The sequence below is a fragment of the Phocoena sinus genome, chromosome 12 (assembly GCF_008692025.1).
Source record: "Phocoena sinus isolate mPhoSin1 chromosome 12, mPhoSin1.pri, whole genome shotgun sequence".
Classification (NCBI taxonomy): domain Eukaryota; kingdom Metazoa; phylum Chordata; class Mammalia; order Artiodactyla; family Phocoenidae; genus Phocoena; species Phocoena sinus.
Genome location: NC_045774.1, coordinates 8,242,284 through 8,386,462, shown reverse-complemented (window position 1 = coordinate 8,386,462; position 144,179 = coordinate 8,242,284). Strand labels below are relative to the sequence as shown.

Below are 144,179 nucleotides of genomic sequence, written 5' to 3'. Positions count from 1 at the left end.
ATGTAAAGTATTCTTGTCTCAGGAACAGTATTTGGGTAAGTCTATTCTCTAAGACCTTCATCAGATAATCTGAGAAGGTGATGACCTGACTCCCTTGAACATGGCTTAGTTGTGTCCCCCATTGGATAATACCTCCCCAGGGCAGGGTCCGTGTCTTCTTATTCCATTTTCTCTCCCCAGAGGCTACCAGCTCAGGGCCAGGCATGTATAAGTGCTAGGAGTTGTTGTTTAGTGAGCTGAACGGTTGGACTGTAAGCCCCCAGGCAGGGGCGTGTCTGCTCCCCTCACTGTCTTCCCAGCAGCACAGGGCTGACGGCAGAGCGGGCGGCCAGCAATTTAACTTCTAATGAGTTTACTCACCAAACGCTAAATGCATAAAGCCAACCACAAGCGAAAAAACTTAAATACATACTGCTAGAGAGAGTGGAAGGGACCCAGACCCAGATAATGGACAGTATCTACATAAGACATAACTGTAGTGGCTTTCACGTGTCATATTTTGATTACAGTGTTGGAGAAAATGGGAGTTTTTCTGTTTATGGTGGAGATTAAGGAGCCATCCATTCATTCTCACACACCTGCAAAACACCTGGCCCTTCTGTAGTCATTCCAGTCAACACCTGTGGAGCTCCATGCAGGATCCTGCACTGACTACTGGCAGGGGACAAAGGAGGTGTGTCCTGTCCTCAGGGAACTATATAAAAAGGCAAGTACCTGACAAGCAGCAGTGGGGAAAGTGCCTGACTGTGGAAAGGCCAGTGGGAGCTGCTCAGCAGAGGAGGAGTTTGTTGAACTAGAGCAGTCAGGGCAGACTTCCTGGAGGAAGAGGCGTATGAGCTAGAACTAGAAATACCAGCAGGATTGGGGCAGACCAGGCCACGCTCAGGCCCAGGGAATAGATTAACAATCTGTCTGGAGAATGAAACGGAGGAACAAGCTGCTAGGTAGGCGATTTCACGTGGACTGTATCCCACATTCAGGAGGTGACTGCACGAGCTAGGCTGGATGAATACATTTTAGCTAATCCTGGCAGAAATCATGGTATCAAAACCAATATATGTGCCACTACCTTCAGACCCAGCTTCTTCCTCGTGTGTCCCCGGGCCCGCCTCCCTGCTCTCTCATCCCACACCTCAGCACCACTGCCCTTTCTAAACAGGTGGTGGGCGGAGAAGGAGGTGCAGCGGAATGTCCTTGTGGTGACCTTTAAAACCTGAGGGTTCCTTGACGTTTCTAAACACACCTCTGCCTCCACCCCCAGACGGAATTCTCTATTGCAGGGCTCAGTCTGGAAGCTAAATCATCACAGCCCTGGAGGCTGGGCGCCTCCTTCTGGTCAGAGTTGGTAACTACAGTACCTAAATGGCTGTTTTCTAGACTTCTCTAGGGAAAGACCCCGGTGGAAATTGCCCTTGAGGTGAGTAACAGCTAATATTAACTGAAGGCTTCCTGCATGTCATGAACCTTCCTAGGGCATTATGTAGACTGTCTCGTGTTTTTCTTCATAGCAACCCTCTGAGGTTGGTACTGTTATTATCCCCATTTTAACCAAGAGGACAACAGAACACTGAGAATTCAGAATGTGCCTGAGTTTACATAACCAGGAATCAACCAAGTTGCGCCTGCTGACACAGAGCTGACTCTTCACAATAGAATGCAAGACTTACAGCTCTTATTGATACAGATTTGTACCATGGTGATGCTAGTAAGGACATAATGTGAAAACTCCATTGTTTTGAAGGGTGCAAATTGTTCAACTCAACAAACTTTAATTTTTTTTTTTTTTTTTTTTTTTTGCGGTACGCGGGTCTCTCACTGCTGTGGCCTCTCCCGTTGCGGAGCACAGGCTCCGGACGCGCAGGCTCAGTGGCCATGGCTCACGGGCCCAGCCGCTCCGCGGCACGTGGGATCTTCCCGGACCGGGGCACGAACCCGTGTCCCCTGCATCGGCAGGGGGACTCCCAACCACTGCGCCACCAGGGAAGCCCTCAACAAACTTTAAATACCTACTATCTGCAAGCCCCTGGTGATGCTACATCATGAAGGACAATATTATAATAACAAAGTGACAATAACCCACAGTGTGGTATCAGTAATAAAACAAGTATTCAAATAACCACAATACAGAGAGAATGTTCTAGAAGAATGCTATGAATGCTATGGGAACACAGGGAGGAAACATGATTTCTGGCATGGAGCTGGGACTGGTGGAAGATCTGATGGAACTTGCTGGAAGGGTGACCTTTGAGCGGGGCTGATGTTGGAGTAGATGATGCCGATGTGGCAGGAGTTGGGAGGAGGCAGGTGTTGGTGGAGTGAGCAGTTCTAGCAAAGGCAGGAGAGCAGAGGGTGTTCGGGAGGCCAGTGGATGAGTGAGACTGCTTGGAGCTTAAGTGAGAGAAAGTAAGTAAGAATGGAAAGTAAGGATGGGCCAGATCACTAAGGGGTTAAGGGTTTCAAATGATATTATAAACATGGAAAGTTTGGGATCAGGAAAGTGATGGAAGCAATAAATATTTTTGTTAGTGCAAAAAGCTGTGAGCAAAACCAGCTTTAGGCGAGAGAGAGGCATGGACATATATACACAACCAAACGTAAGGTAGTTAGCTAGCGGGAAGCAGCCGCACGGCACAGGGAGATCAGCTTGGTGTTTTGTGACCGCCTGGAGGGGTGGGATAGGGAGGGTGGGAGGGAGGGAGACGCAAGAGGGAAGAGATATGGGAACATATGTATATGTACAACTGATTCACTTTGTTATAAAGCAGAAACTAACACACCATTGTAAAGCAATTATACTCCAATAAAGATGTAAAAAAAAAAAAAAAAAAAAACCAGCTTTAGGGAGAGGCAGGATGTACCTAACTAGCAGGTAACATTTGCAAAGGCCCTCAAGAGGCGCTATAAATAGAACATCTACCTACCTGCCTGTGCTGACTGGCACACCTGTCTCCCCGTCTCCCCCACCAACCTGACTCCGTGGCTGGCATTTCCACCGGGTGCACTTGGTGAGACAAAGGCCTATCAAGAAGGCCCCAATTAAGTTGGACGTGGTTGCTGTGGAGGCGCCACGAACACATTCATAATGGTCATAACAACAGCATCAGCTAAGAGCAATTCAGCACTTACCCTGTGCAGGGCATGATCTCGGTGTGGTACAGAGCCTAGTGCATCTTCCCCATAACCCTTTGCTGTAGGTACTGTTATTGTCCCTGCGGTACCCGAGGGGGAAACCGCAACCCGGAGGGTCCACGCAGCCAGTAGGTGGTAGAGCTGGAGTTCATTCTCCCGCCTCCTCTGGGTGTAACTACCACTGAGCAGAAGCCTTGGCTCTAACTCTGGACCAGCAGGGGAAGCAGGGCCGAGGTGAACGGCACAAGCAGCCACGTTTGGAAAGGATGTGGATGGAAAATCCAGAGTAGGATGGCTCTCTGAAGGGAGAGAAGGTCCTGCAGAGAGCAGAGGGGAGCCCGGATGGTCTGGTCTTGGGCGAACTTCCGGCGAGCGTGGCCAGACCTGGCCTGTTAGTGAACTTGTGTGTGCAGTGTGCGTGCAGCGTGTGGGTGTGTAAACTTAGGTCAAGGTCACCAGCCTCCGGACTGTGAGCTCCAGAGGGCAGCTGTGTTGGTCCTTGCTGGGTCCTCAGTGGCTTGCTCCAGTCGACAGGTCTTGGATTTAAATTTTATTTGGTCTAGTTCAATTTGAAATTATATTTTTCTTAAAAACCTAGCCGGCAGAGACACATTTTTTCCCCCCCTCCTAAAGGTCTCATTGTATTAGTCCAGTTAATGGACAGCAGATCTGTAAGTAAACATTCTGGGCGTCCAGTGAGCTTGCGTTCACGTCAACATGCACCAGGACAATGGCCTCGTGAACACATGGCATTTCCACCCGACGAGTGTTTCCTTAGGTGAGATAATGTGCAGGATGCATTCTAAGTCCAGGCAGGGTGTCTGGTCATCTGAACGGTGTGACGTAAGGGGAATTAGGAAGGGCTCTGGCTTCTGTCTGTGCTCGGAATTCCCACATGAAAGGTATTTCTCCTCCTCATCACCTTGCGAGCTAACTCATTAAGGCATAATCACACCTGGAGCCTTTCGTGAGGTCAGTTTTTAGCAATGCCACTGGCTGGGAGGACATGGGCTCTCTGGGCAGAGCCTGGGCTGCATGGGGACAGGGGTGGTGGTCCCACTATTGGGGAGGGGAAATTCCCCCCTTGCCCCTCTTCAGTTCTTGTGGCTGGACGATAATAAAATTGACACAAGACAGATTAGCAGGAGGAAAAAAAACACACTTTAATTCATGGGCATGGAGGTCCCATAGAAATGAGAGCGGTCAGCTTTTATACTTTTTAGACAAAGAAACAGTAAGTTTGTAAGGAACTGACAGGACAAAGAAACGTAGGTTTGGGTGTCCAATTAGTGGAGAATCTAAACAGAGTTTGGGCTTGGGGTACTAAATTAAAGAAGTAATGGGGTTTGTTTATATATATATAAACAAACTTATATGTATATATAGGCTTCTCAGCCTATATGTATATATAGGCTTCTCAGCCCTGAATTCCTCAGCTTTGGTGATAAGGATGTCCTCCTATATCTGCCTGCAAGGAGAGCACCTTTCACATGAGAGATCTATTTCTTGCTTTCAGGGACACAGAAAGGGCGGTCAGAGTATCCCGCTTGCATTGGCCGTTTCTTAAGTAACTTCAATTTCAAAATAACCAATATGCCATTGAGGCACATTTTGGGGCGGCCTGCCCTGGGCCCCAACACCAGCATATGGGATGGTCCATGTGAATGGCCTCCCCGCCCAACATGGGATGCAATGACAATAGCTCAGGGATCTCACACTGCATTGTTTATAAACAATTTTATGTATATTATCTTAGTTTATTTATACAACTGAGAGGCAAAAGTTTTAAGACATTTAACATACAAAAACAACCATAACAGTAAAAACAAAACAAAACAAAAACTCCCTGAAATTCAGAGAGGTCACTTGGTTTTCCTGAGGTTACACAGCTGTAAGTAGTAGGATGGCTGCTACCTGCTATGATTTAATGGGTTCTTCTAAATTTTCCATGTTAAATATTACATTCCATTATAACGTGATCCAGCAATTCCACTCCTAGGTGTCTACACAACAGAAATGAAAATACATGTCCACACAAAAACTTGTATATGCATGCTCATAGCAGCATTATTCACAATCACTCAAAAATGGAAACAATCCAAACGTCCACCAGCTGATGAGTGGATACACACGATGTGGTCTATCCCTACAATGAAATATTATTCAGTCATAAAAAGGAACGAAGTACCGATGCTAGCTACAACATGCGTGGAAAACATTATGCTAAGTGAAAGAAGCCAGTCACAAAAGGTCACATATTATATGATTCCATTTATATGAAATGTCCAGAACAGGCAAATCTATAGAGGCAGAAAGCAGATTAGTGGTTGTCAGGAGGTGGAGAAGATGGGGGAGTTACTCCTAATGGATCTGGGGATTCTGTTAGGGCTGATGGAAATATTCTGGAATTAGTGGTGATGGTTGAACAACTTCGTATGTGAATGATAACTCAATTTAAAAATATCTGTTTTAAAACTAGGCCCCTCAATGAGTTCTTTATTCTCTGCCACATTGCCTGTATTTCTACCCATCAGAGAAGCTCCTCATTTTTTTTTTTTTGCGGTATGCGGGCCTCTCACTGTTGTGGCCTCTCCCGCTGCGGAGCACAGGCTCCGGACGCGCAGGCTCAGCGGCCACGGCTCACGGGCCCAGCCGCTCCGCAGCATGTGGGATTTTCCCGGACCGGGGCACGAACCCGTGTCCCCTGCATCGGCAGGCGGACTCCCAATCACTACGCCACCAGGGAAGCCCGAAGCTCCTCTTTAAAAAGGCAAACACTTAACCACAGCTGTTGGTCAGTTGTGCCTTACAGAGATTCCTCTAACCTCCCCCAAGAGGGTCAACACCGAGAGCACGACTGCTTGGGAAAGGAATCAGGGCACCAGAAAAGTAACTCTGAGGATGGAGGTGTGGATTTGGCTGACGTGGAAACCTCGAGGCAGGCCAGAGCCCGGGAGGCCGGGGTCAGGGCCGCGAGGCGGGATGAACAGTTGGGACCCTTACTGCCCGTGTTCCATGGGGGTCATTCCAGAGGACATTGGCCGAGACATTTTGAGCTGCCTCTGTTTTTCCTCTGCTGAGTCACAAAGTTATCTACAATAGACACTTCTTTTGTTATTTACCATTAGAAGAGGACCAGGATAGCAGAGCCTAGCCTGTGCCTTGAGAGGTTTATATCCAGCTCTGCCACAGACTAGCCATGACCTCGGACAAGTTACTTCACCTCCATGCCTCCGTCTCTTCTTTGTAAAATGGTAATAATGATAGTATTTTCTCCATAGGGTTATTATGACTATTGGCTGTGTTCTGTAGCCAGAGTGCTCAGAGCAGTGCCCGGCACTTCGTGAGGGCTCTATACGTACCTGAGATTTTATAGACTCAACAGTAGGTGCATCTTTTGGAAAAGCTTACTGATGGAAAGAATTACATTCTCTGTTTACTTTCCGATTGCTTCTCATTTCACATTTCCCCATATTTGTCTCTCTGTTAAATCTGATACAAGTTAACAAAAAGGAATGTTATACTTTGAATTATATCTTAATTCTGTGCCCCACTGGAAATAAAGTTTCCAAATGAGAGGAATTTTTGTCATTTTTAATACATTTTAAGGAAATCAGTTGTACGGGTGGAGGGTACAGAGATGTGATTTCGCAGAGCAAGGCTTGGGTTCTCCATAGCCTGTTTCTATGAAGTTTTGGAACGAGAAGCAGGTTGACCCTCAGATTTGAGCATATGACTTCTTTTCTAAGACACAGCCCGGGGGCTCTTCCACTTTTGGATTTGCAGAACGATCCGTGTAAAGCATCAGAGCCTGACTCGGAGTTTCCACCAGCAATGCTTGGATTTCAGACAACCACCCAGCCACGGCGCTCCTGGCGATTTCAGGCCTTCTCTCGTATGGAAGTGATCTTTCAGCGCTGTGATGTGTGCTAACAAGGAGTCAGGTCCCGGCAGCATTGCCACCATAAATCTGTAGGTGATCGTCACTGACACATGGAAGCAGGGGTCACGGGGTGGGCAGGGTGTCCCCAAACATCAGAGTTGGTGATGGAGGTGCTGGATCTGGGTGTCACTGTGGACTGACTCTTCATTCCCCAAATGACTACACACTCAGGGTCATAGTGAGCCAGTTCCTGGAGTCAAGCCAGCTGGGTGGCTACGAGAAGCAGAAGAAGGTGGCTGAAATCAGGCCCTCGTCGGTGGAATGCTGGCTGATGAAATTACAGGCCCTAGCCTACTTTTGCTTTTACAAGATGATTTAAAAAGTTGAATTCTAACCAGTCTTTCTCTTCTTGCAAATGAGTAGTTCGTTACTAGTTAGTAATCAATTTATTGACCTTTTCCCCAAAAAGGCTTGTGCAAGTATCATGGCCCATCTCCCTCACCCACTCTTCCTCACCTGACAGCAAACGTTGTTGATTTCTGCCTCCAGAATATCTCACAAAGCGCCCCATCCTCTGGGCCACCGTCCAGGCCCGCTGAATCTGGGCCCCTCTGCATTTGGCTGAGGTGGTCGAAATTTAAACCTCTCACCCCTTCTCCTTCCTTTGCTCCAAGATATATCATTTCACATAAAACACTACAGGGCTGTTTTTAAGAAAGAGATCCACTCCTTAAATGAACTGAAGTTTCAGTTAACAAGTTTTAAATTAATTTAAGATCAACAAACACTGTGGATTTCAATTTAACATCATTTGTAAATGAATTAACAAATCACAGTCATTTAACATCATATGTACAGGCTGGTGCTCTGTATGCAGAACATGCTCGATCGTAAGCTAAGTTCAGACATTTATGTTCCTGAAAATATGAAGACTCGTTTTTTCTCTTCTGTGCTAAATGTTTCTTTTCTTTCTTTCTTTTTTTTTTTGCGGTATGTGGCCCTCTCACTGCTGTGGCCTCTCCCGCTGTGGAGCACAGGCTCCGGATGCGCAGGCTCAGCGGCCATAGCTCACGGGCCCAGCCGCTCCGTGGCACGTGGGATCTTCCCGGACCGGGGCACAAACCCGCGTCCCCTGCATCAGCAGGCGGACTCTCAACCACTGCACCCCCAGGGAAGCCCTAAATGTTTCTTTTTAAGTGAACTTTAAAAATCACTTTGAGAGCACACTGTATCACAATATTCTGTGTGATCTTCCCCCAGTACTTAGAGGAAGAGGGAAAAACAAACTAGGAAAGGGCAGAAGACACCAACATATGGAGGAGAGGTTTAGATTTGGGGTTAGGTTATACAAGACTAACTCTTAGCCTCAATAAATGTTCCCCTCCTCCCCATATAGCTTTAGTTTGAGATTTCTAAATAAATATTTCTTTAAAAACTTAAAAAAAACAAGAAATATATGCTCATTGTAGAAAAATATAAAATATGGATAATACATAAATAGTGAAAATGCAAAACTGACAAAAATTCCTACTTCTAAGCTAATCATGGTTAACATTCCAGTAGAGATTATTCCAGACCCTCATATGAACATATTCTAGATATCTACATAAACCCATATTGGGTCAACCAATATATACTGTTATGAACAATGGTCTTTAAGTTGGAGGCTATCTTTAGGTCCCTCTGGGGAGGAGATTTGCTATGCTCGATCCCCTTAGTATTTGAGGGCCCAGCGGACTTCAGACTGAAGTCTCCCCACTCACCGTGCTCTTTGGAGCGGGGACCACATCACGGCTTTTCCCTGGGGATGCTCTCGGAGAATGGGGACCAGACATGCTGGGGCTGCTCCAGGACAGCGAGGAGCTGAGCTTATCGAGTCTCATGACCCAACTGGACCTGGGCAGCCAGAACACATGCGGGCCGCTCCGGGCTGGGGCGCTGTGAGAAGCGCGTTCCGAGCGGACTTCTCAGGCTCTACGCGCATGCGCCTGCCCTCAGTCTCCCTCACTCTCTCTCTCTCTCTCTCTCTCTCTCTCTCTCTCTCTTTCTCTATCTGTCAACTGGCTAGAAAGTAGCGAGTTCTCACTCCTTCCTTCTATCTCTTTGTCTCTTTCCCCCTCAACTTGGTTTGACCTGCTGAGTTCTAAAGAACTTCATGCCACAAGGGTCTATTTTCAGCAAATGTGACTTACAGGCTTATTCCTACACGAAACAGGTCATCCAACCCCTCTCACTGCAGAAGTTTCAATCAATTGTCGGACACTCTTACCCAAAAGAACAATGTGGGCCAGTGAGTGAAAAGCTGTGCACGGTCCCCCTTAGTGTCCGATAGAAAGTGGCTCCCCGAGCAATTGCTTTTTATAGCATGCACACAGGTGGCGGTACAAGCCCCCCTCGTGAAGGCAGAGGGCTCGGCTCCCCGCCTTTGCAGAGAGCAAAATTTTCAGAGAGAAGAGAAGCTCTAATAAATGACTGGCTTTCTTCTGGTAACTTGAGAGCATTAATTCAAAAAATTTGCTTTTTGGTGACTATCAGCTTTTTGACAGACTCAGTTCTAACTGGTAATCAACAGAAAGTGTGCATTTCTTAAGAATTTTCTATCAGTAACTGTTATAGTCGTTCAGAAGATCCTTCAGAATTTTAGATTTAGCTGCAACTTGAAAGATAATATGGCCCCAACTCCCAATTTTCTAAATAAAGAAACTAAGATTCAAAATCAGTAATTTCTTCAAGATCTCCAAACAGTCTGATTTGGTTTTGGCTTCCAGCATATGACAGCATAGTCTCTGCTACTGGATTTATCATTTGCATTTGGTAAAAAGACAGCATTCCATGCCAAGGTGCACGTTTTAGATGCCTTTAGTTTGCGTGCTGCACGTAAGGACAGGCACGGACCGCAAATAGAAACCACTATGTTCATCTTTGTATAGACTTACACTCACGGTAGTTTCCAAATACAGAGAATCTGTTAAATATTAAAAAAAAATAAATGAAACCCCTGTCTTAAGGTCACATATCAAAAAAATCATGTCTCATTCGTCTCTAACTTTCTTTAAATAATGTGGGAGGAAAAGAGCAATTTCAGGGCAGGAGAAGGGAAACTGAAGTGAACTGGGACAGGTTCTCAGTTCTGAGAGTTAAAGAGCTTCTCTTCCAGACTTTTCTGCAAGGCAGTATTTCTGAGATTATCAATTGAAAGGTGAGGTCATCTGAAATAAATGTAGCCTCTGGCCAATTAGTCTATGCAGGAGTCTATACTGTGATAGCATTTCCATCCCTTTCTTTGGGGCCTGTCCTGCAGCTTGGGGAGAGCAGCTGTTTTACGACCTGGCTGCCACTGGCTGCTTGGGTCTGGCCCCGCCAACAGTTTTCCACACAGCTCCCGGCTACAGTCAATTCTTGCTCCAGGAATAACCCAAAATAGGACAGAGTTGTTTCCGAGGGATTTTGCAACTGGAATGAGGAGAAGAAACCACCTCTTGGGCACTGGAATTGTGAGAGGAAAGGCTGGGGATGCCTCGAGGGACGACATACCCCCATGTATTCTGGGGAAGAGGAGGGAGTCGGTCTGCAAAGGGGAAAAGCAGAGCGAGGCAGACAGGGGGGACCGAGTGGGAGGTGGAGAGGCCCTCACGGCAGCCACTGGGTCCCATGGGACCACGTGTTTTCCTTCTTTTTTTTTTTTTTTTTTTGCTGTACTTGGACCTCTCACTGTTGTGGTCTCTCCCGTTGCGGAGCACAGGCTCCGGACGTGCAGGCTCAGCAGCCACGGCTCACGGGCCCAGCTGCTCCGCAGCATGTGGGATCCTCCCGGACCGGGGCACGAACCCGCGTCCCCTGCACCAGCAGGCAGACTCTCAACCACTGCGCCACCAAGGAAGCCCGGGCCACGTGTTTTCTGATTTTGATTTTTGTGAGTCTCTCCAGAATCCTCCTGGCATATTTGCATCTCTGACTCCTAGAAACCAATTCATGGTAAGTGGAGCAGTTAGGGCTGATTTCTATAAAATTACCCTAAATGTTCTCATTTATCTAGTTTGTCTTAAGTAATTTTCTGCTAAAGGAGGTCTGGAAGACAAAGCAAATCAAAACCTTTTCTTCGTGAGTTTAAACAAAACAGTGGCGTAACCTACAGACGGCCTTGCTTTCTCAGCTTCCTCAGGCACCGCAGCCATTATTCATGCCTCATTTGTGTGTGGTCCTTCGGTCTCTTATCCATCTGTGAACGTTTCTTATCCAAGCCCACAAGGTGGTGGCTCCATCTCTAGTGGCCCCTAGCTGTCTTTAATCTGGTGGTATGAAATAAAAATAGCCGGTACAGTGAAAACTGCGTGTCAAGTCTCTAACTGTGGTTTATTTTACACATTTATACGCACGCGTTCACACACACACGCATGCGTGCGAAGCCTTCAGCTGAATTATGATTTGCAGGCGTACCTGTCTCCTCAGCGCACTGGGTTTTCCAGGATGCAGATCACGTTGTATTTCTCTCTGTAGCTCTAGGCGCAGCAGGACGCCTGGTATTTTGTAGATATACAGCCTTTTTTGTTTGTTTTTGAAAGAATGGAAGGATGTATACTCATGAGGAAATCGAAATTCCAACTTTATAGGAGTCAAACCATAATTTCTGACAATTTAAACATTACCAAACTCGCCTACCCAAAGGGCAGGGTTTGTCTCTCAATGCAAAGCTTTGTGAGTAAACTAGATTTGCAGTGACTCTTGGAGCAGGCTTTGCTCTACACACTGATTTTGATTCTTCACCCTGGTCTCTCTGCTTGGCTCCTTTCACAGGGCGTACACTGCTGTCGGGGTCAGAGTCACTCACAGTATCCGGGATCAGCCAGCTCTCTGAGGGTCACACGGAAGAACAAGCTAGTTCGTGACTCCTTGTGCGCTAACAGGAGATGAGGTTTTCTTTAGTGGCTGAAGAGAAGAGGGAAGGTTTGGGCAGAGAAGCCTGGGTTGAGAGGGGAGACAGGCAGCAGCAGGATGGCTCTGGGGACCGTTCTAGAGAGAGCTCTGCAGGCTGGTGCTGGTGGTGGGTCAAAGGAGCTGCTTCTTGAGACCTGCAGCCCAGGTGATGTGGCTTTGGGGGCACAGAAGCACAGTCCCCCAAAGAATTTGAGGGGGCATTCTCTTCCCTTCTGACCTGGTGCCCAGCTCAGCAGCAGGGAGCACAGGGCACAGGAAGTGGTAGGTCGCTCTGATGTTGCTGTCATGTACTTATGGGCAGAACAGACTGGGGCAGGGGTGGTGGTGGGATGCGGCAGTCCCGAAGCCTGGGTCCTGATGCCCACAAGCCTTGCTGCTCACTGCAGGCAAGAGAGGCCTTGGGACACTTCCCCTCCACAGAGGACATAATTTTTTTGTTTGTTTTTCAGGAAGGTCAAATAGTCATAGAGATACATCTGATAAAGCCACATCGCCTCACACCATCATGAGATGAGTGCATTTCAGGTATGATTGTTCCCATTTCTCCTTTCCTCCCGTGCCTTCTCCAAGGGTCCCTTTGCTCATAATTAACAATGGCGTCTTTCCCTTCCTCCATTCGTTTATTTTTCCCACCACTCAGTTTAGTACTTATTTCTCTCGTCTTGCATATTAGTTTGGTTTACTCATCTAGGTTATTTAGGCAGCTCTTTGAGGATGGGGACCTGGTCTCACTTTTCTTTTCAATACCCAAACCATCTACCACATTCTGAGTACACAGCTGATATTCCAGAATTGTCTGTTACCTGAATGAATGGCTGGAAGCAGAGTGATTTTCTACAGGGATGAGCCCAGGAGGCAGTAAAGCAGTGCGCTTCCTTCTATCCGAGTACAGCCACCCGTGGTACCCATACCTCTTTGCTTTTTTCAAACAATGCATCCTTTTCTCCTTCTACCATACACTCTGTATGCTCTGTGAAGATCCTAACTAGTGAGTTTTGGAGAGAGAATCTCTGAGAACTGTCAACTCAGTTTAGCTTAGAAATGTATTTAGAATTCTGTGAACAACTTTTTCTTTTCACGTCTTTTTCTTGCACGCAGTAGGCATCCAGTGAAAGTTTTTTCAATAGATGCAGATAAATAGAAAGAAACTAATAAAAAGAGAACACTCCTCTGATTTGAGTAAAAGAATGAATTAATATTATTTGTACCCCTATCACACTTAGCTTGGTTAAACTATATCTTTAGGAAAGGAGGGAAGAGGAGGAACAGTTGCCAGCAAGCTCTTTGCTTGGCAAGTGAAGGAGGAAGTGACTCCACGTCAGCCGCATCTTTACTGTGATGGCTCTCTATTTCCCTCTGGTGGCAGATCTGTGCACTGCAATGGGTGTTTCTGAGGCTCCAGTGAGGTTAGATTTGAACAGAATGGACTTGAAGGGTTTTAGAGGTTTTTTTTTTTTTTAATTTTAAAAATTAAAAAAAATTTTTTTTTGTGTTTCAATAAAGCTTTATTAACAAAAACACATGGTGGGCCGTATTTGAGCCCTGGACCATAGTTTTCCAACCTCCACTCTTTTTTTTTTTTTTTAAACATCTTTATTGGGGTATAATTGCTTTACAATGGTGTGTTAGTTTCTGCTTTATAACAAAGTGAATCAGCTATACATATACATATGTTCCCATATGTCTTCCCTCTTGCGTCTCCCTCCCTCCCACTCTCCCCATCCCACCCCTCCAGCCTGTCCCAAAGCCCCGAGCTAATATCCCTGTGCCTTGCGGCTGCTTCCCCCTAGCTATCTACCTTATACTACGTTTGTTTGTTTTTGATTCCAGTATTTCTCCAGCTGGAGTGTTGTGACAGATCCTGGAAATGCCTCTGAGTTCTCTACAAGATCAAACCTTTGCTTGGATTTCGGTGATAATCTGAAACAGGTGTGTATTCTGGGTTATGTGGATGGCCCCCTTCTAAGCGCTGCCCTGCTGCTCTGTTTTCTCATTTGTGTTAGTGCTCACGGTCAGGCTGGTGCCACGTATTCCTACTTCAATTGCCAAGGGAGGCCCAGTGAGGTTCGGGCTCCCTGTAACAATACAGGTTTTGCACGAAGCCACTACAGTAGAAGCAAGCCCCGTGCAAAAGACTCACACTGTCAATACTGCATTTGGAGGTGCGGGGGGAGGTGAGACGCAGTGTTGCTTAGAAACGTGACATTCTCTCTCATGTCGGTTTTGCCGGTTGAGTCCTGTTGACTTGTGGTGTTACTACTATTTATTTTTAAAATGTTTTAAACAGGTGCTTTAGTGATACCTAAGAGCTATAAGCCTAAATGGTTCACACCTTACTTTATCATTGTGTAAATTTATGTGTTATTCCAGAAAATGAAGTAATCCAACTGTGGGTGGAGGGAGCAAATTTTCCCTTTAAAAGTGGTCCAAATGATGCAATGCGGGTCCCAGGTGAGTGACATCATTCTCCCAGCATCAAGCAGTAGTCGGGGGGCGGAACCGGAAATGCCCAGAAGGGATGAGGTTTTCAGACCCACAGCCCTGTGTGGTCCCCACCACCCACCTGCACTATCTGGATTCTTTTTTTTTTTTTTTTTTTTTTTGCGGTACGCGGGCTTCTCACTGTTGTGGCCTCTCCCGTTGCGGAGCACAGGCTCCGTACGCGCAGGCTCAGCGGCCATGGCTCACAGGCCCAGCCGCCTCGCGGCATGTGGGATCTTCCCGGACCGGGGCACAAACCCGTGTCCCCTGCATCGGCAGGCGGACTCTCAACCACTGCGCCACCAGGTGAGCCCGCTTCACTTTGTCAGTGGAGACCTGATCTGTAATCATTTAAAAATAATAGGCATTGGGGTATGTTCCTCCTTTTCATGTTGATTCAAGTCAAAGTGTATTTCCCATTGTTCAAAGCACTTTTCTGAGTACTTTAAAAAAGTATAACATGTGATTCTCGCCCAAGAACAGTTTAAAATTAAATTTGGGGGGAAGACATATGTGGGATTTTAAAATATTTAATGATAGTGCCACAAAGTAAGACAGTCAAGGAGCGACACTGTCCCCTTGGTCCAACCTGCCAGGTGGCCCTTGACACTGCTTTCCTTCCTTGCATCCCCGCAGTAACCTTTTTGTAAAGTCTCCTGGGAAGTCGAGAAGGACACCCCCAACTCCCTCGGTGCCTCAGGTGCACCTGCCGAGGGCTCCGGAGCCTCACTCTTGTCACCTGGAAGTGGCCCGGGAGCGGTCCTCAGGTCCATCCGTGGGAAGACGGCAGGATGGCCTACAGGGGGAGTTCAGTCTCTGCTAAACCCGCTGCTCCCGAGGTTTGATCGCGTGCTAGGCTCCTCAGGAAGAATCCAGGCCCCGGCAGTCGGGGTCTCCTTCTGTCAGCAGCGTCTCTGCCATCACATGGCCCAGTCTGCCGGGCTAAGAAAGCAGCAGCCTCCCGCCAAGGTGGGCCCATGGCCTTTGTCAGCAGTGTCTGCACGTGCGTGAATGTGTTGGCGCAGGTGTGCCTCTGCGCCTACAAGTGCAGGCTCGTGGGAGGTGTGGCTGGTGTCCGGCCCTCCTGGGGAGTAGAGCAGTCCTGGGTAGAGGATGGGTTTTTCAGCCTGTGAGGAAGGGTCCATCGGGGACCCCGAGTCCCGACTTCAGTATTCCTGACTCCAGAGGTTATGTGACTCTAACCCAAATCCCCAAACACAGGCTTGCGGTGTTTCCTAATCCCAGGCTGATTAGCCCGAAAGCCAGTGAGTGCGGCTCTATCTCTCCAGGACCTACAGACACAGGTCCTGTATCTACAACATAAGGAAGTATGTAAGCAGAGGTCCCAGAGTTTGTGAAAACTAGGACAGTACCCGTTCTTTTCATGCGTAAATTAGCCGTTGTTCCTCACACAGGGGCATTTTATGATTTCTCACCTCTCTCCAGATAGTCTAGGGTAGCCTCCCTCCTGGGTCGCTCGTTGGATGCTGTCACCTCTTGTTCTCTGTCAGGCTGGCCTGGCTCCTTCCTGGGGTACCTGTCACTTCTGCTGATGTCCCATTGACCCAGATGCTTCACATGGCCAAGCCCAGCTTCAAGCGGGTGGGGAGTAGACTCCACTTGGCAGGGCAGGAAGGAACTGCAAACTCACAGCCCAAAGGGGTGTGGGTCCAGGGATTGAGGCTTTGGGGGGAATCTCCCCCACATCCAAAGAGCAAGGATGAAGACGCTGGCCCCATCTTCACAGGACTCGGAGTCTGGGTGGGGGGCAGGCAGGGAGATATACAGTTCCCACGACCCAGTGTCAGAATGGAGCAAACCCAACAGTGGCCCACAGTGGGCTCCATGCGGTGGGTGGAAGCACCAGCAGGCAGGAAGGAGACTCTACAAGGCGGAGCCAATGGCAGGAGAGAGGGGCTGGGTCTGCAGCCCCGGCCGCTGCACAGTGAGGTGTCTGGGATGGGGGGCCGGCTGCAGGGGATCCTGGTGGGTAGCAAGGAGGAGAGGTGGAAGATGAGGCCACCAGCTACAGCTAACTGACATCATTACAGACAGGGTGGAACCATGTTATTATTTTTAGTCAGTCTCACATTCTTGGTCAGGTGATTCTTGAAATTTTAAATACTTATAATAACTCCAGCAAGTTTACTGGAAAGTTGTGCAGTTGGCATTTACTGGTGCAAGTGACACAGGATGGAAAAGATGTGGATGAATTTATATCACTAGCCTAAGGAGCATTTTCTCATCCTTTTTCAATTTCAGATGCACGTTGATATTTCTGTGGGAGTTACCTTTCTTATCCCAATTATATGGTCAAAGGGAAAACACATTTAAAATTTTGTAGCCGAGGAGGTTGCAACTTCAGCTTTTCGGATTAAGTTCGGCGCAAGAACTCTGCCAACATTAGGGGCTGAAATTGCTGGAGATGTGTTTATCATGGCCTGCAGCCACTTTAGCAGAAATGGAATTTTGTTTGAGGTTGTAAAGAAAAAAATGCTGCAGGATTTATGGAAGCACAGGTTGCCTGGGTATCTCTGGAAAGGGTGTATAATGGGTGCTCCGGTGACGAGGGGCACCAGGCAGCGGCTTTGCTCTGCTCTGCACTTAGTGACACAAGCCTGTGAAGAGTTCCCACCTCTCTTCCACCCCCTTTCACTCTCAGCTCCTCCACTGTCTTCAATTTCCCTCTCTGTTCCTTTTCCTCTCTTCTTTCTTGCTTTACCCTAAAAGAGGAAGTAGCCATTTCTGTCCCCTTGGGAGTCCCGTCCATAAACTTTAAACAGAAATTGACAAGATCTGCCTTGCGGTTCAGTTCAGGAAACATTATGGGCTACTTTTCCAGAGAGGCAGGCAGGATTTTTCCGCAGGTGGTAAAAAGAAAATGCACGGAGATGGATCAAAAACTAGAGTTCTTAATATAATCTTTGAAATGAGAGTTTTTAATACAATCTTATTTTTGTGTTCCCCTCCCGCCCGAGTCCCCAGCAGGTATTCTGGGCTTTGTCATAGAGTGAGTGAGAGAGGGAGAAAGAAGCTGAGGCAGGGCAGTTTCCTCATTCTTAAAGCTTCTGTTTGAGAGAGACAAAGAGGAGGGAGAGAGAGAGAAAGAGAGAGAGAGGTGCAGAGGGAGGAGATTTACAAAATATCTGCTTGACTGCACAAAGGTTCTAGTACAAGGATGTTCACTGCAGCATCGTTTATAACAGTGAAACGCTGGAAACAACTTATATATCCAATAATAAGGCACTAGTTTAAAATTATCATGGGGTGACAGCTTCCCAGCCCCCAGAATTTCTGACTCAGTCCATCTGGGATGGGGCCCGAGAACCTGCATTTTTAACAAGCTTTCAGCTGGGCTGATGCGACTGACCTGGAACCACCCTTATATCACTCTGAGAACCATTGTTCTAAAGGAAAAAGGTGCTTCAAAGTTAGAAGCAATAATCTTCTTTCCAACTTTCCCATATTTTCTAGGAGTGCTCCTTTAAAATATCATATGCAAAAGATTGTAAAAGCATTCTGGAATTTTTAAGAGGCCAGTTTTTTCTTAAACTGAATAACACATCTGCATGGATAAATATTATTTACATACTACCTCCCAGTACTTGTAAATTGAATTTCAGATAAAACTCATTCTCTACTCCGTGTCCTAGCACTTGCCAGCTGACGTTTGTGTATGTTGACGACCACTATGTGCGTCGTGTGGTATTTTGCTGTTTGAGTTGATAAATTCTTGGCCCGAAGCCATGGCTCAAAAAGTCACAGTACTGCTGACATTATACATGAAGGGATCTCAGTGAACCAGAGGGGTGCACACCCCTGTTTGAAGAGTTTTTAAACATTTTCTTCTCTTCCCTCTGTTTTTTTTCTTACACTCACAGCCATTGAATCGTGGTGTGTTTCGGCGTCAGCACTTGCCTTCAGGAGTTCTTGTCCTGGTCAGTGGGGCTGCTATACTGGTCAGTGCCCAGGATCTGCTCACATCCTCTTGGACCCTCTCCCTCCATGTCTGTGGGCTCCCCAACCTTTTTTAAAGGACTTCCCTTGGCTATGGGAGCCCCTTAGCCCCAATACCAACAGGCCCAGCTCCCTGACTCGTGTGGGGACCACCCTGAGGTGTAATTTATCCTCTGAGGTTCCTCTGTGGAATCGGGCTGCAGTGACCCTCTGTGGGGCGTTGGCTTGAGACTGAGCCTTTGCTGGACCCCCCGTCTTGCCTTCCTCACCTCCCAGTCGGCCCTGGGAGCACGGCTTTCACAATCAACACATCACCTGTGTATGAATCTTCATCATGGGGTCCACGTCTGGGGAATCCTGACTTAAGTCACGGGTCCTTGTACGGTGTATGTAATCTACACAGGATTATTGTCAACAATAAAAATGCATTGGTTGGTACTCTGCTGACCAGTAAGGACATATAGCGTTATAAGGCACAGCTGATGGCCTGGAAGGAATCAGGATCTTGTTTGGGAGATGTAAAGCACGTAGAATAAAGTTCAGTGATACCTGGGGGCAGGATATTATTTGAGACATATTTGCCCTTTTGCTTTCATCTTCAGGTGGCTCTTCGCCATCCTCCCCTCCCACCTGTGGAGTGCTGGGGGCGCCAACTTGTCCCTGTGTCCCACGTGCAGCACAGAAGTCACAGGAAGACCCACGAGCATGAAGAATGGCGTGGTCAGGTACGTGAGTCTCTCAGTGAGGCTTCCTCAACTTAGGGAAAGGAGGGGAAGGTGACCGAGATTGTTTCCCTTCCTCTTGATAGGAGGAGGTGTCAAAATAGAAATCCAGTCAACATACAGAAAACAAGAACTGAGATCCACGTGCAGCACAAGTGTAGGGGCGAGCACCAAATCGATGCAGCTCTGTGGCTTGAGCATATGACAGTTTTAGGGGCTCAGGGAGGCTCTGCAAAGCATGTGTCTTCTTGTATCAAGTCTCTCTATCTTAGAACTTCAGGGAAGTCAAAGAGTTGGTTAAACCAATAAATAAGAAACATCCTATGCAAAAATCACACCCTCGTGTTACGCTTTGCTTTGACTTGCTTCACTTGCAAGCTTGCCCAAGGCCAAGTAATCCCCAGCTCAAGCCGGGTTAGAGCTAATCAGAAGGGTTTTGTTTAACAAAGCAGAGGGAGGTCAGCTCTTGAAAAGCAAAATACTCAAAGGATTTAAGTTTTATACACGTAAATGCATCCTATTTACTGAGTCCCTAATTTGGCCCAGAGCTGAAGTGGCCCCATGACCTCTTCAAGGGAAACAAGGGTGAGGGACTTGTTTGCTGGCTAGTTACTCCTCCTTGGCTTTCCTTCGTGGTATCTCTTGGAATGAGAGATGGGTGTGTCAGACCCCGGCTCCTTAAGGCCACGGTCCCCCACATTTTTTGGCACCAGGGGCCGGTTTCGTGGAAGACAATTTCTCCATGGACCGGGGTGGGGGGAGGGTTTCGGGATGATTCCAGCACATCACATTTACTGTGCACTTGTTTCTATTATTATTACATGGTAATATATCATGAAATAATCATACAACTCACCGTCATGCTGTCAGGAGGCGGAGCTCAGGCGGTAATGCGAGCGATGGGGAGCGGCTGTGAACACAGATGAAGCTTTGCTTGCTCGCCCACCACTCCCCTCCTGCTGTGTGGCCCAGTTCCTAACAGGCCACGGACTGGTACCAGCCTGTGGCCTGGGGGTTGGGAACCCCTGCCTTAAGGGACTTCTGTTGTCAATTACTTTTCCTATTTGTAGTATAAGGAGGATGTCATTCGCCTTGCTAATTATTGAGAATGGAAAAGAGATGAATCCTTTTAGAGACTTTGGCTGGTACAGAGTATGACCTGAGAAAGCCAGTGCTTTTATGATACATAATGTTAACAGTGATATTGGCGGTGAGATGCTGACTAGCCCCTTGTGTCAGTCAGGGTTTGATCAGAGAAGCAGAGACACTAGGGGAGATAAATATATCTCCCTGTCTGTCTATCTACCATCTACCTGTCTATCTATCCAATACCTATTTGTAGATATAAATATATACATACATACAGATAGATATAGTAATAAATATAGAGACATAAATCTTAAGGGCTCAGTTATAGAGATTTGACCGTGGGCAATTCTGGGAGCTGCTGCAGTGATCTCTCTGGGAGGTGTTGCCTTTGTACAATGCTGGAGCTTGAAGTCTGAAAGGCAGGCAGCAGGGAAGCAAAGATGGATGTTAAGTCTTGGAAACCAGGATCAAGCTGCAAGCCAAGAGCACGACACTGGAAGCTGTCTCCATTCTCATCGCCTCTGACCTAGATGGTGTGGCGGCCCTGCAGGGACCGGGCCCTTTGTCACTCAGTTAGTCACTCTGGCCCGGGGTCAGAGAAGCTGGAGGGGATCTGAGGATCAGGGTGTTGGCAGGGGTCCATTCCTTCTGGAGGCTCAACGGGACAATCTTCCTAGTCTTTTTCAGCATCTAGAGACTGTGAACATTCCCGTTTTGTGGTCACATCGCTCTGACCTCTACTTCCATTGTTGCATGTCATTCTCTGACTCTCCCACCTCCTTCTTCCATCTTTTAAGGACCTTTTGATCACATTGGGCCCAACTAGCTAATCCAGAAAATTTCCCCTTCTCGAGATCCTTAATTAATCGCACCTGCAAGATCTCCTTTGCCGTGAGAAGGTAACACATTCACAGGTCCTGGAGACTAGGACATCTTTGCGGGCCATTATTCTGCTACTGCAGGGCGTGGGTTCCAACTGTTTAGTGCCACACTGCCATGCAGAACTCTGAAATGGCCTGTGCTGAACTCTGGTTATCGGTGAAGTTTACTTAGCTCTAAATGCTGGTAAGCACTTCCTGAGTAATGTAGGGTCTAAGGCATGAATTAAGCGCTAGATCACTGGACACTATTGGACTCACAGAGGAGAACCTCATATGCTGTACACAGTCCCATCTGCAGTCTAGAATCGTGTAGTTGTGACTATAATTACTCAGTGTATTTTAAACTTTTCTTTAAATTACAAAAACAACCCATGAAGATATGCTTGTTGTAAAAAACTTCAGAATGAAAAAACAGAACTATAAAGAATAAAAGGCAGACAAGCCTCTTAGATAGCCTCATCCACCAGAGGGCAGACAGCAGAAGCAAGAACTACAATCCTGCAGCCCGTGGAACAAAAACCACATTCACAGAAAGATAGACAAGATGAAAAGGCAGAGGGCTACGTACCAGATGAAGGAACAAGACAAAACTCCAGAAAAACAACTAAATGAAGTGGAGATAGGCAACCTTCCAGAGAAAGAATTCGGAATAGTGATAGTGAAGATGATCCAGGACCTCGGAAAAAGAATGGAAAAAGATCGAGAGGATGCAAGAAATGTTTAACAAAGACCTGGAAGAATTAAAGAACAAACAAACAGAGATGAAAAATACAATAACTGAAATGAAAACTACACTAGAAGGAACTGTCTATTTAAATCCTGTCCTAGAGGGACAACTAGGTCAACCAAGAGAATCCATGTAGATCTGACTCCCAAAGAAACAGGTGTGAAGGGATCAGCCATCGTGGAAAGTGCAATTGAATGTTTCCCGAGGGGCGCTCTAAAGTATCCACAAAGGTGCCCCTGAGAGAGAGTGATGTCAGCCTACAAGACCCTCAGTTGGCCAACAACTCTCCTGCCCACCTTCTTCTCACTCTCTTCCATACTCTTGATGCTGGAGGGGTCAGAACTCGTTAGCAAGCTGAGGGCTGTAGAAACCTCAGGAGGGCAAGGGGCAGCAGCTTCAGTGTCTGTGGGCTTCTAGGTACAGCCGGCTCCAGGGGAGGTCGGGAGAAAGTCTAGTCAAATCAAGTTTGGAATTTTTATGACTATACAGGATTAGACATTTTTAGGTATGGAATTGACACTGTGTTTATGACTTAGAGCAACCATAGGATTTGTTTTCTCCCTGTGAGTTCACAGAAGTCATGACACTGCCTGAGTTTTCTCCCTGAGACAGAAGAGGAACTGATCCCACTGTAGATATTTTAAAGGAACAGCAGAGGACAAGTCTAAAGTCATTTTCTTATCACATCTTATGAGGCTCTCCTGTTCCATATACATCTCAAAATTTTTTACTTGACCTTTAACTATACTTTATACAATCTTCTGAAACATCCTCTAATCAGTTACTGGCATGTATTAGACATCACCCTGCGTCAGTATAGTTTCAATCCATTGATTTTCCTGGCTGCCTAGAACTCTAGGGTCTGGATGCACAGTACTTTCACCAGTCCTTTATTCCTATTATTTTTGTTATTTACTATTAAGAATACTATTGCAAAAATATTTGTTTACCACCTGTGTGACACCTGTATGAATAGATTTCTCTGGATGGATCGGTGATGTGGAGCTGCTGTCACATAGAACATGTTGACCCCATGTGTTTTTATCTTCCTACCCTTCATGCTCTTTCTTTCTGATAATAGCATCCCTCTTTTCCTTTGGGGAAATGGAGATGTAATAACAAAACACCTCAAATTTTTGTCTTCTGCTGTTATTTAAAAGCAAATACAGTGGGGGCAGTGCTTGCACTGCCTGGGGAAGAAACTTAGCATCCTGTCCTCTTGTGGGGAATTGGAGTCATATGATCCAACTAAGCCAATCACATGCTACCTCCCGAGAACACAAAAAATGGAAAACGGTTGGGGATGATTTGTCCCAAAAGGGGTACCTTAATCAAGCTGGCTAAATATTTCTGCCTTAAAGCTCTGTTGAGTCCTATTTCTCCTGAGACTTCGTTATTAATTCTTCTTCTTCTAATACTGTGGGGGGTTTTGTTTTTGTTTTTTAAATCTAGCCCAGGTGTGTCTCTGTTGTCTGTTAATGATATAAAGAATATGTGTATTTAATATTTTGACAAATACCTCTAGTTGTCCTCCAATCTGAAGTAGCTGTTTAAACTTCCACCAACAATTGGCGGCTTTGGGGCTTCATTTCACTTTGATTTGCTTTAAACAGGTGTGTAGTGTTATTCAGTTTTTCAGATACAATACCTGATAGCGTGATTCTACTTCTGAGTAAACTGTCATTTTCTCCTGTAGGTTGGCCAATAAATAACTTATTATTCCTAGAATGCGACAGACTTGTATTATCTTGCCAGAAGTATAGTTGATGAAATGGCCCAGGGTCAAGTTAATCTGATTTATAACCGGAGTGATTCACAAGGATATGAACTACAAACTTGGACTCGAAGTATTCCAAAACTGAGTATTCTCACATGGTCACCTTGGCAACCGTAAATAATGATGTAATCATCAAGTATCAGCAAAAAGAATGGTCAAGTATTGTACAAAAAGTTCCTTTAATTCACATCATGTTTGCCAATTATTTTATTCTTACTTTAAATGTATATTAGAAAAACCAGCTGTTGAAGGCATATGAAAAAAAAATCAGATCCTACAACTGGGCAAATACCATCACTGAAAGGATGCATTGCCCTGTGTGAAGAAACATGTCCAGGTGACTTGTGGACAATTGGAGCCATAAGTAAAGGTGAAAGAAAGTGAGCACTCAATTACCAAGAATTGTACCAGGGAGAGTGTGGAGAAATGAAGTCATGCCCACCACCAACTTCTTGAAACACTTCCCGCAGTGTGAATAAGGGGGAAAACTGTACACATTTGACTTTTATCTCCTCTCCTCTCTCCACCTACTTGTGTTGAAATTTAGAGAAGAATGGAAAATGTCCAGAGGAGTGAGAATGAAAATATCCTGGCACAGGGGCTTTGCAAGGTTTTGCCTGAGAGCTGGAGTGCCATTCAAAATAGTTGACAGCCAGTATGGTAACGTAAATGAACATATAAGGCAAAATTAAATCAGTTACCGCCATGGGTTTTATAGGATCTTATAAAGGAAGATCACTCGAGTCGATAAAGTTGTGTTGTTTTGTTACTAAGATACGGGGAAAAGATTGCCTTTCACATGACAAGCAGTACAACCGACAGCGGAGAGATGGCCAAGCGCCTGAAACAGATAAAGACTAGTTGCCAAGGCCCCCAGCATACACTGCTGATGGGAAGGGACACCCTATTCTGCTTGTACGTCACAATTCAGAAAGGTGTTTTCTGTATGGAGTTTCTTTCTTTCTTTCTTTTTAAATAAGAGAAAATCAAACAAAAATTTAATAGCATGTCTATGTGGGAGAGACCCAAGAAAACTGAGTAACCCCTGGGGGTTCTTTATAGATACTATTTCAGTTTATGGGCTCTGCCTTGTGTTTTGAGTTTCTTAAGAATTTTTTAAAACATGAAGTGATGTTAAGTTTCATCTAATGCTTTTTCTTAGTCAAATAAGAAGAGCATATGGTTTTTCTCCTCTAGTCTATTAATGTGGTAGAGGACATTTATGCTAATGTTAAACCTCCCCTGAATTCCTGGGAAACAGCATATTTGGACAAGATATACTTTTGTTTTTATACTTGACTAGATTTGGTTTGCTAATGTTGGTTAGGATTTTTGCGTCAACGTTTATCAGTTAGCGTCTTTAATTTTCTCTCACCTTATCATCTTGGTCTAGTTTTGGCATCAAGATTATATTAACCTCACGGAATCCTCCTAGGGGAGCACTTCCTCATTTCACATCTTCTAGAACAGTGGTCCCCAATGTTTTTGGCACCAGGGACCAGTTTCGTGGAAGACAATTTTTCCAATGGACCAGGAGTAGGGGGTTGTAAAATTGGCTGAACTTGCTATTTTCCTCGTAGGAAGATTTTAAACTACTGATTTAATTTCTCTAATAATTGTAGGACCATTTGGGCCTTCTCTTTCTTCTTGAGTCAAGTTTAATAAGTTATAATTTTCCAGGAATTTATTTCGTATAAGTTTTCAAATTTATTAGCATTATATTTATGAACACATTAAGTAATTATGATGAACAGATAAAACAGCTATGATACTTCATAATATTTTCTTTTCCTTTTAATATCTGCTGTTTATGTAGTTATGTCTTTTTTTTAAGTTCCTATTTACCCTTTATCTGTGCCTTCTTTCCTATTTTTTCTTAATAAATTTCACAAAATATTTAGTTATTACTCTAAGGACCATTTTTTATTTTTATCTTTATTTATTTATTTATTTATTTTGATAGGTAAGAAGTGGATTTATTTAGAGACATACACATTCCATAGACAGAATGTGGTCCGTCTCAAAAGGCAAAAGTGGCCTTGGGAAAAACACACTCCACAGACAGACTGTGGGCAGGGATTTCCAGGAATTGAGCCACCACCTACTTTTGGGCTTTTATGGTTGGCTTTGGAACTGTCATGACGCCTGTGGGTATATCAGTTAGCAAGTGCATTACAGTGAATGTATAGTGAGGCTCAAGGTCTACTGGAAGGTGAATCTTCTGCCATCTTGGACCTAGTTGGTTCTAACCAGTTTACGTCATATCCTCAAGGGCTATGTCATTCTTTTAAAGGTTGTGCCCTGCCCCCTTCCCTCCTGTTTTATCTCCCCCTCAGAGATGTTACTCCCATATTCTTAAGGGAAGCAGAGGGGCAATGGTCTGTCTTCTGTAACTGCTTCAAGGATGAGTAGGGGCATTGACCCTGCCTGTCAGGGAGTAAAGATCTCTGGATGCCTGATCTAGGGGCCCCAGTAAGGACTATTTTTTAAAATTATACTCTCTGTTGTTGCTGTGGATTTCTTTTCATTAATGTCTGCTTTTTTTTTTTTTTTTACTATCTCCTTCCTTTTCCTTTAAAGAGTTTATTCTCTATTCTTGTTCTTTTCTTAACTTCTTAGTTGGGCATTTAGCTTATTTTCAACGTTATAATTTTAAATCCAGGTGCTTGAGGTTACATATTTTTCTCATATATGAATATTTAGGGCTATACACTTTCTAGTTTTGCAATATCCTATGTGTTATGATATGTACAGAACTTATTATTGTTCAGTTCTGAGCATTTAACAATTTCTGTTATGATTTTGTCTATGTTTAATTTCCAAATATAGATTTAAAATTTTCATTTAATTTTATTTTATTATTTTAAAGAATAAATTTATGTATTTATTTTTGGCTGAGTTGGGTCTTTGTTGCTGCATGTGGGCTTTCTCTAGTTGCGGAGAGCAGGTGCTTCTTTTCATTGTGATGCTCGGGCTTCTCATTGTGGTGGCTTCTCTTGTTGCAGAGCATGGGCTCTAAGTGCACGGGCTTCCATAGTTATGGCATGTGGGCTCGGTAGTTGTGGCTTGCGGGCTCTAGAGTGCAGGCTCAGTAGTTGTGGTGCATGGGCTTCGCTGCTCTGTGGCACATAGGATCTTCCTAGACCAGGGATCAAACCCATGTCCTCTGCATTGGCAGGTGGATTCTTAGCCACGGCGCCACCAGGGAAGTCCCTAAAAATTTTATTTTTGACTTTGATTTCTGACTTCACTGCACTATGGTAAGAGATCATGGTCTGTATGACACCTATTTTTTTTTTTAAGTTGAGGCTTCTTTATGGCCTAATTCATGGCCAATTTTTATAAATGTTCCATTTGCACTCAATAATAATGTATATTCTGTATATGATCAATAAATCGAGCTTGTTAGTTGTGTTAAATATTCTACAGCTTTACTACTTTATCTGATCCATAATTGAGGAAGGAATGTTGAAATCTCTCCTCTCTTGGTTTAGAAGCTATACATTCTATATTTTTTAGTTGTTACTCTTAAAAGTTCGTTATACTTAATTTAAAAAATCTAAATTAAATTTCCCAACCTCGTTTCTGGACAATATATGTTTACTTTAACCCTCTTAAAGTAAACCTTCGATGAGCCTTCCCCTTGAGCTTCTGCACGCTATGCCATGTAATCATTTTCTTAAAACTAAACTGAAGAGTGAAATCCTGAAATTACAAAAGTCTTAATGGAGAGTCAATGACCAGGGTAAGAACAGTGTGACTTCTTATATTGCCAGTTCTCTTTCTCTGTTCCCTCTCATCCAGTTTGTCAGAAAACCATCCTACCTGTACCTTCAAGCTGTACCGAGAGTCTCATCAGTTCTCATCCCCTCCATGGCTATCCTTCCAGTCCAAGTACCATCTTCCCTCACCTCGATTATAAAGCCAGCTTACTCGCCTTTCTGCTTCCACATAAACCTTGTCATGTCGCTCTTCTGATCAGAGTCCTCCAATGCACTCCCCTGCCCCACCACTGTGGGATAAAAGCCTAAATCCTAATGTAGCCTTCATTGTCCTTACTACAATGTCCCCCATCTTTTAAAACTTATCTCCTGCTCACTTTCAATCACTGCTGTTTTTAGTGTTTTAGATCCCCAGTGCCCAGAGCTGTGTCAGGCACGAAGTAGATACACAATAAATATTGGTTGAGTGAGCAAATGAATGGCAACTGATCTATCAGTATTTCCTGGAATTTACTGTGTGCTTGGTACTGTGATGGCCTTTTTGGCTGGCAGACAGGACATAAAGGTAAATCTTGATTCTCATCCTCCCGAGGACAGGGGGAAGGTACTGGTTAGAACTCATGGGCTGCGAGCTAGAAATCCCACTCCAACTTAACCAAAGAAAACTTTTGTCTCCCGGAAGCAATCTTCAGGAAGGGCAGAGCTGGGGCTGGAGCCTAGGACTTGCCCACCTGCGCGATTCTTTCTCCCTGATTCGTTGTTCTCCATGTTTTGGCTCCAGTATCTCTGGATGGTACCCTCGAGGCTGGAGCCAGACACACAGGCCCCTCTTGGCTACCGTATCAATTTCTTGTGACTGTTGTAACAATTACCAGTTTGTGGGCTTAAAACAACCAAAATTTATTCTCTCAGTTCTGGAGGCCAAAAGCCTGACATTCTTTCCACTGCACTGAAATCAAGATGCTGGCAGGACCGTGCTCCCTGCAGAAGCTCTGGGGGAGAATCTGGTCCTTGCCTCTAACAGCTGCTCATGGTTGCTTGTGTGCCTTGGCTTGTAGCTGCATCACTCCCATCTCTACCTCTGTGCACACATCATTGTGTCCTCTTCTATATATCTCAGATCTCCTTCTCCTTCTTATAAGGACACATGTGATAGTATTTAGGGCCCACCAGATAATCCAGGATAACCTCTCCATCTCAAGATGCTTCACTTAATCACATCTGCAAAGACTTTTTTCCCCCCTCTGTATAAGGTAACATTCACGGGTTCCAGGGATTAAGACATGGACATCTTTGGCGGGGGGCGGGGGTGGGGGTGGGGGGGGCATATTTCAGCTTACCTCAGCTACCATCCTTCAGCATCCATGAATGACCGGAGGAAAAAAACTTTTTCACCAGCTCCAATGAGAAACGTCCTGACTCTGACTGACCCTGCTTGGGCCACTGGCGATCCTTGGACCAACTGGGTGGGAAAGAGGGTGGTTGGGAGGGGACAGGCCCCACTGGAGCCGTTTGGTTGGAGTAGAGGAGGGGGCTATTATTCCCGGAATAAGAGCAGGGGAGGGGAGGGTGCTGGGCAGACCAAGGCCATAGCTCCATTAAATGGCGGTGGGGAAACATTGCAAAACTGGGGAGTAATTAAACATAAAAATGGTTGCAAACTGCAAGAAGAGTTCTGGGAGCTCATAGACCTTGCAGGATGAATGAAGAACTGGGACCCAGGGGAATGTTTTCCTGAAAGGAAGGCCATAGAATTCTGCCTTTCCTGGGTGCTCACTGGGCAAGCGGCGCCTGCCAGGGCTTAAAGGGGCGGATGTGGTGTTTCCGTTCAGAAAAGAGATGCTGTGTTTCTTTTTCGTCAGTCGAGAATTCGTCTTGCAATCTTTTCCTCTTTGCAGAAGGACACAAGTCTGGTCAAGTTGGGGCCTGTCACGACGGAGGGCTGACTCGACCTTAGGCTGTGAGCTGCAGTCAGATGAGGTCTGCGAGGACGCTGCTGGGCGACGTAGGCACCTGCGCCCAGAGCGCGGACCTGCCCGGGCGCAGGCGTCCTGGTCGCCTCCAGGGGCTCTCCCGGTCCACTCGGGCGGGCGGCGAGGCTTCCAAGGCGGGGAGCCTACCACAGATAGGTGGGAATCGGGAGAGGGAGCCCTAGGCCGTGTTAGCATCATAGAGACCGGAGGAAGCGAGGCCAGGCGAGTGCTGGGCCTTGAGAGCTCCGCGCTTACAGAACTCTGCCTTTGAACCCAGTTCAGGCGCTCCGCAGAAACCACAGCCGGGAGCAGCAGTATCTAAGGACCTTAAACCCCCCTTTCCCGGGCGTGGGGTGTGGGGAAGACCAGGGAGGGCTGCAGGAACGACCGCAACAGGCTGATAGAGGTGAAGGGGCCTGGCTCGGGTCCCCAACGTTGAAGCCAGAGGTATTTATTTAAGGTGACATAGGCATGCCTGGGCTTGGCAAGGAGATTGGACGTGATGGGCCATTCCCGCAGCCGGAAAGCCGGAGAGGTTAGACAGCGGGAGCGCACGCCCGCACAGCAATCACTGCGTTTCTAGGCCCGCCCAGCGGTTTTCCCGGGCGCTTGGGCACCCTGAGCCGCGGCCCTGCGCCCCGCCCGCCTCGGGCCATCACCCCGCCACCCTCGCCAGCCCCTCAGCCCGCATGCCGGCAGGGGGCGCCCGCGCGCGGCTAAAAGGCGCGGCCGGCGGCCGGCGGCCTCAGTGCGGAGCGCGGCGGCCGCGGCGCGGGCAGGGAGTGAGTGGCGCGGGCCCTGGGCGCACGGGTGCGGCGCAGAGCGCTCCGACGCACACCGACGACGGGGACCCGACGGCGGCCCCTCTGCGCTCCCAGGCTCCAGCCCAGCGCCCACCCGGCAGCCGCCCGGCCCAGCCCGCCGCGCACCCCGGGCTCCCGATGGCGCCCGAGGTCGGGGCGTCCCCGCGGGCTCGGCTCCCGCTGCCCTGGGCGGCGCTGCTGTTCCTGGCCGCGCTGCTGCCAGTCGTCTCCTCGGCGGGGGCTCCAGGTATGCGCAGTCCCGGCCTCGGCCGCCCGGCGCTCCGCGCCTCCTCACCGCTTCCCTGTCCGCCTTCCGTGCGCCGCTCACCCGCCTGTCGCTCGGGGGACCGCCGGCCTGCTCTGTACTGGCTGCATGTCCTGTCACTAACCTGTGCGTCCTCATCGCTCGCGGGTCGGGGCGCGGAGGGGCGGCTGGGGACGCGGGTCCGGGCGTTCGGAGCCTCGCGCGCTGGAGGTGGGCCCGGGGACACGGTTGGCGGCATGGGGACCTCAGCGCAAAGCGGTTTCAACTTTGCCGTCGAGCGCCCGGAGTCGGGAGACACGGCAGTCTAACATTCCGGGAGCATTCTGGCAAAGGAAAGAAGTGGGGGGGGAAATGAAAGAAAGGCGACCGCTCGGCTCTGCGGTGGGGGGAGGGGTGACGCTTTCCTTTGCCCAGAATTTCCCCGTGGGCATCCTTCTTTCCTCCAGTTCACCTGCCCCGAGGCACGGATGCCTGGTGAAGGACGGCACTCGGGAGACCAGAGGGAGGCAGAGAGGCAGGACTGTTCTAGAAGGGCACGGGGAAAGCTGTGGGCCGCCGCGGGGCAATCGGGTACCTCGGTGCCCAGGGAGAAGCCGAGCTCTTACGTTGCATCTCGGTGGGAAGTTTGGAGCTGGGAAGGGGGCATCTGTCTTGAGAGGAGGGAGAGGGGAGAGGGAGGGTCATTTCGGGAGAAGCTCACCATTCCCCGAAGGCTGAGGCTGGAGACGGGGTGGATGATTGCTTTGGGGGCCGAAATGTGAGAAACGCTTTTGAGAAAATGCAAGCGCGCTGTTTTCAGATTTCTTGTACGTTTCCCGCAGAGCGAGACAAATTTTTCATCCCTAAGCCGTTGGTGGCCCTTGTTTCCACCTCCTGTGCAGGCATTTTCACACTTGACACTGTGTGGCTTTTATTTATGTCATCGGTTTGAAGTCGACATTTTTGTTGACGCTGCTCACTCCCAGCTGGGTTATAAAAATTCAGATGCGATTCTAAGGAGGGCTGCTTGCTTTATGATGCTATTTAGTGTCTCGATTGCCCTCCTACAAAAGGGAAAAGGGAAAAGTTGGGGGTCACATTGCCTTCTGAGTCTTTTTGGTGGGTGCATCATGCATGTCTCAGGATTATGCCAAGCGCTGGGATGCTAAATGCCACTTTTTCATAAAACGAGGGTCCAGTTGTAGGTTGTTTTCGTCTCTGTTAGCTACTTCTAGGAAAGCATTCACTGAATATTTGTACAGTACTTATCAAGAATAAAACTATTTTAAAGCCTTTCAATTTCGCCCCCTACAACCCGTGGCTTTTTTTTTTTTTTTCTAAATTAAAATTCTCTGAATTGGAAAGAGTTTTTGTATCAGAAAACACACTGAAAGTGGAACCAGTGCCACACTGGCATTTTGCAGCCTTGTACCTGTTAGGTTCCACTGCCACCTGCCCGACGGGTTTACATTTGTGTGGGTCCGAAGTCTGGGTGGCTTGTGATCGCTCCCGGAATCCTGCTGTCTTCTGCGTGCTGCTCCTTGGCTCGCCTTCTGCTCTGTAAATCACTGAGCTGTGGAATGTGGGAGCTGGAACGCTTGCTGGCACTTCTCTCTACTGTGTTGACGTGGGATTTGCAATAAAATGATGACCAGACTAGAAGCAGACAAAGGAGGACAAACACATTTTGAAATGCATATCTACTGCATTTAAATGATAGAAGGAAAGGAAGCGACATCACCTGCAGAGAGCTCTATGTGCTGGAGAAGAAATGGGGGGGGGGGGCACGTAATTTATTCATCTGCTTCTCTGGAAGGCTTCCTGCCTGTCTTGCTGTAATAGCTGCAGTCACTGCTCCAGACTTGTACTCTGGTACTTGCAGCAGGGCTGTGGACACACTGCTTCCTCTCTCACTGAACGAATGCATGGGCTTAGCGAGCTGCTCGAGTCAGGCCTCTCCCATCCCCCAGACCTTCGGGATCAGAATCCCTGTCATGAAATCACCCAGAGCCACCTTCCTAGTGGCTGACCCATCACAGCTCAGAGGAGCTTTCCTTAAAACAGAGGTGATTTGCAGGGCATGCCGAAGATCTAAATAAACCCTTCAACTTGGTGGTCAATTAAAATGTAAAACAAAATCAGCAAGTGATGCATGCTCCCCCCCCCATCCCGACAATAAAAGACTACGCAACAGTTAAAATTGTGATTGCACTTGCCAGTGTGATAAGATATGTTTTTCTAAAAACACGTGAGGACACACATTCTCTCATACATTTATAGTGGTTATCTTAGGATGGTTTTAGGTGATTTAAAAGCTTTTTTCTTTAAAGCTTGAGGACCCTTTCAGGGAATCCGCAAGGTCAAAGCGATTTTCAAAGTAATACTAAGATACTATTTGCCCTTTTCACAGTGGTGACGTCTGTAGGGAGGGTACAAAAGCTTAGTGAGAAAACTTCAACTGCGGGTGTTGTAGTGTGAATCTTAGCGTTGCTGCCGTCGTGAGCTGGTAGTCACTGCATTTTTCAGGCTTTTGAAGTTGAGAAAGGATATGCCAGTTTCAATGAAGAATGTCCTTGGTGCAACAGTAAAAATGATTAATTTAACCAAATCTCTACCCTTGTATGCATGTCTCTTTAATATTCCGTGTGAGGAAATGGGAAAGACACTTAAAGCACTTCTGCCGACTGCCCAAGTTCATCAGTAATCCCGCAGAGAAGCAGTTGTGTGATAGTTTGACTTGTGAGCTGAACTAGCCGCTTTTTTTCATGGAACGCCACCTTTACCGGAAAGAATGGCTGCAGACAGACCAGTTATTTTGACGTGAGTATTTGGCAGACATCTCAAAAAACGAAGGCGGTCTGCCACTTCTGGTAAAATAACTGCTAGTGAGAAAATTGAGCTGTCAAGTGAAAATTAGAATTTTGCCATGTCACCTCCAACGTCCTAAACCTGAAAGCTTCCCAATACTTAGAAACTTTTCTAACAAGATAGGTGGTGATATAAAAGAATGCGATTTTGAAATACTGTGTTATAAAATGTGTCAACATTTAGATGCTGTGCATAAGCAAGTGAACTGGTAAATCCAAGTGACCGATGCTCAGTGTTTCAAAATCTTGCCTGGCTAAAAGGTCCATCAACGTGCAAAATAGCCCAGTGGACTTTTAATGTAACAAAATGTGAAAAATTCTTTTTATGGTTTCAGATTGTACATTGCAACTAACCTTTAAGAAACTGCTACTTGATGAGTTTTGGTGTAGTATCAAAGATTTTCCAAAATTATCTGTAAGGCTATTAAAATACCTTTCCCATATCTGTATGAGGTCAGATTGTCTTCAGGTACTTCAGCCAAAACAACATACTGCAATAGGTTGAAGGCATAATCGGATAGGAGATCCCACTGTCTTCTATGAAAGAGATTTGCCAAAATGCCAAAAAACGCCATTCTTCTCATTTTCTTTCTGTTTTGGAAAACAGTTATTTTTCATAAAATACAGTTTGTTATGTCAGCTTGTAATGGTTTACTATTGCTATTTTAACATGAATTAATAAGTACGTAGTTTAACCTCTTCCTAGATTTAATTTCTGGTCAGTAGATATGGATAGACAAAATCCACAAAAACACAAACTCTGTGAGATCCTTATTAATTTAAGAGTAGATAGGAATCTGAGAAAAGGAAGCTTGATAACCACTGCCGTATAGCAAGGATATAGGTTCAACATCAAGGCGCCTGGGTTTGAGTCTCAGCACTGCCATTCACCTGCTGCGTGGCTTCGGGCCAGTTAGTCAGTCCCCACTGGACCAAGCAAATGGAAATATTCCTTCCACCTCTAGAAGCCCTCACAGATTCTCCTGTGGCCCAACCTACAGGCAGCTCTGCAGGGTTCCCCTCCTACTTCTGTCCTCTTTGAGAGGAGGGGGTGAATACGCCCTTTCCTTTTACCTTGTACATTGGAGCCCCTCCTCCCCCAGATAAAAGAGCTGTTCTATTTGTCAACTGAGCACACAATTCGTTAGTAGGAATTAGAGGTTGTAATAGAATTGCAGAGTGATAATTTATGTCCTCGGAAAGTTATCACTGGTCAGTTCCAGATCATCATCTTGCCAAGACCATTCATAGCTATTTAAGACACAAAGGCCTGAAAACCGGCCCTGTTGGGGGCGAGGGGTGGAGGGGTGTATCCGTTTCCTGTTGCTGTTATAACAAATTAGCACAAACTTAGTGGCTTAAAATAACACAAATTTATTATCTTATAGTTCTGGAGGTTAGAAGTCTGCAGTGGGTCTCACTGGCCTAACATCAAAGGTTTTGTTCCTCCTGGGGCTCTAGGGAGAATCCGGTTCTTGACTTTTTCAGCTTCCAGAGGTGCCCACGATCCTCAGCTGGTGACCTCTCCAGCAATGGCATCACTGCACTTCCATCCGTGCATCGCCTTCTCTGACTCTGACCTTCCTTTTCCCTCTTTCACTTAGAAGGACCCTTGTGATTACATCGGACAACCTCCCATCTCCAGATTGTTAACTGAATCACACGTGCAAAGTCTATTTTGCTGTGTGAGATCACACATTCACAGGTTCTGGGGTTACGACATGCACATCTTTGGGGACCATTATTTTGCTACTGCAAGGGGTGAGGGTGTGGGTAAAGGGAGCCTAGATGCAAGCATTTCAGGAATGGCCCCATCATGATTTGCTGATTAAGGAGCAGAGCTCTTTTCATTGGTCCCTATGGAATTTAAGAATTTCTTGAGTGCTAATAAAACTTCTATTCAGAAGCTTTTATTTCAGTAAGAAAATATGGATGTGAGTATTTAAATGTATAAAGATAAAGGAGAGAAAAGAATATATATGTATGTGTATTCACATGTTTAACCATAGAATATTTATGTTAGGATACATCTGACATTGAGACCTTGGCTGCCTTTGGGGAGAACTGGGTAGCTGAGGGCAGAGAATGGATATTATTTCATTATTTTAAATAATTTTTAAAAATATTTATTTGGTTGCACTGGGTCTTAGATGTGTCAGGTGGCCTCCTTAGTTGCAGCATGCGAACTCTTAGTTGCGGCATGCATTTGGGATCTAGTTCCCTGACCAGGGATGGAAACCGGGCCCCCTGCATTGGGAGCGCAGAGTCTTAACCACTGTGCCGCCAGGGTAGTCCCTGTTGCATTATTTTAGTAGACATATTTTAGAGCATTTGGAATCAGGGAGATATTGGTTAAACACATGGCGAACATCCTTTTTTCCTAAGACATTATCCTTGTCTTGGTTACAAAGAAGATGAATTTAATTTAATTTGGGGGAATTGTGTTATTAATATCATCTTATCAAGGAAAATTCTCCAGTATGGATCAGATGATTAAAATTTAGAAATTGTGAATAAGGAATTTTTGTGCCCCTGAGTATTAGGTGATGCCACGTGGAAGATGCGGAAAACACAATTTTTTCCCAGTTCCTTTTTCGGCTCCTGGCCCGGCAGGCGGTAGCACTTGCGGTCCACAGCCCTTAGAGGGCGCTCGGGGCCTTCCCGCCGCGTTGCCAGCCCCCGTCGCCGGGGCTTTACAGAGACAAGAAACTTAGGACACATGTTCAGTTACCTGCTTTGGTTTTCCCTTAGTGTTTGCCCTTTTTTTTTTTTTTTTTTTTTCAATTTTGCTACTCATTGGAGTTTCCTTCAAATATTAAGGAAATAAATATTTCCTTCAAATATTAAGCTGGAAATCACTCACTGAGGGTGGACCTGCCCGCAAGTTAGCAATTTTTAGTTGCCCATTGGTGAGAAAGAATTTGAAGCCTAAACCTAAAGCTGGGGTCAGGTGCTGGGGTACCCCTGTTATATCTGCAGGTTCTGGTCAAAGCTGCCGCAGCTGGAGGATGGGTGAGCACAAGGGACCCTGAGGGGAGGTACCTGCCTCCTGGGCACTGGAAGTCAGTTTTGAGTGAGTTTGGGTGAAACCGTCTCTCTCAGTATCTCCCCTCCATGCTCACTGGATTCTCTTTGTAACCAGAGAGAGTAATGCAAATCCTAAGACAGGTTTAGAAGTGCACCGAAATAACTGGAGAGCTGCTAATTCTTCTGCCGTGGCCTCCTATGTGTGGAGGCCATGATAAAATGATAACATCATCATAATCCTTAAAGTACAGTCTAGTTAATCCTGTGTTCATCTTTATGAGGAGTTCTTAGGTTGTGCATTGACTTTCTTTGTAATATGAACTGGCAGTTAAAAGTGCCACAGTTTACCATTTCCCTGTATGTCATTTCATTTCATTTTCACTGCAGCCTTGTGAAGTTGGTAACATCCTCATCTTACCCCGAGGGGACTGTCCCAGAGTCGGACATCTAGTTGAGTGGTGGTCCTGGGATTTGGACTCCAGTCTCCTGGATTGAGACCCCGTGTTCTTCCTGCAGACTCCCCGGCTCCCGCTGGCTTGGACGTTTCCTATGTTGGTCTCTTCGTTAGGCCGGTACAACCGTTTCTGATTTGCTCTGGATGCCCTTCCAAATCTGTGCTTTGGTCACATTGCTGTTGAGAAATGATTCTGTCGTACACGGAAGCATGTTAAACTCTGGTAGGGCTTAACTTCAGATGGGGTTTTAGTGAACCCTATTCCCTGTTGCGAAATTGATTTGGCATTTGGATATAAGCAAGATCCTTATTGTGGGAAGTGCCCTTTACTTAGTGGGCCCTGGTGGCCAGTGCTCTGTGTCTAGTTTGTTACATGAGCCCTTCAACCTTTAACACAGGGCTCCTCTGTGAATGTTTGACCTGTATGATGGAATTCGTAACCCTGAGCCGCTGGCCTTGGATTTTCACCAGAAGGCTCCCAGAATTCAAGTTTGATTACAGCGGAGGGTTAAATCAAGGACCAGCGCTGAGAAGCAGGGGCAGCTCATCTGTGGGGTCGACAGGCCCGCACCTGGTGAGACTGTAGTACTACGAGCGTGAAGGGTTTCAGACTTCTCAGAAGAGATGTGTCATCGAAATGCTGGGATTTGTCTTTTAGGAATTATTGTCTGGTGTCACAGCTCTTCATTCACTCCAGTAGCCCTGACCCGGCCGCTCATTTGCACTGTGACCTTAGGCAGGTCGTGACTCTTCAGGCCTCAGTTTTCTCATCTGCGAAATTAGGGGATTGGACTGGAGATCTGGAGAAGGGCCCCTTCCAGCTCTCACCTTGTGGGAGTCTCCGTTGGAAGGTGTCCATTCATTCATTCAGCAAGCACAGGAATGCCAAGTCCAGTACACGCAGTCCGTCTGTGACGGCACGGGCATGGGGACGGCAGGGGAGGGTACAGGCAGTGTGGTGCGCGTTAGGACTGGAAGGTCCAGGACAGCTGTATCGTTTCGTCGCAGGCAGATGGTTGGCCAAAGCCAGCAGACACGGATCGGGGATGCACCTGTGTTGCTGTTGTGAGAAGGGTGGATGGTGGGTCCCTGCACCCTAGTGCTGTGGCTGGAACCACTTAGCATCGTAGTAAACAGTCCGAGCAGGTATGCAGCCACGGCTCCTAATTTGAGACGACACCGCGTTTGTCTGCAGACGCAGTCCCACTGACAGTCACCCGCGGCTGGACCACCCAGCGCGGGGCAGGGCCAACGAGGCGGGAGACCTGCTTGGTCACGTGTGGCCTCCTGGGAGCTCAGAGGAACAACCCGAGCCAGGCCAGGCCAGGTGAGGGCGGCCCCGGCCAGGCGGGCCCTGCTGGCTGGGATCTGAAGAACCAGACCTGTTGACACCGATGGGTACTTTGGGTCGACAGAGGGGAAAGCTGCCGGCACAATCTCACGAGGGCAGCACCACCGCATCCTCATAGTGCTTTATAAAACAGAATCCTCTACAGCGAAGGCTCAGGCTCTCCAGACTAGCGATGGCCCAGCTGCGTGGTCGTCACACTGATGCTTCCTCCTAGAAAGTGGAGAGCGTGGGTGAACCTGTCACACGGAGACCAGGGGGGCTTACTGTACTTATTGTAGGTCAGTGTAAAGACAACTTTACGGGAGCATTTCCCCAGGCAGAAGGGTCAGGACTTCGGACAACATTATGTGTGTAAAAGGTCATTTTTTTAAATAGTTTTTAAAAGTTTTTATTTTCAGAGAGTTGTAGATTCCCTTGCGTCACCCAGTTTCTCCCAAAGGTCACATCTTGTGTGACCGCAGTGCACTGCCCTGGTCGGGGAGCTGACACTGGTGCAAGTCATCAACTTTATTCAGAGCTCACCAGTTTCACGTGCTTTTGTGTGTGTGTTTCTGTGTAATTTCAGCACACGTGTAGATTGTGCAAGCACCACAGTCAAGATGCAGAACATTCCATCGGAAGGACCCCTCCTGCTTTTCTCTTATAGCCACGCCCACCTCCCTTCTTCCCCTCCTCCTTGGCAACCACTAATCTGTGCTCCATCTTTGTAATTTTGTCATTTCAAGAATGTCATATCAGGGACTTCCCTGGTGGTCCAGTGGTTAAGACTCTGAGCTTCCACTGCAGGGGGCGAGGGGGCTCCAATCCCTGGTCAGGGAACTAGGGCCAAAAAAAAAAAAGTCATGTCATATCAATGGAATTGTATATATAACCTTTTGAGATTGGTAAAAGCCTATTTTTAAAAAGTATGTATATATATATATATTTTTTTTTTTTTTTTTTTTTTTTCGGTACGCGGGCCTCTCACTGTTGCCACTTCTCCCGTTGCGGAGCACAGGCTCCGGACGCGCAGGCTCAGCGGCCACGGCTCATGGGCCCAGCCGCTCCGCGGCATGTGGGATCTTCTCGGACCGGGGCACGAACCCGTGTCCCCTGCATCGGCAGGCGGACTCCCAACCACTGTGCCACCAGGGAAGCCCTAAAAAGTATATATTTTTTCCCATTCTGCTTGAGATCACTACAGTTAGTTTGCAGGTATTTTGTGTGTACTGAGATATTATGGTGAGTAATTTGGCATGGCAGGGAAGTACTACGCCCACCCTGGTCCAAGCCACCTTACCTGGATTATTGCAATAACCTTCTCACTGGTCCCCCGCTCCTGCCCTCTTCCCCTACACTCTGTTTTTAAAACAGCATCACGGGGGCTTCCCTGGTGGCGCAGTGGTTGAGAGTCCGCCTGTCGATGCAGGGGACACGGGTTCGTGCCCCGGCCCGGGAAGATCCCACATGCCGCAGAGTGGCTGGGCCCGTGAGCCATGGCCGCTGAGCCTGCGCGTCCGGAGCCTGTGCTCCGCAGCGGGAGAGGCCACAACAGTGAGAGGCCCGCGTACCGCAAAACACAAACAAAAAACCGAAAAACAGCATCACAGTGATTCTCATGATGCATGATGTCACAGAGCCGTCTACCTCTCAGATAAAAACCGAAGTCCTAGCAAGTTTCAAGGCTACACATGATCATCTTCCCACCAGGCCTTCCCTCACTATCAGCTTCAGCCCCTGGGCCTCCTTGCTGCTTCCCTAATGTGCTAGGCACCTTGCAGCCCCAGTGCCTTTGCACTTGCTGTTCCCTTGGCCTGAACAACTTTCCATAAACATGTATGGGATATCCCTCACCGCCTTCAGGTTCTTTATGTGGTATCATCTTGTGAGGCCTCACCTGACCGCTCCCCACCATTTAACGGTATAATCTTACCGGTACCCCACAGCACTTCTTGTCCCAGTTTTATTTTTCTCCTCAACCTCTATCACTACCTGAGAGAGTGCGTATTTCACGAGTGTGGTGGTAATTGCCTGTCTTTCTCCTCTGGAACAGAAGCTCCATTTTGTCAGTTTTGTTCACTGAATTCTCCCCATTGCCTAGAACGCTGCCTGAAAATAGTTGGTACTTAGTAAATATTCACTGAATGATCGGATATGCCTTCTTTGGTATTAATTACATATGATATACATTCAATCTCTTTATGTATGTTGACCTGAGGCCAGCAGGATATGTGTGGTTTGTGGGTGTGGGGCAGGCCCCTGCATGCCTCTCACTCTAACCTGTGGAGTCAGCACACGAATTTTTTTTTTTGCGGTATGCGGGCCTCTCACTGTTGTGGCCTCTCCCGTGGCGGAGCACAGGCTCCGGACACGCAGGCTCAGCGGCCATGGCTCACGGGCCCAGCCGCTCCGCGGCACGTGGGATCTTCCCGGACCGGGCCACGAACCCGTGTCCCCTGCATCGGCAGGCGGACTCTCAACCACTGCGCCACCAAGGGAAGCCCAGCACACGAATTTTGAGGAGGGTTGGCTTGTGTTGGAAGTCCCGTCTGCAGCGGGAGTGAAGAATTTTACTTACATGGTATTCTTGTTTCCTAGGGCTGCCCAAACAAAGGGCCACAAACTGGGTGGCCCTTTAAACAACAGAAATTTATTCTCTCGTAGCTCTGGAGGCTAGAAATCTGAAATCTGCAGGGCAAGGTCATACTCTTTCTGAAGGCTCTAGGGAAGAATCCTTCCTTTCTTAGCTTTTGGTGGTTTCCAGAATCATTGGTGCTTCTTGGTTTGTAGATGTGTCACTCCAATCTCTGTCTCCGTTGTCACGTGGCATTCTCCCTGTGTGTCATCTTATAAGGATATTGGTCATACTGGATTAAGGCCAACCCTAGTCAAGCATGATCTCGTCCTAATTTGATTACATCTGCAAAAACCCTGTTTCTAAATCCCGTTCACAGGGACTGGGCATTAGGGCTCAACATATCTTTCTGGAGGACGCAATTCAACCCACAAGATATGGTATGCCTTCATACCAACACAGTTCCTTTTCAGTAGGTAAAAGAATTCACACAACTTCCAGCCCTGGGCCGTAGTTGAGAAGCAGGCAGACATGGGTCCCTGTGTTGCACTGCGTGCTGAACTGTCAACCCACAGCTCCAAACACCTGCGCACATTCAGTGAGCCTAATTCATAGATCCAGCCTGGCTAAAGCCTTCGTTCATAAAGTAAGTAGTTAAATAGTTAAATCAGGTCTTCTGTAACTCTGTAGGCTCTAAGGCACAGGCTCCAAAGACTTAATAAAGAAGTTGGGATGGATACAGCAATAAATAATGGCATCAAATGTGATCAGTGTAGCAATACAGGATCATCTAGTACTTTCTAATCAACTTCCGCCTGCCAGATAGAGTGTTAAGTTCTGAATGTTTTTACACTGATAACACATAGAATCGTAAGATCAGCAAGAAAATCACCAGATTTGTCCGAGGACTTGGCCTGGCGGGTGCGCTTTGAAGTTGACACAATCTACGTTTCTTTCCTTTTTAGTAAAAGTCGGGATGTGTTGCCGTCTTTCTTTCATCGAGGTTGTATTCTCTCGTGGAGTCTTCTAGGTGGTGTGATGTGGCAGCCTTGCTCTCCCAGAGCGTCTGACTCCCTGACATTCTTTGTGTTACGGAAAGCCACCACGTTCTCTTTCTGCTGTAATGCCTCCCTGGCCCTGCTGTTTATAATACTATTTTCTACCCTACCCAACGATTTCTTTCTATTATTTTCTGATAGACTGGGAGGATTGAAGCATCTTCTTACGTTGAATAACTCTCAGAATCCACATACATACCTACAGATATCCAAGCAGACCATAGTCAAAGGGAAGAGAAAAGAGGGGCAGAGAACACCAAGCTCCTTGACTTTTCTGAGACCTGGGCTGATCTTATTTTACGGTTATGGTGACATTTTGACTGTAACACCCAGGGAGAGAGAGGCCTGGGAGATGAGGCACCCGCTACTGTCTGAGTAGGCTGTGTCTCTTGTAGAACATGAGGGCTGTCTGGGCCGAGTTCCATAGGGTCTGATGATGCCCTGAAGTTGTAATGAGCTTTCCTTGCAGGGAGCAATTCAGGAACATTGTGAGGGTTAAAGGGTAGGCTGGGTTAGAGTCTTAAGAGATTAAATGTCCTATTAGAATGCAAGTTGTGGAAAGCAGTGGCCATGGGAGAAAGCTCTAGCAAAGGCTCTCCTTGAGTTCCACTGATGCCATACTTTGTTCTCTGATCATCCTAGCCTGAAGAGGACGGTCTGAGCCCTGATAACGTTTATTGTTAGCAGCACTCAGATGATGTTTAATGTCGATGCCCTCGCTCTTCCGTTTGGATGCCAATGTAGTGCTTCACTCAGGAGACTCAAGTGCTTCACTTGCCTTTCTTGTATATCTGCGATTACCTCACTTGTATCCCTGGGCAGCGCCTTGCCTAATAACCCTGCATCACCCAACTGAGTAACACATTCATAGATGTTTACCCTTGAAGGTCGGGGAAACCTATTGGAATTTGGGTAGAACCATCTAGTCATGGAAAGCAGTGAAGACCATTTTAGACACGCAGTTGATAGGCAGATTGAAGAGGGGAGATTGGATCAGGTTACCCGACTTTCAACTCTCAAGATTTAAAAATTCTAATAAGTATATTATGTAAGCGTATTTCCTGAGATTGAGGGAAACGAGAACCCAAAGCCCACTCCTGCTGTGTGAGGAGGGGGCGCTGGCCAAGAGCCCAGGTACTGGGAATCCTGCTGGGTCGTTTTCTGTTGGGTTGTAATTGGAGACATTGGTCCTTCTGTGGCTCTTCTGCTTACTGTTGTATCTCACATTTATTGAGTGCTTTATGATTTTTTTTTTACATCTTTATTGGGGTATAATTGCTTTACAATGGTGTGTTGGTTTCTGCTTTATAACAAAGTGAATCAGTTATACATATACATATGTCCCCATATCTCTTCCCTCTTGCGTCTCCCTCCCTCCCACCCTCCCTATCCCACCCCTCTCGGTGGTCACAAAGCACCGAGCTGATCTCCCTGTGCCATGCGGCTGCTTCCCACTAGCTATCTACCTTACGTTTGGTAGTGTATATATGTCCATGCCACTCTCTCGCATTGTCACAGCTCACCCTTCCCCCTCCCCATATCCTCAAGTCCATTCTCTAGTAGGTCTGTGTCTTTATTCCCGTCTTACCCCTAGGTTCTTCATGCCATTTTCCCCCTTAAATTCCACATATATGTGTTAGCATACGGTATTTGTCTTTCTCTTTCTGACTTACTTCACTCTGTGTGACAGACTCTAGGTCTATCCACCTCATCACAAATAGCTCAATTTTGTTTCTTTTTATGGCTAATATTCCATTGTATATATATGATTTTCTTTCACATTTTATTCTCACAAAAATCCTTGGAGGGTAGCTATAGAAAAGGAACGAATTAAGTTTGATATTTGCAGAGTGAAACATCAGTGGCATGTTTGCTTGGTTGGGGGGCTTTGAATGGGAGTGGACACGTCCTAATAACAAGGGGAGAAAAAATGAGCTCTTCTGAGCCTTTACTTGACTTGACACTGACGGGCATTCCCTTCTTCCTGAAAACCTCTCCACTCCTGTCTTCCAGGATGCAATTTGAATGCCGATTCTCCCCTTTATCACTAATGTTTCAGATTGAAAACTTTTTGGTCCCAGTCATCCTTTAGACACCAGTGTTCTTTGGGTTTCACTGGAGATGCTAAGTAGACAGTTGGATGCGCTGGTGCTCAGAGGAAAAGCCAGAGCTAGAGTTATGAATTCGGGAGCCATCAGCACATGGATGGTGTTTGCAGTCCTGGGACTGGACATGCTAACTTAGTGAAGGCCCAGGAGGGGTACGCAGAGAAGAGGGGCGTCCAGAGTGGGACTTGGAAGCACTGGAACGTTCTGAGTTCTGGCAGAGAGGGAGGAGCTGCTGAAGGAGACAAGTGATGGGAAAGGGAAACCAGGGAGTACGGTGTCCTGGAAGGCGGGAGACTGTGGCTCAGGGAGGACAGGAGAGGTACTTCCACGAGGAGAACGATTCAGCTGTTGCTGGAAGCAGCGTAAGTGAAGGAGCGAGGAGAATTTGACAGCATGACATCTTCCTGACACTTACAAGAGCTCATTCAGTGCAGTGAGCTCATGTGTCCCGGTGAATTCAGCTTCCACTAATGACTTTCAGTTTCATACCTTTGGTTCTGATTTCTCTGCAGGCCTACATTTACTCCTTGTAGTTATAATGACAGCTGAGAGGCAACCAGGTATAGGAGGAAGAGCATATGGTCTATGATTTCAGACAGGCCTGCGTCTAGTAAGTGACCACGATCACTTACTAGCTGTGCGCCCCTGGCGAGTCACTCAGCTCTCCGAGGCTCAGTTTCCTCATTTATACAAATGAGGATACTGTTTGGGTCAGCACATGTAAGCTTTTACATATAGAATGGATAAACAACAAGGTCCTACTGTAGAGCAGAGAGAACCATGTTCAATATCCTATGTTAAACCATAATGGAAAGGAATATATAAAAAAGGAATGTATACACCTGTATAACTGAGTCACTTTGCTGTACGGCAGAAATGAACACAACATTGTAAATCAACTATGCTTTAATAAAAACAAAATATTGAATAAAAACGAGGATACCAAAGCACAGTTCACTGGGTTGTTACGGAGATTCAAGAGCTAGTGGTTGTGGTCATGTGAACTCTTTTTAACCACCTCCGGATGCCCAGTGCGTAGACCAGAATCTGACACGTAGTAGGTGCTCAGTAGATTATCTGCCGCAGAAGTAAATGAAGTGGCTGGCACTGAGTAGCTACACAGCAAATGTTCATTTCCTTCCTTCTCTTTTACTTCTCTATTTTTTCCTTTTCACAAATGGTCCCATTGCAAAACTTAAAACGTTTTGCTCGCTGGGTGTGTTGTGCATTTTTTCATCTTCATCGGTAGATGGTTTGCCTCTGCCCATTCGTAACCAGTAAGTGATTATCTGAAATAGTAAAGCATTTTAAATATGAAAACGTGTTTCAGAAAGTGATTATCCTTAGCAATCTGGGTTGTCACTGGGTCCATGTGGGGTTGGCTTCTGGTCATGTCTGCCTCATTTTCTCTGTTTCATACCTTCCTGTCAACAACATTTGCTTGGCCTCTCTTCTAAGGGTATTTTTCAGGGAGCTTTCTGAGTAAGATGAGCGGTGATTATAGCGACAGTGATGCCCAAGTGTTTAACATAGTTAGACAATGACTTTCACATTCTGGGACAAGGAATGAATTTGCAGGGAGTTTTTTTTTGGCTGGCATGTCAAGCAGTTTGTAGTAGGCTGAGTTTAAGCTGCACCAGCTATTTCTCAGCTGCGAATTGAATTTGAAGAATGTGCAAAAGATCCCACAAAAGCCTGGAAAGTACTGGTTTCTTGTAGGGTCTCCGATGCCATTCAGCAGCAGGGAGGAGTCCTATATCCCTTCTCACATCTAGGCATTTTCTTTTTAGGGTCCCTTGTTTTCTTATTGTCATAGATAAATATGTCTGTGGAATTCCTCCAGTTCCATTTCCCTAAACCATTCTGGGAAGCTGGTGGTTTAGATGGGGAAGAATTCTTGTTTTTGTCTTTGGAATAGTAGCTTTTGGTTCCATTGGTTCCTGAATAAAATGGCCACAAGGGCTTTAAAACCTTAACTCCTAATGTTCAAATTCTGCCAGCTCTGCTGGTTACGTTCACCCTTTCTGGCCGCATCATGATCTGGGTAGGACTGCTTACTCAAGGTCATGGCATACTGACAAATAAATCATTGACACTGTCAAAATTAAATTCCTCAGTGTGTGTGAAAAAAAAAAAGACACGTAAATGTGTAAAATCAAAAAAGAAATTAAACTCCTGGAGTGGATCCCTTAGAAACAACAAACAGAATGAAATTAAAGCAGTTCTCGTTTAGAAATCAAGAGAAAAAGGGATTTGTTTTTATGGATCCAGAAATGATGATATCAGGTAGCAATGGATTGGGCTGCTGATAGCACAATATCTGGCGAGCAGTGGCTCAACAGGTTAGGGAATTGTCTATCTCACTCACCAGTAAACTCGGGAGCAGAGAGGTTCTCAGGGACCCAGGATCTTTTTGTATTTCCACTCTGCCACCCCAGGCCAGGTCATCGTCCTCAGACTTGTTACTTGATTGATGTTCCAAGATGGCTGCTGCAGCTCCAGGTATCACATTGACATCCCGGGGAGGGGGAAATGGAGGGTGATACAAAAGGCAAAAGCATAGGACAGCAGATCCTGACCCTTTGATAATGCCTTCCTGGAGGTGGCAGCAGTAACTTTCTTATATGTCATTGGCTAGAATTGACCACATGACTACCCTTAGCTATAGGGGAAGCTGAAGTGTTATGAATATTCAGTATCTCAGCCTCTACTACAGAAGAAGGCAAGGGAGGAAGAAGAAGCTGGGCATGGCTCTTGGACACCCCACCCACAGTGTCTATACAGCAGTTTCTGAATTCAATGCAAACTGCTAAACTGTTCTTAATTAGTTGGGAAACTTGGCTTGAGTGGGACTAATAAAAATTCAACTTAAGACGTCTCAGAAAACATCCTGAGGGTAAAAGCAGATTCATTTTAAGAGTATCTTTTGGGCTTGAGAATTTGACTTTGGCTTTGCGGCTTGCTGCTTGTTTTTAAACAGAATTCTTTGCTGCTTCATTTTTGGGTCAGTTTTTGTGTTTTTCTGCTTTGTAGATCTTTCCCAAGGTGCTGGGGGTCAGGAGAGAAGAAAGAGAGAAGATAATGAAGGGGAATAAAATGAGGTTAAACTATATTAGCAAGTATTCTGGCTTCCACTCTTCACCCCAGTATCCCCCCAAATACAAACAAACAACCTAGAATCTAGAACATTCTAAGCAAACTTTGTCCATCGGGAGCTGTTAACCCTTGAGGTGATGTGAGAGTGTTGGAATGACAGCGTTGTTTACCAGCATCAAGGGACTGTGGCTGTGTTGAGGGTGCAAGTGGCCTTGGCTGGGAAGTTGGGGGCCATCTCCTGTGGAGAAGGGGACAAAGGAGAAAACGCTGCCCATGTGGCATTGGGCTCTTCCCTTGGGAAGTCCCCGTGTGCCCACAGGAGTGCCTGGCGGCCTCAGGCGTGACCAGCTGGTGTGCAGCCCCCAAGGGGAGTAGTTTCCCGAAGCCAAGTGTGGGGATCGGCTCAGCCCATGACACGAGGCTGCCTGAAGCCTGCGCAGGGTGGAGGAGGCTTGCACACAGCTGGATGCGGGTGCAGTGGTGCTGCCAGCGAGAGAGGATGGAAGTGGACTCAGACAAACTCTACTTAAAGACTAGCCAGTGGCTTGAATTTTGAGATTTGGATGGCTTCACCATTTGGCTTCTTTGAGCTAGTGGAGAAAAAATGTGATTCACAGTTGTATTCAGTGACCATCCAGCACCCTTATAAGCACAGTGGCCTGTGCGCATATGAATTTGGCCTTTTCCTCTGAATAGAAAGATGCTTTGTTGTTATCAAAATACTGGAAAATGCCTGAGGGGCGAGGGACCTTGCGGGGAATTCAGGTTTAGCAGAGGCTGCTGGCGTGGTGAGCAGGGGTGCAGTTGCACCCAGGGCCCGGCTGGCCATTAGGAAACCGGGACTGATGCTCCAGCCACACACAAGAGCTGCCCGGGCCGTTTGGAATCTTCTAGCTTCTCTACTCACATAACACCCTTACCAGGTAGATACGACAGGACATATTTGCCATATTTGGGGGCATGGGGTAGAATGTAGAATCCAGTAAGTCACTATTAACCTGGAGAAATTGACTGGGTTTTGAGGGATGTGAACCAGGGGTAAAGTCCAGAGAGCCCTGGCTACCCTTGACCTCCCGAGGGACCCGGAGCATCTGCTTGCCTTGGTGTTTCTCTCTGCGTGAGGCCGGTATTGTGTGGATCCCCATGGTGGGCTCAGAGGCTCTGTCTGCAAAGCTCTTTCAGCTCCCTGGAGTGTTTTTTACGTTTAAAGACCCCAAAGATCTAGAGTTTGGATTCATTTTTTATTCAGTTATACCTAAAGAGCCGTGCCGACCGCGGGGAACACTTTGATGGAACCATGCCTAGTGTGAAATGTCAGAAGAGGAGCCAGGCCATTATTTTCATACTCTGACTCTGTCTACCCAACCCCAGATTTTCAGGTGGAAAACTCAATCAGCCACCTGTAAATTTTACTAGTGTCAGTTTTACTTCGCACAGTTGCAAAACACCATGTACTTCCCCCCTCCCCCTTTTTTTGGAAGGGAAGGGTCATAACTATTTGGCAAATAGAATTCCAACATCCATTTGAAAAATTATTTAAAAAACAGCCATTTCAGTGTTTTGCGCACATGCTGCCAACCATCTGGTTGTTTCTGCATTTCTGGATAGCCCTGTGCTGTCTGGTATCTTATGGATAATTGTTGAATTTTTCCAGCTTTCCTGGGAATCATAGTCAGATTTGTAGATCACATTGCTTCCTCCCCCAAGCTACACTGCAATTTCAGTACGTCCTAACGTTTTTTGGCGTATCGATTGGATTTTTGGTCAAACATTTGTGGTTACACTGAGATCTGTGTTTTCTTCATTTCAGAGTCTGGGAAGTATTTGGCGGTTTTCAGTGGAAAGTCAAACTTGAGTTTCAGACAAAAAAGCAGTAGAGAGACTTACACAAACCTGAAGGGTTTTTTTTTGCATTAAAGAGCAATCCTTGGTATACTTAAGAAATAATTTTAGCATTTTGGGGTTTTAGGGGGCCAGTTTATTTCCAAGGCTTTTAACATTCCTTTGGGGGTTTTCTCCTTAACCAAGGTTGTCCTCTCCTGCTTCTCGGCCTCCACTGCCAGACTGGGTGGGCTACGAGGCGCCCTCAGCTAAGAATGGCAGCCATCCCTGGCTGGTATTTGCCTTAATTTCTTTGGGTGTGTCTGCACTGGCAGACTTTTGTGACCAAATGTACTGGCTGCTGGGGTAGCTTCAAAAAAGTTATTTTTGACTTCCATAGAAGACTTTGATTAATAGGCTCTTAATCCATTTAGGTTCTGACTGCAAGTGGCGAAAACCCAACTCGAACTAATTTAAATTCCAGAATTCATGGCTTGTGGAACCATACATTGGGAAGGGCAGGGGTTGAGCTGGTCTTAGGGGTGCCCAGACTCTTTCTCTCCGTCTCTGGTCTCTTGGCCGTGTGACAGCAAGAACTGGTCACCCACAATGCCAACCGAGAGCAAAAGCAGTGTTCAGCGTCCAGCTCCAGTGAGAACAATTCCTGTGAAGTTTTTGGGGTTGGCTGGGTCACAGGACCAGAGGTCTGTTACCAGAGAACTGGGGGAGGCTTCACTGGGTAGAGAAAAATAATATGTGTCCCTCACACAGCACATTTTTGGTTCACTGCCTTGCAGAGATTTTAGGGTCTTATTAGGACTCTTTAGGAATGTAGGGAGCTGAGAGACTTTGGATTCAATTAATTTTAGTCCAGGCAATCCTGAAGAATCGACACCAGTTCCAGTGAAAGATGGCAGAGGTTGCAGTTCTGAGAGAACCCTGACCCCCTCCGGGCATTTGAATGAATCTCTTCTGGCTGAGGCAAAACAGAATAAGAAGTAAGGGAATAAAGCAATTTGGACTTCAAATCTTTCTATTTTATTTAAGCTGTGAGGCTGAGAAGCCTTCACTCTTGGACGTTTTTTCCCTGGGACTTTTGTAACAGGAGACACAAATTGAAACGGGGACTTTTTTATGTTGCTAGTATTATATTTTCAGAGTATCTTTATTTTGTCATTTCATCTCGTTGCTGAAATCCCGTGGGCTATTTTGGACACCATGAGGTGGGCAAAATTTGGGACTGAAATAGGAAAGGCCAGAAGTGGATTTTCAGGCTAGAGGTCATCTTGGCTTTGGACTTGGTTAAAGAATGAGCCTTCCTCATTTCAGAGCTTTTTGGGGACCTGGGAGCGGGCAGTCCCCACCTACGACCCCAGAAAGATACATGGTGGGACAGTGATTAGTACTGGGGGAGGCTCTGAAGGGGGGGCAAGTGGTCCTGACCCTCGCTCTGAAGAGGCAGCCACACTTGACCTCAGGTTGAGGTCATGCCCAGTGGGCTGAGGGAACAAGCTTCTGGGGATGCTCCGGGACTTCCATTGTCCTCTCTTCATGTTTGTTTTGGCCTCTGTCCTCATCCTGTGCTCCCTCCCCTCCTTGAGGCGTGCTGATTGGAGGGGTGAGTGGTGAGAGCCCAGTCTCCATTGGTCTACTTTCTCTACTTGGTGGCATTCACGAATTAGAAGAGACAGGCACACAGGTGTCCTCTTGGAGCCTGCTTTGCTGTAGGAAGGCTGCATTTGGCTTCAATCCTGCTTACCCATGGGGAGCGCTGGGTGGAGGCCCAGGCCTGTTGCTGTCACCCAACCTGTGAGGCAGTGGTCCTGAGCTGGTCTGCTCTGCAGGCTCAGCTGTGTCTACCCAGAACTGGAGACGGGAGGAGGGACGGGAGGGGGGACAGGAGGCACGATGGAGGTCACACATTAGATCCACCTTCTCCAGGGCAGCCTCCTCAGTAATAAACCTGATAGTTTGATTTCTGACTCCTTTATCTACTTTCTCAAATTGGTTGAGCTCAAGTGTTCATAAGGACCGCTTTTGTCCCCTACCCTTCAAATCCTGGAAAAGCTCCTTCACACATTTAGTCAGGTGAGATAGAATTGCATGTGATTTGTTATATATCAGCTCAGGAGAAACATATAGGCCCTTTTTCATCATTGTGCATCATTGCTACTTAACGTCAATCTATAAATCGTGTAGTACAATATGACCGTGAGTTTTGAGATACAAATCTATTTTTCAGATTTAATTTTCAAGTCAAATCAAACTATCGTTTGAGTCATTTCCCTCAGTAAATATGCAGTAGAAAACTCAAAGAAGAAATACTTATTTTTCTTGTAATGACTGTGTCAGTTATTGTCTCAGAAAATATTAGGTTCTACCAACTAACATTTTATTGGTGGATTTTCCTACCTCAGCTGGGGGGTAGCCTCCTTGTCTAGATGATTCTGTGAGAGGTTGCTCTGTCCAGTGCAGTCACAGGAATGAAAGGATTTGAGCTTGTTTTTCAGCTGCTGTTCTGTTTCTAGATGGTAGGTTGACCGTAAATCCAGCTCAAAGTATTCATTGATTCCTCTGATATTCGTTGAACTCTGTGTGCCAACGCTTTGGTGTAGCGGATTTGACTAAAGTCAGTCAACTTGGAAAGCTGCGATGGAGCAGGTACAGAGGAAGCATGCAGGTGGCTTAATGGTGATCTCACAACTTCTCCCTCACGTCTGCCATCCATCTCCCTTCCCTTCTCTTTTTGCCTGTCTGGAGAATGTAATGAAGTAACTGGAGGGTGTTTTTTAAAAGTAGAACAAAGCAAAACAAACAAACAAACAAACACAACACTTTGGATCCAGAAAGATCCAGTTACTATTCTGAATCACAGTCTTGGGCAGGATTTCCCCATGGATTGTGTCATTTTTTTGAATCACTTTTATCCTTGATTCATTGTATGAATGGATTCTGAACTTTCCTTCTCTTAATCTGAGAAGTAGCCCTTGACAGAGCTCCCTTTCTAGGAACATATTTATTACCGGCTGTTGCAGGTAGGTGTGTACCCTTAAGGATGGGTGGTGAGTCTGAACCAAGAGTTTCATTTTCAACACGTTCAGTTTGGAACTCACGTGGGCCTATCCAATAGGCAGTAGGGACTCTCCGTCTGGGATGGTTAGGGCAGAGCTGGGCATGTGGAAGTCACTGACTGTACGAGTAGTTGAAGCCTAGGTAGCACCTCACACTCCCCTCCCTAGACTCATCCTGAGATGGGTCCTCCTTACTGCCTTGGAGCCTAAGCAAGTTTTTTTCACAGCTTTTGGGTCTCTTGGGAGAGAGAGGGAATTCTGGAGGTGGGAAATGCGTCCTTGAACAGATCTATACCTCAAGCCTGCGGGGGCTGGGTTAGTGCTGGTTCTTCTCCAGACTTTAGCATATGCACCTTGACCTGGCGCTCTTACTGATGGACCCAGACTCCCACGGGAGTCTCAGCATTCACACAGGACATTGGGAAGTTGTCAGGATCAGCAACTAAATGGTTTCTTCTGGAGTTAAGGTAGAGGTCACCAGCCGGCTGCCAGTGGACTGAGTCTGGCCAGCTGAGGTGTGTGTGTGTGTGTGTGTGTTTCTTAAAACTTAAGTGAATTAGTATAAAATTGGGAGACTTTACACAAAAATCAGGATTTCTAGCTTCTTAGAAAAAACTCCCCAGAATATTGGACAATCTGGATCCTGAATTCCTTTTGGTCGACAGGTGCCGGAAAGTAAATTGTGCCTCTGGTCGGAGTGTTACATTCCTAATACGTCTTCGCTTATTTGTTTCATCTTCCTGTCCTTGGAGGTGTTTGGGTTGGGGACCCTCGGTTGACCTCATTAGTCTAAACCGTCCTAACGTCTTTCTCTTCAACCCATTAGCCATTTGAGTACTGAGTGTGTGGTCAGTATCCGATGCCCAGAGAGGTGCCAGAGTGGGGAGGTGGGGAAGGGGCAGGTGAGGGATTGAGCCCTGTCCACTCTGTTGGGCAGACCAGGCCGGCCGTGGGACCTAGCTCTGGACCCAGCCTTCCCGAGGGCTTTCGTCAGCCCTGGAGAATCCCTTGAGGCCACTCTGCGGACTCTCTGAGGACCGACATTGCAGAGCCCTTGGAATCTTGAAATCCATCATTGAACAGATGTGGATCCATACTTGGACCCTTCAACCAAATTGACCTGCTAGGGCCCTCTTGAACGAGACCTGGAGTTTGGAGCTTAGACCAAAGTAAGAACTCTGGGTGCTGACTGTCCCTACTTTTTATTCTCAAACGGACCAAGAGAGGTCTCATGGGAGCCATGGCATGGAGATGTCTAGCTTGGCAATTACCAGGTGTCTGATATATCATCAAAATACCATTTTGCCGCTCAGTACCTGGTAAAACATTCTTGAATCTGGATGAGGTTTACTGATATGAACTGTAGGATGACTCTGTCATGGTATGAAATTGCTCGAGTCATAGCGGACTCTGCACCTTACCGTCTATCTCCTTCAAAGACAGCCTCGAGCTGTCTTTACCACCTACTGTCTCGAGCACCTTACCGTCTATCTCCATCAAAGACAGCCTCGAATGGGGGGTGATGGGGAAGGACACGGACAGGAAATTCTTTTTGTTTCCTCTGAAATCCCTTAGGGTGCAGCTTGAGCTCATGTCCTCCTTTTGCCTTCTGTGGAGATGAAAAAACAGCTTGTCACAGCCCTAACCTGTCACACACACTCTGTGAGGTGCCCTCCCAGCACCCCCTGTACTGGGTCATGTGATTCCTGTTCTATTGACTTTGGGTTTGTCCTTCTTCTCTTTGGAGAAGCTGTTCGTGGCATACATGGCTTTAAAGAATATACCCCTGTATCATCTTCATCAGATGAGAATACTGAAAAGTATTACAAGAGGGTTCTGTGCTTCATTTATCTAGCAGACAGGAGGGTCTGTTCTAAGTTTCTAAGAACACTTAAAAATAAAGAAGGAGCCAGTGTATGTCACGTATCCACTTTACGCTACCGGAATGCTGATCTGGAACCCAGAACGCAGTCTGCAGACCCTGAAACCAATTTCACACTCCTTATGTCTCTACTTCACATTTAAGGAATGAAGTCACGAGACCTACAGAATGATGACCACGAATAGAACGAACTGCCGTGTTTCTAGCCCCAAGAATAAGTCTTCTGTCAAGTAATCCAAGTTCACGCACATTGATCTGTACCTGCTTCTTCCTTAGATAGAGGCTGATTTGATGAATACTCTCAGAGCGCGGGCACTTGGGGGGGGGAGGGGTAGGCCTGGAATGACCACAGATTTCCTTTCATTTAGCCCCCTCCTATTCTTCTTTTCGGCCGAGCCTTTCTGAGGCATGGGTGATGTTGACTAGGCAGCATCGACAATGATACCAATTTTAAATATCAGAGTTGATGAGAATCCAGGGAATGAAAATGTCGCTTAATTAAGTCACTGTAGTATTTCGTTTACTTGGCCCAATTTGTGTGTGTGTTGGGGAGTTGGGTGGGGGGACGGGTTATGGTACATTGGTCTAAAGCCTTTGGAGGATCTTAAATTCAGGACTGATTTTACAAGCAGATTGACCCTAGGGCTGCCTCTAAGGGATGATTTCAGGGTCCCCAAAGGTCTTCGTGTTCAAAGACGACCTTTATTAGGTAACTGTCCAAGGCCTAAAATGTCACCATTAGAAAGTTGTTCCTTTGGCCTAAGATTTTGTTATAAGAATACAAGTATTGTTCATTTACTCTATGCCTTCCAGAGAGAGGAGAGGATGAGTACAGGTAGTACAGGTAGCAGGAGGCAAGGTGACTGTAGGTGAATGCAGGGTACCCCCCAGAGGGGAAAACGGCTGGGAAGGTGGGATAGATGGTGGAGCAAATGATGAACGCAGCTGGAGGCCTCACAGTTGGTTTTAGGATACTAGTGGCTTCCTAAATTAATTTTCCATGAGTGTGGTCATTGGTCATTTATGAGCAGGGACAGAGTCTGAGGGTCTGTGAGCTGTGGACACAGCAGGATTTGCATTCGGTTCCACCCCTGTTCCACACAGCTGTGTGACTCTGGGCAGTTCTCCTAACCTCTCTGTTCCAGGCCTTGCTTTCTTCATCTGCCACATGGAGGGAGTAAGTAACACCTCTCAGGCTGTGTGTGTTAAGAGCACCTATTGCAGTGTAAGTTTCAGGGCAGAGGGTGGCAGGTGGTAGGCACTCAACAAGCCCTCTCTTCCTGTCCATGTCCCTCTCCCATTTTTGTACTTTAGAGTTGCTTGGCACCACATGGCCTTTTTCTTAGTGCACAGTGCTGACACAGGCAGTTATCGAGTTGAGACACACTGATGGTACTTGATCATTGGCAAGAGGAGAACAAACAAGCTCATGCATGGACACACTTGGAAACTGATGGGGTAAGCGGAATGCAGTGATGTGCATTAGGTTTTGGCGACCCAGGGGGACCTGCCTCTTGTTCTTCTTTACTTTCCTCATCTTATTGGAGCCCCTTGAGGTTTTGAATGTTCCCCTGTGCTGGGCTGATGCAACCATTTGACTGCACTCCTCATGTGACTTAGAAATCATTCCATGCTGTGTCCAAGGACAGATGTAAGGCAGAGCAGGAATGAACGATGAGCATATTTATAGATCGTTCCTCCTTTCAGATGTCAGTAATGAACAGAAATCATCTTCAGACCCAGGCTGTCGTGTACTGATTGGATCACTCGCACCCAGAGGAAAATGTGATGGTGTTAGGGCTTCGCAAGTCTCACACTTCAGACCATCTGTCTGAAGGGAGGTTTGGAATTGAACTGTAAAGAAAAGCATTATTCACTTATTCATTCACTTGTTGTCTTCCTTAGGAGAATCACCTAACCATGAACATCCTTTCGTGGTGTTGGAGTCCTTGCTTTGTTTCCACCGATATTTTGGTCAGGGTGAAATATTGGATTCCTGGGAATGATTTCTGCTATTGTGGGAAATGGGGATTGCAACTAGAAAAGGTCAAACACACGACAGAGAAGGAGGGGAGGTTTTTGTAGTGAAGCCTTGGGAGAAATAAAGGAAACTGAGGAAAGGGAGCCCCGGTCCTCAGACAAAGTAGATCCTGAAAAGTTTCTCGTAGGCGAGGAAGGGTCAGTGAAAATTATGGCAGAGTCGCCATGATTGCTAACTTTAAATATCCAGAAACTCACTAGTGTGCTGTCTTTTTTTTTTTTTTTTTTTTTTTTTTGCGGTACGCGGGCCTCTCACTGTTGTGGCCTCTCCCATTGTGGAGCACAGGCTCCAGACGCGCAGGCTCAGCAGCCGTGGCTCACGAGCCCAGCTGCTCCGTGGCATGTGGGATCTTCCCGGACCGGGGCACGAACCCGTGTCCCCTGCATTGGCAGGCGGACTCTCAACCACTGCGCCACCAGGGAAGCCCCAGTGTGCTGTCTTTATTGTCTCCTCAACTCAAAATTTCCCCGATGGTGTTAAGCTTCTTGTCTGTGCTTTCTCCCATCTTGGGTTTACAGGACTCTCACCTCTGACATTGTGGAAGGAATGCTCTCTGGGGTCTGGTCCGTGCTCAGCTTCTGACACTGTGTTTTTGTCTCCAAAGTGGACATTCTTCCTCTAGTGCCTCAAATTATTATATTCATACTCTATTTTTTCATTCCTTGAACTTCTTTAGTGGGGGTCCCAGGAGTTCTCTCCTTTTATCATTTTTACTCCTGAGGGAGCAGGGTAATTTTGGGAAGAATACGTGATATATGTTAGAATCAGCCATACTTATTTTGTTCAGAATCTTCATTGGTGTTACAGTCATATACTAACCAATCTATATGTTATCACGAAACACTCCTTTTTCCCTTTCTTCTTCTATAAGAGTCTAAATTCATTTTTCTTAATGTTACTAAGTTTAAATGTTTCTGGATTTTTAAGATTACTTCCCCCCCCACCGAGAATGCCTTGCATCATTGAATAATCAGTTTCAGATCCAGATTTGCCCCAGAATTGACTGTTGCGTGAATATTAGCATCTGTTTATGTTACGTTGCATTGCAATATCGGTTACATTATGAGCTGAGATATTTTGTTTGACAAAATATTATGTTTCATTTTGGTTATTTTTGAAAATCAAGAACACTCATAACTGGAGATAAAAATGTGCTTCTTCATAATTTGTCCTTCCTCTTCTGGGACAAGATATGGAGACATTTAAATTAGCTACATGCAGGTAAAACCAGCGGGTTACCTCTCTTTCAAGGTGTTGATCTTGGTTTGTTTTCTTTGTGGAAATGAATGATTCTGTTATCTCACTTTGGATACAATGGAAATTCTTCCTGACCATGAGAGTTCTATGTTATTCTATGTTATCCTTCTCAGAGTTGTTTGAAAGATTGTCCAGCTGTACCATGTAAAATCCTAAGAATTTATTTAATACACGAATGCTTCTGGAGAATATGTCAAATTACTATTTCGTTAATCTTGCACTAGCAAGGCAACATGATCAGGCTGGGGAACGCCTAGAGTTTATTTTGATTTGTTTTACTTTTGGTTTAAATTTGCCACCCACAGTTCCCTGAAATACACAAAATCTTGTAGGTTTGGTGTGTCTGTTTTGCTGTCGCACTGTCCAAATATGATGGTACTTAAAGTCTTCAGGATCAGACAGATTGAGAGTCATTTGCTCTTTTGCTAACCATGTCAGAGAACATTGGAAAAAATTCGTTTTCCCAATCTGCCCTTCCCGTGAGTTGATAGTTGCGCTGTTTGCATAGCTGACCACCCACTGAAGCCAAGGCATGTGAAACTGCTGTCCACTAAAATGGGCCTGAAAGTCACGTGGGACCCACCCAAAGATGCTACCAGTAGACCCGTGGAGCATTACAACATTGCCTATGGGAAGTCACTGAAAAGTCTTAAATACATCAAGGTGAATACGGAGACACACTCCTTCCTTATTGAGGATGTGGGTAAGTGACACTCTGGTCTTGTTACTGGTCAGAACTAACTGTACACCTACATTCTCCTTCCATTCTCAGGGTGACTATTTGTGGGACAAAAATGGTACCCAGTGGTTCTTTGGGGATGGACAGCCAAGGTCAAGCGGCTATTAAGCAGCAGCCTTCATCTTGCCCATGGGCTTCCCCAACCTGCATTTGAAGTCCAGTATTCCTGGATCTCTCTCCACACTGACGTAGGGAACAATTTTTAGTTTCTGGATGTGCTTTTGGAAAATACATCGACCCTTTTTTATCTCATAGGAACCTGACAACTGGACAAGTCTGTAGCCTGATCTTGAGATTTCTAACTTATAAACCATGTTATAATTAGGGATTACTCAAGTAATATGTCCCTGTAGGGGTGTGTGATGTGCCATGCTTTGCCACATGTGGTTCAAAGATATAACGTTTCTCGCCATTAGAGTTGATTCTGGAAGTTTGGGGTATTTAGAATTTTGCCTAAACATATTCTTGTATTTAGCATTTTGCCTAAACAACATATTCTTTTATAAGGGCAGGTGTAGGTGGTTTCGAACTTAGGCTCCAGTGGATCCTCTATCTTCTGCTTTTTTGGTCCCACTGGCCTGAAACCCTGTTTATTCTACAGTCATCTCATGGTCCAACCTAAAGATGGATCATAGGAAGTAACAGAATTCAGCACCTGTGACAACCAGGTTCCCCGCCGGCCACGTTGGCATTCTGCTGCCTTCCTTCAGTGGATCAAAACCAGCTCGTGGCTTCTTAGTTTCCTGGTCACCATCTAGTACACTTACTCCTTCTCTAACTCCTGCACTGTGATATTAAGCTTTCTCGGTAGCAGAGCAGAAAGTGCACGGAGGGCAGACAAAGAGGGACAGATTCCCGTCTTCACGGTTCCAGCGAAACATACATTTCACTGGATCTGAATCTCCTCCACGTCACTAGGGCCCCACAGGGTCCTACTGTGAGGTTAAATGGAGTTTCTGTCCCACCAAAGGCACGAGCAGCGTCACATGTGCTTGCTCAACCCTTGGGTTGTTAGGGTTGCTGCAGAGAAGAAAAACATGCAGACAGAAAGCCCTAGAACTCACTGCAGACTGAGAGTGTCTCCCCAGCATCTTTCTGATGAGTTAACTGAACAGAATCAGAGACACGTTGATGAAATTTCTTTGAAATACGAATAAGCTCAGAGCGAAGAGGAAAAGTGCCTGGCGAAACCTGGTTTTGCTTTTTGTCTGAACCTAGAGCATTTCCCAGTTAGTCCGGCAGGTCGTGCCAAGCCCTCAATGCCATCAGGCCCTGCCATGGTCAGACAGAAGGCGGACCAGTCTTGAGCATAGCAGGGGTCCCAGATGTGTAGCTGCCCCTGGGCCTCTGGCTTGAGAACTGAAGTTTTGTGAAAGGAGCACTCCTCACTTTGAGCGATGCAATAAACGTTATTGCCTTTGACGGAGCTCTTACCTCTCCAACCCTTCATGCCCTCAAGTGCCCACAAACTTTCATCTCTTCAAGGAATTGGCACCTTCACTTACCTTTCATAAGATAATAATTCATTTGGAGGAAAACCAGCACTACTAGAGTTTTGCTTTCGAAGCCGCAAGTTCAGGGTACCCTCAATTTGTAACACGGTGTCTAGGTTTCCTTTTGCATCCCAGCAACTTCAGAGTCTCAGCCAAAGAGACCTCCGCTATGTGTCCTTGACCTGTAGATGCACGTCAAAAAATGAAGCCCAATTATTTCAAGCTTAGCATATCCAAGATCCCAGGAAATGTTTTTCTAGATTTTTGTTGAAATAGTCAAAGACGGCATGTACACATAGTAAGGGAAATATTTTATTATGAAAAGAGGAAAATTCCATGTAGCTTTATTTATTGCATAAATAAAGATTTCCCATGAAGATTTCCCATGCACTAAATTTTATGAGTTACACTGAAATTTTCTCACTATTTTTTGGAGGTTGCCATTTGGAGTTTCCATTGGGAAATATTCTTCGTAGTTACTAACACGGTGGGTTAAATCAGTTATCTAGTGGACAGTGCATGCCTGTTTCCTACATTGATTTCACATTAAAAAAAACGCAAAAGCTTTTCTTGTTGACTGTTCATGAATCCAGGTTTACTACACATGTCATGTACTTTGTATTAAATAAATTTTGTGTTCTTTTGGTCAGATGTGCTTCAGTTGCCTGGGATGAATGTCAGTGATTTTGATTAAAGAAAAGAGAGAAAGCTATAGTTAGACTGGTCACTTAATTCAGATTTTTATGTTTGGTTATAACTGGTATAAGGAAGACGGTGACTTAAATTGTCGTTCTTGGAGATTTGAAACGGTGGCTTGATATAAACCATATGTTTCAGAGCCGGGGGTAGTGTACTTTGTGCTGGTTACTGCAGAAAACAACAGTGGAGTGAGCCGTCCAGTTTACAGAGCTGAGAGCCTGCCTGGTAAGTCTTATCTAGAATTGGAGGCTGTATTTTTATGACTTAGATTGGGAGATTCTTTGCTTCATCAGGTCAATACCAATCTAGAATCATTAAAGAGTTCCCAAACAAGAAATTTTTAGACTTGTATGGCAAGCTGGAAGATTGAAAACTAGGAGAGATTTATCCCTTCTTTTAAAATAATTTTGATGTAGGTTATTAGCGTTTTGTCTTAAATTTCGGAGTACTCATTAGAGTAAACTATGTATAAAAGACCAAAAATGTGTGTTGTCCATACAGGTTAGGGGCCTAGTCACTCGTATGGCCTGAGCAGATCCTTTGGAAGATTGTTGAAGAGACCATTGAAATATGCGTTTAGGGATGCACTGAAATGTGGACAATACAACAGTCCTCCTTTCTAACTATCAAGTTACATTTTCCTAATTTAGGAGGTGAATGGATCAAGATTGATGGTTTTCCCATTAAGGGTCCAGGACCATTTAATGAAACCGTCACAGGTACTATTTGCTCATTCGGTTCATGTCTTCACCGAAGCACCATCTCAAAAGAGGGCCGTGCTTCTGTCACACACACATGTGCTCACAAACCTTCATTCGGTTCCCATCGCTAAACTAACACACATGCCGCACAGTTTTGGTCGATCTGCTCTGCACCGGATGGACCAGACTGCAGCCAGTCTGCAGTCTGCACTCCTCACTGCTCTTTCATGTTCTGGTGTGGGGGCATGTCTTCGTCTACATCTGGGGATGCTGTTGCACTGTTAACAGGCAAATATGGTGGTTGAGATGGCAGTCCTGGCCCGATGAGGAAATTTACACCTCTTCTACCTGTGGATGCAGAAATGAATGGGGCCCACCAAACAGTGGCTTTGATTGGCTGACATGCTGCATCAAGGCTTTCTCTCTTTTCTTATCCATGGGATACTTTGTGATATGTTTGATAACCTGCCTTCCATCTCTGCTCCATATTTGTATATATGTGTGTTTTATCATTTGGATGTTGATGTTGTCTGGCCATATTGTTTTACTTGTTGAGAGACGTGTTGACATTTCCTGTGTGCTTCATGAATATGTTTGATTCATGGTTAAACAACAATGCAAAATGAAAGCAGTTATTTCAGAGTGTGGTTGGGTGATATCCCAAAGGCAGTGTGGCAAGGAGCAGTGTTTTTAAATACATCAATCTGGTATTGTTGTTGAGAGGAAGGTGAGTATGTGGAAACCAACGACCCTAATCTGCTTCTCAGGTCAGATTTGATGGGTGTAGGCAGTTTTCAAAGTCCGCTTTAGACAAAAAGAGAGTGGAAGAACAAAACAACCAGAAAAGGAAACTGGATTTCTAGGAAAGGTGATATGTTCTTGTTTAAATACGTTGGATGTGAGGGGATGTAGTGGCAATGTCTTATAGGTGATTGGAGATGAGGGCCTGAAAGTTGGAAGAGAGAAGCAAGAGGTAGGTATGGGTTTAGGAGTCATGCTGTAGAGGGAAAACTAAAGCAGGGAGAGTGATGAGTGGGTGAGAATTAGGAGAGACAAGAGTAGAAGCCAAGGATCAAACCTTGGAAGACATTGACAGTACAAGAGTCAAGAAGGTAGTACACCTAGGAAATGTGCAAAATAGGAAAGGATGTTTATTTCAGAGGTTGTCTTGCCCTAAAGATACACATGTAAACATTCACAGGCACACATAAACCTTTTACTGACAGATGTACTGTGCCTTGTATTTGAATTTTATACTTTGTATTTTAAATAACCATTTTATTTTTATCATCTTCCTGATAGAGTTTTCTGAATGGCAGTTTTAGAACAAGTACTTTCCTTACTTTTTCTTAAGTAGTTAATTTCTTATGCCTTCTTTAATAGAAACAGGTGTGTGTGTGAGAGTGGGTGTGTGTGTCCTTTCTGAGTAAGCACATGTGACAGAAACCCTGGGAATTGGGAACCACAGACAGTCATGCCCCAGCTCACTCTTGGTTTTATGGACTGTGAGATCCTTTAATCTCTCTCTGCAGGAGCCTCTGTAGGCCCTAGTTGCCAAAGAACGCTCTGCTATAATACATAACACTGTATTTGCCATACATTATGTTACTAAAGATGCTGGAAGAAATTGCTAGCCAAAACCTTTTGCAGTATATGATATAAAACAGAACTTTAAAAAAATGCATATACAGAACGCATAGACTTGGTTACAGTGCTCCAGAAAAGAATTATATTTCATTGTTAATGGGAAAAAAAATAATTTATGGGAAATTATCAATAAGGGATCAACATGCATCTGTACCTTTTTTAATATGGCCTGGAAAATATGCTATGCTATTTTTCTGAGGAAATTGTTAATATATGATAATCCTGTTGAACAAAAGAAGTACTGTTCTGAATTCCAGGTATCTTCATGCAAAGGAAGGGATTTGTCCTAGGAACGCAGACATTACCATCTGCACCTGGTGTGAGGCCCCGGGGTTGGCTCTAGTGCTTTGATCAGTAATACCTCACGTTCTTCCGGTGTTTATTTGAAACTAGAGGAAAATCCGTTCTTTTATTCTGCTGGAAACAGTGGTTTCAGTTCAGATTTCAGAAGGCCTCCTTTGCTGGCTGGAATCTATCTTCACCTCATTGTCTTTACTTAAAAACAGGACTTTAATTATTTAATTCATTCATTCAGGGCCTGCAGCTTTCCAGGCAGAGTTCTGGGTGCAAAAGACGCCATAGTGAATAAGATAGACAAGGGCCTTAATGGCCTTAATGAAGACTGCATTCTAGTGGGAAAGAAAGACAATAAACCTGTAAGCAAAAGGTAATGCATACAACCTGTATGAGTTTGGTAGGGATGCCATAACAAAATATCACCGACTGGTTACCTTAAACAATAGATATTTATCTTCTCACGGTTCTAGAGTCTAGAAGTCCAAGATTAAGGTGTCAGCAGATTTGATTTCTCCTGATGTGTCAGCAGATTTGTCTCTCTTTGGCTTATCTTCCCTCTGTGGGCATGCATCCTTGGTATCTTTGTGTGTCCAAATTTCTGCTCCTTCTAAGGACACCAGTCAGATGGGATTAGGGCCACCTTAGTAATAAGCTCATTTTAACTTGATCACTTCTTAATAGGCCCAGTCTCCAAACACAGTCACATTCTGAGGTAACTAGGGTTTAGGTCTTAAACATAAAAATTTGGGGGGTGGGGAGACACAAAATTTAGCCTGTAACATAATCATAAATTCTTTGAAAAACCAACAGCACTGTGAAATAGAACAAGCAGGGTGGCGGAGCCTGGGAGGTGCCAGTAAGATGGCTGAGAGCCTATGGGGACTGTCTGAGAAGCCACAAGACGGGAGGAAAAGCGTGCAGGGAGTCCTGGAGGTGGGCTGGACCTGAGCGATTCTCAGATGGTCACTCAAGCAAATGTGGACACTCTCAGGACTCAGAAAATGATAGGACCAAGCAAAAATGCAATTCTAGGGCAGAAGTTTAGACTTCCTCTTTGGGTAGCTCATCTCCCATCTTTTTGTTAGAAAGTGTTCTTAGTATGTAAATGTAAAACCTCTCCTGTTGAGTTGTAAACCCATCTGCCTTTGTTTTGTCCCAGGGAAGAGATGCTGCAAGTCCCTTCACTTATTGGAATCCTATTATTTAGCTTTCCTGCAGACTTTTCTGAAGTTGTTTTAGCTTTTTTCCTGTGACGGGATCTGGGTAATCTGCTCTCTGCAGAACCAGGCACTGGGAGTCAAAATGAGGACCACGGTCCACCTCTGCTTCCAGCCAGCCCGGGGCCTCAGAGGACAATTCATCCGCTCTCACTAGCTCTTCATCTGGGAAATTTTAGCTCTCAGTAGGATCACATGTATTTTTAATAATGTTATGGTTTTCTAACAACCTAGTCCTTTGTGCTTTCCTTGAGCTATGGTGCCCAAACTAGACATAAAATAAAAGTCGGATTTATGCCTCATATTTTCTTTACATTATACTTAGTTTAAAAAAATTTTTTTTACAGTTAAATTATAGCTCAGACTCAAGTTCGGCACAGAGTTCACAATTCTCAGGCCATTTTCAACCAACAGCGGCATGATACCTGTGGTCCAGCCATTACTTTCCTTATCACAGTCACCCCCTGATCCCCAGGTTGCTCCCTGAATCCAGATAGCTTGAGGGCACTTGGCTTATTGTACGCCTTGCCACACCTATGTCCTGGACTGCATCCACCTCCGTGACAGTGGTCCCTTTGATAGTCTCACTCATGTCACTTAAGAAGAAGTTGCTCTCCTCCACAGTCTAGAATCATGAAATTCCCCATCATCTCACTTCTTCAGTGCCCTCATGTCAGAAGCTTCTTTCAGATCCAATCAGGCTTTGGGTCTGTAGACCCTTCCCCTTTCCAGAGTCCAGAAGCCGTCTCCTGGCTCATTTCTTGCTTAGTTCATCTGGGTCCCCAGCATTTCAGCCGCACTCGTGGCAGCATGGCCATATGCCAGACACCCCCCTCCCCCAGCTCTCTGGTTTTCCCTCCTGCGTGCTAACTGCTGAGCCTTGTGGGAGAAATAAAGAGCTGAGCTGATACGCATTGTGACAGCTTCTTGTAGCTGGTTTTCTAACTTCGTCTGGGCCCTCGGCTCTGCTTGGCAATGATCTGTCCTTACTCGGTTTCCTTTCTTTCTCCCCCAGTGGCCACTTTCTTCGGGCTTCTTATCCCGCCTGCCTTCCTATCACTTCTAGCAAGTAACCTTGTTTCCTGCCTCCCTGGGAAGTAAAGGTCATCAGGGTGACATCTCTTGTCTTCCCCCTCTTGACTTCTAAGCCTTCGCGTCTCCCTTCCGTCCTCCTGGCTCTGAGGAAAGTTTGCTGTTCTCTTTAAGGCTGGCTTGAGACACGTAAAGCTTCTTTGCAAGTGTGGTTAGACCCGAGGGCTGTTCTGGGGTCGGATTCAACTTTGGAGCCTCCCCTCCCCCACAGGAACTGGCTCAAAAGCTGATTTGAACAGGTGTCAAATTATTTGACACTGAAACAGTGAAACTATGAAACCCCGAAAACCGAAGCTTGGCCTCTTCCCTTTCTTCCCTGGCACTCCTTTCATAGGAAATGTCTGTGGACATATCAGGAAGGCGTGCCCCGAGCATGCGTTTTGGTCTCTTCTATCAGTAGTTCATCAAAATGAGCACCCATCTCCAGGTACATTTTCTTGCTGGTTTGTTTATATAGATGTGACTGGTGTGGAATTTGAAAATTCTAACCCATTGTCTTGAGACGGGCTCCTTCCCTAATCTCTTAACTTAGAGCGTAATTAATCCATCAAACCGTAATCATCACTGCACACTGTTGCAGCCCAGACTCAGGCTCAGCCAACAGTGAGAGCTGACCTTCTGAGCCCCTCAGACATACAACGATGGGGCTCCCCAGGAAGGCTCCAGGCTCTGTTCTAAGAAGCTTCTCAGGTTCTAAGCTTCCTTCTAAGGTTCTAGGGTTCCTTTCAGCTTTGAAATTTCATGAATTAATGACACTAAGGCACTTTGAATGAGTGATCCTAAGCTTTGCAAGCAGTTGGGAAGCATTCCTGAGAAATGGCTGTTTCCCTTAGTCTCCCCCCTACTTGGAGTGTCTTAGGTCAGCAAATCCAGGAAGCGTATTAGCCAAGGAAGAAACACTGAATTATAGTTTCTGGGTGTTGGGGTGGTGACTGAATACACAAAGGTGTCCAGGATAAAGAACTGTCTCCAGTGATACACTGGAAGTGGCGCCCTCCCCTTCTCTGGATGCAAATGGCAGGCATTCTGCCAAATGAGCCAAGGAGACGGTCGTGTTAACTCGCTTAAACTGATGCGTGTGTGTATGACTCTGGGAGAGAGTAGCCTGGGTGGCACAGCAATAGGCGAACCACAGACAGCACTGCCGCCCTGGGCGGTCGTCAGGTAATCCTGGAGCCAGATCCTGGGGCTGCTGAGTTTTGGACTTGAGCTTTAAGTGTAGCCCAGTTCAGACTTTTAAATTATGAATCAAAGACTGTCCTCTTTGCACGCACTGGTTTCAATTTAACAGTTCTTTGGCCCACAGGGAATTAATACTGTCTGTGACGTTCTATTTTCAGCAGCTCTCTCATGCAATTATTAGTGTTCTGTTTTTTTTTTTTTTTTGCGGTACGTGGGCCTCTCACCGTTGTGGTCTTCCCCGTTGCGGAGCACAGGCTCCGGACGCGCAGGCTCAGCGGCCACGGCTCACGGGCCCGGCCGCTCTGTGGCATGTGGGATCTTCCCGGACCGGGGCACGAACCCGCGTCCCCTGCATCGGCAGGCAGACTCTCAACAACTGTGCCACCAGGGAAGCCCTAGTGTTTTTTTAAGTGTGCAGTTCACAGGGCAGACCTGGTTTGTGGTTCCTGGTCTGGATGGTGAGCTCTTCTGGGGCAGGGCAAAATGATTTACTCATCTTTGTATCTCCAGAGCCTGGGCCAAGCGCACAGTATGTGCTCAGGACGTGTTTGTTGAGTGAAATGAATTTGGAGGCTGCCTCTTCTCCACACCTGTGCTCTGGAGGATGTGCAGTGTGTCAGGAGGTCGGGCACCCCCGTCCCGTTTAGCTGCTGGCTCTGGGGCTGGCCCCGGGCAGGCCACCTTGTCGTCACTTTGCGGTACTGTCATTAGTCAGAGATCCTAGTTCTTGCCCCCCTGTTTCTTGGCGGGGCCTGGGGGAAGGGTGGCTTTGAATGCATTTGGAGATTGGAGTTCCTCAGGGCTGGCTACTCTGTGAAGACACAGTCAGATCCACCTGCTGCGGGGTTACCTCTCTCCACGTTCATCCTGGGGCTCAGGTCTCTATGTGAGGGCCTGTTTCAAAGCCGCCTCTCACATCAGAATGCGGTTAGACTTCACCTACCTTAGAGGCTGTTCTTTAATCATAAAAAGTAGGCAGCAGATGCTTGTGTGCAGAGCTGTTTAACGTCATTTAGCCAGACGTTCTTGGGTGGGAACTCGGGAGTTTTAGCCCAAACAAGAATGCCATGGGAAGGACTCGGCGCCGGCCAGCTGCCCGGAAGAGGCAGCAGTGGTGAGCAGCCTTCCAGGACAGCAGGGCTGAAACCCACATTTTGCGGTGTTTCATCTCCATGCCTACACTGGTGAGTGTAAATATCTGTGCACAGATTTTCCCTTCAGTGAATTGTTAGGAAACGAGCGACTGTGAGAGAGGCCCTTTCCTCCCATGGACGGGCGCTTATTTCAGAGGCTGGTGAGTGGCTGCTTCGAGTGGGTGGGGCAGGGGCTGTGGACAGCTGGGTAGACGAACTGTCCCCACTGTCCCCCCGTGTGTGGCCTTGAATGGAATGTCGGCCGTCAAGTCTTAGAGGAACCTGCAGTACTTAATAAACCTACCGGCCCGATAAGGCCAGCATCTTGGGAGCCGGATGCCACTTTCTGACTGCGTATCTGTCACCGGCTTTTCTTTTGACGTCTGAGTGAAAAAGAGGGTGGGAGGGGCAGTGATGTCACTGAAGAGGGTTGCAGCTTCTTATACAGGCTCCCTGCAAAGGAAGCTGTCAGTCCTGAAGGAAAGCACTTTCTTTTCTCAGTTGTCAACTTATTCATATATTGTAACGGGATCTTTCATTTGCATGTTGGAGAGCGCTAAAAATGGAAATAATGGATAGGAAAAAGGTCTTTCACACCCAGAAAACAACTGCATTGCTGCCTTACTACTCCCAAATGAAACAAATGCAGAAGAGCTTTAGACTAAAACAAACCAAACCAGAAAAAAAGCTTTGAATAATTTTTCTTAGAATTTTTAACACCCCTTCCTCTTAGCTTACATCGACCAGCAGGCTCTGTGTCCTCTGTGAGGTGAGGAAACGCCAGGTGTCCACATTTCAGCCGTTAAGGAGCTCAGGAGAGGATGATTGCCTCTTTTGCTTTCTGTGGCCCTCTTGAGTCCTCAGGAAGTGTGGCTGAGAACTGAAGCACCACCAGATGGGCCCAGCAGATGCTTCTAATGATGTGCTTTCACATCCCTCGTGGAGGAAGCTTTGCAGCGGGTCACCTGCAGGAGGGCCCCGTCCTTCCTTCCACCCTGAGTCAGGTGAGGCTGGGCCAGGGATGGGGAGTGAGTGAGCTGGGCCCAGGCAAGGGCTCACCCTAGGCCCCGATGCAGGTGGCTGAGCACGTCGGCAACTGTGTCACTGTTCCAGGCTTGTAGTTGAGCCACTGCCCTGAGTAGGACGCAGAGACCTTAGCTCTGCCTTCGTGGTGGTGGAGAAAAATTATTGGCTTAACGTAGGGAGAGACGCCCCTCAAAGGGCTTATGATCTGTAAGACTGAGGGATGTGTCCATGCAAAGTTATAGGACTGCTGATTTCTTGTTCTGGTCGTAGAGCACGGCTTCGTCGCCAGCTTGTGCAGAGTTTGCCTGTGTCGTTAATGTCCTGCTGGCTGCCATCGTGGGGCGACCTGGCCTTTGCAGCCTCAGTCCTGTGCGGTGACATTGATGGTGTAATTTTCACTGATATTCATAGCACCACTGGGGTCAGAGTCAGCCACTGATTGACATTTTTGGATGACGTCCTGAAGCTGATGACATACCGCTCATTCTTGGGGCTTCTCAAACTGGGTTCTCAGAACTCGGGAGAACATGGCACTGCCAGGAGTCCAGGAAGGCATGAGGTAAACGACGCAGATCCGATGGGTAGTGGTTTCTTGATGGCCGGTTATTTAAAATGTTATTTTTGACTTTAAAACAGACACCGAAATATTATAGTCTATAAAATTCAAATGCAATTTTGGGATAAAACCGAGATTGGGGCTAAATTGCCACGCTCCAGGCTTCTGGGGATTGAGCTCATTTTCTCTGCTGTTACATAAACCTTGGTGAAGCATCTGAGGAGCTCTGTTCAGTGGTAAAGTGAGCCAGCACTTTTGTGAAACAAACAGCCGAACAAAACAACATGGTTGGAATGGAGTGGTCCCGGTTTGGCTGAAGCATTTGCTTTGTTTCTGAGACAGTCCTGCTGGATTTTGAGGACCCCACTGGCCTGTGGGGTTGGCCTCTAACTGCACCATCCCTTTCTATACCCCACGTTGAGTAGGATTCCCTGTGGCTTCCTCATCTGGTGACAGCCTGGCTGTCCCCGCGTGGTCCTAGGAAGCAGGAAAGAGGAGTCTCTGTGAAACCTGGACGGGGGGCGGCAGAAATCTTAAACCGAGGGCACTTGGGTTTGTCTGTATTGAAAGTTAGTTTTAAATGCTTTGTAAAAGGCTTCCCCAATCCTTAACATGATTCGTAATTGACATTGATTAGCTCGGGGGAGATCAAGGTGTTTTGGTTTTTTTTTTTCTTTCAAGACCTTCTCTCTTCTCCCAACCCCTCAAAAAGGGGTTGTGACATAAGCCACGCTTATGCCACAGGGAGCTGCTGGCGACGCCAGCACTGCAGCCACCGTGAGTTTCGGAATACCAGTGCAGGGAAGCAGGGCTACAGCTCCGACAGACCGGGGTTCCGATGCCAGCTTAGTGCCTCTTGCTGCCCGGCTTCGAGATTCTCCCTTAATCTTCCTGAGCCTCGCTTTTCTTGTCTGTCAGTGGGGTGTTTATTGGGTTATTGTGAGGGTGCTTGTCAAATGACTTACGTCGTAGGGATCCAATAGATTAGGAAGGTTGGTGATGCTCTGACAGGTGCTATTCCAAAATGAAGCCACGAGATTTCCTTTCTCCTTGTTAAATAGCTGGGCCTGTCCAAATAGACAAGTCGGTCCATCGTTAAATGGACTGAGGTCCTGCAGGGCTTTGGGACTCATCAGAGGTGTTGCGGGAGGATTGTCTGTCAGAATTCAGCCAGGAAGAAGGAGCCCTTGGCAGACGGAGGCTGTGAGGTGTTGCTGACCGGCCCCCGTGTCGGGGGGGCAGGGGACCCAGACTCACAGTGAGGGCAGCAAAGCACGTGTCTGTCTCCTCCGGCTGAGACAGCTCATGTCACCCCCTCTAACGCATCTTCCCTCCCCCTCCCCTGCCCCCTCTCCACTTCCTAATCATGCTTATTCATCGAAAGCACATACAAGCTCTGGAATCTCACCCAGACAGACAGACGTGGGAGGCGGGTGTGTTTTCACAAGCCCTCGGGTGTTCTGATGTACAGTGCAGCCTGAGGACGGCGCCTTGCAGCCGGAATCCCGCCCACCCTCCGGCCAGTGTCCCTGGTGGCCTTGAGGTCTGCTGCTTGGGGAGGCCGGGGAGGCTGCCTGGGGCAGAGGCTGGGCGAGTGGAAGGCCAGTGAGCGCCCTGGCATGAGGATAAGGGCCATCTTCTCAAAGCTTGGAGGTCAGCACAGTGGGAGTCAGGTTGGTCCATAAGTGGGACAGACCACTTACTCTGCGAAGCTCTAGACTGAGTGATCCCTCACATTCTCCTGGAAAACGAGAATGTCCTGCTAGCTGAGACCAGGCCAGGGAAAGCCGTTCCAGACAGCGGTGGCCGTGTACTTTTATGCCAACGAAGAGGAGGCACCCGCTCAGAGTGATTGGTAACTGGGATGCTGATGAGGGCAATGAACAGTGCTTTCTACTTATGGTGCAAAAAAAGTCACCTGGATGGAGACAGCCTCATATTTTAGAGGCTTTGGCAGTAAGTCCATCTCTTTTGCTTACGTCTGGTTCTTTGGAACCCATTTTTTTAGTGCCCACTGTGTGTCAGGGCATCACGAAAAGCTTTGTGATACACCCACAGCTCACTTTCTGGAAGGAGCCACCCACCCATCCACTGAATCTGATAAGTGGGCGATTTCATTTTTATCACGACCACAAACACAACAGGCACTGCGTGCTTGATAGATGCCAGTACGATGTGAAATGCTTTACGTGGATTCGATTACAAAACCCAGTGTGCTAGACACTAGTTTACAGAGGAGGAAATTGAGGTTCTGGGAGGATTCTCAAAATCACACAGGCAGTGAGAGGTATACTCAGATTCAGACCCCTACTTCTGAGCCTGTGGAAGCCCAATTCAGAAATGACACGTTTAACTAGCATTGAATTGTAAATGGGCAAAGTGTCATGTTGAATTTTGGAGTTTTTTCTTTGTGATAAAAACAGATTTTAATTCCCTCCAATTTCAGAATACTTGCCAATTTGCATAGCTGGCGATACAAATCGGGAGAGACATTCTTCTATTTATTTATTTTTATACATTTATTTATTTATGGCTGCGTTGGGTCTCTGTTGCTGCGTGCGGCCTTTCTCTGGTTGCGGCGAGCGGGGGCTACTCTTCGTTGCGGTGCGCGGGCTTCTCATTGCAGTGGCTTCTCTTGTTGCAGAGCACGGGCTCTAGGTGCACAGGCCTCAGTAGTTGTGGTGTGTGGGCTCAGTAGTTGTGGCTCGCGGGCTGTAGAGTGCAAGCTCAGTAGTTGTGGCGCATGGGCTTAGTTGTTCCGCGGCATGTGGGATCTTCCCGGACCAGGGCTAGAACCCGTGTCCCCTGCATTGGCAGGAGGCTTCTTAACCATTGCACCACCATGGAAGTCCTGGGAGAGACGTCCTAATTGTACCTGGCTTTTGAATACTTATCATAATCTACACGGTAATTGTTTCACCCAGCTGACCTGCCTAGCATACGGTGTGTAATCACTGTAGGTCTTCTGTGATTGACCCGTTCTGCGCAACATCTACCTGGTTATGCGGTACCCAGAGTGATGGACGGAGTCTGTCCTGCCAAGTTTAAAATACACTCGGCACTAGTGGATGTGAACTTGACTCCTCTTGGCAATTGTGACTTCCTGTTTTCAAGATAAAAGATTTACAGGGATTTATTAGAAAAATTTCAGAAGGCTTCTGTGAGGCTATCACATACGGCTTAGAGAAAACAGATAATCCCCTTGCAAGTGAATTTGAACCATATGAATAGTTTCTCTTCATGTGCACATCAGCTTAAAAGAGGACTCCCAGATGATCTATAAAAGATCTATAAAAGCTGTTGAAAGTATGTATCACCAGAATTTTAAAGGAAGGAAAATTTGAAAGTACTTGAAAAAAATTGTGGTTGGCTTTCCTAAACTCAGAGATTTGAAGGATGGAGGGCTGTGTGTTGGGGGGTGACATTGTCACCTCACTCTGGTTTCCAGAGTCAGTGGCCTCTGCGCAGTCTGGGGGCAGTTGTCTCGGACAGTCTTGGGGGAGGGGCCTGGTCTGGTTCCTTAGCTACCTGCTGAGTATACTGTCTGATCCATTAAAAAAAAACGCATACATGCACGTGTACTGCCTACTGTGCAAGGCGTTATGCTCTCACTCGGAAGGGGGCCCGGCCAGCTCAGAACCCTTGTCCTACCTTCATTAGCAGAAGAGGTTGGGTGTTTGGTGGGATGGCTCGTGGGTAAGGGGATAGCATGAATGGAAGGGGCATAGGTGGACGAGAAGGGAACTTGGCCTCAGTGGCTGAATTCAGGTTGCCTCTTGGCACTTAGCCGTGTGGCCTTGGGTCTGTTACTTCACCTCTCGAACCTCAGTTTTCTCGTGGGGATTACGACATCGATCCTACTCACCTGGGAAATGTTGGAAGGACAATTAAAATGAGCCATGCAAGAGCTCGTGACAAACTGGGAGGTTGTGTAGAGGGTAGTCAGTGTGGTTGGTTGTACTATAGCCTCAGCCCTGTTCCCAGAGCTTGCTCGGCAGGCCTCGCCTCGTTCTCGAACCCTGGAGTGGAGGGTTAGACAGCAGGCTGGAGCCTGGGGGAAAGCCTGTACAGTCCGAGGGGGTGGCATGGCCGACGTTCAGTGGGCCTGGCGTGGGTCAGGACCTCAGGCAAAAGCCTGTGCTGTCTGGGACCGAGCTCCTTGTTCCTGGAAACACGCCTTTCTCCTCCTCAGGGACGCTGTCATTTGGGGGCATTCCAGTGGTCTTTTTCCTTATTACTGTTTGTTCAGAATTGTGCTATTGAGTGTCAGGGGCTGTCTGTCCTGGAGCCCAGCCCTACAACACTCCCCAAGGTCCCCCCGTAAAAGTGCGCTCTCCACGGACGCTGGTTCCACTAAAATGGGAGGCTGGAAGGGCCCCAGGACAGGGGCAGAGCCACAGAGCGGGGAATGCCATCTCTGGTCAGTAATTTATTTTTCAGCTGACTCCTGCGAGACCCATGCGTGTGTTTTCGGTAGCTTTGCCCATTTTGCTGGAGATCATCCCAGAAGTCCCACGCTGACGTGCTGCCTTCTGCAGCGGACGGGAGCGTGGTTGTGTCCCATGGGGCTTTAGCACAAGAGCCATGGAGGGCAGCCCTGAGGTCGGTCAAGTCGGTGACAGCACCATGGACGCCCACCATGTTTACTGCTGCCGCTGGGGAGATAGGCTGTGGTAGCCAGGTGGGTTGGGGGGACGCTGCCAGTCCCACTGGGAAAGCGAGCAGAGCAAATGGCCTGTGGCAGCCTGAACAGGAGTCATTTCTCACCCCCGCCTCACTGAGGTTCCCTCGAGGAGGTATGAGCTTTTCTTAAAAGTAAAGTAAACATCGTATGTTGTTGGCAGAGATCATTTTCACCTTATAGACTTCTTAAAAAACATAGCCCTGACCCCTTCCCAAAGCTGGACACTCTGGAACCGAACACCAGCTGCAGGGGGTTCACCTCGAAGAGGCTGTGGCATCACTCGTGAGAGGGGCTTCAGTTTTGTGGGTGGTGATAGTTTGTATCGGGGGCGCACGGAGTAAAACATGACTTAGAAGATGTAAAGAGAATGAAGCAAGGTTTTTTGCTTCCTTTAAAATTTCTTCTCTCGACCTCTATCCCCCTGCTTATGGCTCGTGTCAAGTTTATTTCATAACTTTACATAAATCTGAAAATCACACAAACTCCATCCCTGAAAAGTTAAACTCGGTTGCGTATTTTGTTCTGAGGAATGTCCTCCAAAAATGTGCTAACTTCAAAAACCAAACCAAAGCTTCATTGAGACTAAACATGCTCCTCCTTTTCCAGATTTTGCTTTCCATAAATGGTTTTTACAAGATATTTTCCCTCTTTGTGTTTAAAAAGCTATTCTTACCCTAGACCCACACAAAGTCTGTTCAGCAGGGACACATGCTGATGGAGAAAATCCATGCCCACAGTCACCCACAACACTTAACAAGATTTGCCAGCCTGTACCTTCCTAGAAACACTGGATGTCACGTTGTTAGGAGTATGTATCAAGAGATTCCCACTAGGAACTCGTAAGAGTAATCAACTCATAGGATTAATACAGGAACTCATTCGATCCATCAGTGCTGTGCCACTAATAACTTGGACTGTTGGTACGGAACACTTTGGGCAAATTATTTTCTTTTGAATTAGAGCGATAAGCGTATTTGTCATTTCCATAATTGCTTGGAGGTCCCTAATTTTTATAAAGGCTAGACCTTGCAATGGAGAGCCTACCCCTGAACTTGGAATAAAATTGAAATTGTAGTATAACCCCAGCGAAAGTGGTTACACTCACATCACCAGGGTGCAGGACAAAGTTCTGTATAGTTAGTTCATTGACTACATTATTGGATTAAAAACAAAAAAAAATCTCAGTAATCTCTACTTTGTGAACTGGGGAAAATATCTGTTGAACCATTATATGGTATTCTCTCAGTAGCCTTTAGGAACGGCGGTGCCCAGTGACTGATTAGATAGCTCCAGCTAATATATTCAAAAGGATATTCCTTTTGGTTCGATTCAAGACATTGGAGCCAGGTGTCTGGCTTTTCGGAATAACCATCTCCAATGGCTATTTACTGTGCTATTGAAACTCACTAACTCATGACATTTGTTTTTGTATTTTGTCTTAGTGTTGAAATGTTAGCTTAGGTGGGAATTTGCCAGTTTAATAAAATTAGTCAGGACTGATGGCGGGGTTGATATATGGAAACTCATTAGGTAACTGGATCCCCAGAAAGGGCTAGAATGTGGCCCCCTGTCAGAACCAGGCAGTGTAGTTGTCACATGGTCCACAGCCCTTGTTCCCAAGCTTATCAGCTCCAAATTGATGTAAAAACAAAACGTTGAACACTAAGTATTGGCCACTGGAATGCCTTGCCTTGAGAATGTTAACAGTGAGAGCTTCTTTTTTTTTTTTTTAAATTTGGTCGTGCTGAGTCTCACTTGCGGCATGCCTGTGGAATATAGTCCCCCGACCAGGGGTCAAACCCGGGCCCCCTGCATTGGGAGCACGGAGTCTTAACCACTGAGCCACCAGGGAAGTCCCTAGAGCGATTCTTGAGATTTTCAGTTTAGTAAGAAGAGTTCTCTAAATGGATTCATTTAGCAGGAAGGCAACAACAGACATGGGGAGTAGCAGCTGGGTTTGTCTGAAGGGGCAAGACTTGGACATGTAAGAGAAATTAAGATCAAGACCAGAGAGCGGTATTTAGTTCTTAGTGATTCGGCATAAAGACAAGGAGAGCCCATTTTTTTTTTTCAACTGCATAATGGAAAAGCTTCCAGGAGGACAGTTAAAAATAGCATGAAAGTGTTTTGCTATATTTCACGCTGACCTTTTGCTTTAATAGAAGATATATAGTTTTGGCTTTAAGGGGGCAAGAGGAAATAGATGAAAAGGAACATTGTAAAACATCCAAGATTTCTGGCTGGCAGTCTCACACACAGTATGTTTTCACTTTAAGTCCTTGAGATCTTTCCGTGTGCAGTGTGGGGAGGAACGTGGACACGGAGTGTCGATACCCTTGGGGGAAGGATGTTCTTACTAGAACTGGTAACCAAAAATGGATGTTTTAAGCCCAACTGCTAATTGTGGTGGTCAGTCTTTGGATACGCTTTCCATCCTTGATGGTGAGCTCCAGGGTTTGCTGTTTAATGGTCTCTGTGTCATGTCCTCTTTAAGAAAAGGACGTGCCCAACAAGCCCTTGCGGGTCCGAGTCCGCTCCTCCAACGACCAGCTGTCCGTGGCGTGGAAGGCGCCTCACCTGTCTGGAGCTAAGAGTCCACGCAGATCACGGGGCTTCCTTCTGGGCTATGGAGAAAGTGGCCGGAAGATGAATTATGTTCCACTGACGAGGGATGAGCGAACACACGAAATTAAAAAGCTAGGTGAGTTTCATGTTCATTGCTATTCGATGTTTTAATGATGTTGGCTGTCATTTCAAGATTTTGAAGCCTGTTCGTGACAGAACGTTGTATTTCAGTTGTAACGTTCATTTTCCAGGTATTACAGTTATTCAAAACCTCATTCTCCATTCTATCCTCTGTCCATGCCTCCATTCTTTCCACCTTCTGTTAGTGGTGGGACAAGGCTGCCCAACAAGTGCCCTTCAGCGGCTTCCTGACCCAGTTGCGCTGGGTCATTTTTCTGGATGTGATGGGTCGGGGCTGATGCTTTTCCATCTCGGCTCTGCTTTCCTTGTCTTGCTCTCTAAGCTGCATCTTAGATCCTGGGCTACTGGACCTTGCATCCCATCGAGATGAAATGTGGTGGCAGCTGATGGAGCCTGCGGACCAAGCCTGCCCTCCTTCCTCTTTGCAAACCCTCATCGGGTGAAGGAAGCATCAAAGCACAGGCCGTGGAGGCTGTGACCGGGAGAGGTTATGTGCTTGGTTGCTTGGTTCCAGGCCTGATCTCTGCTGGCCTTGCTCCTCGATAGGCCTGGACAGTGGACCCGGACCACGCTCCCAGGGGCGCAGCAACGATCCCTCATGCCTGGCGCTTCCTTGGGGGTGGAGACACTGCAACACTCATGCAACACTTCTGCCTTTCTCCCTTCCCTCATGCCCCCTTACCTACGTGATGAGTTTGGCAGGAGGCGCTGGGGGAGCGTGGCTCGGCCCCTCCCTATCGCCTCCTCTGGGGGAAGCCAGGCTACAGAGTACACATTCCGTTCTGCCCCTCTGTGCCCGAGTCGTGGAGGGCCCAGGGCTCCTGGGGCAGCAAGGTCTGTCTGACTCTGGGCTTTGGTGTTAGAACGTGCACCTGCCCTGTGTTCTCCAGCTTAGTTTGTATGAGCCATAGATATTGTGGCCTCCACTGTTTATTCTTATTCACTTTCTAATTAGATCAGTGCTCAGGCAAGGAAGAGGGTGTGACTTATTGGGCCTTCCCAAGACTCCAGTGGGAACGAGGGTCTCTTCACGACGCGGTCATCAGGCGTGGCTTGGCTCCCAGCCTACGCAGTGAGGGGCTAGAGACTGACCTGGGCAGATTTGAGCTGGTGGAGACACCGAGCGGAAGCCAGGCTGGACTCGCTCCCTGGAAGATTCTCGGAAGTTACCTTCACTGCTCTGCTCACACACCCACTGTTGGAAAAGTCTGTTGGGTGCTCATGGCACAGGGTCAGCCTGGCGTTCTGTGGGCTTTACGGGGTCTCCACGTGGTGGCACAGGCAGCGGTGAGCCAGGCATGGCATTGAAGCCTCAAAACAGACTCCAGACTTTTTCCAGCCCGAAGAGACTAGCTACCTGTCTGCTCCAAAGCCGCACGAAAACAAGAGGGATGGTGGGAGCGAATGGAGAAACCCGAGCTGTCCATGCTTCGTGAAGCCTGGTTTCAGTATTAGCAGTGAGACCCAGAGCTAGAGGCTCCACACCTGGAGCCACAGAATAATCTGGGGACTCTTCATTCATTCATTCATTCATTCCTGGGCCTACCCCTTGCCTTGAGTGGTTGTCCTGTGCAGGTTAAGTGGCTCTGTTTTGGTGATTCAGGCCAAATTCTACCCAGGATATCAGCAGATAAGTAGTCACTAGTTTTGCATTTCTGATACTGTAGAGAGAGCATTTTGTAACTGGAAAGTTTTCATTGTTCTGCATCTTTCATAGACACCACACATTAAAATGTCCTTTGGTGTCGACAGATTTTTCATCTGACTGGTTCTGTTAACTTTGTTTTCTCAGTAGTGAACCCCTGGCTCGCCTGAGTGTAGCAGAAGGATTTTTGTTTGTTTGTTTGTTTTGCTTCCTGAACGTGAGCAAATGTTGGACCTGAGGTCAGTGGTGGGCCCTGATCCTGGCCTGAACTGACAGCTCAGGACTCTGAGGCTTCCAATACAACCTGCTAGCTTAGGAATTTTCAACAAATAAAAAGCATTGGGGAAAAAAATAAAAAAAGCGTTGGACTTGCCATTGTGAGCGATCTAAGTGGTCACCTTGAGGAGGAGGTCTCACTGGACACTTGCTCTATCCTGGCCAGGAGGACGGAATGATGTGAATTCCTGTGGATGTCGGCGTGGCCTGCTATGTTAGGGGACGCCTGTCTCCTTATTTTATCCTGCATAGGATTTTAATTCCATTGATGACCGAGATGCCATTGAAAGTGTGGTACTGCAAGGAATGGCCAAATGTTAAGGAAACTTGGAGAAAAGTGGTGGGCCTGTGGTCCTTGGAGTCATTCATTAAACATGTCCTCCTGGGCATCTTCCATGTCAGGCACCATGCTGGGTACCAGCTCCCCGGCGGTCCCTCACAAGGGTCCCTCACAAGGGTACCCAGGGTGCTTAGTGCTCACTGTTGTGAAAGCAGCTGGAGAGGGAAAAGCAGGCACCGGAGGCAGGAAGCTCGGGGCCTTTTGCGGGGGGGGGAGGGAGGGCGCCAGTGTTGAATCCTGTAGTCAAAGGGGTCCCTGGGGGCATGGGAATACAGAGGGAGAGGAGGTAGCCAGCCCAGGTGAGGTGGGAGCCGGACAGTAACGAAGGATGAGCAGGTGAACGTTTGGAGTCCTTCAGAACGTTTCCACGGACCTTCAGAAGTAGTTTCTGCCACATTACGCCGAGGTTGGGAAGTGAGGGAAGATGGTGGCTCTGACAGGGGGGTTGGGGCTTGGGGTCCTGTGGTCCCTGGGCTGGTGAAGCTGCAGTCATTTTGGAGACTTTATTTCTACCCTTTATTCAATAATCAGGAGCACAGAAAGAAGTGTGCTTTTATACCACTGTGTTTTTATTATATTTCTATGAAAAAGAGATGGACTGGTGCATACCCAGCTGTCAGGTGCTTTCTCAGGCCCGGGGTCAGTGCCCGGTGAGCCCTGGGCCCTGCCCCTTCCTCACCTGCATGAGTAAGAGCCTGGGGTTTGGAGCCACACAGAGCTGGGTGTGAGACCAGTCCTGCATTTAGGCCATGACCTTGGGGTCAGTTCACCCCACTGAGCTGGTTCCTCATCTGTGAAAAGGAGACAATGAGAGTAGCTTCCTCGTGGGGCTTTGTTGGCACTAAATGAAGAATTGATGTGCAGTGCTTAACACGGCACAGAGACTAGACCCAGTACGTGTGAAACCATTGTTACAGTTTACTGCAGTGTAGACTGTTCCTTTGGGATCATCTCGGGCCAAGCTGACTTGGAGAGCACAGCACATCGAGAACATGGGCGTTCAGCAAGTCCGAGAACTTTAAGAGATGCATCGCAGATATGTTCAAGAGTCAATTGTGGGAAATTATTCTTTTCTTGGTGGTTCCTGATAAAGGATAAGCCACTGCTTTTGACATTTAGTTATTTATACATGTTCCTGGATTGTGAGGTTGAATGGCAGAGTTTTTTCTTTGTTGACATTTGGTGTACTTGCCAGTAGCAGCAAGAAATGAACAGACCTGAAAGGACTCCAATGTTGAGAAGTTTAGTTTGATGTTCTATGAATTCAAGCGTTACAAACTTGATTCTTCCCTTTTGTAAAACACATATTTCAAAATTCTCTGACAGAATAAGATGTGAAAGCCTCAGTCTAAATAATTTATTCATGTCACAGTATGAGTTTCACCTGCCCTATGTGTGTGTGTATTGACACACACACACACACACACACACACACACACACACACACACACACACACACACGGGAGGGAGCAGGTTGTCAAGTATTGCCCCTTCCCTTGAAATGTGATTAGACTTGAAGTTTACTTTACATAAACAGGGCTCTCAGTGTGAGTGTTTCTGAGCATGAGTCTCCTTTTATGTTTAACTTGACATGCTGTTTGTAAACATGACAGGTTTATTTTCCCACTGCCGTATGGAAGTTTGCAATTCCCGCAGGCAGGACACCAGTCTTAGAAGTTTCCTTTAGGGTCTTAGTGCCGCCTTGTTAATGTGCTGAGGTATTACCTGATGATATAACTATCCGTGTTAGAAGTATGTCAGGTTGCCTCATTTTTATTCTTGAATTGATCGAGGCTGCTACAGGAAACTAGGTCGATAGAACCTGGAGTTGGGCATTAGCAATTTTAGATTTAAGGAAGATTATGAGTCCTTTTAGGGGTGTGACCTTGGGCAAATCAATCCCTTTTTATGGCTTTATGTCCTTATTTGTAAACTGAGATGGTCAAATTGGAAGCTAGCCAAGGTTTCACTGGGGTCTCAGACTCCGTGATTCCATAGCACTTGAGAGTGGTAAGTTTTAGTTCACTATTGTAATTTGTTTCCAAATAAAGTTTTCAAGTTTCAGGTAAGTTGGACATTAGTGGCCCAATGCACAATTTGGGGGGTGGGGTGGAGGTGAACTAACTGAAAGAACAATCCAGAAATATAGGATGAGTTTACTCTTCCATTTGCCCTTAGCTAATCTTCAGAGACCCTGTTCTGAGGATTTTAGTTCGAAGGGCACAGCATCCCATCCGGGCTGCAAGCCTGGTGCACTGGCTCTTCTTGTCTCTCTCCCTTCTTTTTTTTTTAAACATCTTTATTGGGGTATAATTGCTTTACAATGGTGTGTTAGTTTCTGCCCCATAACAAAGTGAATCAGTTATAACTCCCTTCTTTTTGATGACAAATAAAAACAGAGTCATTCCCTCCTCTATATTTGGAGGTAAAAAAAATTTAGGGAATTGTGTGGGTAAATATTCCGTTCATTTCTTTTTTAAACATTGTTCATCTTTCTTTGATGCTAATGAGCTAGAAACCCATTTTTCAGGAATTATAGGTAAAAATCCCTTCCACATTTCCTGACATAAATCGTGTTCTTTTTGAGTTTAGTTCCTACAGTTCTTGGTCTCACCTGTAGTTTTCCTGAATAAGTAGGAATGCCCAAGAGAGATGAGAAGGTAAGGGGAGAGGAACACAGACGAGCAGGGGTGTGCTTTCCAGAAAACCAGCTGCAGAACCTCATCTCTTGCTTGTTGGTCCACAGCCTCCGAGTCAGTGTACGTGGTCTCACTGCAGTCCCTGAACTCCCGGGGGCAGAGTCCGCCCGTGTACAGGGCTGCACTAACAAAGCGGAAGATTTCAGGTATGTCTCCAAGGACGCGTCTGGTCAAGCCATGGTCTAGGGCTTGTTTGTTTCTGAATGATGCCGGCTGAGCGACAATGCACATGGATTTTGTTGAGTATAAAAGGAAACAGCAGGGCAGACTTGGTCACATTTTGGGAGCATGTGTGTTTCTTTTCTACTCAGAGGCTAGAGTGTTCTTGTGATGAAATCTATCTCTGTGTCCATCTGAATGGCCTCAGATCTGTCATGATAGGAGTGCCGAGCATTTACTCCATTTAACAGGCAGTCTGATCCATGCATAAGCTGCCCTTGGTGAGAGACTGGGAACAAAGGGAGAGGAGGACGAGTAGGTGTGGAGGGGGCAGCGTGCAAGAGACGCACTCAAACTTTATTTCAGCTAAAATTGCCTAAAGGTAGCATTGGGAAGAGTGAGAAAAATTGTAATGGCGTCTTGCTGGTAGCCTGATCCTTGGTTACTTAACTAAGGGATACTTTTTTCCACATCCATTCAACAGATATTTTTTATATCAATCATATAGTAACAAATTAAATATACCTTTTCTGATTCACGTGCCTTAATTTAAAGAGGGAACCTACAGCGTAATGATTTTCATGAATTCACAATTTATTTGAATTATATAATATAGCATATATCTATATATTATACTTTTATACTGATAATTATTAGAATGGTACGTTGTATAAGAAAAATCCCACATGTATGTTGTTTCACTTTTTAAATTCTTTAATTGCTGCTCTAGAAGAAGTCCCTGTATCACTTTTCTAACAGGCTCCGCATTTCCACCTTCCCCTACTTGTAGTGAAAGCCACATCCTTTTGAAACATGATCCCTGAAAGATGAAAAGAAAAACACAAAACAGACAAAAAACCCAAAAAATTCCAAGAGACTAAAAGCAAAACTGAAGACATCTTGTGAGTCTCGGTGTTACAGATTGAACAAAAACTATAAACTTTGTGACGTTACTGTATTCCATTGGAAACTGGCAAACTGAATTCTCTTTTCTGTCTGAATATTACTTCTGGTCTGCCTTGGAATCACAGATTCTAAATTGTGAGGACCTTGGACTCAATGCGACTTGTGCAATCGTTGAGCTAGAATTTTTATTTCATGCCATGATTGCCCAGGAAATGCTCTGAATTGACCCTTTCTTCCCCTAAACTTTTGCCTCCTGTAAAAATTGCATTATTTCCCAGAAACTCACGGTGTATACTGAGAAAACGCTGAGTGATTTGGAGTATCTGTGACCAAGGGCAAAGCACCTCTTTTTGTGCTACTGTTCTTATGTCGATTGGGTTAGGCAGCTTAGAATGTGTTTAAGAAGAGGAAGAGTGGGGATTTTGGGTTTTCTGCATTGACCAGTCAAATAATTGCTTGACTTTCTATTCATTTCATTTTATCTACCTCAAGCATAAGCAATTAAAAAAATAAACTCTGGGGACCAGAGGGACTCAGGGCAGAGCCTACTGTTGGGGACAGCCTTTCCATGTGCACAACTGTCATTGCAGAAGAGGATGAACTGGATGTACCTGAAGACATCAATGTCCGGGTAATATCGTCCCAATCTGTGCTGGTAGCCTGGGTGGATCCTGTTTTGGAAAAACAGAAGAAAGTTGTTACATCAAGGTACCTTTCCTTCTTTCTTTGTCTTTATTTTCTATATGAGAGACATGGTTTTTTCCGGCCCTGAAGAGACGTGTATTTATTTGAACGATTGTATTTTTGGACGTATGTGAACGCTGACCTTTTTGTAGCTGACGGGTAGACTGCTGTATGACAGTCTAGCTAATCTCGAGTGTGGTACACATTGCCCACAAATCAGATTTGTGTAAGACACACAGTAGGACCTCACCTCTCATCTGTTCAAAGTCTTAACTTGTGTTTGGAATTTTCCTAGACTCTGTTTCTTTCTTTGCCCCCAGCTGTGTTTTGCTTCGTCTCATGAATGTTCCGTTCACGCACAGGGGATGTGGGTCCATCTTGGGAAGAGTCTTACCATCTTCCCGTTATCCGGGAAGAGTGGCAGCAGGAAGGGTCCTATGTAGAGTGGTGGACGTTTGCCTGATGCCTTGCACACAGTGGTTCTTCTTTAGACACTGCACTGCTTCCTGTCCAGCTCCTCTGTGTGTAACAAAGTGCACGTATTTTGTCCTAAGCCATGATCTTATGCTATTCTGGTTTTTACATTCATTTGCAATAGCGATGGAGGAAAAACCATAAGGTTAGAACAATTTTTGTGCTAAAAAGGCCACTGGTGAATGCCATTTCTAGTTAGTGGTAGATTAATAGAGTCACAAAAATTTTGTGTGTTAAATGACTAAGTAGTATACATAGCCAAGAGAAAGCCAAAGATTTGGTGGTCTAGTCACTATGTATTAATTTTTGAACCTATTTGCAACCAGGAAAAGTGATTATACTTTAGAAGATGAATGGAATATAATGCTGAGTGTGTGTGTGTGTGTGTGTGTGTGTGTGTGTGTATGATACATATTATATATAGAGCTAGTATACATTAGATCTATATTAGATATATTATTGGTACTAGATAGAGCTTCTACTGTCTGCTAGTAAAAAAAGACATCTGCTTCTTGTCAAAGACCTCAGAAAATGCATAGTGATTCTCTCCCAAGCCATAGGGCCTCCCCCAACATGAAGTATTCCTGATTACCACTGGACTTTGATTTCCAACATCTTGATGAAAACAAGAGGGCTTGAGTTTTCTTAGCAGAACTTTTATTGCGAATTGCTGTGCTGTGTCTGCAACTGAAGTCTTATCCTAACTAATTAAATATCGTAATGAATAGCACACTTTTAATGCATCAAATGCTTTCTACTGTAAAGTGGCCACAAAGAAAACTTCTTGGAGAAGCAGTCCAGTAAATGGCATTTGCAACTGTTAAATGTCAAGTGTTGAGGATGTCTTAGGTCGGGGCTTGCCCAGTATGACCATGTTGGGTCACACCGTACTTCTCTGCCTGGTAATCACACAGCAGAGTTCCTTTCATAAGCGCCTCTCTCCTGCTCTGTTACACATTTTTGTTCCATCTCATGGTAATAAGTCTACTCAAAACCACATGGTGCCTTTCCTTATAGAAAACATGCCTGCTTTGGCATGAAACGAGTCTTCTTGTCTTTCTTTTCTGGAGAGCCAAGGTACTTCGGGCCGGTTCTGGTTCTTAATATCGCCTCTTCCACACAACATACGCGCGCGCGCACACACACACACACACACACACACACCCCTAATAAGGCCCTTGCCTCAGAAAAACAGTCTCCCTTCTATCCCTTCCTTTTAATCGCTGCTTGACCTTTTGAGCAATAAGACATTTTGGTGTTGAAAAGACAATAAGGTCCATCTCCTCTGGGCTATTTTAGACACATCTCCCTGGAACTTAAGTAGATCCTTTGAGCCAATAACAAAGTCAAAAGTTTAGAATTTTCTCCTCTTTGATTTCTCTACTTACCTCCAAAAGTCATCACTTGTGGGGAGGGGAAAACGGCAAGGAATCCGGTGTTCAGGTGCGGAGAATTGGTCAGAGGGCTGTGCTGTTGCCTTGCCTTTTCTTACAGACAGTACACTGTGCGCTACCGAGAAAAGGGGGAGTCCGCCAGGTGGGATTACAAGCAGGTCTCCAACAGACGAGTGCTGATAGAGAACCTGATTCCAGACACCATGTATGAATTTGCAGTCCGCATCTCACAGGGTGAACGAGATGGCAAATGGAGTACATCTGTCTTCCAGAGAACACCAGAATCTGGTCTGTATTCAAAATGGCCTTTGGACTTTCAACTTGGGAATTGCCACTAAAAGAAGATTTAAAGACAGCTTAAGAAGCCAGTAGTGATAAAGGCCAGCAGTGGCATTTTTCAAAGTAACATTAACCCTAAATTTTGGAAGCGTTTCTATGTATGAACACAAAGACGCTTCCCTGGGCCCATGTTGTGTCCTTCACTGGCTATTTTCATGAGCGTGTTATTCTGACATGTGGAGCACATTAAAACCACGTGGAGCCTTCATAAATCCCCACTGTATGTGTGAATGCCCCTGGACAACACATGGCTCTAGAATAGAGGAGAGACTCTTCTTTTTTAAGGCTGAGGTCGTGTTTGCTTTTGGGGGAGAAATTTGTTCTATATTTAAGACTACAATTATTTTCTTTTAAACTGTGTCTTTAGAAACCTTATTCAAGGGCTTCCCTGGTGGCGCAGTGGTTGGGAGTCCGCCTGCCGATGCAGGGGACGCAGGTTCGTGCCCCGGTCCGGGAAGATCCCGCATGCCGCGGAGCAGCTGGGCCCGTGAGCCATGGCCGCTGAGCCTGCGCGTCCGGAGCCTGTGCTCCGCGGCGGGAGACGCCACAGCAGTGAGAGGCCCGCGTACCACAAAAAAAAAAAAAAAAAAAAAAGAAACCTTATTCAAAAGAAGTTGAAACTGGATTTTCATCTTCTTTGTATATTTCGATATTCAGCAACGAGGGAAATTCTGAATTCCTAAAAGCATTTCCCTTGTGTATGTCTAACCGTACTATATGAGTTGGTAAAACTGATATAAATCACGCAAAGAGCAAGTGGAGAATTTTCTCTCGTGTGTAATAAAAGTTAACACAGTAGCTCTGCAATAAAAAAATGTGTATGTAGGGACCACATGTCATTTACTTTTAGAATACCCATAAGGGCACTTTTAAACCTTGGATCCTTGTCCTTTTGTAGCTCCTACCACAGCTCCTGAAAATTTAACCGTCTGGCCAGTCAATGGCAAACCTACGGCTGTCACGGTAGCTTGGGATGCACTGCCTGAGACCGAGGGGAAAGTGAAAGGTAGGAACCTCATTACTTAAAGTATAAGAAGCACGTGGGCGTGAAATACCCCAAAGAGAGCTGTGTACATTGACTCTGATAAAAACTGGCTCTAATCGCAGGCTTAGTGACTGCACAAGCAACACGGAAGCAACGTACCTATAAGGGGTGCTGACGCAATGGACAAGGATATTTCATGAGGGGTTTTCATTGTCAGTAAGACCCAGGTCATCATGAAGATGACTTTTCATCTTCCCTCTATGCAGGGATTTTGATGCTATTATCAAGAGGGCTGTTTTTAATTGTATGGATGTGACATCACAACCTTTAACCAAACAAAAGGACACCCTGTTTTTCACGCTGTGGGCCTTTTCTTGGTGCCAGTAAGATCATGGCAGGTAGGAGTGAGCAGAAATCCCATGGGACCATAAATGTCTCGAACGGGACTATAAATATTTAATGGGCTTGAAAATCAAGTAATAAAATAAAATGTTAAATAGACTTTTTCCCTGTTTGTCAGCATTTTGAACAACTGATTTTGGGTGGGGGGCTGGTTGAGGAAAATATGACCTTAAAATAGAAAAAAATACTGTAGATTTAAAAAAATGAAAATAGCATAGAATATCCACAACTAGTTAAATTTTTAAAATGGTCTGTTGAGAACATTCAATAGAAGCGCAGATAATTTCTTTTTACTGTAAAAACATTCAAGAACCTTCTGGAAGTCTATCTGGAAACACTTAAAAGGGTGGTGTTGAGGGTTCCCCTGATATCACCTATACAAACGTACTCTAAGGCTACTTTTTATTGTTGCTTGATTTTGGAAGAAAACTATAATATGGAAAGTTTGTGTAAGCTTAAGAAAATTCAGAAAATTATCACTGATCTTCTTTGAGAATTTCTTAATTGAAGAAATTGGGTGGTTCTGTTTTATAGTCAACTGTAAGTTATCTTTTCTGACCTATAAGGATATCTTTTCACTGAACGGTAGAAATTACGGAAGGTAGAGGTAGGACAGTATTTTCTAAACTTAATGCTTTCTCACTTGCCACGTTTTGAAAGAATATATTGTACTATTCTTGTTCATTTTTTCAGTGGAATAAATCAGAAACAAATGAAGAGAAAAAATAGTTAGGATACCCCCTTTTAATCGTTCTTTTTATGACAGTTTGAACATTGGCCTCTGTATCATTATTGTGATGCTGAAAAGACTTCTGAAACGTGAATAAAGACATGTTTTAGCTGACTACCTTTTTAATAAAAAAAGTTATGAAGTTATTCAAAATAAATCAGCTATTGCTCCTTTGGTGACCTTATTACCTACCATGCCACTTATTTTTTTCCCCTCTCCCACATCTTAGTTTATATTTATAGCTCTTTGGCAAAAGAAGCTCCCTGGTAGTCAATTAAATATTGCCAGAAGTAATAAATAGCTACTGAGTTTTTATGTCCGAAAGAACTCACGTACCTCACTAACCTAAAGGTGTAGTGGTGGGATTGTAAATTCATAATTATCCTGGGGCATTTTTTTATGCCTGAGAAATAGAAACCATAATAAAAGAATATACTTTGACATGGTTAAATTTTTTCCAGATGAATTGAATCCACAAAAAAAAAAAAAAATCAGAATTACAAAATTTTGTAGTAGACAGTGGGTTCTTTTAATTCTTACTTTTGACCACCACAAATAACTAGTTTGTTCATTTTCAATGAGAAAAGAATGCTGGGTTTTTTTGTTTTTCAGACAAATGTACTTTTTAAAGATTAGAGCTTAGGGAAAAGGAAAGATCGTCCATGCTCCCCTAGGAAGTATGATAATTGCCTGGTCATCCTGTAATTTAAATTGTTTTTCTTGGTTATCTCCTGCTCATATTAATTTGATAAGTTTTGTAAATCTTGAGTTCATTGGCGGGAAAATCGGCATGACAGTTTTTAGTTGAGGGTGAAAATGATGCTTTAAAATGTGGCTTCCTTATGTTGCAGTTCCATATAAGCATAGAGATATATTAGTCCCTTGGACTGGATTTGCTATGATTTTCAAAGGCCCAGGGCATTATATATTTATAGATATAGCCAATTAAGGATGGAGACATTAAACATCACATAAATCCGTGACTCAGCAACTTTTCCTCACAGTTTGAAATACTGTGAAAAATCTTTATCCGAATATATTAAGAACTTTCATAATTCCTACAAAAGTGAAATTATATTCCAAATATGGAATTTATCTGGCTTAATGCACAAATGCAGATAGCCCAGATTAATAAAATGGAACTCTTAAAGGTGTCAGCAGCTCTTCAGAATCAGTTCCTAGGAATTGTCATTTTTTTCCCCTGTGGTTTCTTGTCTTCTGCATACAGTCTGTCATAGGAAATTAGTAAATAAACACAATGAAGAAAAAACCCAAACACAAGGGTAAATATTTTTGGTAAATGTATGAAGACTGGCCTCCTGGGGTCCATGAATTTAGTTTGCTGTAAATGGAAAGTTGCCAGCTGACTGACTCCGTGGGCCCGTCTGGTAGCCTGATTGAACTGTCAGTTCACCTTCTACTGTGTCTTTATGCTCCAGCTACTGACTTGGCGTGCATCGCTAGAGAATTAATTTTAGTAATGCACGTTCTAATTCATCCTGCCCATACAGTCTGTCTACTGGACACAGGACTGTTTTCAGTTTCCTCCTTCCAACCGTCTGCCAAATCATTTCAGAATACATTCTTTCATACGCCCCGGCTCTCAAACCATTTGGAGCAAAGTCCCTCACCTATCCTGGAGAGACTACTTCTGCCCTAGTGGATGGTCTGCAGCCTGGGGAACGCTATCTTTTCAAAATCCGGGCCGCAAACAGGAGAGGATTGGGGCCTCATTCCAAAGCCTTCATTGTCGCTCTACCAGCAAGTAAGTAAGCATTGTGTATTTGTGGCTCTCTTTTTCTCTCTCTTCATTACTGCTAATTGTGGTGTGTTACTTTGAATCATGCTCTTGGGTTTAGAACTGCTCTGTTGATGAATTTTGGGGTTAAGGTACCATATTGATGTCTATAATATTTTTGTGGTCCCTTTAGAAATTGGTCTCCCCAAACGCTAAAATGTTATTGATGGCTAATAACATGAATTACTATTATAATAGTAATTATGAATTATGTAGTAATTATGTGACTAATATATTCCTTATGTGATCCATCTTATATCATTGTGTAATTTGGGGTTTATGATGACAGGGAAAGAACATTTTTACAGGCAGAATGTGACATTTTTAGTTCATTTTAATGAGTAAATGGTACATAAAATTTTTATAGTTTGTATACCGTTATTTTGGGGTGCGACCTTACTCAGAAGAACTTCAGTTACCTTGTTTATCTGCTCAGTATCAAACCCCAGCAGGTTAACAAAAACCAAAATTGGAGTGGGGTGTTTCTGAACTGTGTTTTCTTTCCTGCTTGTCTACATTTACACCAGATATTGGGAGCTTTCTCCTTCATTATATGCTGTGAGGATCCACAGTATACTGCAATATTACGCAGTTCTATCATTAAAAAAAACCTGAAATAGATGAAGTTTGCTCTCTCTGGATCCCCCATTGCTATATAAGTCCTTCTCCCCTTACAGCATCCCTTCCCGCATTCCATCCTGCTCTCAATAAAGGGTAAATTATAGGGTTCACATAATATAATGTTTTGCCTACCCCAGGGGTCTTTTTATTTTAGGCTTTATTGTGGGATTACAAATGTATCCATCATAAAAGGGATTTTAAGCAAGAAAAAAGCAAGCAAGGACATGTTATGCGGAATAGGGGACTCTTTGTAATGCCTCAAAAATTACAAATTTGTAGCTCGCCCCAGTCATTTGCAAATTATACACGACACGTCTCCGTATAGCTTTCAGTACAGATCATTCAACATTTTGTGCCAGGCTTGTGTGTGTTTCTTGCCTACATTGTCAAGAATGGCTATAATGTACTTGTAATATCTTGACAGTTATATTAAGAAAGTCCTATATAAGATTTTGTGCTTACAAAATCAATGAATTACTTCCAAGTACTCATTTCAATTACTTCCAAGTACTCATCACAAGCCTGAAAAGCCTGGCTTCAAATAAGATGTGGCATACATAGCCTGATTCAACTTATAGAAACTCAATATGCATATTTTCTAGGACTATGTTACTTAAAGCAAAATAGAACTTTAAAAGAGAGTTGCTATAACTGGGAAAGTAAGTGTCAGGTCTAAAGGAGGAGAAGTTATCGATTATTATTACTAATTTTAAACACCTCCATACTGCCATCTTACTCATTTTCCATTGCGTATCTTTCATATTTCTTCTTCGACATCAAATTCTTTAAAATCTATTACAGCCCCTACCAGTGAGTCTGATGTTCAGCAGAAAGCAGACACGGAAGATCCTCACAAGGCTGAAAAGCCCGAGCCGTCCTCATCTTCGCCCAAAGCTCCAGCTTCCTCAAAACACACTCGTTTGCCTGTTTCTCCCCAAGAGAGAAACGTCAAGAACCTGCTTCTTGACTTGAAGAACAAAATATTGGCTAATGGTGGGCTGCCCAGAAAACCCCAGCTTCCCCCTCGGAAGAGTGAAGGGGTGGATCTTCAGTCGACAGAAATCACCGAGGAGGAAGTGCTGGATTCCCGAGGGCACCCGCCAACCTCGCCCTCGGAGACCCAAGGCCAGAAGCCCCATCAGAGGCCACCAAGTAGACCTGTCCACCCGGTCCTCCCTGCGGGGCGGGTTCCCGGGAGAGCCCGAACGCCGGGGCTGCCCCGGAAGGACGGCGCGGACAAGCGTGGCTCGTCGCCCGCCTCTCACCCTCGCCCAGGGGCGCCCCCCTCCGCCTCTTCTGTCCCAGCCACACCCCCTGAGGGCCCCGCTCACCGCCCTTCCAGCTCTGATGACAATGACTCCGTGGGCCAAGAGGAGGAAGGACCAGCCGCAGGCTCCCCGCAGCCGCCTCCCCGGAGCGCAGCGCACGCCCGGCCCGCCCTGACGCCCGGCCGGCACCCAGCCTGGGGCGCCCTGCGCGACGGAGGCTCCGTGAACCACAGCGCCAAACCGGCCTTGCCCGCTCAGAGGGCGCCCCACTCTGAAGATGGGGAGGAAACTTCCAGGGCTTCAGCCCCACCCGCGAGACTGTCTCCATCCCACAGGGGGCCATCTCGGCTGCTGCCCACCCAACCACAGCCCGGACCCCCGCTCTCCAGGGGCTGGAAGGATGGTCACGATGCCCCAGCCGCCAAGTCCACCGCGCTGTTACAGGCTACCCAGCCCTCCTCGGTCTCCTCTCGTCTCTCCTCAAGGACACAAGCCTCTGAAGGCGCAGATGACTTGGACGGCGGCGGTGACAATGATGCTGAAGAGAAAGGGAAGCAGGCTAAAGCCACGGCCCCGACATTTTGGTCCCGGGCGCCTGTCTCTGGACATTTCAGTGCGCTCAGGAACAGGCCCTTTGCTTTCCCCGGCAGATATCCACACAGGCTTGGCGGTGGCCGAGGACCCCGGTTACGGCCCTCCAGCTCCCCGCCGTCCACCGTGGCCCCCCGGGTTCACTCGAGGGTGAATTCTCACCCAGCTTCTGACCACAGGCGAGGCTTGGGCGGCCATGAAGACAGCGAAGAAGAGGCAGGGGACGAACAGCCACTCCCGGCCACCGTGGCGAATGACCACGCGTCTTCCTCCTCCGGGCAGCCTGTCTCCCGGGGCGCGGACCACCTGAGAAGAGGCCCCCAGAGAGCGGCGAGCCCGCAGCGGAAGGAGCCCCTCGAAGAGAACCCCAAGTCCGCGGGGACCTGGGCAGGGGCGCATCCTCAGGCCAAATCTCCGCCCTCTAAGGCGCAGGATGTTCAACAGAGCACCGACGCGGGCGTGGAGGGCGGCTCTTCCCAAACGCAGCTGTCTCCTGCGCCTCGCTCGCAGCACCACCGCGGGACCCGCGTGCCCCGAAGGATGGGTGCCGGGTCCGCCGCTCCGGAAAAGCAGCCTTCATCGGCCGTCTCCGCGTCCCAGCAGCAGCCCCGCGGCCCGCAGAGCAAGGAAGAGGGGCGTCCCCACCCCACGTCGCAGGAAAGCGCCTCCTTCTCAGACCCTTACTCGTCCAGAGGCAGGCAGTCCTCCCTCACGGCGAGCTCCCAGGGGGGGCTCCCCACGTCTCCCCAGAATCAGAGCGAGGATTCCGACGACAGCGCAGAAGCGGAGACCAGGGCCATCCGGGCGCCCGCATACTCGGCGGCTGCCAAGGTCGCCACCCCGTCCCTTCCCAAGCACCGCCAGGTGGAGGCTCAGGCAAGAAGCGCCGGCGACAGTCACCTCCGCAGACCCTTAGGCAGGCCCGGCAGCCTCCACCCCCAAGCCCGCCCCAGGGTCCCCGGCAGAGCAGGGCCCCAGGCGGTGGGGAAGAAGGACGGTGCGTCCCAGGCCACGCCATCCAAAAGGGAGCCCCTGCCGTCAAAATGGCAGCAGTCGGTCTCGGCCGAGGAGGAAGATGAAGACATGATGTTTTTTAACGGAGGAAAGGACAAGGACCCACTGTCTTCCTCTGTTCCAAAGTGGCCCTCCTCCTTCATCCCCAGGGGCGGCAAGCACGTGGATGGGAACATCGCGAAGGGGGAGACAGAGCCTGCTATCGTGCTTGCGCCTCCCAGAGTGAGCTCCCCGCAGGACAAGAACGCCACCCCAGTGAAGCGTCCTCTTCCTCCACCTCCGGGCAGCTCCCCGAGAGCCACGCACCTCCCGCCCAGACACCCCCCTCGCAGCCCTGCCACCCCAAGTCCCACGGAGGCCGCCCCCTCCCCGCCGCGCTTCACCACGCGCGCCCCTGCCAGCTACTCGTCCACCACCCCTATGCTCTCCTTGCGGCAGCGCATGATGAACTCAAGATTCCGGAACCCTTTCTCACGCCCGCCTGTGAGACCCCCTTCCAGACAAGGTAATTTGTTTTTAACTTAACGTTTTCTTTACGGTTCTCAGCAATGTTTGTAGAAATTCCTGAGAGCCTTTTATTTTATCGAGCATCCGCTCTGTCCAAGCGTCGTGTTAGGAGCTTTGCAGATGCAACATGAGCGCATCCTCATAACCATCGCCTGAGTTTGCATTGCTTCTCCTGGTCTTCAGATGAGGAAACCAGTGTTTGGGGGTCTGAGTGGTTTGCTGGAGGCCAGACAGCTGTGAAGTGGCTGAGCTGCAATTCCGTTCCCAAACACTAACTCCACAGCTCTCGGCCATTCCGCTATCCCACACCGCTTCTTTGAGTGCCTTAACATATGCTCTAAATCTGAAAATATGTCGTAGCCATGATGCCAAACTCAGGTTCCTGTGTTTTACGTTATTTTTACTTGCCCCTGTGCCAGGGCACATTAAGGAGTCCACAGGAAGGAGTACCTCCCCGTGTGGGCTGGATCGTGTGCTTGTTGTTCTGCATATAAAACCTTCAGCTGAAAATACCCAGGGACAAACTCAAATGTCTTGGGTGAGGATTGCTCAGACGTTGCGATCAGTGAATGTTGCTTCAAACCTCCAGAAAAGGCATGTTGAAGATGAATGTCACACAGCGGAGTAGCAGGCCGACGTGTGACTTAGGTTGAGGACAGAAGGTAGGCAGCTGTGAACTGGAGTCTACATGGACCCCAGGGCAGGAGCTAAGGTATTTACCCAAAATCTGCATTCAGTTAACTGGTGACTTACCCTCTCCTTGCATGGAATCAGGGCTCACTAGAACACTTGTGAATGAGTGTATTAATGTTTGTTAATCTGTACAAGATGTTAATTTAGCCCAGCCTAAAGACATAGAACAGTACCCCACGTGGAGCTCAGTTTTCCATTAAAATGGACTCTTTTACACAAACCTAAGACCCTGACAATAGAGGTAAAACCCGCATTCCCTTGTACATAGAAAAAACTCAATCAATTTCCAATTTTCATTAACTATTTGAGCAAGAGAAATGTCTCTGACCTGCAAATAGCTGTCAGGAAGCCCAGGCACTTTATCTGGTGGGCCAGGCTGAAGCAGAATGCTCCCAGTGGAGGCCTCAAGCAAACTGCAGCCGATCAGAAAGGGCACGAGGTGAAGAGAGAGGGCAGGTGCAGGGAGCAGACAGACAGCAACTAAGGCCAGCCAGCTGGGCCTGCCACTTCCTCTCTGAACAAATACTTCTCCAGCAGCCCCACTGAAGTCAAGCTTTGAGTTGGCTCTGGGTTTATGCTCTGCAGTTGATGATTGGGACCCAAGTCAGCTAGAAATAGTGAGCGTGTTAAGTATAATCTGTGGAGGAGAGCAGGACAGCATCTCGTACACTTGAGAGAGAATTTTCCCCATCGTTCCAACTCTCCTTCCCTCTACCTTCCAACTGGCTAAAATAAAGCTACAGCTACTAGCTTTAAGGTCTTAAGCCTCATCTGGAAAACTTACTTATGCCGAACACACTTATTCCCCCAGTAATGTCAGAAAACTGTGACTTTACCATACTTTTCATAGGCATTCATATGTGTCATGTAGAAGTCAAAATTTAAGACTATCATTATCTAATATATTTGAGCTATTGGTTTAAAATTCTGTTTAGTGTTCCTGTTTGAAAAGATGTGTTACTACGTGTAGTTTTGTATGAAGCCAACTTTCCAGGAATGTTGAATTTACCAGGTTCTGTTGTTGGATTTTTTTTGTTTCTGTTTTGGTTTGTTTTTTGTTGTTTTTTTGTACTGTGTAGGTTATAATGGAAGACCAAACGCAGAAGGGAGAGTACTTCCTGGTAGTAATGGAAAACCAAGTGGACAAAGAATTATCAATGGCCCTCAAGGAACAAAGTGGGTAGGGTAAACTTCTTTACACATACCGGTTATTTTCATGCTGTTGGGAAGAGAAAAATGGTGGGCATTGTATAATAAAAAACGAAGCGGTCTTTTTTTTTCTTCTCTAGTTTTAACCACTTGTGTGTCGATATACTATATTGTTTCTTCCAGTGCTCAGAAAAATCCCTGATTCTCCTGAGTAACGAGTTTGCTTTCTTCTCATAACTAATTAGGTCAGACATGGGCCTTTGTTCCCATTTGCCTTGATTGGTTAGGAAGGTCACACAAATGTTTGGGCCAAACAGTTACAGAAAACCTGAGGCACAGCCTCTCAAATGAACTTCTGTTTTCCCACTCCTGCCTGATAGCTTTATTTTATTTCTTGTTATCGTTCGATTAAAGAGTATACATATTTTTTGTAAATTGTCTCAAATCCTTTGTAAAAGGAAGCAGGGTAAAAACAATTGAACAAACCAAAAATCCCGGAATCAAATAGGCAGCTTTTAATCAGGTCACCTTTTGAATCTTCCAACAATTTGACCAAAATAAAAAATAAGTATTAGTGCTTTATGTATGTTTAAGCTAAATGACTTTAACTTCCTGGGGTTAAGATAAATGTTTAGGAGTTTTTGGTGGGTTGGGGGTGACAGGCAGAACACCTTACAATGAATGTTCAGAGTTTTAAAATATTTTTTCAGAGAGTCAAAAAATTATTTATAGTGGAATTCCCAGTCAAAACTTCCCATTTAAAACAATACGGTTTAGGAAAACGTACTGAAGAACTTCAAAGACTTTTCAGTCACAGGTGACCTAAAGATCCATTTTATCATTTCTCAAAGGAACAGAAATTTATGGAAGGAAGAATGCATATTAAAGCAAAGTGTCATTGTAAACAATTTTGAATTGAAACGGTATGGAGTAGATTTCCAAAGTAGGGTTTATATAAATAAGTTTTATTTTAATTACTGAGACAGCACCCAACAAAGTGGCCTGCTTGCAGGGGCTCCTCCAATGGCCAGATTGTGCAGAGTCATGGTTTTCAAACATTGGTGAGCATCGGAATCCCTGGGGGGCTTGTCAGTGCGGCCTGGGTAGGGCCAGGTAATTCTCATATCCAGCAAGTTCCCAGGTGAGGCTGGGGCAGCTGGTCCAGGACCACACTTGGAGAACCAAGAGTGTAGAGCATGAGTTGTTTCTTAACAGAGGTAATAATACCTTTTGTTCAAGTTTTATAATTCCTTAGAATATGAAAATTTTGCATGCATACTATATTAGGCAATTTAATTACAAATTAACTTGGTTTTGTTATAGCAACTTTGATTTTTAACACTAACAGCCAAATAGAAACATGTCATGTTCATGGCAAGAAGCTAAAACCATTCAGAAATATATGAAAAAAATAATAAGCATCCCAAACCACTTCTTAGAAATAACCCCTGTTAACAGTTTGGGATATAATCTGTCCAGAATTTTCTCTCTGCACTTTTAAGTTTATATACACAAATGAATATATTTTCGTTTTGCAACATAATCAGTCCTATGATCTAAGTCTGCATCAGGATATGTCAATAAATATAGAATTTCCAAATCCTTTTCATTGGCTGCATAGTATTTCACTGGATGGATGGGCCATAATTTATTTAATCTCTTTCCTCTGTTGATCAACACTTAGGTTGTTTCCTACTTTTTACATACTACGACATATTAAATGGTAAAAGTATTTTGAACATCTTTTGAATATTTGAGAAACTTAAAACAATTTACATATTATATAGATAAGCAATTATAATATGAAATGTGATTGTTTCGTACTTTATTCTTATTAAACCTTATGAATGATGCTGACAAAAATAATGTTTCCTATTCACATATGTTCATGCAGTTGGATTAAGGTGAACATTTTGAAATGTTCAGTATATCTTTTAATCTGTGTCATGGATTTAGGTTGTGGATCTTGATCGTGGGTTAGTATTGAACGGAGAAGGAAGGCACCTCCAAGATTCACAAGGAAATCCCCTTCGAGTTAAACTAGGAGGAGATGGTCGAACCATTGTGGGTAAGTGAGAGTGTTTTTTAAGGAACAAAAGTGTCCTGACTTAGCTGTAGAGTGACAACTTCTCTCTTTCTCCTCCTACTCATTTTTTATTTTTATTTTTTTTTTATTTTTTGTGGTACGCGGGCCTCTCACTGCTGTGGCCTCTCCCGTTGCGGAGCACAGGCTCCGGACGCGCAGGCTCAGCGGCCATGGCTCACGGGCCCAGCCACTCCGCGGCATGTGGGATCTTCCCGGACCGGGGCACGAACCCGCGTCCCCTGCATCGGCAGGCGGACTCCCAACCACTGCGCCACCAGGGAAACCCCCTATTCATTTTTAATGGGGGCCCTTGGGCCATGTGGAAAGGAGGTGCCTCAGAAGGGGGCAGAACTTAGCTTCTTCCCTGATCCAACTGTCTTCTTACAGACTCTCCACCCTCTAGAAAAGGTGGCTCTTGACTTCATTCTTGGGATTGGGCAGCCGAGAGCAGGAGTCAGCAAAGCAGCTTCTAAAGCCAAACCCTGTCTGCTGCCTGTTGTTATGTAGCCTGGGAGCTCAGAATAGTTTTTACATTTTTAAATGACTGCCAAAAAATCCTAGAATGATAACATTTGTGACACGTGAATATTATATTAAATTCACATTTCACTATCCATACACACAGTTTCAGTGGAGCATAGAAACATGCATTTGTTGGTGTACTGTCCGTGGCTTTTTTGCCCTGTAGTGGCAAAGTTGAGTAGTGGCGTCATAAAGCTTAAAATATTTACTCTCTGGCCCTTTACAGAATAAGTTTGCCACCTTACTGTCCACAGTAACACTGAAGTCTTTAGGGGTAGGAATGAAGAGGGGGAAAGAATTACTTTCCTTACTGGAGACTTCGAGTTGTTGCAGGTAATGGGGCATAACAATGAAATATTTATATATTTATATAAGGTAGTACAGAGTAATGGATAATATAAATAGCCTAGAAATTTCTGGATAGCAGCAGATACTGCTCCCTCACCTGATGTCCCTTTAATTATTTCTTTGCCTTTTACTGATGAAAATAGAAGCCTCTGAGAAGACATTTTCCACCTGCTTTTTGCTTTCCCTGTGTCCTTTCACCTTGTTGCACAGATTTTGTTTGACTTTTGTTTCAGATCTGGGAGGGACCCCCGTGGTGAGCCCCGATGGCCTCCCCCTCTTTGGGCAGGGGCGGTATGGCAAACCGTTGGCCAGTCCCCAGGATAAGCCCATTTTGAGCCTCGGAGGGAAGCCCCTGGTGGGCTTGGGGGTCGTCAAGACAACCACCAGTGCCTCCACCGCCAGCACGCGACCCCCGACCGCCACGCCCCCTCAGCCCACCACGACCAGCACCACGCGCCCAGCGACCACCCGAACCACTACGCGGTCAACCACCACTACCACCGCCCCCGAGCCCGCCGCTCGCATCCCCACCTGTCGCCCTGGGACCCTGGAGCGACATGACGAGGATGGCAACCTCGTCGTGGGCTCAGATGGGATCCCGGAGTGCCACCCCGAGGAAGGTAACCGTCTTCGTTGTGCCGGTAACTCATGTGATGGCGCGCTGCGTTGCCGACTAGGGCCGCAGAGACAGCGGGGCGGTGAGTGGGGTTCACAGTGGAGAGGCAGCTGCAGGCACTTATAGCTCACGGGGTTTACTGACCGCGCTGTGTCACAACTAGGATGGTCAGACTCAGCAAACAAAAATATTGCGTGGGACGTGCTTATATGAAAGCTTCTCTACAATTCAAATCTAGGTGGGCATCCTCTGTTTTATCTGGCAACCTTTGTCACCACCCAAGTCAAAAATCTGGCTGAAAAACATGGGACGTTGTTAGTTTGGACCAGTGTGCTTCCCAAAGTGTGTCCCACTGGATATTAGTAGATTAGTACTTGTCATGATAATAATTAAAATATAATAATAATTATTATTATATAGTAATTTTTTTAAAAAGGTTCTGTGATTACCTGTGTGATGTAGACAAGGTTAAAGGAATTTCTTACTGTTGGACTCTAACCGTTGAATAGTCTCATTGTGAATTTTCAAGTAAAGTAGCATTTCCCAAGCATGTTTGATCAGCAGTCCCTTTGGAAAATGCTTATCCTTGCGTGGCAGCAGGGGCCGTCCACTGGCTAAGACTGAGCCCTTTCCCTGCTCTGGGACACCCAGCCAGGGTTGTCCTGCACCCCTGCTGTGTCATCCTGTATTTGCCTCAGGCTCGAGAAGGCGAATTCACCCCCTTTCCCTCGGGTTGAAATGAATTGCAATACAGGCTGTAAAGCTTCTGTCTTTTTAAGCTAACGCAGAGTGAAGACCCTTCATTTCAGGAAATCACACCCATGCCCCGAATTCTTACATAGCATCATTGACCTGATAAACCCAGTCAGTTTGAACATGAATGCTGTCTCCAAACTGGGAATTCTGTTTGAAGTTAGTCTTTCCATGGACAAGTTCCGAAGAAACAGGAACATTTGACATATCTGAAAAATTCATACCAAAGAACAAGGAACACACTGAAGAAGAGGACGATTGGGAGGAAAATTCTCACACTACCAGCTAACCCAGTGAGTACAAATTGGAATTTACCTTAGGGTTTCCGGTATGAAAATATTATGTATCTTCCTTACTTCTGCGTACGTTGATGTGTTTCGTTTTTTTAATTGAAGTATAATTAGAACAGATATTTGTTTAATAATTGGTTGTAAACAGAAGAGTGACTATTTTGGATTTGGTTCTAATTACTACTACTATTATTATTAATATTTTACATTTTCTTTTGTCTCTTTTGATTTAGGCCTTATTGCATGTTCTTTGCATTTCCTCTGTATTTCGGGGCTTTTTAGTTGGCGTGAAAGTCAATATTTTTCTTGGTATTTTTGTTTCTTCTTTTCTTTGCAGATCATGCTAGAGACGTGTGTTTTTTACTTCGCTCCTGTCCATTCGTCTGATAGCCTAGCCCAAGCCAAATTAGTGTCCAAGTGTTAATAATAATTTATCTCTGAAAGCAACTAGACTCCAATAAAAATAAAAATAAATAAATGCAACGGTAGTAAAACAAAAAAAAAGTAACAGTTTACCTCTAGACAGCATTTTGAAAATAAGTACAAAGTCTTGGAAAAACAGTTAAGTTTGGGGGGAGCAACCTGTCATCCTCAAACAATATCATAATGTACTATGATCTATGATTTTAAAAATACTTCTGTATATGGCTTGCCTTCCTCGTTTATTTCTGCTGCTCCGCTAACATTATTAAACACTTTCTTCCTAGTATCATTTCCAATCATAGTTGTTTTTATTAAAAACATCTTTAATAATAGCTTTCTTGAGACAGAAATCACAGGCCATCAGCTTCTCCCTTTTAAAGTGTACGGTTCTTAGCAAATTCATGGAGTTGTGCAACAAGCACCACTACCGACTTCCAGAGCATTTTCATCACCCTCCAAAACAAACCCCCATTCTCTGCTCCTCCCAACTCCGGGAAACCACTCATCTACTTTCCGCCTCTATAGTTGCCTGTTCTGGACATTTCATGTAAATGGAATCATGTGAACTGTGTCCTTTTGTGTCTGGCTTCTTTCAATTAGCATGATTTGTTTTCAAGTTTCCTCCACATTGTAGAATATGTCTGTACTTCATTCCTTTTACTTCTGATTAATATTCCATTGTGTGGAGAGACCACATTTTGTCCATTTATCAGTTGATGGACATTTGGGTGGTTTCCACCTTTTGTCTATTATGACTAGTGCTGCTACGAACATTCACGTACGGGTTTGTTCTTTTTTTTTTTTTTGAATTCCTGTTTTTAATTCTCTTGTGTGGAGTTGCTGTGTCGAATGGTAACTCTCTGTTTAACTTTTTGAGGAACCACCAAACGGTTTTCCATAGCAGCTGCACCATTTTTATTCCCACCAGTAATGTACGAGGTGTCCAGTTTCTCTCCGTCTTCACCAACACCTGTTATTATCTGTCTTTTTCATTCACAGCGGGTGTGAAGTGGTACCCCATTGTGGTTTAGATTCATAGTTCCCTAATAACTAATGATGTTGACATAGCTATTTTTTATACTTTCTGTGTATAGGTTCTGAAATTGAAAGTGAGCATGATTAAGTCTTGTGCCTAGATAAACCCTGATTTAGGGAATTCACTGGATAAATGTTTCTTTATCACTGTACAGTGATTTCATTATGAGAAAGCCCGTGTGGTAATTTGAAGAGGATGGAGGAGCTCTTGTTTTTGTTTTTCTGGCTTCATTCATAATTTTGGAAAATAATGTCAGCAAATGATCATTAATCATCTACTCCACGTGGGTTGGGTTCTGTGGGAAACATAGAAAAGTCGGTGACGTAGCTGTGCCTCTGAAACCTCACAGTCTAATGCGCGATCTACCTGAAATTACGGTAGATGGTAACAGCTCCCTCTCATTAGGAAACCAAGTTGTTTATCTTTACGGCAGAGCAAGATGGGATAAAGATCCGTTTCTGCAGGCCTGAGGCTTTGGTGTCTCGTGTCTCCTTTGGTTCTCTCGTCTCTGTTGTCAGGTCTCATCAGTTCCCACCGGTTCTTCCTCCGTCACATTTCTTAGACTTCATACCTCCATTGTTAGGCTGACCCTATTGGCCCAACACTCAAATTATTACTGCTTACTGGGCTTCCTTACACCAGCGTCCATGCGCCTCCTATCCAGATGTGCAGCTCGACACACATTCCTTGAACGTGACTCAGCCAAGCACTGCGCTTGCCTCAGAAATAGAAAGCACAGTCCCCGCTTCATCCACCACTGGAATGCAACTGTCAGGGCTAATCCTGGAGAGAGGTAGAGGTGGAAGGGAGCATCTTAAGGGGGAATTGGCTTCTAAAGACGGCTTGTAATTAGAAAATCACAGTCAAAATTATTCACGAAAACCCTCTGCATTATCTATAAAGTACAGTAGAGTTTGCCATTTCTTGGTTGAAAACGTTCCAGTGGCCTCGACCTGCAAAAACACATCCTGTAAATGGGACAATGAGACTCAGGACAGATGCTGATGTCAGCGGAGCGACAGTCCCAACTCTCCCCCTCACACTTCACTCCCAGTACCACCTGTACCGTGTCTCCCTGCCTCTTGCTCTGCTCTCGTGCTCGTGTTTTCTCTCCAGTGGGCCCTGTGTACCGTGGGTTTCACATCCACGGATTCAACCAAACTTGGATTCCTTGTACTACTCTATTTTATAAAAAGGACTTGAGCATTCACAGATTTTGGTATTCACAGGGGCTCCTGGACCAAGTCCCAGTGTATATCTAGGGACAACTGTAGTTCAGTTTATAATGTACACCCACAAGTGCTGGGGCTCCATGTGTATACAAACAATATTTATTTACCAAGCAAATATTGGCCATGGCACTTTGCAACCTAGTAACCTGAAATTGCTGTTGTAGGGATGATGATTTAGAACCTGTGTTGTGATCCCTGAGAGAATACCTGCCCTTCCAAGAGTCCCCTCTTCAACCCCCATATAGCCGACCATTTGTCATTATCTTCCATTGGCAAAGTCCTAACATTTTGTTTCTAGCCCTCCATTTTTAAAATCATCTTTTCACGTCTCTTAGTCTCAGCTCCCCTGGTTAAATCATGCCCCTCTTTCCCTTGAAAACACTGCTTTAAAATAGTGTTTTGGGAATAACCTTGTGTCATTAAATCATTCCAGTAATTTAAGTATTTGTTATAGAGGCCATATTGTTTGCATATTCCTGTAAGCACAGATGCATATTATATGCTTGTTTCCAGCGTATTGGTGTTCTTTCTCTCTCTTACACACACACGCACACACTTTTTTGCTTGCTATGACTTCTCTATTAAATAATAAACTCCTTGCAGTAGAGATAGCATCCTCTGCTTCATCTCAGATTCCTCTTGGTACCTAATTATGCATCTTTGGATATCTACACCATACCCCAAGCCATAGGCATTCTCTGTTTTCTACTGAGAAGTCTTTTACCAGCGATCCTTGTTTTTCAGGTTCCATTTCGACAGCAGATCTGATGGTACCGTGTGTGTCTGGAAATGTTACGAGCCAGCTGAACGTCTTCAACAATTTGTAACATGACCTTGGGGCGTGTTTAAGAAGACCATCAGTCATTGTGGAAAACGGTTCCCTCCTGCCACAGCTCACTCTTGAGACAGAAAATACAAACAGAATAATTGAAAATTCACTTGAGCTGGACCAACCAAATAATTTGCAAATATCCTTGGGTTTCAAACGGCTGGAATTTACCTTCTCTCTAAACTTCTAATGAGAATCTTTTTTATAGTTTAAAAAAAATATCTCTGGAGCTAAGACCCGGACATTTTGCGCTCATTTTTTTTTCATGACTGGATAAACTACTCAAGAAAATAAACTTGAGTACCACATGGTTGGTGGCTGGCAGCTACTTTTATATGAAGAGGTGGAAGCTTTTGACACTGATTCTAGGTTGGCTTATAAGACATCCCGTTTTATGTAGCTCCAAATGCTTCAAAATGGCATTCAGGTGGGGCAAATTCTGAGGGTCAGCTTTTCCCCCAAAACTGTAAATCTATTTCTTTACATCTGCAAGTTTCTTTTACTTGGAATCAAGATGGTGCTCTTTTAGAAAAATTAGGCCTGACTTTATTTGGTCTTAAAACAAAAAAAGGAGCACTAAATCACTCAGTAGGATGTTCACTTTTGCCAGAAGACTTAACTGTCACTCATCTCAAGAAGTGATCCAAGTTCGCAGGTGAAAGGCATCGTTTCTGTGGCCTGGTGCTGGACCAGAGCGTTTCAGCTCCTCAAGGAATTGTATTTAGTATCAGGAATCCATGAAAGAAACCCTATAGTTTCCCCTTTTCTCATTCACTCCGGGATGCAAAAATTGTACAGTTTATTCATTTTGACCTGAGCAAGAATAATAATGAAAGGAAATGAACCTGAGCTGATAATGAGGTGAAACAAGACTACATTCTTGAAAGTTAAATGGACACAGGGAGGAAGATGGTTTCTGGGACACAACAGCCAGGTAACTCCAAACGTTAGGTGGTGTCAACCTGAAAACTGTCTAATTGAAACCAGCCCAGAAGTAATCCCTCTTGGATCCAGACATATTGACATTGGAATGACCTAAAAAAAAAATCGCGTCTAATGGTTTTTCTCGAAATGCCCATCCTGAAAGGCGGATCATTTACAACTTCTCTTTGTTGACTTTCGTTGGCCCTGTCAGAACATCCCCAGCGTCACCACCTCCATGGTGAGGCAGGTGGGGGGGGGCGTGTCACGGGCCTCGGGTGTATGCGGGACTTTTCATCACAGAGGGGCCAGACAGGCGAGGCAGGGTTGCCACTGTCCTCGGCTGGTGGAGTTTGTTTCGGCAGCGTCGCACTCCTGAAGTTATTGAAAGTAGGCTCAGACAAGGCCAGTAGAATGATTACACTGGTGTATCTCTCAGGAATGATCAATGATTTCCTAGCAAGAAAACCATTCAAAATCGGTGCCTGTAATATTTTTTTTTTTTCCCGCGGTACACGGGCCTCTCACTGTTGTGGCCCCTCCCGCTGCGGAGCACAGGCTCCGGACGCACAGGCCCAGCGGCCATGGCTCACGGGCCCAGCCGCTCCGCGGCATGTGGGATCTTCTCGGACCGGGGCACGAACCCGTGTCCCCTGCATCGACAGGCAGACTCTCAACCACTGCGCCACCAGGGAAGCCCCGTGCCTGTAATATTTTGAGTGAAGGGCGTCGGTATACTTTCTAGTTCAATTCCCCTTTCATTATGCTGCGGAATGACGGTTCTAATAAAGTGCCTTAAGGTTTACAAACAAAAGATTGGTTAGTCCAACTTTTAAACAGTGGCGGCAGTGGTGAAATATAAAGAACATGGTCTTTGGAGCCGAGGCCTTCAAGTCCAATTCTGTTTCAGCGCTTTATCCTTTACCAGCTGTGTGACTCCAGGCATGTTATAAATCCTTGGTGTCCTTGGCTGAGAAGTGGGTATAATGAACCCCATTTATCTTATGTGAGGATTAACTCGAACAATATATATGTGACAGTGCCTGATGCCCAGAAGGCACGTGATAAATCCTAGTTCCTGCTTGCTGTCCCCTCACACCCCCTCTGCCTTTTAAGTGTGCCTTGAATTGAGAGTTCTGTATAATTGCTGTGGCTTCAGGTCAAAAGAAAGAAAGGAATTCCTCTGAATTTTTAAGGTGCCTCAAGATTTTACCAGCTACAAAGAAACGGTCTCCTTTTTGCAGCGGCGTTTTCCTCCCACAGGTCGAGAAGTAATATATTGATCTCCTCCCACCTTCTCAAAAAAGCTTCTGCTGAAAGGACCCAGATGGTGGACACACAAAATGTGTTTTTTGCTTTCACTCACCTTTCTTAACCAAGTTGTCATCCATGCTCGTGATATCAGTTCAGTCATTAATAATAGTCATTTTCACAATGGTTCTTATAATTAGGGCTTTCTGGAAGACATCAAAAAAATCACATATAAAAGTCTATTAATTGCATTTAGAGGATAATTTTGTAGTCATAATAGATCTCATGGTTTTGTAAATAAAGCCCTACCCATTTGTAAAGAAGTTTGTAATCATTGGAATATTATTTCCAAACTTCATACGCAGGTCTAATCAGTACAGATTTATCTCCTGAGTCGGTGAGAGAGGGTGGGAGCTTAGAGGGGCAGTGAAGCCAGATTGGAAAAGAGGAGAGGCAGGAGGTCACCCTGTTTCTGGAACATGTGAGTGGCAGGATCCAGGGGTTGGAGAGAAGGAGGGTGCCATGAGCAAAGGAGCTCCCGGAAGAAGGAGTTTTGTCCCCATCCTGGGTATCAGCTGCCACTCTCTGCTCTCCCAGAATGCCTGTTCTCAGGCCTGCAACATCCCGGGCCAGGGGGAGCCTGGGCACCGCAGAGGTGGGAGGAAGGTCAGAAACAGCCCCTTGTGCTGGTCGGGAATGCTGGGGAGGTATCTTTGTTTTGATCCTTGAGGGTACCCCAGTGCCCTTTTCTGAGGACAAAGGAGAGAAAATCTGGGTTCCAACTCCCTTCCTTCTGAGGAAGCTGAGGAGCCCCTGGCAGGGGGCGCTTGTTCCCCTGGAACCATCATGGGACTGGATCACCGTGCCCTCGACGTGTTGCTGAGAAGAAACCCTGGGGCGTTTGCTGACCCTTCCCCTCTCCTCCTTCACTAGATGAGTTCTCAGGATTGGAGACCGACACGGCAGTGCCCACGGAAGAGGCGTACGTGATCTATGATGAAGGTGCTAATGTTTTTAAACACATTATTTGCATACTTTTCTGATGGGAGAATCTTATTTTAATGACTAAGTGGATGACTTGAATTTCCGTTTCCTTCGGAACTCAGGGGTGGGTGGCAATGCTTAGGGAAGGGTGGTTATACTGTCCCCCTCCAAGTTACCCCCCAATACAGGTTAACCTAAAGGAAAACAGTGTGCTTGATACACAGATGCAGCTTCCAGACAAGTTCCCTGAGCCCCCCTTTCCCTCCCTCTCAGCCCCTCCTTCCTCTAGAGATTTTGGAGCTGCTTCATTCTGAGCCTTCCTGTCCCCCATCCACACCGTTAGTAAAATGACTTGGTTTAACCCGGTCTCAGCCTCCAGCCTTGACTCTTCCCATTCTCATTCTTTCCTTCCTCTCCTTTTCTAATTACATAAGAAAATGCAGTGCTCTAGATGTGCTCTTTTTTTTTTTTTTTTTTTTTTTTATCATAGCATGTTTTCATGTCAAGGTGAGTTTCTAAGATAAAGAATACACACGCCTTGCATGGCACCTGGAACACTCACTCCATCAATGGCAACTAATCCTGTCATTGTACTTACGACCCTGCGATGGTTCTGTGTGTTTTGTAAATTGCCTCCGAAGTTGAAGGAATTTACGTGGAAATCTTGTCCCCACCCCAGTACTGGCCTTTGACACTCGGGATGTCTGTCCCCCCTTTTGTGCTCTGCCTGCCTGCTGCTGTCTGTAGTTCCAAGGCTCTTAAATCACGAATGTGGGAATAATGTCACCTTTGATGCCATCACGATCGTTCCATGTAGTGGTTTAATCCCCCAGTTTTCAAAAAAAAAAAAAAAAATGGACTTAAAAACAGCAGATGTGAGAAAGCAAAGGAAGCTTTCTTAGCATCTTTGAAAATAGCACCTTTCTTTCGGTTTGGAGCTGTTGAAAGGGAGCAGAGTTTTCTTTTTTGTTAACGGATTCGTTCTCTGAATAGGATTAATCCTACACCCCTCCCCAGAGAAAAGCCCATACACAGAAGATAAATTTTTAAAAAAATCAAGTTTCTTTCTCATTTGAATTTTTTATGGCTTTAAAAGGGAAAATTATTTAGGCAGAGAATGGTTTTGGACCAGTAACAGGAGCCTGCAAAACTGGGGAATTCTAAGGTTCTGTCCAGCTTTGATTCTAAAAACCTCATTTTGCTGGTCATCGCGTTTCTTGTTTTCCTTCCTTTCTTTCACCAGGAGCTGCTTTTCCGAGAGGACTGAAATGGGAGGAGATACTGTTTTGTTAGCAACAAATTCCGTTCAGGTGTAGCATTTATTCTACGGAGTGGTGGGGTGTGTGCGCCTACATGCTTCCGTGTAGAGATCAATCTTAAGAAGGTATCTTTTGATGGCACACGGTGCCCCTTTTCTGGAAGTGCCCAATTACAAAACCATTGCATCGTTTCAGATTATGAAGTTGAGACCTCAAGGCTGCCGGCCACCACCAAGCCCTCCACCCCTGCCGCCACTCCTGCTGTCATCCCCCCGGAAGGCTCCATCAGGTCCTACCCTGAAGAAGAGTTCGATCTGGCTGGAAAGAAACGATTTGTTGGTAAATAGAACTTCCTGAATCAGAGAGCCATGGGTTTTAACTTTCGTTCTTTGAAGAAGAGCACAACTAATCCCTTGGATTGGCCAAGGCAGCGCACTTGCAGCGGTGGCTTATTTTCCCGGATGAATTTTCCACTTGGGCTGATTCAGCGAGTCATTCCTGTTTAGATGCACGTGAGCTTGCTTTCTGCAGAAGTCGGGAGGGGGGGTGAATGCAGGAGAACGTTTGGTATCCGACAGAATAGAGTTTAGAGAGGCTGCCTTGTGTGGACAAAGAGGAAGGAACACTTTCGATAATCACCAGTCCAGGGAATATGAGTATTTGTATTGTAGCCAACTTTTCTGAGATGAGACTTCCACTAGGCCTTGCCTGCACTTCATTAACTTCTTCCTAAAAGATGAGCAGTTTACTGAATTGAGCTACTTAGAGTTTCAAAGAGCTGAAACTGTTTTCCTTCAGTTTTTTAAAAAATTAATTTATTTATTGTTGGCCGCGTTGGGTCTTCGTGGCAGCGCGCGGGCTTTCTCTAGTGGTGGTGCGCGGGCTTCTCATTGCGGTGGCTTCTCTTGTTGCGGAGCATGGGCTCTAGGCGCGGGCTTCAGTAGTTGTGGCTCACGGGCTCAGTAGTTGTGGTTCCCGGGCTCTAGAGTGCAGGCTCAGTAGTTGTGGTGCACGGGCTTAGTTGCTCCGCGGCATGTGGGATCTTCCCGGACCAGGGCTCAAACCCGTGTCCCCTGCATATGCAGGCGGATTCTTAACCAGTGGCCACCAGGGAAGCCCATTCCTTCAGTTTTTTCTTCCACTCTTTTTTACATTCTTTTCCCATATAGGTCACTACAGAGTATTGAATAGAGCTCCCTGTGCTATTCAACAGGTTCTTATTATCTTTTCTCTGTATAGTACTGTGTATGTCAATCCCAATCTTCCAGTTTATCCCTCCCTCTTCTTTCCCCCCAGTAACCACAGTTTTGTTTTCTGCATCTGAGACTCAACTTCTGTTTTGTAAATAGGTTCGTTTGCCCTTCAGTTTATTTCCTATAGTTTTTGTTAGCCTCAAGGACTTGCGACCTAGAAATTGATTCTATTCTTCTTTCTCAATTATTAAAACAATCTCAGGAGGATATTCTGTCTCACTAAACTGTGTTTCATTCCCTTTGGGAGTCTTCTTTTCCCATGCCCTTAATGAACTTCGCTAACAAGACAGATTAACATATTACTAAGTGGAAAAAAAATAAGTTATTACTGAGTAGAGACAGGCAACAGCTTAAACTAATATCACACTTTTCTGTTTCCAAAACAAATGTTCTGCCATCAGCAGAGAACAACTCTTGCCAGCCAAGATGTAGTATTGAGTGTCTGAACCACACGTACTTGAAGAACAAGAATCTTTGTGTGTGTGTGTGTGTGTGTGTGTGTGTGTGTGTGTGTGTTATCTGTTTGAAGTGCTTTCTTTTTTTCTTTTTTTGAATTTTAAGAATCTTAGTTAGAAGGAGGAGTCCTGAGACAAATGGTAATGCTGGTCCATGGCACGCAGAAGCCTGGCTGAATCCCCCGAATGTGCTGACTTTTCTCTCTGTAGTCCCGTGACAGAAATAGAAATGCTTTCAGTGCTATTATTAACTGCTCCAAAGAACTCTTAAAAGACTGAAAGGCTTACTATTGTCTGGCTATTTTCATATGCCTATAACTCTATAAAGCGTAGTAGATGACTCCCCCAAACTTCCTGATGAGATCATGAACAAGCTCGAAAGGCCGAATTTTATACAGAGTATTGGAATATAGGGGATCTAAAAATTGCTTTCAGTCCTCACAGCCACTGAGAATGAGAACCTGTATGAAAAGATGCAATGGAACGTTTAGAAAGTTCTAGAAATTGTTACTTGGGAGCACTTGGGGGTCTTGAATGTATAAAGCTCAAATCCAATTCCTTGGATTTTCTAACTTCTAGAGCATATGTAATAAGAAGAGCTGTGGACTAGAGGGAAAAGCTTCTGTTTGCCCGCTGCTCTGGGGGCCTCTGTCAGCATCCGTAGTCTCAGCTGGAGTATGGGTTATCAGTTCTTGTCCTGCCTTAATTCTGGGGCCCGTGTATCTACTGAGATCACGTGTATAGAGAAAGCTTGAGCCTATCCATAAATGTGAGGTAGCTATTATCGTCCTGAGTGGTAATGTTGTAGAAGGGTATTCAGGCCTGGCCTGTGCAGACATTACAGGTAGTTATGTGAGTCCCTGAAGTCCCAGGGAAGGCCACCCAGAACTGAGGCTAAGGCTGTGGATCTTGATCAGTGTATGGCTTTTTCTGGTCCCAAGACAGCCTAGGGAATGAACTGAGGTTGAGAGAACTCTAAGTCGGGCTGATTCACACGCTTCTAAGTTTTGGGGCATAGGAATGGCAGAATGCTGCAGGCTTACGTTATACTAAATCGTAGCTCAGAGATGTTTCAAAACCACCGAGGTCATAATCATTGACGTTGATGGGGCGATAAGCTCTTTTGACACCACGATGTTGAAAGATATAAACATATAGATCCATACAAGAGAGCTAGGGATGCACGTCTGAGTTTGGCATCAGGGCTGATGACCCTGGATGCTTAGTAGGAAGACACTGAATCAGGGGGTCTACTCCGCGGAGCAGACATCATGTTTCTGCCTCCAGAGAAAGCCTTCAGCAATCCGACTGGGTATCTTTGTTCTTTTCCAGCTCCTTATGTGACGTACCTAAATAAAGACCCGTCTGCCCCATGCTCTCTGACTGATGCTCTGGATCACTTCCAAGTGGACAGCCTGGATGAGATCATTCCAAACGACCTGAAGAAGAGTGACCTGCCTCCTCAGCATGCCCCCCGCAACATCACTGTGGTTGCCGTGGAAGGCTGCCACTCATTTGTCATTGTGGACTGGGACAAATCCGCCCCGGGAGATATGATAACAGGTGTGTCCCCTGTCAACCAGTAGGTGGGAAATACAGACAATAAGGGATGGATGGATGATGGATGAGTGGATAGATGGAAAATGGATGGATGGATGGATGGGTACATGAATGGATGGATTGGATCACTGAATGGTGGATGGATAGGTTAAATGGATGGACAGATGCATGAACTGGATGATGAATTGGATGGATGAACGCAGATGTCTTCTTTTAAAAGGATGAAATAGAGGCAGTATGGGAAGCCTTGTGGGGTAGCATGAAGAGCACTAGATGAAAGTCAGAAGTCCTGAATCCTAGTCCCAAATTGGTTTTTATGACTTTGAGCTACCTACCTCATCTCTCTGGACCTTGCTTTCCTCCTATGCAAAATGTCGTTACATCTCTTATACTCTGTAATCCTGCAAATAGCCAGGGAGTCCACAGAGCCACACGTAAGATGAGATCCCACAGCGTGGGTGATGAAAGAGCTCCTGCTGTGCGCTACCCAGAGTCACAGTCAACCCTGGGGTGGTGACAGCCTCTTCCCTTCTTTCCATGTCTGCGGGGTGCTTCCAAACCAGTCTCCGTGTCCCTGAATTCCTTAGATGGGCCCCAGATGTGATGATGGCAAAGTGCCCAGGGATCTTCATCCTCCTAGGTCTTGGCCTGTGAGATGTTCATGAGTTCATTTGATTCTGCCAAGGATATATTTGAGGATAAATTTGTTGAGATAAGTTCCTACAGTAAAGAATTAATGTTTTTTTGAATAGACCCTTCTTTTGCAAATGATTCTTTTTGGGTCAGTTAGTTATATAAGAGGAAGGAACATATGTGTGTGTGTGACTCGGGGCTGGGGATGGTGCTGTAAGTCAGAGTTTGACATATTATCTGTCACTATTATGCTAGTGTGGTTCATCAAATTCAAAATTTTTAGTGCTTTTGCTTTATGTCCCCAATATTATCTCTTAAAATGATAAGAAGATATCCAAGCACATCCAAAGAGCAACTTTTCTAATGGAGTTTGCACAGCAGCCCCAAAACCAGGATCAGGAACATAGGAAAGAGTGCCTGGGTATTGTGCCGGGTAAGGCGGAAGGGCCAGGGGAGAGCGAGGGTACAGATCAAGGGAGCGGAGTCTTGGTCTAACTGTAAGTGACGGTCGCCCCCAGCCTGTGAGCTGCATGGGCTGCAGAGGCCAGCTTCTGTGAAGTCCAGCATGTTCCTAATAGAAAACGAATAAATCAACGGAAGGAGGAAAGCTTGTAGTCAAAGCAGCCAGAAAATCCTTTTATTAACTGAATATGATTTTATGAATGGCAATTTCGAAAAGCAAGCAGTAAGCATACCGAAAAAAAAATAATGGAAAATCTTAGCTTAAGCTATTTAGCTTTTGATCTCTTGCATAACAGATGTTACTTAGAATAAATATACCACTGTGCCCTGAGCCACGGGGCTTCTGAAAAACAGAAGGATGGATACAGGATGAGAGCGCCAGCCACCTTAGACATGCCTCAAGGGCTGCAGCGTGAGGAGCCTTCAGAGAGCTCCCGGTAAATGTCACTGGACTTAACTCCGAAGCAGTTCCTGTATCATCCCATAGAGGGCGTGCTTCTGAAACACATGCTCTTGTTAACTTCACATCCCAAGCCTTCCTGGAGACTTTGAGGTCATCTCATCAACACATACCCTACACCTAACCCTAAACCAAACCCCAGTGCCCTAATCACGAGTACTCATGCCACGAGCATAGATAACATGGCTGAAGTATTTATAGGGATCCGGGCACTCCCAGTAGAAGGTCGTGCTGATACTGCGAAGCTGTTTACTGTGGAATAGTTCAGCGCACGACAGCCCTGCAATATGCAGGGCTGTTTAGACCCCAGAGGCTAAAAGAGAATATCGTGGGAGCTCTTCATCAGCAAATGAATCAAGTACCAGCTCTTTTCGCTGTAGAACAGCGGGGCAAAGTGGATACACAGATACCTCCTAGACCCAAACAGAACATCACACTTCTGGGCCCACTGCAGGGCATTTGGGTCCTGGTAGCTCCGTGAGATATTGAGCGCTCTGCTGGTTTCCACCAGCTGTACTCTCTTGCACGGGCGGCTGAGTCAACATGTAACCAGGTGGTATCCAAACGATAGGAAACTCCTGCAGAGTGAGTAGGCCTGCAGCCCGTTGCTTTCCCTGATCAGTCCCAATGAGTGAGGCAGTTACTCCATCGGGAGTGACTCCACAGGAAATCACCCACATGATGGCCTCTGAGTTTTTCAGGACAGGTTTTGATAAGAACAGAGAAAGCAGGAGTTACACGTGCTCTGATAGCACATTATAAAAATTCAGACCCAAGGATAAGCAGAGAAACCCGCGTAGCATGTGGGACGAAGCACAGGGTTCTGATGGAGTTGATCTCAAGGCGAATTAGCCGGGCAGACCCGTCAAAACGGGGCTCCTCGGGCACATGTGTGAGGATGTGCCTTTGTTATATGCAGCATGTGTGGCTTGATGCGGCTGTCCTCAGAGGAGGAGGGAACCCTGTGGAGAGAGCAGCAGCCCTTCCCAGGTCCCCATGAAATGTTTGTTGAAAAAAGAGGAGAACGAATTCCTCCAGAAAGCAGCGTGGAAAGGCTTCAGAGCCCAGTGCCTCTGCTTCTGCTCCCTGTGCGCTCGGCAATTAGCTGTGTGACTCTAATCCACCCTTTCCATCACCGGGATAGGTCTTAATGGAGGCAGTCAGAGAGAACAGGTTGCTAAATGAAGTTGTTTGCCTCTTAGATGCTTTTGATGCTATTGATCTTTTCCTCCTTGACCTGCGATCCAATTCTCTCAACCCGAGTCTCCCTCACAGGCTCACCCCCTTTGACCGAACACTAAAGATCGGACTTGCCGAAGGCTTGGTCCTCAGTTCTCTTTTCCTCTTACTCTGTGTTCTCTCGCTCCAGGATTTTACCCACACACGCGGTTTTAATTCATCTGGGAGGGGAGTCATTGGTTTATAGCTCAAGGCCCAGCCTGCCTCTCCTCTGAGCCTCAAACAGTAAAAGCATGTCTACTTGACATCGTCACCGGGATGTCTCCAAAGCATCTCGGACTCAGCGTGTCCAGAATCAAACTCATGATCCTTCAGAGCCCCAAACCTGCTCATCTGGGCTTTCTGTCTCAGAGGAGCCCTCACTTTTCCACCCATTTTTTGCAAGCTTGAAGGTTTGGAGTCATCTTAAAGTCTCCTTTTATTTCCCCTCCGTATTCAGTTCATCACTAAATCCTGTCAGCTTCACCTTTCAGCTTTCTCTTGCATGCATCCATTTCCCTCCATTAACACGACGGAGCCTGAGTTGTCACTGCCTCTCACCTGGATATTGTGACAGCTGTCTAGCTAGACCATCCCATCCATGCCCCACACCGTGTCGGTCCTCCGTTTTGCACCAGAGAGATGCGCTGAAGACAGTCTTGTTGTGTCACCCCTTCAATACGTTCCCTTTCTTCTAGAATGAAAAGCAAAAGCCTTCGTGACCAAAGGGCCCTGCATATTTTTTCCATTTTGTGCTTCCTCAGCTTCATTTCTTGTCGCCCCTCCTCCCACCCTGCCACTCGGAGGCTCCGCCTTCTCCTGGCTCCTCCCTCTTCAGCATCTTTGCCCAGGAATTCCCTCTACCTGGAATCCACTCCACCTCCTACCATGCATCTTAGCTGCTTCCCATCCTTCAGTCATCAGCCCCATTTCGGGGCCCTGGGGGAGCTCTGCCCACCCCCTGTCCCCCAGCATGTGGGCTGCTCCTTAGTTCTCATCAAGGCTGTGTAATCCTGTTTGTCTGCCGGCCTACTGCTCCTGGAGTTTTAGATAAAACGAGTCGCCATTTGACCTTCTGCACTTAGTGCAGGGTCTGACACATAGAAGGCACACAGTAAATATTTGTTGAATGAATTAACGAATGTGAACTTGGACCGGATTTTTACCCCCTCTCTAAGACCCAGTCTCCTCATGTGTCAGAATGAGGGCAGGGAAACCTATGTACTAGGACCAGGAGAATTCATCGAAGTAAAACTTAATCCAAAGGATTTGGCATGATGTTTGGCACTAGAAAGTACTTGACAACGATTTCCTTCCAACATAAGTAAAGGACGTGTGAAGCTGTGACGTGAGCTTCCCTTGGCCTAACGAGGCAGCCTTGAAGGCTGGGCAGGTGTCAGGGCTGAGGGCCCACCCACTGAGGCCCATTAACAGCAGCTAAGGCAGAGAAAAGAGCTGCCTGACTGTTGTCACTAGATATCGAGATCAAGGGCAGGCAGAGATATTCAACAACTAGAAACTAAAGGAGAGCCTGATAGCAGTAGGTGAGGAGATCACCCACCGTGAGTCTGGGGTCTTTCAGCCACACACACGGCATTCACCATCACGGTTTCTTCGTTTCACCTGAAGGACGATTGTATATATCTCTATCGGGAGCTTCTTAAATACTTGTGTGGAGGTCACTGCTCCTTTCTTCTGCTGCGCGCTCACAGATGTTATCAGTCCTAAGGAGATGAGGAAGGCCAGGGAACGTGGGAGATGAGGACATGGAAGAGAAGTAGGGAACCAGCTCGTCACCAGGAAGTGTCTTTAATTTTGTCATCTGCATCTGGTTTCACCAGTGGGTACCAGCGTTCTATCCCATCTGACCCAACACACTCCCCTTCTTGACTTCTCGCACAGAGCTGCCTCCACGCCCCTGTTTCCTTCCCGTCGTCCTCCCCTGGGTTATGCCTCTGGTGTGATGTGGTTCCTTGGCGCTCATCGGGTTCTGCCCCCTTTCCACTCGTAGGTTACCTGGTCTACAGTGCATCCTACGAAGACTTCATCAGGAACAAGTGGTCCACCCAGGCTTCATCAGTCACGCACCTGCCCATCGAGAACCTGAAGCCAAACACAAGGTATGATGTGTCAGTCATTTACAAACAGAAAACGAGACCTATGTGCCTGGTCATGGATAGCCTTAGGTTGAAAAGGAAAGGATTAATCAAAAATGTTTTCTAGTTAGCTCTCATAGACTATCAATGAATGCTTGCCATATGTCATGTATTTTTCTTAGGAGAAAGCACTATGGGCACCGTAATTGTTAGATCATTGTATTTCTATTTTGTTCCCTATTTTCCGGAGACTGAAACTACCCACCATTGGGGAAGGAAAGGTTGCTCTGTGTGTTGAAAGGGGATCGATCTGTTTGCACTCACCCCATGGTGGCTTAGGTGGCACAAGCTTTGTACGTGACATTGATGGAGCAGCAATTACTCAGACTCTATACTGTACAAGCTCAGGTCATTCAAGAAAGATGTATTTTACACATTAGTAACGGTTACAAGAAGCGTGTAACCTAGTCGGGGCAGTGGCTCACTAGCCAGAGGGCCATCTGAGAGTGAGCCCCAGTGTGAAATACGCAGAACTTGTTTCGAGGGTACAAACAGCATGAGTGTGCATTTCCTCTTTTATACTGTCTGGTTTTGCTGGTAACAGCCATCAGGAAAGAACACAGTGGTTGAGCTGTGGTATGCTTGTAAACTGGCTCTCTGGGGAAAAAAAAAAACCAATAACAACTGATTTATGGTATTTGCCAATTTCTCCCACCGTGGCCAATTCTGAGCTACCCAGGCTCTGCAGAATTCCTGATATTTAGCGATCGGCTCTCTGAAGCCTGTAGAATGGCTCTAGCACACCGTGTGACGTCAAGCCACTGTGTTTCCATAGCGAAGTGTTCTAAGTGAAGTGACTTGGACCCAAGGTCTCCCACTTTTTATAGAGTCAGAGGAACACAGAGGAGATTGGAACAAAATACTCTCCTTAAACAGAAATGTGTTGAAAGGGATAGAAACTGGACAATATCCTTGGGCACCGAGAGACTTCTGCACTAGCGGAGAACTTTCCTCAGGGCCTGTTAATGTCCTGGGCTCCCTTGGACTGCGCTTTCATAAACTGTTATAAATTTTGAGATTCAGCAAATAAAAAACAGGAAACTGAGAGAGCACTTTTCTTAGCTCTTCTCTGATAGTAACGAAAAGTTGATTCATTACAAAAAGAATAAAACTAAAGAAAACGAAGTCAACATCCCATTTTTTTATTGTGGGCAGAGTGAATATTCTTACAGCACAGCCTCAGTATCAGCTGAACGAGGCCTTAGGGATGTTTGGCCGCATGGCTCCTTGCAAATCTCAGTCCCCTGCGCCCTCAACAGTCCAGCGTTCCTGTGGCAACTTTTGGTACCAAACTGGTGCTGAGTTGTGAATAGTATCAGGGCCCGGTTACGTAGGATGGTTGATTCATTCTTTCAGTAGGTATGACTGAGTGTCCACGATCCACCGGTAAGTGCTTACTGAGTGTCTGCTCAGGCCAGGCACTGGGCTCCACACAGGAGAGAGCAGTGGCCGTGGGGAGGGCGTGGGGCAGGGGTGCACAGTGCACCGTGGCCCCACACGGCTTGCACAGCCTGGTGGAGACAGTTTATAGACGCATAAGTATGAACCTTCCCCGGCCAGTGTTGTGAGGGAGAAGTACACTGCGCTCTGAGGGTACGATAGGGGGCTTTTTACCTGAACTTGGGGGTTAGCGTGCAGTCAGGCGAGCTTCCATGGGGAGTAAGATAAGCAGCACTTCACCTGGAGAAGGTGGATGAGCAGGTCAAGTTGCTCCAGGCAGGAAGGGTGTTGGGAAGCCGGTGGGTTTAAGGAAGAGAAGGAGGCTGATGTCGGGGGCGGGGGGGGGGGGGGGGGGGATGGGGAGGAGAGGAGGCTGGAGGCTGGACCAGCCGGTCCCAGAGGGCCCTAGTGTCCCCTGAGGCTCGAGTCCTGCGTCCACCCACACTGAGCACCCTGATAGACAGGCTGGGAGCAGCAGCTGCCCCTGCCCCGTGGTTCGTGCGTCCTGCGGAGGGAGTGGGCCGGCTGGAAAGCGGGGCGTGTACTTCCTCCTACGGAGGCTTCCTCCGACCCCCCAACAGCTGCTGAACTTTTACAGCCCGGGAAGCGTGCCACGATGTAAGGACGCTCATTTTTCCCCGCGTTTCCCCTAACGCAGGGCGTCTCCGATGGGCTCACTGGGGTGTCCACGTGCTTATTCCACGGAGGCTGCGTCTCCCCACCCTCTGCACAGTCCTCAGGGCTTCTCAGGACCCCCTTCAGAGTCCTCGTAAGAGACGCAGAAGTCGGTCCAGCCCAAGAGGAGACAGGATGTAAAAACTGGCTTTGGTTCTTTGTAACTGAATCTTCTTTTTTGACAAGATGAAGTGGGCATTGCCCACCTTATTCCCCCAACTCAGCCCTGAATCACTTTCTGGAATCTTCATATTGTAAGTCCATACCTAAGGTACAAAGATTTGTCACCATGGAGGCTGTTCAAAAGAAGGTGCCAGAAGCTTGTAGAAGAAGGCAAGGCATGGATTGCTTTTGTTTCTTGGGTGAGACAGAGACTCTTCAGGGTATGAAATGTACATTTTAGTCTGTAGAAAAGTCTTGTGTGGTTTTCGAAAACAGGACTTTTACTCCTTTCATGATCCCGTGTTGTTTTTCAGCTCAGCATATCTAAACTTACTTTGACACATTAGGCGAGTTCGAGTGGAAATACATCTCTAGAACTGGGCCCTGTGGGCTTTGCGGAGCCCTGGAATTGTTGTGTGGACAGGAGGGTAGATTTGGAGAATGCGTAGGTTTCAGTGGTAAAACAAAATGGATACAACCAAGAAATCGGAATAGTCTCCCAGGCGCTTGGTCATCCGTCTGCCATCTCTTCAACTGCACAGGGTGTTTCCCTCTGTGGAGCTGGGGAAGAGGTAGCAGCGTGGCTCCAGGGATGGCTTGAGAAATATTCAACAGAAAGGTCCCCTGTAGCCTCTGAACATCAGTGTCACTCTCCAGGTTTCGATTTCCTTTCTTTTCTTTTTTGTTCTGCGGTACGCGGGGCTCTCACTGTGGTGGCCTCTCCCGCTGCGGAGCGCAGGCTCCGGACGCGCAGGCTCAGCGGCCACGGCTCACGGGCCCAGCCGCTCTGCGGCATGTGGGATCTTCCCGGACCGGGGCACGAACCTGCGTCCCCTGCATCGGCAGGCGGACTCTCAACCACTGCGCCACCAGGGAAGCCCTCCTATTTTTTTAAGGAAAAAAAAGTATCTGCAAAGTTGGACTGTTATCATTGATGTATGCCCAACCCACTGCTTGAACGGCCAGCAGAGTCTGCCTTAAATAACTCCACGACCGCGGAGTTAAAAGCACGCACAACTGAGGAAACACAGAATGCTGAGTGAATTGAGATTTGGGAATTCCTATGTTCTTAACTGTGCATATCTTTCTTATAAAAAAATGACATTTAAAAAAGCATTCTGTCCTAAATGAGATGTGAATATACTTTCTTGGAAAGCTTAAAAGAAGACTTGATTTTACCGAGTGGGCTTTTCTTTGCTCTGTTTAATCAAACCCCAAGTCAAATATCTCTGTGTAACTGTGAGACCAGAGGCTCCCTTGGGGTTCTCAGAAGCTCAGAAACTCAGGAGGCTTGGTGCCAGGGCAGAGGTGCCACGGACACATGCCTTTGCTCTCTAAATGTAAATAATTCTCCTTTTAAAAATGTAGGGTATCTTAATTAGTGCATGTGATCTGTGTGTCTGACAATGAAATACAGGATTTGGTAACATTGAAGTGTAGCTTCTGCTAGCTGGAAACCAAGACTCCTTCTGAACTCTCTGAAGTGGTGGAGAGCTTCCCCGCACAGGGATTTTTTTACCCACCTTCTTTACCTGGAAGTGTTGATAGTTAGGGGCTAAGAGAGCACAGATAACACCTGGAATCCCAGAGGGGAGGACAACACAGAGATGAGCAGTAAGTAGAGTGGGTCTTAACTGTGTTGGTTTCCAGTATTTTCTCATCACCACTTTTGGTCCTAGAGCTCATCAGAGTCCAAAGTAAGACGCTCTGGGACTCCCAATCTACCTGGCTTGTCATTCTCCCTCTAGATGAACAGGCTGATTCAGACAATGTGCTTTCTAGCACATTCTCTGTTCCAAGAAAAAGATTAATCCACAGCAAAGCCTCTCCAGACCTTTTCCTCTTCCCCTTCCCGGACTTGCTTCTCTTTCCACGAGGCACAGAAGCTGGAAACTCAGTGACTTTAAGGCTCCAGAGGCAAGCATAGCACTTGTCCTACACCCAGAACATTGTTGTCGTGTTAGTTCCCCCGAGGAGACCGGCCTCAGGACTGCTCAGCCTTCTCCCTGCCAACAGTGGGTTTGCATCATCGCACTGTCAAACATCCTGCTTTTTCACACACTCCAGTGATTAGAATTAGGTTACAGTTGGAATTCTGCTTGGTAAGCGTTTCACCGCTCCATCTTCCCCCTCCGGTCAGTAGAACTCAAGACGGGACAAGAGGAGACCATTGCATCCAAGGACGGGCCTGCGCAGGGCGGTTCAACCCTTGACGCTCTAAATAACACACACAATCTAAGTGAGCTGTTTGCCCAGTATGCCCCTCTGTTCCCATTAGTCACACGTATTGTTTTGAAAAGTTATTGGCAAATGAGAAAGTTTAGAAATAACCCGAAGAAATAGCAGTGGTGTATCCATTTGTGAAAAATAGGACTCAAACCCTGCCACGGAGCAGGTGCTGGATAGTTTGGGTGTTTGTCTCATTGCACAAAAATTAAACAAGGTTCTCTTTCAAAATATGTTTTCTTCCAATTTCAGGTATTATTTTAAAGTTCAAGCCAAAAATCCTCACGGCTATGGACCTATCAGCCCTTCGGTCTCATTTGTCACAGAATCAGGTATGGGTGACTTCATGTCCTCGTTTTTTTCCTTTTCTTAATAACAGTCTGAAATCATGTCTACAATAGAATAAGAACTGAAGAAGTGAAATGCTCTTCTCTTTAATCAGTTCATATTGGATGTCATTTTATAAGATAAACATGATTTTCTTTCTGCTAAGCTAAAAGTTGGATAATAAAATTGAAAGTAATCTTCATTGGAACTGCCTGAGAAGTGAAAAGGTCAAATTCCAATGAAAAGGGGGGGGGCGGGGAATCTAGTTTTCAACCATGTGGGAAAGATGAGTTTGAATCTATCTGTAGAGATTTAGTTACAGAGATAAATTCCTTTTGTTTTTTAATTGCAAACAGCTGAAGAGCATAAATGTCATGTGACCTGAGGGGCAGATGCTTCTTTCAATTAGTCGCTTCCTTTACGAGGAGATGAAAATGTCTCTACTTAACATGGAGGGTCTAATTAAAATACTGTCCATCTTGCAAGCAGTATCACTCAGAAGATGTCCCTACTTTGGGATGCAGGTGTGCAGAGCTCTCAAGCCCTTCCGTGAGATGTCCCCGTGGTCATGGTCTGAGGCAGTACACACAGAGCTGGCCCATGGTGGCAGGTGCCGGGTTGGCAGCCTTTCTGTATAGGAAGCCAGGCTGGAGAGTTGGTACCCATGGTCCCGAGACAGGCACTTACAGAAGCCCAGCTGGGTCGGCTCCACTCTAACGTGGCTGTCGCTTCCATTTGGTTAGATTATTTCCTAAGAGCAGGAGAGTAAAACAAGCATTTACACTTACAGCTAATGGTATGTCACTTTATTTTATAGATAGCAGATGATGTCAGAATGAATGGTCTGTACAAAGGGGCAGCACAAAGCAGATCTGGGGGGACGAAAATGTTCTGTGTGTGATCGTGGTGGAGTTCCATGAGTCTATACGTGTGGTAAAAATTCATAGGATGTGTACCCTAAAAAAGTAATTTTACTCTGTGATAATTAAAAAAAAAAAAAAAAAAGATGGCCCATGTTTACCTGGCCAGTATTTTATAAAAATGAACTTCTTCTAAAGCAGAATTCCTTATAATGTAGATTCATATTAAGTGGCACTATTTGGGCTAAGATATTAGACATGTTTTAAAACAGCTTTATTGAGGTAGAAATGGCATACAGTAAACTGTTCATCCTCAAGATGTACAGCTGAGGAAGCTTTGGGGTATGTTTATACCCTTGGAGCCATCCCGGCAGTCATGCTGGTGCATGGCGCCATCACCCCGACAGTTTCTTCCTGCTGCTGTACAATCCAGCCCTCCCTTCCCTCCCCGTGTGCCCATCCTCTCCCCTCTTCTCAGACAACCACTCATGGGCCTTCTGTCACTATGGATTCATGTGCACTTTCTAGGATTTTGTATCAACGGGATCATACAGTGTGAGTCCTTTTGTCTGGCTTCTTTCACGTAGCATCCTTTTGAGATCCATCCATGTTGTCATATTTATAAGTAGTTCATTCTTTTTTATTACTTACCAGTGTTCCATTGTATGTGCCACAGTTTGTATCTGTTCACCTGTTAATAGACATTGGATTGTTCCTACTTTCGGACTATTGCAAATAAATCTGCCATGAGCATTCATGTACAAGTATTTTTAAGGACATATGCTTTCATTTCTCGGGTAAATACGCAGGAGTAGCATGGATGGATTGCATAGTAGGTGTGTGTTTTTACTTTTTTAAGAAACCACTGAACTGTTTTCCCAAGATGGACACATTTTAAAACATAATGAGTATTGAATTATTTTGTGGTACCCAATGTCAAAATATTATCGTCAAGGACCCACTCCTTCTATATAAATAACAAGACAATATAAATAGAAAAGAGTATTTCTTGAAAGGAAATGCCTAGAAAGTAAAAACTAAGGGAATGTCTTGGCATCTGTCAAATGAATCTTATACCTTCTTTATCTATTCTAGCTTGGGTAGTTCTTTTAATTACCAAAAACACACATTTCAACAGTTGCGTGGCTGTGTGATGTAATAGTGAAGTCAATTATTTACTTTTTTTTTTTTCAATTATTTACTTTTCATTCTACAGATAATCCTTTGCTTGTCGTGAGGCCACCAGGTAAGTTTCTTTTCTTGATAAACTTGACATTCTAGTAATCAAGTTGAATATTGCATATGAGATTGTTATGGTTACAAGTAGACAGGCTGAACCGCTTTTGTGTTTTCATAATTTTCTGACAACTTCTGTGGTTTCTTTGCACCCATCATCCTAATCTAGGGAAAAGCATGTTCTGGAAATTTTTAAATAGGGCCGTAGCAGCCAATCTCTATAAAATCCATTATGGGTGGCCAGTATCTATGAAAATAGGTAACTTTATTTTCGTAACCCCTTTGAATATTTTAAATTGCTGAAAAGATAGCAAAATGCATTAAGTGTACGACAAAATTTTACTTTGTTTTTCAAATAAACCAAGAAAGACCTATTGCTTAGGTTCAAGACTGGTCTTATGAGTGATAAGAACAGGAGGTGCCTGTGCTGAGGGATTTTGGGGGTGGGGAGGTAGGGTGACATGCCCTGCAAGGTCAAATTTGCCATTATAGCTTATGTTCCTTGGCTTAAATTAGGCTTTTTCTTACTCTGAGAATCCTTTATAGAAATGCAAATACGTTAACTGCATTCAGGTACAAGGAACTCCCCAGTTGTACTTCAGTACAAAGAAAGAAGAGAAAAGACAGACAGAGAGAGAGAGAGAGACCACTGGGCGGTGGGAAGACTGCTCAGAAAAGCCCCGAGAGAAGGGGAAGTCCCAGTGAATAAATCAAATTCTCCGGTATTTTGTGTAAGAATAAACACTGTGAAACGCCATGACTTAGAAGGTGTGCTGTGTGTCGTCCAGGTGGTGAGCCCATCTGGATCCCATTTGCTTTCAAACATGACCCTGGCTACACGGACTGCCACGGCCGACAGTATGTGAAGCGGACGTGGTACAGAAAGTTTGTGGGAGTCGTTCTTTGTAATTCACTGCGGTATAAGATCTACCTCAGTGATAACCTGAAAGGTAGGTCTTTAGGGATGCTGTGCTATGGGAAGGTGTGGAAAGCTTTTAGTTTATCAGATGCTAACTTGACATAGCAGGTGCATCAGAATACATTTGAGGTATGGACCCATCACATCTCAGTCTGGCTCAAGTGCAAGCCAGTTTTGCAGGCTCTATTCTGGAGTGACTAGTATTTACATTGGTACCCAGGAATATATGTATATATTTTAAATCTACTACTTTTTAGGAATGAAATCCAAAATTCTCTTAGAAACGTAAAGGCCGTTTTTCTTTTTTGTTAATCCCATAACATTAACAACGAAGAAAAATGGCCTTTAAATTTCTTTTAAGGTGTGAGTGTAAGCTGGAAGTATTGAGGAGAAGTACCCCCTACGATTTTTGCCGTTGGAACAACTTTACAGAGAAACAGTTGTGGATGGTGAAACATATATGAGGTGCACTATTTGTTCTGTGTCCAAAAATTACATTGTTTTCATCATGGTAGGGGATTAAAACAAAGAATAACATAAGTGTTTACTTTGAACTACTAACGTTTCAAAGTGCCATTTCTCCCCTGCTGGTTTTAACTCACCCATCTACCCAAAATTGTTTTGTATTTCAAAATTTGCACAACTTTTAATTTTTCTAATACATACATTTAAAAAGAAAGAAAACTTTCCCTCAGCTGGTTTATATTTTGTCAGAGGTCAGTTTTTTTTGTTTCTTGCTGCTGCTCATCATTTCTAGATAATGTCAAAATCTCCCCAACCATCCCCCACCCTTGCAATTTCTCCGTGTATATGCCTCTCCCTACAGCCAGTCTGTTCGTTTCTTGCTGCTCTTTTTTCCCTCTTGCACACTGTCCTTTTGCTCCGGGAGAGGCTACACAGCCATGTCTGGTATCCCAAGGTTGAGAGAAACACCTTCGCCCTACTGTGCAGCTCTGGTTCAGGACCAAGGACAGCGCCTCATGCTACAGACACACCCCCTACTTCTAGTTATGTGTGAAAATAGTTTCTTCTATTTTTCTAGGTATTCGTGCTTTTCATAATTATTTCATGAAACATTCTCTGCCTATCAGAGTTTCCTCCTTGTTTTTAAACCAAAGAGTAGAAAGGTCTCCCATCTACAGGCTGAAAATGCCTATAATATTAGTAGTTTCCATTTAATGAACACTTGCTAAGTATTTAGCATACGTGAGCCTGCTGAATCCTTATAACACTTTGAAACCGGTGCCATTATCACCATCTTTCAAACGTGGAAAGTGTGACACACAGAGTTGAAGTCATGTGCCCACTTCAAAGCTTGTGCAAATTCCTCAGCCAGCGCGGCGGTTCCGGAGCAGTCAGTGACTCATCGCATTCCCTTACGCAGATACATTCTACAGCATTGGCGACAGTTGGGGAAGAGGTGAAGACCATTGTCAATTTGTGGATTCACACCTGGATGGAAGAACAGGGCCTCAGTCCTACATAGAAGCCCTCCCTACCACTCAAGGTAATGTGAACCAAGGCCCAGTGTAATATACTGGGGGGTGGAGAGGAGGGCTGACATAAGGAGAAAATTCACTGTAGCTCTGCATTTGGTTTACCATTTGAAGATGGGTATTAGCAGAATTTTGGAGCATAAAAATAAGGAAGAAACAAAATACTCCTACCACATGCTGGGTTTAGGGTGAGCCTTGGAGAGGTAGGGACACAAAGGAATATAAGACCTTACCCCTACCCTCAGGAAACATGGTCAGTAATTGGGAAGGGAAGATAAATATGTGAAAGGTAACTAAGAGCAAGCAACTTAAAGTACAGATAATGACAAGAGTTATGTCACACGATTGTCCCATTGTCAGGTAATTGTGCAGATTATAGTTACTCTCTGAGTTCAAAGGAGGCGGGGGCTGGGCTTCCCTGGTGGTGCAGTGGTTGAGAGTCCGCCTGCCGATGCAGGGGACACGGGTTCGTGCCCCGGTCCGGGAAGATCCCACATGCCGCGGAGCGGCTGGGCCCGTGAGCCGTGGCCGCTGAGCCTGCACGTCCGGAGCCTGTGCTCCGCAACGGGAGAGGCCGCAGCAGTGAGAGGCCCGCGTACCGCAAAAAAAAAAAAAGGGCGGGGCTGCCTCTTGAGGCTTCCAGGGAAGGTTTTCAGAAGAGGCAGAGTCTGAGCTGAGTCATAAAAATACATGCAAAGATTAGAGGGCCTTCCAGGTGGAGAATGCCATGAACAAGAGTCCAGAGAAAGAAAAAATAAACAAATACAAACCAACCATGATATGCTTCAGGAGATCATGTATCAACTATTTCATGATGGCATTGCAAGGTGAAAACAAGTATATTAATCTCAAAGTTAACAACTTGTAATACATTACTAACTGCCCCAAGTCCCCAAATAAACAGACAGAACAACTGAATGAAGTGTAGCACTTTTAGTGATGTGGCATTTTTTAAGATATAAGGTGCTCTGATCTTTAACATTTTTTAGTTTGGAAAAAAATACCATAGGTGGTACAAAGATTACCCATTTTCAAAAAATTAAGGTACATTAAAATATACAAAACAGTAAAACAAGTATATTAGGCAGGGTTCTCCAGAGAAACAGAAGCAATGGGAGATGGAGAGAGGGAAAGAGACAGAGACAGAGGTGGAGAGAGGGAAAGAGAGAGAGAGAGAACAAGATTTATTTTAAGGAACTGGCTCTATGATTGTGGAGGCTGTGGCAAGTCCAAAATCTACAGGGCGGGCCAGCAAGCCTGCTAGAGAGCCCGGGAAGAGCCAATGCTGCAGTTAGTCTGAAGGCAGGCTTCTGGCAGAAGACCCTTCTCTTCAGGGAAAGTCACCCCTTTCCTACTAGGGCCTTCAACTAGTTGGGTGAGGCCCACCCACATTGTGGAGAGTAATCTGCTTTACTTAAAGTCTGCTGATTGAAATGTTAATCTCATCTAGAAAATAATTTCACAGAAACACCTAGAATAATATTTGACCAAATAGCTGGACGCCATGTCCTAGCCAAGTTGACACAGAAAAATAACAATCAAAATAAACATACATAATACACCACATCTCTTAATTGTTTCAGGATCTTGCAGTGCCCCAGGGTTAGTATTAAATGCATCATTTGTATTTCACTGTGTTTCTGTGACTGTTCTGTCATGGTTTTGGCTCTGAACAGAGGTGCTGGTTCATCAGAAACTCACTGGCGGAATGGCAGGTAACCTTTCATGTTACAAGAGGACACAGGGCCAGTGGGGTGAGAGCAGTTGTTGAGTTGCCAACATTTTTTGAGGAGGTTGGAGCATCACTTCTTGAAAGGAGAAGTGGTCAGAACTGCTACAGGATTCTTTCCTCTGAGAGATTTACTTGAAAGATCTGAAAGTCTACCGCAGATTCCAAGAGGTAAATCTTGGAGGCCTGCGGTTCTAGGCAAGTCAGGGGCCCCAGATTCTGTGGGAATCTTGGCTAAGGTTGCTTGCCCAGCTCAGGGCCTGCCCTACTGGAGTGCTCCATTGTGATTGACTAAAATGATCTTCCTCTGTGGGGAGAGAGAGAGAGAGAGGGAGAGAGAGAGAGAACTAATGAGCACTCTTTCCTACCTGTGTCACACACGTGGAGACTGGATTATCCCCACAAATCATCCTTGGGATAAACCTCAGGGGGTGGGTGTTGTGACTCCACACAAGTCGTATTTATTTGGAAGTAACTTTTGTCACAAGAACAACTTATCAGAAATCTTCTGTCCGGAAGGAGGCTGTTAGGATGAGGACTCTTCCAGTTGGTTCAGGTGCTTTTGATGCTACGATACAGACGCCAATTCCAAGTGTGGGTTCTTTTCCCGCACCACCAAGCAATTCTCCAACACCAGCGGGTGCTCTACAGTTCAAGTCTATTCTGAAACCATTTACCCAGAGATAGCATCAGATGCCGTAGTTTCAGCCCTCAGTCTTACAAGACTGCCCCTCTTCATGCACTTTAGATGCCAATCACAAGTCCACCTTGTCACCTGTCCTTCTGATAAGGACAGGCTATAAATAAGAGGTTCCCATGACCCCCTCTTCGGATTTGATTAACTTGCCAGAGGGGCTCACAAAACTCAGAGAGACATTTCACTTACTAAATTGTGGTTTATTATAAAAAGAGGTAACTTGGGAAGAGCCAGGTGGAGGAGATGCATAGTGCAAGGTATGGGGAAGGGCAGGGAGCACCCATGCCCCTTCGAAGCACCACTCTGCCTGAATCTCCATGTGCTCGCCAACCTGCAAGCTCTCCAAACCTGTCCTTTGCGGGTTTTCTGGAGGCTTCATTACATAGGCAAAATTGATGAAATCATTGGCCAGTAGTGATTTCATCAATCTCCAGCCCCTCTCTCCTCCCTGGAAGTTGTGGGTAGGGCTGAAGGTCCCCCCCCCCGCCCCCACAATCACACGGTTGGTTCCTCTGGCGACCAGCCCTCATCCTTAGATGCTTTCCGAAAGTCACGTCCTTAGCATAAACTCCGGTGTGGTTGAACAGGGTTTACTATGAATGTAATAATATTCCACACACCTTTATAGCTCTTGTCACTCAGGAAATTCCAAGGGCTTCAGGAGCTCTGTGCCAACAATGGAGATGAAGACCAAATATATGTTTTCTTTTATAAATCACAATATTACTGGTTATTCTTTCCCTCTCTTTCCTTTTACCTTCCAGGCTACTATCGCCAGTACCGCCAGGAGCCAGTCAGCTTCGGCAACATAGGTTTTGGAACCCCCTATTACTACGTGGGCTGGTACGAGTGTGGGGTTTCCATCCCAGGGAAGTGGTAACCACAGGACTGGTCGTGCCGGAAGCTCGTCCTGCCCGGCCCCCTCGACTAACCTGCACTACGGCCTGTGAGCAGGAGAAGGGATGGTGTCCCAAGCCTCACTGTCCGCAAGGCCACACGGTGGACACCGGACACTTCAGCCATCTTTGATCTGGAGCTCAGTCCTACTTCTTGGCCTGGACCACACACAGGATTCAATGTTACTGTTAACTTTGCTTCTCCACATGTTTTGCTTATAATAGCTCATCCCAGAGACGGCAGACACGCGCAGCTACCAGGACGCCTGGTGTGATTTTCATACTTTATAGGCACAAAGTTCAGACACTTTGGTATCTCCAGGGATCAGCATAAACACGCTGTGCTTGCTTTGTGGAACACCACCCATGTTCTTTTTTCTCACTGGACCCCTCCAAAAGGAGCTAAATTTAAGCTTTGGATCCCTTTCTATGCAGTAGAAGTGAATTACTAAAAATGCCACCAAAGGAAATGTAGCCTACTTAAGATTTATTCTATGGACTTAACCCACCACTAGACCAATTGTATCAAATCTTACTTGTAAATTCTCAATTTTGATATATATATATATATATGTATATATGCATATACATATCCACACTTGTCTGCAAAGACTGATTAAAATTGCGAAGTGTGTACTTGTTCACTAGACAAATGTGTGTGGGACTTTTTGGAGCAGAGGTGCTGTTTATTAACATCTTTCTAGAAGGGTCCAAAGAATAGGTACTCTGTATAACACGGCAAGAATGGCAAGGTATGTGTTCTTTCTGTGAGCGCTGCTGAGCTGTGGAAATGACTGGGATGCAGCGATGCTAGCTGTGAGCCGGTGGCAAACGGAGTGATTTCCACCTTCCATCCTCGTGTGAGAAATGGACTGGTGGTCTCTGTGCGGACATATCCAGTCAGTTTCCAGATTAAGACTTTAGGTCCCAGATGATTTTGAAATCCAGTTTTAAAAAAACTTCTTTCCTCTTTCCTGCCTAGCTCGGTATCTACTCCTTGAAATAGAAGCATCTTACGCCTCTCAGCTGCAGCATGAGAGGGTTTATTTAATGACACTTTAACTCTTCTTAAAACGTGGTGTCCTTTCCACGTGAGTGGCACCTCCGCGTCCTCAGGCAGCTCTGGGGAACGGAGGGTTTGTCTTCTAAGTTTCAGGGTAGAAGAACCAGTAGTGGGAACGAGCCAGAGGCAGACACACTTCTGGGGCCCGGGGGCTGTACCACTACGTAAATGATGTAATGGCAGAAAGTGTTCTGCCAACTGGAATCCGTTATTTTCGGTGCCAGCAGCTTGTTGAGGTGAAGCCTGATGTGTCCGGTAGGTTTGGAGATAAAACAGGAAACAAGTCACTGCGGGATTTTTGTGATGGGGCAGCGGGAGCTGACATCTTCCCCAGTGGCCACAGTTCCCTCTCCTACGGTAAACGACGGTGAAGAAAATGCAGGTGTTCTGACAGTCTGGGAAATACTAGGATAGGAATCTTCTGGGTTTCTGGGGCTCTTGTACATAAAAGGGGAATTCTTTAAAAGGGTGTCTAAAAAACACCTGTTTTCCACGCTGACATTCAAACATGCTTCACGATAACAGGCAAGGATAAGATCTTTAAATATAAGTGAATTTTCCTAATAAACCCGTCTTTGTTCTGGGGCCTCCTGCGGAAGAGATGGGGGGTCAGGTCCAACACAGAGATGCAGGCACCTCTCCTCCGTGATTCACACTTTCATACATTAAACGTCGTGTTCCCTGTCGGCCTCACCCTGAAAGGTTTTACACTCATTTCATACACAGAAAGACACGTTTCCCTCAGAAGGATTTTATCCTTACTTCCCAGAAATACAAAGATTGCACTGGTGTTCATTCCGGCAATGTTTTTTGAGCCCCACCTGGAACCTTAGACTGTACTTGATTCTGGAAAGCTGAACTTTGATTACAAAGAGATGTTTACAGTTCTTTATAGAAATTACTGCAAATCTCAGATGATAGCACAACCGAAACAAAAACACTGAATTTATACAAAAAGGTGATAGTATTCTCAATACTCTCGCCAAATTAGGTTATGCAATAGTTCAAATGAGTCCACCACAGTGGTCACATCAAGTTTCTAGTGCTGTGTGGTCCTGGAGGACACGTTTTAGGGACTCCATTGGCAGTGGGATGCCAAGAAGGGGGCATTCAAGATAGTAGAGGGTCTGGAAACCATTCCGTGTCAAGTTAGAAGAGTTTAATTACCAAATGAGCCTTGTTGGAAAATACTGAGATGTTCATCTCTGAAAAACCTTAAATATAGCTGGAAATGTCTAAACTTGCAATTTGAGGCCCTCAGCCTGTTTTTAATTGGCCTGTGAGCTCAGAATGGTTTTTCTATGCATTTAAAGGGTTCGATCCCTAGTCGGGGAACTACTAGATCCCCGACTACATGCTATGCGGCATAGCCAAAACAAAACAATAAAGATGAGGAAGCTGAAGAAAAGGACTGTTCAAGGATACACAGCCTCAAACTGGGTGGATCAGGCCAGAATGAGCCTTGTGATTCAGAGTGGTTCCTTTCAGTATATATAGTTATTTTAAAGTCAGGTAGAAAAGTAAAACTCAAACAACGCAAAAATCCTTCCTTAATGAAAAGCACAAATGTATTTCTTACAAAATTCTAAAACAACAACAACAGTAAAACAATTCCACCAGGAGAATCAGCCCACACTTCTGCAACAGAATACAGGTTGTAGGTGCCTTATAATCATCTCCTTAAGATGTAACTATCTTGCAGTTGGAGACAAGAAGTGGGTCTAAAAATATCTTCCCGATCGCCCCGTGTCCCCATTCTCAGATTAGGCTGAGTCAGGAAAATTGTATGAAAACACAAAGTGTACTTGTCATGAATGGCGATCGAGTTTAAATATTAATTGTAAGGTGATCAATGTGCACATTTAAAAAATCACGATGAGAGCTAAGCACATAAGGACTTATGATAAAAGGGAAATAAAATCAACACAGAAATGGAGGCTGATAAACTTAACACACACAAAAAAATCCTTGGTCCAAATTGGGAAAGCAGTTCTCTCTCAAGCAGAGATTGTTTGTTGGCCAAGAACAGAAATGCCCTCAAGCCTTAAGGAAAGGGTTTAAGTGAGGTTGGACCACGTGGTCTCAGGACAGGCAATAACTTGCAGGAGGTGCTGCCAGGTCGTAGAGGTGAGCGAGCAGTTGTTCTTGGCTCCCGGTCAATGAACAGATACGCGCCCCTCCAGCCTCCCAAGCCGTCTGAGTCCCTCTCAGCTCCCTGTGGTTTTCTGCAACTGTTTGTCAGACCACGCCCATGGTCTTCACGCTCCACCCCGCATCGCCACTCACCTCCATCCGCTTCCCCTCCCACTTCAGGAGACCCCACCTCACTTCACCAGGCAGATGGCAGACCTCCACTCACCTGCAGCCGCGTCCATCCTGCCGTCCTCACAAAGAGCTGCCCCCTCCGGCCCAGGACCAGACTCTGATCTGGAACTGCAGTGTCTCCCTTTTGAAAGATCCTTCCCCAACATTCAGACGTGCTTAGTGCTTCTCATTTAAAAATTTTTTTAATTCGAATTAAAAAATTTTTCAACACCCGTGGTCCCCTTCAGCTACTCCCTTCCCACTGTGCTGGCTTTAAGCTCAGTTCCTGACTTAATCACCCCCATTCCATCCCCTCACCCCCCACTCCCCTGTATTTCTTACACGGCCACACCCTGGCCTCTCACAGCTCAGCTCTCCCAGGTCTCTCCTGCTGGCTACATCCTGTGGACACTGGTCAGGCTATTTCTGTTGTGATCTTTCAGCCGCACTTGACAGCGTGTCCTTCGTGAGCCATCTCCTACCTGGATCTTCCCTCCCAGCTCCAAAGGCATCCGAGCCTTCCTGGTCCTTGTTTAAGGGGCTTTGGTGTTTCAGGGTGACTCTGGCCACTTTCTCCCCTGGCTTTTCTTTCAAAAGCCTAAACACATAGAGAGATTATTTGAGGTGGGGGAGGAGGAAGGTGGGTATTATGGGGTCTTTGTGGAGTGGGGGGGAGACGGGTAAGAGCAGTGCAGGAGACACACCCCCAAGACAGGAGGAGGACGCTGGTTGGGGTTCTAGGAGGAGCAGGGCCCCACAGACCTCTCTCTCTCCATCTCTCTGGGAACACAGCGGGGTGAGGAGGACCATGGGGAGCTGATGAGGCTGGACCTGGGTGAAGGGAGGCTTCCAGCTCACCCCATCCGAGCCCATCCCACCCCATGGGGCTGGAAGCAGGAGGGTGTCTGCCTTCCAGGGCCATGGAGGCCTGGGTGGTGGACACTGCATTAGTGACAACCATGCCTCTCTTTCACAAAGCAGATGTCAACTGAATCCAAAATACATGCTGGACATCCTTCTAGACCCTTTTCCAGGCTGCAGGGTGCCCAAAATACACACGATCCCTGCCCTCGTGGAGACTGTATCCTCACGGAGCAGGCAGAAGACACACAAGCGAGTCACCAGGTGTCAGCTGGTGGAAGTGAATGGGACAAATAGAGCAGATGACTGTGTTGTGGGCAAGTGGGGACCCAAAGCAGCGAAGAGGCTCCTCAATGGCTGGAGAGAAGGGAGGTGGGCATGGAGGGGGCACCAGCAACACCTGAGACCGAAGTGTTTCTGCCTCGGCATGTGGGATCTCAGACTTGACTTTTAAAGGCAATGATAAAATAATGCTCATTTTCTGGTCTTTGAATTCAGTAGAACTAACCTAGTTGACCCGTTATGTTGCTAAAACTTTGACACCGTAAAGGAAAATGTCTTGTTCCTGTCCCACCCAAGGGAGGGCTGACCCCAATCCAAGTCCACCCATCCAACTAATCACCCATCTTCAAGATCCACACATCTAGGGGAGAGGAGAGGGACAGCAGGGGTCTCGCACCCAGAATCACCCAGCCAGGCCTCGTCCCTCCTCTCCACAGTGATTGCCTACTGACTTTATATTTGGGTGGGAAAAGGGTCCTTTTGTAATTTTCCCAGAACGATAGGCATTTACTTCATGATGAGCTGAAATCTCCCTTCCAACAGAAAAATTAATTGGCATCTACCTTTCCTGGAACTTCGCCATACCAATTTCCACTACTCACTGAATTATCAGCTTTGTGAAGGCAGAGGCTGTAACAGAGCAGGATCCCATGGGGCCTTCCCAGAACAGATGCCCCCCCACCATGTCATCTGCCTGCCTTTTGTCTGTAGAAAAATTTTAGTCAAAGAATAAGTTTAATCAGAGAAGTGAGAAATTGGAGAAAGAAAGGAAAACAGTCAGGCAAGACACAATAATAATAGTTTAGCCATTAAACAAAGTCAAGGACTTTTAGTTCCTCCTCAAGAGCTATAGGTAATATCCTGAGTCATAACCTTTGAGCTGTTTTTCAGATACCAAAACCCCCACCAGGTGGAAGAAGTTAACTGCGTGCTGCCCACAAGCATGGAGACCCCAGACTGGCTGGAACCAGAAGGTTGATGATATTGACTCCCAATTACATCACAACGAACCAGTCAGAAGCACGTCCACGAGCTGATCACACACCCCACAATCCCCTTCCCTCACCCTGTTTTTAAAAACCTTTCCCTGAAAGTCTTCGGGGACTTCGTGTCTTTTGAGCACTAGCTTCCTGGACTCCTTGTTTGGTACCTGCAATAGATGCTGCCCTTTCTTTCAGCACAGCCCAGTGTCAGTAGATAGGCTTTACTGTGTGTGACCAAGCGGACCCAAGTTTGGTTCGGTAGCAGGGCCACATCTGTTATTTCATTTACTATATCACATCCTGCCATCCAACACAGAGCCTGGTGCTCTGTGCTCTTCTCTAAGTGCATTTCTTCCATGTGTCCTACTTTGTTCACTCTGCTGGCCCTGTTCACTTGGTTTCAGAGAATTTGAGGCCAAGATCATTTTCTCAAGGAAGTCCCATTGCCGTGGAGAAATCTGTCCAGTGTCTGACAGTTGTCCTCTGTTAGCTTATTTCCAGTTCTGTGACAATGTTTTTGGTTTCTGTGACTTTTTTTCCATTTAGAAATTGGAGATGAGATACACTGTAGGTCATTTGTAACATAGAACCTGGAATATAAAAGGTTGGTAAATCAAGCCTATTTCGTTTTTCTCTTTCTATCTGATAGCAGGGAAACTTGTAGTTGGGCAAAAAAAAAAATTGAGCAGGGAAGGAAAAACCCATGCAAATAGGGGTCCCAAGAAGTTTACTCCTTCCCCTGTCTTCCAGAAGGCTGGATGATGCCAGGTAGTAGAAGGGCCTGGGTGGGAGCTGTGTCTCAGGCTAGGGAAAAGGTGGCGAGAAAGATTCTAAAGATGGACTTCTATGTTGACTTCTTGCCTTCCTGCTCCTCTCTGCCCTGTCTTTCATGTCTTTGCAGGCTACTTGTACTGGACAGGACCCCTCAGAACACCTGCAATTTACAATTCAATCCACTGTCCCTTTCTGAGAAAAGCAGCTTTGTGAAGGAGCAAAAGTTGGCTACACTGTCCAATTCTCGTTGGACAAGAACAGTTCTGGAACTACAGCATGACAGTAGGGAATGTTGAGATGCATCCATCAGATTACATATCCCTTATGGAGTTGATAGGTAGGTAGATAGTAGAAAGATAGATGAATGGATGGATGGATGGATGAATGGATAGATAGATAGATAGATAGATAGATAGATAGATTAGGGAGAATAATAGCATCAAGGTTTTCAACAGTGATACCAAGAGAGAGGCTCAGGGAGCAAGAGAGACACTGGAAGAGCCACGCTAGTCTACAGGTACCACATCTGTCTGTTTGGTCCAGATGTTTGCTCTCAATCAGAAACCTTGGTTTCTGCTCCACAAATTCTTCTCTATCCTTGCTGTCTGCAACCGTTGTCCCATTTCTTCCAAGATGCAGCCATCTGAGCAGATATAGACCTTATATATATTTCATTGATTAAGCAAACCTTTATTATTTACTAACTTGTAGAAGGCCCTGTGATGATGGATTAGTATCCCACCAGTAAACAGATGTCACCTTCAAATTAGGATAATTAAAGGAGGTTTAAGAAAGGGATTGTTTATGTAGGTGCAGGTGGGGAAGCACAAGGAATAGTGCACCAGTGGGCTGTTACTACCTGCAGCCTGGAGGGCCAGAGGGATGAGTGGTTGGCAGAATCCAGAAGGAGAGTCTGACAGACAAGCCCAGCTTTAGAGAAGTGATGACCTCACTCAATGGATCAAGCAACCCTGTAGGGAGGGAGCCCAGGTTTCCTCCTGCTCACTCTCCTCCCTTCCTTTTCTCTTTCCCCTTCCTCTCACCTTCCCTCTTATTTCCTGCCAGGGTCCTCGTTACCCAAAGCCACCTGGAAGCCAGGTCGCAAGGAGGCTGGTTGATGAGGTTGAAACAGGTTGGCTCGCGCCACAGAGAGCAGGGTGAAGAAAGGAAGAGAGCAGGTCTACAGAGACACGATTAGAGGCATCCACCACTTCTGGGAAGTGATAATGCATTTTTTGCAATCATTCGTTACTTTCAGCCCATTATGATACCATTAGCAAAAATTAGTTAAAGACAATTTTTAGAGAGCTCATTTAAATAGAAAGGGCCTTCATACTCCCTTTTCTTCTTGGAGCTGGTAGAGACTTTCAAGGACATTTAGTTTAAATCATTATATAGTTAAGGAAACTGAGACCCGGCAAGCTGAAATCACCTGCCAAAGGCACACAGCTAGTTACAGGCCCCGCTCTCCAGCAGCAGGAATGGCAGGTATGAGCACCTGGGTACCATTCCTATTTCCCTGATTGTGACAGACATTGCTAGTTGATCAAGGCAGAAGAAGCTGCGTCACTGTGAACACTGACCCCGCAGCGGTGCTCTCAGTTAACAGCACCCGTAGTCAAATTCAAACGTGCTTGCGGTCCCCACACTACACTGTCTCATCCCTGTAAATGTCTCTTGGGCTTTTTTTTGGCCATGCCGCCCAGCCTGTGGGATCTTAGCTCCCCAACGAGGGATCGAACCCGTGCCCCTTGCAGTGGAAGCGTGGACTCCTAACCACTGGACCGCCTGGGAATTCCCAATGTCTCTTAGTGTTGATTCCTGACAAACACTAAACTTTCATTCTCAGGGCCCCATATTATGTGGTTGGAATAGAAGAGAAATGATAGTTTGAATGAACTCAGTGTTTTCCACCCCAGGTTTTGCCTTGGTTGACAAACTTGGCTTTGTTCAGCAACAGGTTCTCACTTAGTTCGATTTATCAAGGATTTGCTCAGCGTTTGTTGGGTACTCGGCACTGTGCTGTTTGCTGCTGAGTCCAAAGGGAGAGAAGCTGGGTTTGTTGCCCTCAAAGGTCTAGTCAGCTTCAGGGGAAAAGCACCCACGCCTCGCCCTCGCGCGGGGCTGAACCTGGGGTTACTCCTCCCACCCGCCTCCTGTGAGCCCAGACTCAGGAGCGCTCTGTCTCCTCCCGTGTCCGTCCCTGCGCATGTGCCGCGCACGCACTCTTCATGGCCCTCCCACCTGGCCCTGCGCAGGCATCGCTTCCGGACCACCCGCCACCCTAACAAGACCCCAGTAAGCCCAACCCCACTACCAAACCTTGGAAGGTTTGGAAATGTATGGATTTACCTCAGGATGAAAAAGTGCAGCAATGCACAGATGGATCTCGAAAGCTCCCTATGGGAGCTGGTCCTGCCCTACTAAACTGAGATTCCTTCAGGAATGGCTGTGTATGGCCAGCTGCTCCCGGGCACTACATGCCCACGCTGGCCCAGGACTTCACGGGACCCAACTGCAGATCCAGGGCCATGTCGGGAGAGTGGATGCAACCTAGCTTGTGCCCTCAGTACCTGGTGACGTTTAGCAACAATGTCAGGCTTTCTCCACTGTTCAGTGTTTATCCATCCTTTCTTTAATTCAACAAACTTTCCATGACAACAGGTGCCAGGGAGTGTGAATGAATAACAGACACATAGAGTTCATGCCCATCTCAGAGTTCACACTCTACCCTAAAACAATACTGGAAAAACTGGACTTTTTTTGAAGCTTGGTGAAATAACATCTAAGTGATGCATATTTTATGTTTGTTTCTCTGTGTACTGTCATCTCTATTGTTCTATGTCCGTGTAAAGCACAGCTGCTTTGAGACTCTCTAAATTCCCTTTCCAACGTTTCTGGGCTGCCTTGTTGTATAGGAAATATTTATTTGGTGACAACTGCTCTGTTCAGCTTTTGATGCTGAATTGGAAAATGTGGTCTCTCCTTTGGGAATGTTCTGGTTAATGAAAAACAAATGGTGGTCTGAGAGGTACAAAGCTTGTTGACCAGTCCAGAAGATTTTCTTGGTATAAATTCATGGCTTTTTCTGTAGTCAGGATATTTCATGTACTGATTGAGTTGGAATATACCTTGTAATCTGCTTCACAGTTCAAATACAAGGTGAATACCATTAATACATCCATCCATACATCTATAATAGCCAATTGTCCTTACTAAGTTCCAGAGACCTTTCCAAGTACAGATTCATTCTTTGTTTTCATTTTTTATTTTTAAGCCATTTTATTGAGCTATGAGTAACGTACAAAAAGCTGTGTATAATTAATATATAAAACTTGATGAGTTTGGAGATAAGTCTACACTTGTGAAACCAACACCACAATCTATGCCACAAACATACATATCACCTTCGAAAGTTTTCCTCACACCCTCTTTATTTATTATTATTTTCACATATGATAAGAACACAGTGAAGATCTACACTCTTGGGGCTTCCCTGGTGGCGCAGTGGTTGCGAGCCCGCCTGCCGATGCAGGGGACACGGGTTCGTGCCCCGGTCTGGGAAGATCCCATATGCCGCAGAGCAGCTGGGCCCGTGAGCCATGGCTGCTGAGCCTGCGCATCCGGAGCCTGTGCTCCGCAACGGGAGAGGCCACAACAGTGAGAGGCCCGCATACCGCAAAAAAAAAAAAAAAAAATCTACACTCTTTGCAAATTTTTAAGTATATAATCCAGTGTTACTATAGCCCCTGTGCTGTACAGTGGATCTCTATGACTTACTCATCTTGCATAATTGAAACTTTGCAGACTACTAACTCTTCATTTTCCCCTCTCCCAGTCCTTGGCAACCATCATTCTACTCTCTGCTTCTAGGAGTCTGACTATTTTAGATTCCTCCTATAAGTGGAATCATTAGTACATGACCTTTGTGACTGACTTATTTCACACAGCTTAATGTCCTCTGGGTTCAAACATGTCCTCCTTTTCTAAGGCTGAATAACATTCCTGTGTGAGTGTGTGTGTATGTATAATGTGTTTTTATTCACCTAAAATTTTTTTCTGTTCAGTAGAATTCACGCTTTGTAGCGTATATCTCTGTGAATCTTGACAAATTCATACAGTCATGTAACCACCAATATAATTAAATTCCATCACCCCCCAAATTTCTATTCCCCATCGCCAGCCCTGTCACCAACTGACCTGTTTTCTGTCTTTATAATTTCACCTTTTCCAGAATGTCACGTAAAAGGGACCATACAGACTTCTGAGCCTGCCTTCACTCTGAATGAACTTAATGCCTTTGAGATTCGTACCTGCTGTTACCACATGGAGCCATCCTTTACCTCCTGAGCACTGTTCCATTGTATAAATATACCACAGTGTGATTATGCTCTTACCAGACGGAAGGACATTTGAGTAGTTTCTGATTTGGGGTGCTTGTGTATAAAGCCGCTATAAATGTTCGTGTACAGGACTTTCTGCGCACATAAGCTTTTATTTCTCCAGGACTGGACTTTCTCAGTCATATGTCAAGTGTGTGTGTGTGTTTGCCTTTGTCTGAAACTGTCAAAACGCTTTCTAAAGTGGAGTACCACTTGCATTCTTACTGGTACTGTGTGAGAGTTTCAGTCGTTCTACATCTTTGCCAGCACCTGGATTTTTCTATTTTAAAACTTTAGCCACTCTCACAGGTGTGGAGTGATGTCTCACTGTGGTTTTAATTTGCACTTCCCTAATGACTAATGATGTTGAGCATCTCTTCATATGCCATCCAGATATCGTCGAAGTGAAGTGTCTTTTAAAATATTTTGTCCGTTTCTTTTAATTGGGCTGTTTGCTTACTTATTTTTACTTAAGTTTACTATATGAAACTTATAAATGTTTTATATAGTCTGGAAATGAGTGTTTTGTCAGATACACGATTAACATATATTTTCTGCCAGTGTGAGGCTTGACTGTTTACTTTTCTTAACAGTGTCTTCTATATAGCACAAGTTTTAAATATTATTCGTTTAGTTTATCAAGTTTTTCCTTTTATGAATTGTGATTTTAGTGAAATAATTAAGAAATTACAAAGATTTCCTCTTATGTTTTCTTCTAGAAGTTTTATAATTTTAGCTCTTAGTTGTAGGTCTATAATCCATTGTGAGCTAATTTTTGTGGAAGATGTGAGGTATAGGTTGATGTTCTTTTTTTTTCTGCATATGCAGAAAAAATGTTCTAACATTATTTGTTGAAAAGACAAGCCTTTCTCCATTCAATTGCCTCTATTGAAATTCAATTGATATGTATGTGTGGGTCTATTTATGGATTCTATGTTCTGTTCCATTGGTTTATCTTTACATCAATACCACAGTCTTTTTTTTTTTTTGTAGCTTTGTAATGTCTTGAACTCACATGAGTTATCCAACTTTGCCCTTCTTTTGCAAAATCATTTCTCCTATTCAAGTTCCTTTGCCTTTCCATAGAAATTTTAGAATCTGCTTGTCAGTTCCTACCAAAAAATGTATTGTGGGACTGATTGGCATTACATTGAATCAATGATAAATTTGGGAAGAATTCATATCTTAACGATACTGAGTCTCCCAGTCCATGAATTTGATATCAAAATCTTTTGATTTATATAGATCTTATTTGATTTCTATCATCAATGTTTTTAGTTTCCAGGATACAAATCCTGTGTATATTTTGTTGGACTTATGTCTAAATAGTTCACATTTTTTTGGCAATACTATAAATGGTACCTAAAAAATTTATTTCCAATTGCTTATTGCTAGTATATAGAATTACAATTTATTTTGTATGTTGGCCTTATGTCCCCAATCATGCTAAACACACTTATTAGTTTTAGGAGACATTTTTTGACATCTTGGAACTTTCTACATAGGCAATCATATCATCTATGTATAGAGACAGGCTTATTTCTTCCTTCCCAATATATATGCACTTTACTTCTTTTTCTTGCCTATCACTCTGCTAGGACCTCCAGTATGATGCTGAATAGGAAAGGTGAAAGAAGACATCTTTGCCTTGTTCCTGATTTTAGGAGGAAAGCAGTTAGTCTTTCACCACTAAGCATGATGTTAGCTGTAAGCTTTTCTTGTAGATTCCTTTTATCTTGTACTTACTCCCTTTTATTCCTAGTTTCTTTTGAATTATTGTCATTAATGAATATTGAATTTTGTCAGACTATCTATTGAGATAGTTTTTATTACTTTATCTGTTGATATAGTGAATTATATTATTAGATTTCAAATATGCAACCCATCTTGCATTCCTGGAATAAACCTCATTTGGCCATGATGTAGTATTATTGTTATTTTAATATACTGTTAATTTCAATTTTCTAGTATTTTTGTTGAGCATTCTTGCAACTATGCTCATGAGAGATAATAAAAAGTACAACTATTCTTATCTGACGAACAGTCTGCCCTTAGTTCTTTGCTCTCTGAGAGCCAACCACCATTCCTAAACGCAGGCTGTTTCCTGTGTCTGTTGCCACGTTAGGGTGGATGAAATCCTGGCATTGTTATGGGCTCATTAATCACCCAGAACCATTGCTCGTATGCTTAGGTTTTGAATAAACCCCAAAGACATTTGCACAGCCTCTGTCTGCAGTTTTGAATGTCAACCACCGAGTAATAGAAACTTTGTTCCTACATCAATGGTCCATCTATATCTCATGACTAAAATTTTATTCAGCTGGGGCCAAGAAGACTGTCTTTTCCTCGTGAAAAAAAGCTAAAGTCACTTTTATTGCAACTGGCAAATAACAAAAATCTTAATTTAGTCTGAAATCCTAACCTCACTAAGTTTTAGTGGCTTCTGATCTGGGCCAATGCAGCAGCCCTCAGCTTGTAAAGGATTCCTACTTAGAGTTCATCTTCCTTGGTTTCTGCCATGATAACCAGTGTAAAGCAAATATCTCTAGATTTACTCCCCCCGCAAAAGCCACCAAGATCCTCTAAGACTTCTCTAAATGTTTTATCACATATTGCTGACAGACCTTCCTTAAAGAAAATCACCTGAATTTTGCTGCCATCATAGAATGACTTCTTAAATTTATTAAAGGTGGAAATAAAATATATATGTATCAGATTGGAATTATGAAGTTATACATGTCCATTTCGACAGAAAAATCAAGTTAGTTGTAGTGTCTTTTGGAGGAAAGGTCTTCTTGAGTGAATGCTGCTCGTATAACTTTTTCAGCATTGTACACCCAGCACACAGCCAGGCCTGAGCACTGTGAGAATTTGCTAGGAACTTACACTTAATGACATCCCCTTAGGGTGTCTGTAAAAACTGTTGCAGAACACATGCACTGAGCTGCTGTAATCACACATGTAACGGTGTATAGGTTGCACACTGAGCAAGAATGTGGAAAGACCTAAAAAGATTTTTGAGGACTCAGTCTCTGCTTTCTATTAGTTTCCCCATATTTCAAATAATCAAAACCTGTTGCCAAATGTGAAATAAAATTGAACTGTTAACTTTCACTTACAAGAGAAGATACAAAGTACTTTGCTTATTAAACGTACCAAGTTACTCAAATGCCCCAGAACCACCGTCTGCTATGTCTTCTCTGCTGACCACACACCAGGGGTCCCGCCAGCCACAGAGCTAGGTGAGACACAGGACCTTCCAAATGGAAGCGATGCAAGGAAAATCTTAAATCTCATCAACTCCAAAGTTTCTTTTCTCTTTCAGAGTGAGGAGAAAATTCAGGTACAATAAAGCAGTGAGAATCTTCATAAGAGACTGCCGATAAAAAAAAAAAAAAAAAGCAGGCGAGGAACCATGATGAGTAGGCGGATTCTGGTCACGGAGGTGTTTTCATTCCCTCTGAGTTGGGCCTGTGGCTGTAGAAGTTGACCTGGATGGGTCAGTAGGATGTAAGGTTTGTGTGACTCTTGCAGAAAGGCATCCAGAGCTTTTCTTGTTACGAACATTATTGTCCTCATTTAAGTGGACAATGGCCATTACTGTGGCTCTTCCCAAATATTCTATGCTCCTCTTTCCAAGCACTGAGTAGGACGGCAAATTCCTTGTGCTTCCAGCAGCAGTGATGTGCACCACCTCCAAGCAGAAGCACTGAATTTCCTGTGTGAGGCACTCCCTTTTCCTGCTTTGTAGGTCATGAAGGCAAGTGTTGCCATGGATCCTTGACCATCCCGGATTCTGGGTGACCACAGTGAGCGGAGTGTCTCCAACTCATCCTATATGTGCAGCAAGGGCAAAGGATCCACACCTGTTGTGTCTCTCCTGTGATATGGAGGTTATTTATTAGCACAGCAGAGATTTATCTTTGAGTTCCTTACAAATTCAGGTCAAAATACATGTGAGGGGGTAATATTTTGGAAATATTAAGTTTTTTTCTTCCCCTTTTTCCCCCTGTATGTCATGGCTACTTCTTCTGTGTTCATTGTCTCGGGAGGGGGATGTGGTGGTGTGAAGAGCAGATATCCATTCATTTATTAAGGTATTAACTCATTTTGTAATTACTTATTGAGCTACCTGACTGACACAGATCTCAGTGCTGAAGATCAGCCATGAATAATGGAGCCTATGATCTCTCCTGGCTTTGCGTTTCCAGCGTCTCTGTTGGGAAATGGAGAGTGCAAGCATCAACAAGATAGTGGATGGCAGGAGCTTTGAGAAGAATGTGTCTGGTCTTCTCTTTTCCCTGGACAGTGGTCCTGCACTCCACCTTCTGGCAAGGCAGCAAAGCCTGGGGAAGTTGGGAAGAATCTGAGGGGGGCTCGATGTGGTGGCTCCACAAGAGCCCTGCCCAAGTGGCTAGAACTTGGGGAGGAACCAGCAAACCCAGGCAGACAAGGCGAGGCTCATCAAGGTTCCCAAGCCAGGAGCAGAATTATCCCTGTGCCCCAGGGGGAGGGATAGAAATAACAGCTAAGCCTCTGGGTCTGCAAGAGGCCAGTCCACAGGACTTACAAGGATCGATAACCACAGACCCTACGATCAGAGGGAGATCTCAGCAGACACCGTTGAGCAGACACCACTGAACAACGTGGACCTGTCTCCTCCCACGTGCACAATGGCTTAGTTCAATGTACGCACTACAGAACTTAGCACAATTGCAGGAAAGGGGAGGGGCATCCAACGAACGGAGATTCAGTTTTTGCCACCTGGTGGGATCAGGGTAGCGAGGCTCAGAATCAAAGGTGCATTTTTGGTCACAGAGTGGCTGAGATTTATAACTACTAGGCACAAATAAGATTTCTTCCTGGAGACAGTCTGTACTTGGAACCCATGCTGAAGACCAGCAAAGCACACTTAACCTGGCTGCAAGTAAAAATAAGCCATCAAGGCTCAGTCTGTCACTGACCTGGAAGAAGACAGCACAGAGAGGTGCCTCAGTGGGTCAGCTCCACTGCAGGGGGAAGACACGGCTTCTCCTTTGGCCCCATGACCCCCCGCACTCCCCACCCCCGGGCTTCTCTCCTCCTCTGTGGTCTCACCTCTTCTGCCCTTTGCTGATGTCCCCTCTTCAAATGAGTCTGGAAAGCCCAGACTGCCCCCAAGGTCAGCCTTAGAGCCATCTCTCTTCTCACACCCTGCAAAGGATGGACTGTTTGTGCCCCCCCCACCCCAGGATTTGTATGCTGAAGCTCTAATCGCAGTATGGTGGTGACAGGAGGTGGGGCCTTTGGGAGGTGATTAGTTCATGAAGGTGAAGCCCTTATTAGAAGAGACACCAGGGACCTTGCTCTCTCCCTGCCATGTGA

At 45.7% G+C, this 144,179-nt stretch overlaps 1 protein-coding gene across 6 annotated transcripts; it reads left to right on the top strand.

Moving 5' to 3' along the window:
- The first annotated feature begins 30,036 nt into the window (after positions 1–30,036).
- FNDC1 (fibronectin type III domain containing 1) lies at positions 30,037–128,815 on the top strand. Of its 6 annotated transcripts, XM_032651185.1 has the most exons (23): positions 30,037–30,326; positions 57,419–57,613; positions 59,980–60,066; positions 60,492–60,560; positions 75,871–76,077; positions 81,090–81,188; positions 82,698–82,815; positions 84,760–84,947; positions 85,897–86,004; positions 88,692–88,880; positions 90,336–92,912; positions 94,687–94,787; positions 96,713–96,824; positions 97,946–98,332; positions 105,997–106,065; positions 107,502–107,645; positions 110,347–110,577; positions 115,359–115,467; positions 120,259–120,338; positions 122,410–122,439; positions 123,218–123,379; positions 124,733–124,855; positions 128,035–128,815. In XM_032651185.1, exons 1-23 carry the CDS (start codon positions 30,218–30,220, stop codon positions 128,148–128,150), a joined length of 5,610 nt encoding a protein of 1,869 aa, XP_032507076.1. In that variant the 5' UTR covers positions 30,037–30,217; the 3' UTR covers positions 128,151–128,815. The 6 variants fall into 6 exon arrangements, 5 of the variants coding, with proteins under 5 accessions (XP_032507076.1, XP_032507077.1, XP_032507078.1 ...); XM_032651186.1 differs by lacking the exon at positions 57,419–57,613 and having other exon boundaries at positions 128,035–128,466; XM_032651188.1 differs by lacking the exons at positions 30,037–30,326; positions 57,419–57,613; positions 59,980–60,066; positions 60,492–60,560 and adding exons at positions 38,390–38,406; positions 41,039–41,048; positions 44,468–45,019 and having other exon boundaries at positions 128,035–128,466.
- The last annotated feature ends 15,364 nt before the right edge of the window (positions 128,816–144,179 follow it).

Bases quoted from the DNA above. Each gene is read 5' to 3' on its own strand.
- FNDC1 (XM_032651185.1), top strand. From the start codon at position 30,218: ATGGCGCCCGAGGTCGGGGCGTCCCCGCGGGCTCGGCTCCCGCTGCCC. The intron at 60,561-75,870 runs GTACTATTTGCT...GTCCTCTTTAAG, and splicing joins ATTTAATGAAACCGTCACAG to AAAAGGACGTGCCCAACAAG. The intron at 124,856-128,034 runs GTAATGTGAACC...TTTACCTTCCAG, and splicing joins AGCCCTCCCTACCACTCAAG to GCTACTATCGCCAGTACCGC.